At 47.5% G+C, this 144179-nt stretch overlaps 1 protein-coding gene, 1 long non-coding RNA gene and 15 other non-coding genes across 17 annotated transcripts in view; 10 read left to right on the forward strand and 7 right to left on the reverse strand.

Annotated features, from left to right (window-relative positions):
- LOC140715609 (forkhead box protein P3-like) overlaps positions 1–34448 on the forward strand; it is a 55842-nt gene extending 21394 nt beyond the window's left edge. Inside the window, exons 5-9 of the mRNA XM_073027978.1 lie at positions 16177–16273; positions 22845–22921; positions 27232–27333; positions 29341–29462; positions 34226–34448. Of these exons, the coding sequence (XP_072884079.1) occupies positions 16177–16273; positions 22845–22921; positions 27232–27333; positions 29341–29462; positions 34226–34268 (441 nt within the window). The 3' untranslated portion in view covers positions 34269–34448. The remainder of the gene's footprint in view (positions 1–16176; positions 16274–22844; positions 22922–27231; positions 27334–29340; positions 29463–34225) is intronic.
- The window catches only part of LOC140715610 (uncharacterized), a 72498-nt gene extending 28078 nt beyond the window's left edge, over positions 1–44420 (reverse strand). Inside the window, exons 1-2 of the long non-coding RNA XR_012096175.1 lie at positions 44190–44420; positions 42879–42982 (exon numbers count right to left, since the gene is read on the reverse strand). This is a non-coding gene — a long non-coding RNA (uncharacterized lncRNA). The remainder of the gene's footprint in view (positions 1–42878; positions 42983–44189) is intronic.
- A 4136-nt stretch (positions 44421–48556) lies between these two features.
- trnag-gcc (transfer RNA glycine (anticodon GCC)) lies at positions 48557–48627 on the reverse strand. Its single transcript has one exon. It is a non-coding gene; the product is annotated as a tRNA-Gly (tRNA).
- A 9942-nt stretch (positions 48628–58569) lies between these two features.
- trnag-gcc (transfer RNA glycine (anticodon GCC)) lies at positions 58570–58640 on the forward strand. Its single transcript has one exon. It is a non-coding gene; the product is annotated as a tRNA-Gly (tRNA).
- Positions 58641–61575: 2935 nt separating this feature from the next.
- On the forward strand, positions 61576–61646 carry trnag-gcc (transfer RNA glycine (anticodon GCC)). Its single transcript has one exon. It is a non-coding gene; the product is annotated as a tRNA-Gly (tRNA).
- Positions 61647–66266: 4620 nt separating this feature from the next.
- trnag-gcc (transfer RNA glycine (anticodon GCC)) lies at positions 66267–66337 on the forward strand. The gene has a single exon. It is a non-coding gene; the product is annotated as a tRNA-Gly (tRNA).
- Positions 66338–70878: 4541 nt separating this feature from the next.
- On the forward strand, positions 70879–70949 carry trnag-gcc (transfer RNA glycine (anticodon GCC)). Its single transcript has one exon. It is a non-coding gene; the product is annotated as a tRNA-Gly (tRNA).
- A 4544-nt stretch (positions 70950–75493) lies between these two features.
- On the forward strand, positions 75494–75564 carry trnag-gcc (transfer RNA glycine (anticodon GCC)). Its single transcript has one exon. It is a non-coding gene; the product is annotated as a tRNA-Gly (tRNA).
- Positions 75565–80114: 4550 nt separating this feature from the next.
- trnag-gcc (transfer RNA glycine (anticodon GCC)) lies at positions 80115–80185 on the forward strand. Its single transcript has one exon. It is a non-coding gene; the product is annotated as a tRNA-Gly (tRNA).
- A 4528-nt stretch (positions 80186–84713) lies between these two features.
- Positions 84714–84784, forward strand: trnag-gcc (transfer RNA glycine (anticodon GCC)). Its single transcript has one exon. It is a non-coding gene; the product is annotated as a tRNA-Gly (tRNA).
- A 4547-nt stretch (positions 84785–89331) lies between these two features.
- Positions 89332–89402, forward strand: trnag-gcc (transfer RNA glycine (anticodon GCC)). Its single transcript has one exon. It is a non-coding gene; the product is annotated as a tRNA-Gly (tRNA).
- A 1752-nt stretch (positions 89403–91154) lies between these two features.
- On the reverse strand, positions 91155–91225 carry trnag-gcc (transfer RNA glycine (anticodon GCC)). Its single transcript has one exon. It is a non-coding gene; the product is annotated as a tRNA-Gly (tRNA).
- Positions 91226–97118: 5893 nt separating this feature from the next.
- On the forward strand, positions 97119–97189 carry trnag-gcc (transfer RNA glycine (anticodon GCC)). The gene has a single exon. It is a non-coding gene; the product is annotated as a tRNA-Gly (tRNA).
- Positions 97190–102403: 5214 nt separating this feature from the next.
- On the reverse strand, positions 102404–102474 carry trnag-gcc (transfer RNA glycine (anticodon GCC)). Its single transcript has one exon. It is a non-coding gene; the product is annotated as a tRNA-Gly (tRNA).
- Positions 102475–105889: 3415 nt separating this feature from the next.
- trnag-gcc (transfer RNA glycine (anticodon GCC)) lies at positions 105890–105960 on the reverse strand. Its single transcript has one exon. It is a non-coding gene; the product is annotated as a tRNA-Gly (tRNA).
- A 7210-nt stretch (positions 105961–113170) lies between these two features.
- Positions 113171–113241, reverse strand: trnag-gcc (transfer RNA glycine (anticodon GCC)). The gene has a single exon. It is a non-coding gene; the product is annotated as a tRNA-Gly (tRNA).
- A 2398-nt stretch (positions 113242–115639) lies between these two features.
- trnag-gcc (transfer RNA glycine (anticodon GCC)) lies at positions 115640–115710 on the reverse strand. Its single transcript has one exon. It is a non-coding gene; the product is annotated as a tRNA-Gly (tRNA).
- Between the last annotated feature and the right edge of the window lie 28469 nt (positions 115711–144179).

Raw genomic sequence — 144179 nt, forward strand, 5'->3', positions numbered from 1 at the left:
TGACACTCTGATACACCCCACCCCATGAAACTGATACACCCCACAACCCACCCCATGACACTGACACACCCCACAACCCACACCATGACACTCTGATACACCCCACCCCATGACACTCTGACACACCACACAACCCACACCGTGACACTCCGATACACCCCACAACCCACACCGTGACACTGATACACCCCACAACACACATCGTGACACTGACACACCCCACAACCCACACCGTGACACTGATACACCCCACAACCCACACCGTGACACTCTGATACACCCCACCCCATGACACTGACACACCCCACAACCCACACCGTGACACTCCGATACACCCCACAACCCACACTGTGACACTTTCATACACCCCACCCCATGACACTCTGATACACCCCACCCCATGACACTGATACACCCCACAACCCACCCCATGACACTGACACACCCCACAACCCACACCGTGACACTCTGATACACCTCACCCCATGACACTGATACACCCCACAACCCACCCCATGACACTGACACACCCCACAACCCACACCGTGACACTCTGACACACCCCACAACCCACACCGTGACACTCTAATACACCCCACCCCATGACACTCTGACACACCCCATAACCCACCCCATGACACTCTGACACACCCCACAACCCACACCGTGACACTCTGATACACCCCACCCCATGAAACTGATACACCCCACAACCCACACCGTGACACTCTGATACACCCCACCCCATGAAACTGATACACCCCACAACCCACACCATGACACTCTGATACACCCCACCCCATGAAACTGATACACCCCACAACCCACACCATGACACTCTGATACACCCCACAACCCACACCGTGACACTGATACACCCCACAACCCACCCCATGACACTGACACACCCCACAACCCACACCGTGACACTCTGATACACCCCACCCCATGAAACTGATACACCCCACAACCCACCCCATGACACTGACACACCCCACAACCCACACCGTGACACTGATACACCCCACAACCCACCCCATGACACTGACACACCCCACAACCCACACCGTGACACTCTGACACACCCCACAACCCACACCGTGACACTCTAATACACCCCACCCCATGACACTCTGACACACCCCACAACCCACCCCATGACACTCTGACACACCCCACAACCCACACCGTGACACTCTGATACACCCCACCCCATGAAACTGATACACCCCACAACCCACCCCATGACACTGACACACCCCACAACCCACACCGTGACACTGATACACCCCACAACCCACCCCATGACACTGACACACCCCACAACCCACACCGTGACACTCTGATACACCCCACCCCATGAAACTGATACACCCCACAACCCACCCCATGACACTGACACACCCCACAACCCACACCGTGACACTGATACACCCCACAACCCACCCCATGACACTGACACACCCCACAACCCACACCGTGACACTCTGACACACCCCACAACCCACACCGTGACACTCTAATACACCCCACCCCATGACACTCTGACACACCCCACAACCCACCCCATGACACTCTGACACACCCCACAACCCACACCGTGACACTCTGATACACCCCACCCCATGAAACTGATACACCCCACAACCCACACCGTGACACTCTGATACACCTCACCCCATGACTCTGATACAACCCACAACCCACCCCATGACACTGACACACCCCACAACCCACACCGTGACACTCTGATACACCCCACCCCATGACACTGATACACCCCACAACCCACACCGTGACACTCTGACACACCCCACAACCCACACCGTGACACTCTGATACACCCCACAACCCACCCCATGACACTCTGACACACCCCACAACCCACACCGTGACACTCTGATACACCCCACCCCATGACACTGATACACCCCATGACACTGACACACCCCACAACCCACACCGTGACACTCTGATACACCCCACCCCATGAAACTGATACACCCCACAACCCACACCGTGACACTCTGATACACCTCACCCCATGACACTGATACACCCCACAACCCACCCCATGACACTCTGACACACCCCACAACCCACACCGTGACACTCTGATACACCCCACAACCCACCCCATGACACTCTGACACACCCCACAACCCACACCGTGACACTGATACACCCCACCCCATGACACTGACACACCCCACAACCCACACCGTGACACTCTGATACACCCCACAACCCACCCCATGACACTCTGACACACCCCACAACCCACCCCATGACACTGGCACACCCCACAACCCACACCGTGACACTCTGATACACCCCACAACCCACAACGTGACACTCTAATACACCCCACCCCATGACACTGACACACCCCAAACCCACACCGTGACACTCTGATACACTCCACCCCATGACACTGACACACCCCACAACCCACACCGTGACACTCTGATACACCCCACCCCATGACACTGACACACCCCACAACCCACACCGTGACACACTGATACACCCCACAACCCACACCGTGACACTGATACACCCCACAACCCACCCCAAGACACTGACACACCCCACAACCCACACCATGACACTCTGATACACCCCACCCCATGACACTGACACACCCCACAACCCACCCCATGACACTGACACACCCCACAACCCACACCGTGACACTGATACACCCCACAACCCACACCGTGACACTCTAATACACCCCACCCCATGACACTGACACACCCCACAACCCACACCGTGACACTCTGATACACCCCACAACCCACAACGTGACACTCCGATACACCCCACAACCCACACCGTGACACTCCGATACACCCCACAACCCACACCATGACACTCTGATACACCCCACCCCATGACACTGATACACCCCACAACCCACACCGTGACACTCCGATACACCCCACAACCCACACCGTGACACTCTGATACACCCCACCCCATGACACTGATACACCCCACAACCCACACCGTGACACTCCGATACACCCCACAACCCACACCGTGACACTCTGACACACCCCACAACCCACACCGTGACACTCTGATACACCCCACCCCATGACACTGACACACCCCACAACCCACACCATGACACTCTGATACACCCCACCCCATGACACTGATACACCCCACAACCCACACCGTGACACTCCGATACACCCCACAACCCACACCGTGACACTCTGATACACCCCACCCCATGACACTGACACACCCCACAACCCACACCATGACACTCTGATACACCCCACCCCATGACACTGATACACCCCACAACCCACATCGTGACACTCCGATACACCCCACAACCCACACCGTGACACTCTGATACACCCCACCCCATGACACTGATACACCCCACAACCCACACCATGACACTCTGATACACCCCACCCCATGACACTGATACACCCCACAACCCACACCGTGACACTCCGATACACCCCACAACCCACACCGTGACACTCTGATACACCCCACCCCATGACACTGATACACCCCACAACCCACACCGTGACACTCCGATACACCCCACAACCCACACCGTTACACTCTGACACACCCCACAACCCACACCGTGACACTCTGATACACCCCACCCCATGACACTGACACACCCCACAACCCACACCGTGACACTGACACACCACACAACCCACACCATGACACTCTGATACACCCCACAACCCACACTGTGACACTCTGACACACCCCACAACCCACACCGTGACACTCGGATACACCCCACCCCATGACACTGATACACCCCACAACCCACACCGTGACACTCCAATACACCCCACAACCCACACCGTGACACTCTGACACACCCCACAACCCACACCGTGACACTCTGATACACCACACCCCATGACACTGATACACCCCACAACCCACACCGTGACACTCCGATACACCCCACAACCCACACCGTGACACGCTGACACACCCCACAACCCACACCGTGACACTGGCACACCCCACAACCCACACCGTGACACTCTGATACACCCCACAACCCACACCGTGACACTCGGATACACCCCACCCCATGAAACTGATACACCCCACAACCCACACCGTGACACTCCGATACACCCCACAACCCACACCGTGACACTGACACACCCCACAACCCACACCGTGACACTCTGACACACCCCACACCCCACCCCATGACACTCTGACACACCCCACAACCCACACCATGACACTCTGATACACCCCACCCCATGAAACTGATACACCCCACAACCCACCCCATGACACTGACACACCCCACAACCCACACCATGACACTCTGATACACCCCACCCCATGACACTGACACACCCCACAACCCACCCCATGACACTGACACACCCCACAACCCACACCGTGACACTCTGATACACCCCACCCCATGACACTGACACACCCCACAACCCACCCCATGACAATAACACACCCCACACCCCTCACTGTAACACCGATACATTCCATATTGTGACAATAACACACCCCACACCTCTCACTGTAACACCGAAACATCCCATATTGTGACAATAACAAACCCCACACCCCTCACTGTAACACCGATACATTCCATACTGTGACAATAACACACCCCACACCCCTCACTGTAACCGATACATTCCATATTGTGACAATAACACACCCCACACCCCTAACTGTAACACCGATACATTCCATACTGTGACAATAACACACCCCGCACCCCTCACTGTAACACCGATACATTCCATATTGTGACAATAACACACCCCACACCCCTCACTGTAACACCGATACATTCCATATTGTGACAATAACACACCCCACACCCCTCACTGTAACACCGATACATTCCATATTGTGACAATAACACACCCCACACCCCTCACTGTAACACCGATACATTCCATACTGTGACAATAACACACCCCACACCCCTCACTGTAACACCGATACATTCCATATTGTGACAATAACACACCCCACACCCCTCACTGTAACACCGATACATTCCATACTGTGACAATAACACACCCCACACCCCTCACTGTAAAACCGATACATTCCATACTGTGACAATAACACACCCCACACCCCTCACTGTAACACCGATACATTCCATATTGTGACAATAACACACCCCACACCCCTCACTGTAACACCGAAACATCCCATATTGTGACAATAACACACCCCACACCCCTCACTGTAACACCGATACATTCCATACTGTGACAATAACACACCCCACACCCCTCACTGTAACACCGATACATTCCATACTGTGACAATAACACACCCCACACCCCTCACTGTAACACCGATACATTCCATACTGTGACAATAACACACCCCACACCCCTCACTGCAACACCGATACATTCCATACTGTGACAATAACACACCCCACACCCCTCACTGTAACACCGATACATTCCATTTTGTGACAATAACACACCCCACACCCCTCACTGCAACACCGATACATTCCATACTGTGACAATAACACACCCCACACCCCTCACTGTAACACCGATACATTCCATATTGTGACAATAACACACCCTACACCCCTCACTGTAACACCGAAACATCCCATACTGTGACAATAACACACCCCACACCCCTCACTGTAACACCGATACATTCCATACTGTGACAATAACACACCACACACCCCTCACTGTAACACCGATACATTCCATACTGTGACAATAACACACCCCACACCCCTCACTGTAACACCGAAACATCCCATACTGTGACAATAACACACCCCACACCCCTCACTGCAACACCGAAACATCCCATACTGTGACAATAACACACCCCACACCCCTCACTGTAACACCGATACATTCCATATTGTGACAATAACACACCCTACACCCCTCACTGTAACACCGAAACATCCCATACTGTGACAATAACACACCCCACACCCCTCACTGTAACACCGATACATTCCATACTGTGACAATAACACACCACACACCCCTCACTGTAACACCGATACATTCCATACTGTGACAATAACACACCCCACACCCCTCACTGTAACACCGAAACATCCCATACTGTGACAATAACACACCCCACACCCCTCACTGCAACACCGAAACATCCCATACTGTGACAATAACACACCCCACACCCCTCACTGCAACACCGAAACATCCCATATTGTGACAATAACACACCCCACACCCCTCACTGTAACACCGAAACATCCCATACTGTGACAATAACACACCCCACACCCCTCACTGTAACACCGATACATTCCATACTGTGACAATAACACACCCCACACCCCTCACTGTAACACCGAAACATCCCATACTGTGACAATAACACACCCCACACCTCTCACTGTAACACCGAAACATCCCATATTGTGACAATAACACACCCCACACCCCTCACTGCAACACCGATACATTCCATACTGTGACAATAACACACCCCACACCCCTCACTGTAACACCGAAACATCCCATACTGTGACAATAACACACCCCACACCTCTCACTGTAACACCGAAACATCCCATATTGTGACAATAACACACCCCACACCCCTCACTGTAACACCGATACATTCCATATTGTGACAATAACACACCCCACACCCCTCACTGTAACACCGATACATCCCATACTGTGACAATAACACACCCCACACCCCTCACTGTAACACCGATACATTCCATACTGTGACAATAACACACCCCACACCCCTCACTGTAACACCGATACATTCCATATTGTGACAATAACACACCCCACACCCCTCACTGTAACACCGATACATTCCATATTGTGACAATAACACACCCCACACCTCTCACTGTAACACCGAAACATCCCATATTGTGACAATAACACACCCCACACCCCTCACTGTAACACCGATACATCCGATATTGTGACAATAACACACCCCACACCCCTCACTGTAACACCGATACATCCCATACTGTGACAATAACACACCCCACACCCCTCACTGTAACACCGATACATTCCATATTGTGACAATAACACACCCCACACCCCTCACTGTAACACCGATACATTCCATACTGTGACAATAACACACCCCACACCCCTCACTGTAACACCGATACATCCCATATTGTGACAATATAACACCCCACACCCCTCACTGTAACACCGATACATTCCATACTGTGACAATAACACACCCCACACCCCTCACTGTAACACCGATACATCCCATATTGTGACAATAACACACCCCACACCCCTCACTGTAACACCGATACATTCCATACTGTGACAATAACACACCCCACACCCCTCACTGTAACACCGATACATTCCATATTGTGACAATAACACACCCCACACCCCTCACTGTAACACCGATACATTCCATATTGTGACAATAACACACCCCACACCTCTCACTGTAACACCGAAACATCCCATATTGTGACAATAACAAACCCCACACCCCTCACTGTAACACCGATACATTCCATACTGTGACAATAACACACCCCACACCCCTCACTGTAACCGATACATTCCATATTGTGACAATAACACACCCCACACCCCTAACTGTAACACCGATACATTCCATACTGTGACAATAACACACCCCACACCCCTCACTGTAACACCGATACATTCCATACTGTGACAATAACACACCCCACACCCCTCACTGCAACACCGATACATCCCATACTGTGACAATAACACACCCCACACCCCTCACTGTAACACCGATACATTCCATACTGTGACAATAACACACCCCACACCCCTCACTGTAACACCGAAACATCCCATACTGTGACAATAACACACCCCACACCCCTCACTGTAACACCGATACATTCCATACTGTGACAATAACACACCCCACACCCCTCACTGTAACACCGATACATTCCATATTGTGACAATAACACACCCCACACCTCTCACTGTAACACCGATACATCCCATACTGTGACAATAACACACCCCACACCCCTCACTGTAACACCGATACATTCCATACTGTGACAATAACACACCCCACACCCCTCACTGTAACACCGATACATTCCATATTGTGACAATAACACACCCCACACCCCTCACTGTAACACCGATACATTCCATACTGTGACAATAACACACCCCACACCCCTCACTGTAACACCGATACATTCCATACTGTGACAATAACACACCCCACACCCCTCACTGTAACACCGATACATTCCATACTGTGACAATAACACACCCCACACCCCTCACTGCAACACCGATACATTCCATACTGTGACAATAACACACCCCACACCCCTCACTGTAACACCGATACATTCCATTTTGTGACAATAACACACCCCACACCCCTCACTGCAACACCGATACATTCCATATTGTGACAATAACACACCCCACACCCCTCACTGTAACACCGAAACATCCCATACTGTGACAATAACACACCCCACACCCCTCACTGTAACACCGATACATTCCATACTGTGACAATAACACACCCCACACCCCTCACTGTAACACCGATACATTCCATACTGTGACAATAACACACCCCACACCCCTCACTGTAACACCGAAACATCCCATACTGTGACAATAACACACCCCACACCCCTCACTGCAACACCGAAACATCCCATACTGTGACAATAACACACCCCACACCCCTCACTGTAACACCGAAACATCCCATACTGTGACAATAACACACCCCACACCCCTCACTGTAACACCGATACATTCCATACTGTGACAATAACACACCCCACACCCCTCACTGTAACACCGAAACATCCCATACTGTGACAATAACACACCCCACACCTCTCACTGTAACACCGAAACATCCCATATTGTGACAATAACACACCCCACACCCCTCACTGCAACACCGATACATTCCATACTGTGACAATAACACACCCCACACCCCTCACTGTAACACCGAAACATCCCATACTGTGACAATAACACACCCCACACCTCTCACTGTAACACCGAAACATCCCATATTGTGACAATAACACACCCCACACCCCTCACTGTAACACCGATACATTCCATATTGTGACAATAACACACCCCACACCCCTCACTGTAACACCGATACATCCCATACTGTGACAATAACACACCCCACACCCCTCACTGTAACACCGATACATTCCATACTGTGACAATAACACACCCCACACCCCTCACTGTAACACCGATACATTCCATATTGTGACAATAACACACCCCACACCCCTCACTGTAACACCGATACATTCCATATTGTGACAATAACACACCCCACACCTCTCACTGTAACACCGAAACATCCCATATTGTGACAATAACACACCCCACACCCCTCACTGTAACACCGATACATCCGATATTGTGACAATAACACACCCCACACCCCTCACTGTAACACCGATACATCCCATACTGTGACAATAACACACCCCACACCCCTCACTGTAACACCGATACATTCCATATTGTGACAATAACACACCCCACACCCCTCACTGTAACACCGATACATTCCATACTGTGACAATAACACACCCCACACCCCTCACTGTAACACCGATACATCCCATATTGTGACAATAACACACCCCACACCCCTCACTGTAACACCGATACATTCCATACTGTGACAATAACACACCCCACACCCCTCACTGTAACACCGATACATTCCATACTGTGACAATAACACACCCCACACCCCTCACTGTAACACCGATACATCCCATACTGTGACAATAACACACCCCACACCCCTCACTGTAACACCGATACATTCCATACTGTGACAATAACACACCCCACACCCCTCACTGTAACACCGAAACATCCCATACTGTGACAATAACACACCCCACACCTCTCACTGTAACACCGAAACATCCCATATTGTGACAATAACACACCCCACACCCCTCACTGCAACACCGATACATTCCATACTGTGACAATAACACACCCCACACCCCTCACTGTAACACCGAAACATCCCATACTGTGACAATAACACACCCCACACCTCTCACTGTAACACCGAAACATCCCATATTGTGACAATAACACACCCCACACCCCTCACTGTAACACCGATACATTCCATATTGTGACAATAACACACCCCACACCCCTCACTGTAACACCGATACATCCCATACTGTGACAATAACACACCCCACACCCCTCACTGTAACACCGATACATTCCATACTGTGACAATAACACACCCCACACCCCTCACTGTAACACCGATACATTCCATATTGTGACAATAACACACCCCACACCCCTCACTGTAACACCGATACATTCCATATTGTGACAATAACACACCCCACACCTCTCACTGTAACACCGAAACATCCCATATTGTGACAATAACACACCCCACACCCCTCACTGTAACACCGATACATCCGATATTGTGACAATAACACACCCCACACCCCTCACTGTAACACCGATACATCCCATACTGTGACAATAACACACCCCACACCCCTCACTGTAACACCGATACATTCCATATTGTGACAATAACACACCCCACACCCCTCACTGTAACACCGATACATTCCATACTGTGACAATAACACACCCCACACCCCTCACTGTAACACCGATACATCCCATATTGTGACAATAACACACCCCACACCCCTCACTGTAACACCGATACATTCCATACTGTGACAATAACACACCCCACACCCCTCACTGTAACACCGATACATCCCATATTGTGACAATAACACACCCCACACCCCTCACTGTAACACCGATACATTCCATACTGTGACAATAACACACCCCACACCCCTCACTGTAACACCGATACATTCCATATTGTGACAATAACACACCCCACACCCCTCACTGTAACACCGATACATTCCATATTGTGACAATAACACACCCCACACCTCTCACTGTAACACCGAAACATCCCATATTGTGACAATAACAAACCCCACACCCCTCACTGTAACACCGATACATTCCATACTGTGACAATAACACACCCCACACCCCTCACTGTAACCGATACATTCCATATTGTGACAATAACACACCCCACACCCCTAACTGTAACACCGATACATTCCATACTGTGACAATAACACACCCCACACCCCTCACTGTAACACCGATACATTCCATACTGTGACAATAACACACCCCACACCCCTCACTGCAACACCGATACATCCCATACTGTGACAATAACACACCCCACACCCCTCACTGTAACACCGATACATTCCATACTGTGACAATAACACACCCCACACCCCTCACTGTAACACCGAAACATCCCATACTGTGACAATAACACACCCCACACCCCTCACTGTAACACCGATACATTCCATACTGTGACAATAACACACCCCACACCCCTCACTGTAACACCGATACATTCCATATTGTGACAATAACACACCCCACACCTCTCACTGTAACACCGATACATCCCATACTGTGACAATAACACACCCCACACCCCTCACTGTAACACCGATACATTCCATACTGTGACAATAACACACCCCACACCCCTCACTGTAACACCGATACATTCCATATTGTGACAATAACACACCCCACACCCCTCACTGTAACACCGATACATTCCATATTGTGACAATAACACACCCCACACCTCTCACTGTAACACCGAAACATCCCATATTGTGACAATAACACACCCCACACCCCTCACTGTAACACCGATACATTCCATACTGTGACAATAACACACCCCACACCCCTCACTGTAACACCGATACATTCCATATTGTGACAATAACACACCCCACACCCCTCACTGTAACACCGATACATTCCATATTGTGACAATAACACACCCCACACCTCTCACTGTAACACCGAAACATCCCATATTGTGACAATAACACACCCCACACCCCTCACTGTAACACCGATACATTCCATACTGTGACAATAACACACCCCACACCCCTCACTGTAACACCGATACATTCCATATTGTGACAATAACACACCCCACACCCCTCACTGTAACACCGATACATTCCATACTGTGACAATAACACACCCCACACCCCTCACTGTAACACCGATACATTCCATACTGTGACAATAACACACCCCACACCCCTCACTGCAACACCGAAACATCCCATATTGTGACAATAACACACCCCACACCCCTCACTGTAACACCGATACATCCCATACTGTGACAATAACACACCCCACACCCCTCACTGTAACACCGATACATCCCATACTGTGACAATAACACACCCCACACCCCTCACTGCAACACCGATACATTCCATACTGTGACAATAACACACCCCACACCCCTCACTGCAACACCGATACATTCCATACTGTGACAATAACACACCCCACACCCCTCACTGCAACACCGATACATTCCATACTGTGACAATAACACACCCCACACCCCTCACTGTAACACCGATACATTCCATATTGTGACAATAACACACCCCACACCCCTCACTGTAACACCGATACATTCCATATTGTGACAATAACACACCCCACACCCCTCACTGTAACACCGATACATTCCATATTGTGACAATAACACACCCCACACCCCTCACTGTAACACCGATACATTCCATAATGTGACAATAACACACCCCACACCCCTCACTGTAACACCGATACATTCCATACTGTGACAATAACACACCCCACACCCCTCACTGTAACACCGATACATTCCATACTGTGACAATAACACACCCCACACCCCTCACTGTAACACCGATACATCCCATACTGTGACAATAACACACCCCACACCCCTCACTGTAACACCGATACATCCCATACTGTGACAATAACACACCCCACACCCCTCACTGTAACACCGATACATTCCATACTGTGACAATAACACACCCCACACCTCTCACTGTAACACCGATACATTCCATACTGTGACAATAACACACCCCACACCCCTCACTGTAACACCGATACATTCCATACTGTGACAATAACACACCCCACACCCCTCACTGTAACACCGATACATCCCATACTGTGACAATAACACACCCCACACCCCTCACTGTAACACCGATACATTCCATATTGTGACAATAACACACCCCACACCCCTCACTGTAACACCGATACATTCCATACTGTGACAATAACACACCCCACACCCCTCACTGTAACACCGATACATTCCATACTGTGACAATAACACACCCCACACCCCTCACTGTAACACCGATACATTCCATATTGTGACAATAACACACCCCACACCCCTCACTGTAACACCGATACATTCCATATTGTGACAATAACACACCCCACACCCCTCACTGTAACACCGATACATTCCATACTGTGACAATAACACACCCCACACCCCTCACTGTAACACCGATACATTCCATACTGTGACAATAACACACCCCACACCCCTCACTGTAACACCGATACATCCCATACTGTGACAATAACACACCCCACACCCCTCACTGTAACACCGATACATTCCATACTGTGACAATAACACACCCCACACCCCTCACTGTAACACCGATACATCCCATACTGTGACAATAACACACCCCACACCCCTCACTGTATCACCGATACATTCCATACTGTGACAATAACACACCCACACCCCTCACTGTAACACCGATACATTCCATACTGTGACAATAACACACCCCACACCCCTCACTGTAACACCGATACATTCCATACTGTGACAATAACACACCCCACACCCCTCACTGCAACACCGATACATTCCATACTGTGACAATAACACACCCCACACCCCTCACTGTAACACCGATACATTCCATATTGTGACAATAACACACCCCACACCCCTCACTGTAACACCGATACATCCCATACTGTGACAATAACACACCCCACACCCCTCACTGTAACACCGATACATTCCATATTGTGACAATAACACACCCCACACCCCTCACTGTAACACCGATACATTCCATATTGTGACAATAACACACCCCACACCCCTCACTGTAACACCGATACATCCCATACTGTGACAATAACACAACCCACACCCCTCACTGTAACACCGATACATCCCATACTGTGACAATAACACACCCCACACCCCTCACTGTAACACCGATACATCCCATACTGTGACAATAACACACCCCACACCCCTCACTGTAACACCGATACATCCCATACTGTGACAATAACACACCCCACACCCCTCACTGTAACACCGATACATCCCATACTGTGACAATAACACACCCCACACCCCTCACTGTAACACCGATACATCCCATACTGTGACAATAACACACCCCACACCCCTCACTGTAACACCGATACATTCCATACTGTGACAATAACACACCCCACACCCCTCACTGCAACACCGATACATTCCATACTGTGACAATAACACACCCCACACCCCTCACTGTAACACTGATACATTCCATACTGTGACAATAACACACCCCACACCCCTCACTGTAACACCGATACATCCCATACTGTGACAATAACACACCCCACACCCCTCACTGTAACACCGATACATCCCATATTGTGACAATAACACACCCCACACCCCTCACTGTAACACCGATACATCCCATACTGTGACAATAACACACCCCACACCCCTCACTGTAACACCGATACATCCCATACTGTGACAATAACACACCCCACACCCCTCACTGTAACACCGATACATTCCATATTGTGACAATAACACACCCCACACCCCTCACTGTAACACCGATACATTCCATACTGTGACAATAACACACCCCACACCCCTCACTGTAACACCGATACATCCCATATTGTGACAATAACACACCCCACACCCCTCACTGTAACACCGATACATCCCATACTGTGACAATAACACACCCCACACCCCTCACTGTAACACCGATACATTCCATACTGTGACAATAACACACCCCACACCCCTCACTGTAACACCGATACATCCCATACTGTGACAATAACACACCCCACACCCCTCACTGTAACACCGATACATCCCATACTGTGACAATAACACACCCCACACCCCTCACTGTAACACCGATACATTCCATACTGTGACAATAACACACCCCACACCCCTCACTGTAACACCGATACATTCCATACTGTGACAATAACACACCCCACACCCCTCACTGTAACACCGATACATTCCATACTGTGACAATAACACACCCCACACCCCTCACTGTAACACCGATACATTCCATACTGTGACAATAACACACCCCACACCCCTCACTGTAACACCGATACATTCCATACTGTGACAATAACACACCCCACACCCCTCACTGTAACACCGATACATTCCATACTGTGACAATAACACACCCCACACCCCTCACTGTAACACCGATACATCCCATACTGTGACAATAACACACCCCACACCCCTCACTGTAACACCGATACATCCCATACTGTGACAATAACACACCCCACACCCCTCACTGTAACACCGATACATCCCATACTGTGACAATAACACACCCCACACCCCTCACTGTAACACCGAAACATCCCATACTGTGACAATAACACACCCCACACCCCTCACTGTAACACCGATACATCCCATACTGTGACAATAACACACCCCACACCCCTCACTGTAACACCGAAACATCCCATACTGTGACAATAACACACCCCACACCCCTCACTGTAACACCGATACATTCCATACTGTGACAATAACACACCCCACACCCCTCACTGTAACACCGATACATTCCATACTGTGACAATAACACACCCCACACCCCTCACTGTAACACCGATACATCCCATACTGTGACAATAACACACCCCACACCCCTCACTGTAACACCGATACATCCCATACTGTGACAATAACACACCCCACACCCCTCACTGTAACACCGATACATCCCATACTGTGACACTGACACACCCCACACCCCTCACTGTAACACCGATACATTCCATACTGTGACAATAACCTACCCCCCTCACTGTGTCTATCCCCGCTGTCCAGGTTTCTGACTGGTTGAGGATTTGCGCCGTTCCTCTGGTATCAGTGAACTCCAATGAAAGTCAACAGTGGGACAAGGACAGCTTAAGGCAACTCACAGGTAACACAAATTTGTCTTAATGGATTTAAGACCATAAGACCATATGGAATTATTGCAGAATTAGGCCATTGGCCCATCAAGTCTGCTCCACTGTTCCATCTTGGCTGATTATTATCTCTCTGATCCTTATTCTCCTGCCTTTTGCAGATATTTTTGACATCCTGACTAAACAAGAACTATCAACCTCCACCTTAAATATATTCAATGACTTGGGTTCCACAGCTGCCTGTAGCAATGAATGCCACAGATTCACCACCCTCTGGCTATAGAAATTCCTCCTCATCTCTGGTCTAAATGGATGTCCATCTATTCTGTGGCTGTTCCCTCTGATCCTAGACACCCACACCATAGGGTGTCTCCCTGTCTACTCTATCTCAGCCTTTCAATATTTTTCAATGAGATCCCCTCCGTTCATTCTTCTAAACTCCAGCAAGTACTTCACCTATATTAACCCTTTCATTCCTGGAATCATTCTTGTGAACATCCTCTGGACTCTTGTCAAATGCAGCACATCTTTTTTACACAAGAGGCATTACATCCTTGCTTTTATATTCTGGTCCTCTCAAAATGAATGCAAATACTGCACTTGCCTTTCCTACCACCAGCTCAACCTGCAAGTTAACATTTAGGGAATCCTGCACAAAGATTTCCAAGTACCTTTTCTCTGTTTTATAAAATATTCTGTGTCTTTATTTCTTCTACCATACGCTTCTGTACATTATATTCCATATGCCACTTCTTTGCCTGTTCTCCCAAACTACGTCCTTCAGCAGGCTCCCTGGTTCCTCAACACTACCTGCCCTCCAGCTACCTTCGTGTTGTTTGAAAACTTGCCACAAAGCCATCAATTCCATCATCCAAGTCATTGACAGATAATGTGAAATGAAGCAGTCCCTGTGGAACACCACTAGTCAACGTCAGCCAAGCACAATAGGCCCCTTTTATTTGCACTCTGTGTCTCCTGCCAGTTGGCCAGTCTCATATCTATGCTAGTAACATTCCTGTAATACCCTGGGCTTGTCTTGTTAAACAGCCTCAAAGGCCTTCTGAAAATCCAACTAAACAACGTTCACTGACTCTCCTTTGTCTATCCTGCTTGCTACTTTTTCAAAGAATTCCAACAGATTTGTCTGACAAGATTTCCCCTTGAGGAGACCACGCTGACTTTGGCCTATTTTGTCAGGAGCCTCCAAGTACCCCGAACCCACATATTTAATAATGGACTCCAATATCCTCCCAACCACTGAAGTCGGTGTAATACACACCAGGGTGAAGGTGTTTCACTGTGAATAGATTCAATGGAAACCATTGAGAGGTGCCATTGATGGAATAGCAGAATAGACGTGATGGGCCGAATGGTCTGATTCTGCTTCAGAGGACAAATTACTCTCAAAGTATGCTGCCCTCGGGGCATCCACCTCTTTGCAGACTGTGGATTTGCTAAGAGGATGTAGAGACGATTGCAAGGGTCAGTGTCCTGGTTCAGCTGAGTAACAGAGGACTCTCTAATCCAAGGGTTCTCAGAGACACACAGGGAAACAGAAATCAAGTGCTGCTGGAAGATCACCAGCTTGGTGAAAGCCCACCCTCTGGTCTTCCAGCACAGTGATACGTCAGTAAGGGAATGCTGCCAACTGGCTGCAGGAATACGTGCTGAGAGACACGCTGAAGCTCAGTGCAACCAACATGGGGGAAGGACCACAACCTTCTGCATACAGAGGGGCTGAGTCGGGCAGGAAAGGCTGTCAATCAAGGGGGAGCACGTAACAGACAATGGTGCTTTGTGTGTACAGTATGTCTGTTTACATTGAATCAGAACGAGAAGCAGGTTTAATATCACTGACATGTATCATGAAATTTGTTGTTAAGTAGAAACAGGACATTGCAATACATGATGATTAAAAACTATAAATTATAATATAATAATATATATTAAATGAGTTCTGCAAAATGTGAGAAAAAATAGTGAGGTGGTATTCATGGACTTGAGAAACCTGATGGCAGAGGGGAGAAGTTGTCCTTAAATCACTGAGTGTGTGCCTTTAGGTTCCTGTACCTCCTCCCTGACAAGAGCATGTCCTGAGTGATGGTGGACGCTGCCTTTTTGAGGCATTGCTCCTTTAAGATGCCCCGATGCTGGGGAGGCCGGTGCCCACGACAGAGCTGACAGAGTTTATAACTTCCTGCAGCTTATTTCGATCCTGTGCAATGCTCCACCCCCATACCAGTCAGCGATGCAGCCAGTTAGAATGCCCTCCACAGTACATCCGTAGAAATTTGCGAGTATCTTCGGTGACATACCAAATCTCCTCAAACTCCTAATGAAATATAGACTGTCATGCCTTCTTCGTAACTGCATCGATATGTTGATAGATTCTCAGAGATGTTAACACCCACGAACTTGTGATCATGAATGATTAGGTTCTGTTTTGTAACATTTCTTCATTTGTATATATTTGATATCGTAAATAAAGCCAATTTTTAAAAATTAAAAGTAATTTCAGTCTGAAGAGGTTTCACTGTACCAGGCATTGTTGTGAAAAATGTGTTATCTTAATATGTTTTTACAGCAGACTTCAATCATTGCAAGCAGTTGCTCATTTTGGAGAGGCAGTGGGAGGTTTAAAAAGAGCTCACGGCTTTTTGTGAATTTTCGACAGGCTTCAATCATAGTGATCTATTAAGTACTTGGAAAGGCCAATTAAAAATAAAGTTAGGTTTAAGCAGAGCAGCCACTGTTGGAGTGGGATATTTTTAGAATGGCTACTTTCAGCTTTTGGCACAGAAGGCTTCAACAACAAGAACGCTCCTCCTGTGAGATGTGGGATTGCAGGGTACCAAACAGTCTCCTAATGAGAATATCTGCAGCAAGTCCAACCGACTTCAGGTCCTGACTGGCAACTGGAGCTGGAGCCAGATATACTCAAGGCCATCCACGTGGCTGAAAACCACACAAATGAAACTTTTTCTGAAGTGGTCACATCCAGACTGCAGGCTTCAGATTGTAGATGGGTGCCCACCAGGAGAAGTAAGGGCAGTTAGTGCTGGGTTCCCTTGTGGCCATTCCCCTCAGCAACAAACCCCTTTGGGCATTGCTGGGGGGCTAAGGGTAGGGGGGACATGGATCTGGGAACAGCAGCAGCCCGGCATTTGGCCGGCTCTGAGGCTCAGCAGGGAAGGGTGAAGTCAGGCAGAATGATGATGATAGGAGACTTAATTGTGCGGGGGACGGGCAGTAGATTCTGTGGCTGTGAAAGAGAAGCTGGGATGGTGGTTGCCTTCCAGGTGCTCGGGTCCAGGACGGTTCAGAGAAACTGCTGTATATTCTCAAGAGTAGCCAGAGACCATGATGCACATTGTGATCAATGACATAGGTAGAATAAGGGAAGAGGTTCTACGCAATGAGTATAAAGAGTTAGGGAAGAGGCAGAAGTGCAGGGCCTCCAAGGTAGTAATCTCTGGATTACTTCCAGTGGAACATGCTGGTCAGGGCAGGAAAAAGATAAAAGTACAGATGAATGAGTGGCTGAGGAACTGGTGCAGGGGGAGGGTTTCAGGTTCTTGGATAACTGGAACTTTTTCTGGGACAAGGGTGACCTGGACAAGAAGGTCAGGCTGTACCTAAATTGGAGAAGAACCAATACTGAGAGGGTTTAAACTAGTTTGGCAGGGGAATAGAAACCAGAGCACCAGATCAGAAAGTGTGAGGATGGAGAGGAAGGTAGATTTTCAGGCCAGTAGAACCAGGCAAGAGCAAAATATAGGATATGATAGGAAGTGTGTGTATTTTAATGCTAGAATGGATCAATGATGTTGTGGCCATTACAGAGACTTGGTTGACAGAGGGACAGGAATATCCCAGGGTTTCGATGTTTTAGAAAAGATACAGAGGAAGGTGGAGAGGGGGAGTCAGGGACTCAGCTGCATGGAGGGGTCAGAATGGAGTCCACTGGATAGGTCCATTGGACAGGTATTTGGACAGGAAAGGAATGGAGGGTTATGGGCTGAGTGCAGGTTGGTGGGACTAGGTGAGAGTAAGTGTTCGGCACGGACTAGAAGGGCTGAGATGGTCTGTCTCTGTGCTGTAATTGTTGTATGGTTATAGGGGTAGAACTCAAAACAGGAAGGGTACAATTACTCTGACGAATTTCCAATAGCCACCGGGACCTTGAGAAACAGATATCCAGGCAAATTAAGGTAAAGTGTAAGAACAATAGGGTCTCAACTTTCCTTATATAAAGTGGGATCTTCTGAGTGCGAGGTTTAGAGGAGGCAGAATTTGTCAGGTGCGTCCAGCGGAGTTTCTTAAATCAATATGTAGATAGTCCAGCAAGAAGAGGGGCTGTATTGGATCTGGTGTTGGGTAATGAGCCTGGCCAGGTGACTGAGCTGACAGTGAGTGAACAGCTAGGGAACAATGGCCACGACTCCTTGCTTTTCAAGGCAGCTGCAGATAAGGTTCAGCATGGACCTTGTGGGAGAGGATTAAATTGGAGCTGGGCAAATCACGAGAGTATAAGGCAGGAACTAGGGAGAGTTAATGGGGAACAGCTGTGTTTGGACAAGTTCACGTCCAACACGTGGAGGGTGTTTAAAGACCGACTGCACAGAGTACAGGACAGGGTATGTCCCAGTCAGAAGGAAGGACAAGGCTGGCAAGGTAAGAGAACCCTGGACGTCAAGGGATTTAGTCAAGAAGAAAAAGGAAACATTTGTAAAGCTTAGGAAGCTAGAATTAAATAAAACCCTTGAGAATTATAAAGAAGCCAGAAAAGAGCTCCGGAAGGGAATTAGAAGGCCAGGAGGGGACATGAAAAGTCCTTGGAGAGTAGGAATAACGAAAATCAAAAGACAAGGCATTCTATACATACATCAGCAGCAAGGGGATAACCAGGGAGAGGGTAGGACCATTCAGGGATAAAGGGAGAACATTTGCTTGGATATGGAGGATGTGGGTAAGGTCCTTTAATGAGAACTTTACATTGGTTTTTACCGAGGAGGATAAGGAGATCAGTGTTGATGTCCCAGGTCACTTTGAGATAAAGGAGGAGGTAGTATTGGATTTCTTAAAGAGTATAAACCTTAACACCATTAGACAGAGGAGAATTGGGCCATTCAGCCCATCAAGTCTGCCCTGCCATTCAATCATGAAACCCCATTCTGCTGGATTCTCCCTGTAATCTTTGATGCCCTGGTTAATTAAGAAGCTATCAATATTAAACTTAAATATACTCAATGACTTGGCATCCATAGCCACAATTCCAGAGATTTAGTACCCTCTGGCTAAAGCATAATGGTCACCACAATGCTTTACGGTACCAGCGGCCCAGGTTTAATTCCCACCACTGCCTGTAAGGAGTTTGTATGTTCTCCCTGTAACCGCGTTCCTCTCCTTTCTCTATCCTGCCTGTTTTTTCCCCTCTAATTCCAACAGATTTTCCCTTAAGGAAATAATACTGACTTTGGCCTATTTTATCACGTGTGTCTGAGCACCCCAAAACCACATCGACTCAAACATCTTCCCAGCCACTAAGGACAGACTAATTTCCTTTTTTCCGCCTCTCTCCCTTATAAAAGAGTGGAGTGACATTTGCAATTTTCCGGAACTCCAAAACCATTCCAGCATCTAGCGATTTTTTTTTTAAAGATCACTACTAATGCCTCCACAATCTCATCAGCCAACTCCTTCAGACCCTGGACGCAGTCCAACTGCCTTCAGATCTTTGAACATCCCAAGAACCTTATCCTTAGAACAGCAACAACACTCACTTCTGTCCCCTGTCAATCCCAAAATTCTGCTAGTGTCTTCCATAGTGACGACTGATACAAGATGAGTAAATCCGCCATTTATTTGTCTCCCATTACCAGCTCACCAGCGTTATTTTCCAGTGGTCTAATATCCACTCTCAACTCTATTTTACACTTTGTACATCTGATAAAACTCTTTAATATTATTGGCTAGCTTCCCTTCATGTTTCATCTTTTCTCTTATAATGGCTTTTTTGATAGATAGATAGATAGATAGATAGATAGATAGATACTTTATTCATCCCCATGGGGAAATTCAACATTTTTTCCAATGTCCCATACACTTGTTGTAGCAAAAACTCATTACATACAATACTTAACTCAGTAATAATATGATATGCATCTAAATCACTAACTCAAAAAGCATTAATAATAGCTTTAAATAATAATAGCTTTTTTGTTGACTTCCACTGGTTTTTAAAAGCTTCCCAGACTTCCCTCAATTTTGCGATACTGTATGCCCTCTCTTTTACTTTTATGCTGTCTTCGACATCCCTTGTTGCCACAGTTATATCATCCTGCCTTTAGAATATGGAGGGAAGGCTGGAGGGTGGGGTTGAGAGGGACAATCACTCAGCCAGGATGGCATGTCAAAGTGAACCAGATTCTGAAAAGCCTAATTCCGCTCCTACTAAACGCCTTAAGGGAAATTGCATTGCGGGTATTTGCTGCAACACACATCAGTGTGGGGGGGTCAATGCAGAAAATTTAAATCGGGGTAATATATCGATGATTAAAGCTACCGGATTAAATTTCATTTCAGGAACCAACACTGCCCTGGAATACTATAAAGTGTGCAACATCCGGCCACCGCTAACGTATGCTGCACTCATCCGATGGGTGAGTGACTTCAGAGAAAACTTGCTGCAGAACTAATAATACAAGATTATATCAGCCTGCAGTAAATCACACTCCAGCTTTAACACCGACACTCCCCACACCCCAATGTTGTCACATCTCACACCCCTCACTGTGACACCGGCAACACCTCATCCCTCAATGTAACACCGACACTCCCCTCACCCCAATGTTGTCACATCTCACACCCCTCACTGTGACACCGACACTCCCCACACCCCTCACAGTAACACCGACACACCCCTCACCCCAACGTTGTCACATCTCACACCCCTCACTGTGACACCGGCAACACCTCATCCCTCAATGTAACACCGACACTCCCCACGCTCCTCACAGTAACACCGACACACCCCTCACCCCAACGTTGTCACATCTCACACCCCTCACAGTAACACCGACACACCCCTCACCCCAACGTTGTCACATCTCACACCCCTCACTGTGACACCGGCAACACCTCATCCCTCAATGTAACACCGACACTCCCCACGCTCCTCACAGTAACACCGACACACCCCTCACCCCAACGTTGTCACATCTCACACCCCTCACAGTAACACCGACACACCCCTCACCCCAACGTTGTCACATCTCACACCCCTCACTGTGACACCGGCAACACCTCATCCCTCAATGTAACACCGACACTCCCCACGCTCCTCACAGTAACACCGACACACCCCTCACCCCAACGTTGTCACATCTCACACCCCTCACAGTAACACCGACACACCCCTCACCCCAACGTTGTCACATCTCACACCCCTCACTGTGACACCGGCAACACCTCATCCCTCAATGTAACACCGACACTCCCCACGCTCCTCACAGTAACACCGACACACCCCTCACCCCAACGTTGTCACATCTCACACCCCTCACTGTGACACCGGCAACACCTCATCCCTCAAGGTAACACCGACACTCCCCACAGTAACACCGACACACCCCTCACCCCAACGTTGTCACATCTCACTCCCCTCACTGTGACACCGACACACCCCTCACCCCAACGTTGTCACATCTCACTCCCCTCACCCCTCACAGTAACACCGACACACCCCTCACCCCAACGTTGTCACATCTCACACCCCTCACTGTGACACCGACACTCCCCACGCTCCTCAAAGTAACACCGACACACCCCTCACCCCAACGTTGTCACATCTCACACCCCTCACTGTGACACCGGCAACACCTCATCCCTCAATGTAACACAGACACACCGTTCATTCCTCACCGTTAACACTGACACACCCCAAACCCCTCACTGTGACACCGGCACATCCCACACCCCTCACTGTGACACCGACACACCCCTCACCCCAACGTTGTCACATCTCACACCCCTCACTGTGACACCGACACTCCCCACGCTCCTCACAGTAACACCGACACACCCCTCACCCCAACGTTGTCACATCTCACACCCCTCACTGTGACACCGACACTCCCCACGCTCCTCACAGTAACACCGACACACACCTCACCCCAACGTTGTCACATCTCACACCCCTCACTGTGACACCGACACTCCCCACGCTCCTCACAGTAACACCGACACACCCCTCACCCCAACGTTGTCACATCTCACACCCCTCACTGTGACACCGACACTCCCCACGCTCCTCACAGTAACACCGACACACCCCTCACCCCAACGTTGTCACATCTCACACCCCTCACTGTGACACTGATATACTGCTCATCTCTCACTGTAACACCGACACACCATTCATTCCTCACCGTTAACACTGACACACCCCAAACCCCTCACTGTGACACCGACACACCCCTCACCCCAACGTTGTCACATCTCACACCCCTCACTGTGACACTGATATACTGCTCATCTCTCACTGTAACACCGACACACCATTCATTCCTCACCGTTAACACTGACACACCCCAAACCCCTCACTGTGACACCGGCAACACCTCATCCCTCAATGTAACACTGACACTCCCCACGCTCCTCACTGTGACACCGACTCACCCCTCACCCCAACGTTGTCACATCTCACACCCCTCACTGTGACACCGACACTCCCCTCACCCCTCACTGTAACACTGACACACCCCTCACCCCAACGTTGTCACATCTCACACCCCTCACTGTGACACTGATATACTGCTCATCCCTCACTGTAACACTGACACACCGTTCATTCCTCACCGTTAACACTGACACACCCCAAACCCCTCACTGTGACACTGACACACCCCACACCCATCACTGTGACACTGATATACTGCTCATCCCTCACTGTGACACAGACACACCCCACACCCCTCACTGTGACACCGACACACCCCACACCCCTCACTGTAACACAGACACATCCCACACCCCTCACTGTGACACTGACACACCCCACACCCCTCACTGTGACACCGACACACCCCACACCCCTCACTGTAACACAGACACATCCCACACCCATCACTGTGACACTGATATACTGCTCATCCCTCACTGTGACACCGGCAACACCTCATCCCTCAATATAACACCGACACTCCCCACGCTCCTCACAGTAACACCGACACACCCCTCACCCCAACGTTGTCACATCTCACACCCCTCACTGTGACACTGATATACTGCTCATCCCTCACTGTAACACAGACACACCCCAAACCCCTCACTGTGACACAGACACACCCCACACCCCTCACTGTAACACTGATATACTGCTCATCCCTCACTGTAACACACACACCCACACCCCTCACTGTGACACCGACACACCCCACACCCCTCACTGTGACACCGACACACCCCACACCCCTCACTGTGACACTGATATACTGCTCATCCCTCACTGTGACACCGGCAACACCTCATCCCTCAATATAACACCGACACTCCCCACGCTCCTCACAGTAACACCGACACACCCCTCACCCCAACGTTGTCACATCTCACACCCCTCACTGTGACACTGATATACTGCTCATCCCTCACTGTAACACAGACACACCCCAAACCCCTCACTGTGACACAGACACACCCCACACCCCTCACTGTAACACTGATATACTGCTCATCCCTCACTGTAACACACACACCCACACCCCTCACTGTGACACCGACACACCCCACACCCCTCACTGTGACACCGACACACCCCACACCCCTCACTGTAACACTGATATACTGCTCATCCCTCACTGTAACACACACACCCCACACCCCTCACTGTGACACCAACACACCCCACACCCCTCACTGTGACACCGACACTCCCCAAACCCCTCACTGTAACACACACACCCCACACCCCTCACTGTGACACAGACACCCCTCACTGTGACACCGACACACCCCCACACCCCTCACTGTAACACTGATATACTGCTCATCCCTCACTGTAACACCGACACACCCCTCACCCCTCACTGTGACACAGACACCCCTCACTGTGACACCGACACACCCCACACCCCTCACTGTAACACTGATATACTGCTCATCCCTCACTGTAACACAGACACACCCCACACCCCTCACTGTGACACCGACACACCCCAAACCCCTCACTGTGACACTGATATACTGCTCATCCCTCACTGTAACACAGACACACCCCACACCCCTCACTGTGACACCGACACACCCCACACCCCTCACTGTAACACTGATATACTGCTCATCCCTCACTGTAACACAGACACACCCCACACCCCTCACTGTGACACCGACACACCCCACACCCCTCACTGTAACACTGATATACTGCTCATCCCTCACTGTAACACAGACACACCCCACACCCCTCACTGTGACACCGACACACCCCACACCCCTCACTGTGACACCGACACACCCCACACCCCTCACTGTAACACTGATATACTGCTCATCCCTCACTGTAACACCGACACACCCCTCACCCCTCACTGTGACACAGACACCCCTCACTGTGACACCGACACACCCCACACCCCTCACTGTAACACTGATATACTGCTCATCCCTCACTGTAACACAGACACACCCCACACCCCTCACTGTGACACCGACACACCCCACACCCCTCACTGTAACACTGATATACTGCTCATCCCTCACTGTAACACAGACACACCCCACTCCTCACTGTCACACTGATATACTGCTCATCCCTCACTGTAACACAGACACACCCCACACTCCTCATTGTGACACTGACACATCCACAGCACATCCTTGCCAGATCTCAGTTCAGGTTTATGCTTGCATTCAGTTGATGGAGAGCTGTAACAGAAACAATATCCAGCACAGTAACTGTGTCCCTGCCCCCTAGGCCATCCTGGAGTCACCAAATCGGCAGCTTGCTCTCAACGATATCTACCGCTGGTTCACCCGCCGCTTTGCCTATTTCCGCTACAACACTGCCACCTGGAAGGTGAGGGAACCTGCTGATGGCATATGGCTCCCAGACCAGGGTGTGGGAGGGAACAGGTTCTCCGTAGTGTAAGGGGTGGAATTGGGGTGTAAGGATCAATTGGGAGGGTTGACAGGGGTGGGGAGAGAATTGTAAGGTTTGTGGGTGAGGGGTGAGCATTGGTTGAACAGTCAGAATGGGGGGGGTGTTGGTGCAGGTTTTAAATGATGAGGGTTGGGTGGAGTGTTGTGGTGGGGTGGGCTGGGACTGGGACAGGAGGTGAGGAGCTGGGTGGGATCGGGTTGGCAAGGTAGAAGGAGGCTGGTGGATAGATGAAGAGCCCCAGGTACAGGAGAAGCTGCGTCAGCAGGGACTGAAACCTGGCACTCACACAGATGTCAGAGAGTTGGAATAAACGGGTTCTTCAGGTTGGAAGAATAACTGGGGGAGGACAACCCCAGGGATTACTTTTTCACCCTGGTTCAGGAAACAAGAGTGAGGGATTCAGAGTTTGCTGATGATATCAAAAGAGGTGAAAGTGTGGGTTGAGATCATTACGTGCTGTGTCATATGATGTGGACGATCATAGTCTATCCGTGACCATGATAGTTCTTGGCAAATTTTTCTACAGAAGTGGTTTGCTATTGCCTTCCTCTGGGCGGTGTCTTTACAAGACAGGTGAGCCCAGTCATTATCAATACTCTTCAGAGACTGTCTGCCTGCCGTTAGTGGTCACGTAACCAGGACTTTTGATATGTACCAGCTGCTCATACGACCATCCACCTGCTCCCATGCCTACCGACCCTTTTCGTGGGTGGGGAAGCTAAACAGGTGCTGCACCTTGCAGGCTAGTGGAGGGAAGGAGCACCTTACACTCCCTTTGGTGAAGACCTACCTCCACCCCAGCACCCGGTATTGTGATAAGGGCTGGAAAAAAATGGCAGATGAATTTAATACAGACAAGTGTGAGGTGTTACACCCCAAGAGGCTTTTTCCACTGTGGTTGGGTGAGATTAGAACTAGAGGCCATGGATTTAGGGTGAGAGTTGAAATGTTTAAGGCAGGGGTTCCCAACCTGGGGTACATAGAGGGAAGGATTAGAGGTGTGTTTTGTGTAGGGATCTCTCACAGGGTTATGGATTGTCTAACTGGACAGAGTGAGAGTGAGTGAAGTTCAGGGGGATTGTGTAGAGATCATGCACAGAGTTAGCTGGCAAGTCCAACAGGTTGGGAAGAAAACAAGCAACATGTTGGCCGTTATTGACCAGGCTTTGGAGATTAAGATTTGTGCAGTCTTGTTTCAGTTGGACAGGGTGTTGTTAAGACCACCCGTGGAGAACCACACACAGTTCTGGTCCCCGTATCGAAAGCAGGACACAGTAAAAGTGCAAGGAGACTGAAGGAAATACATCGGGGTAACTCCTGGGATAGACTGGACAGGTAGCTGTTCCTTGGAGTTCAGAATGAGGAGCAGCCTTACTCAGAGCTCCCGATGCACAGGGGATGGGTGGGGTGGCTCAAGTTGGTTAAGGCAGTTAGTGATGGATGGGGTGGGAAGATTTGGTTAAGAGAGGGTGTGATGGGTGGGGCAGGTGGGTTGGTTAAGGGGGGTGACGATGGTTTTGATGGAGGGATGCCAGGCACGTTTGCGACCTGGAGGGGTGACGGGCGGGTCTGACGACAGAGGGGGTGACGGGTGGTTTGACGACAGAGGGGGTAGGGTGATAGGTAGCTTGACGACGGAGGTGGTGACGGGTGGTGTGACCAGGGAGGGGGTGGTGGGTGGGTTTGAGGATGGACAGGGTGACAGATAGTTTGATGACGGAAGGGGTGACGGGTGGTTTGATGATGGAGGGAGCAATGTGTGGGTGGTTGCGTTTGAAAATCTCAGGTGGTGATGGATGGGTTTGATGACAGAGTGAGTGATGAGTTTCAGATTGGTAGGGTGAGATGGGGGCAGACTGGGAGGTCAGTGCCAATGCAGTAGGGTCTCCTGGCCCTATCCTCACCCTCTCCCTATCCCCACAGAATGCCGTACGCCACAACCTGAGTCTGCACAAGTGCTTCGTGCGGCTGGAGGACGTGAAGGGGGCCGTTTGGACCGTGGACGAGCTGGAGTACCAGAGACGGCAGGGACGCAGGGCGAGCAGGTAGGCCCTGGGGAGTACACTGCCTCGCAGAGTCCAGACCCCTCCCTGTTCCTCAGCTCCATGTGTGGGGGTTAAGACAATGGGGGCTAGCTGAGTGGGGAGCACCACCTCTCGCCTCCTCTATGTCCCCTTCCTTTCCAGTCCTGATGAAATATTTCAGCCAAAACATTATATTGCCCTTCACAGATGTTACCTGAAGTGCTGTGTCACTCCACCATTTTGTATGTGCAATGCTCAGGATTTCCAGCATCTGCAGAGACTCTTCACGACCCAGCCAGCCTCAGGGAGTGAAAGGAAAATTGCAAAGATTCCCAATGAAGACATTCCTCCCCCAGCCTGGACCAGAATTCTCTGTTCTGGGGAAATGGTCTCACGGACTCTTTCCCTTTCCCAATCTGGTGTCCCATCTTACCCAGCAAGAAAGATCCTCTTTCCTCATTGGACACCCTCGTCTCCCGTGAGTCTGCAGCTCACCAACTCAAAGCTGTGGATACAGAAACCAGTAGTGCATGCAGAGCTCAGAGGGACTCTGCACCATCCCAACTAGGCTGATTACTCCTGCACTAAATCCACCCCTGAACAGGCGAGGGCAATCCTTCCTCCCCAGAGCAACACAGCACAGGAACAGGCACTTGTGTTGTGCCAAATGCGGTCAACAGCGCATGACATTCATCACTTACATCAAAGGATGGACAGGCAAATGTTTTGAATAGCTTATTAGAACTTGTCAGATTAGAGACAGATGGAAGACCATCATCAGCCACGTCACGTGTCACAACACATAATGATGATGGAATAGACCAATGAATCTTACTTCAGTGGGGGACAAATTATTGAAGAAGATTCTTAGAGATGGGATGGTAGAAATCTGGAAGGCTATGCAGGAGGGAAGGGTTCGATTGAGCTTAGAATAGGTTAAAAGGTCAGCACAACATTGTGGGCCAAAGGGTCTTTACTGTACCTTTCTATGTTCTAAATAACCCCATATTTAAGGAGAGAGAGGATATTTAAGGTGAGAATTGACCCTACTAATATGTATTTAAGGTGAACAAGGGTATTAAAAGTGAGAATATGTGCTGGTAGATTACAAAAATCATGTTGGTGCTGGATTTCAAGAGGGGGAATTTGCTAGAATGCCTACGTGAATGCTTTTTAGAGCAGCCCAAGGTTGAGCCCACTGGAGAATCAGCAATTCTGGATGGGATGTTGTGCAATGAACCAGGATTGATTAGAGAGCTTCAGGTAAAATAATTCTTAGGGGGAAGTGATCATAATACAATCAAATTCACCCTAAACTTTGAAGAGAAGCTAAAGTATCGGTATTACAGTGGAGTAAAGGGAACTACAGAGGCAAGAGAGAGGAGTTGGTCAGAATTGATTGGAAAAGAACACTGGCAGGGATGACAGCAGAGCAGCAATGGCTGGAACTTCTGGAAGCAATTCAGAAGGCACAGGGTATATACATCCCAAAGAGGAGGAAGTATTCTAAAGGCAAGATGACAACCTGGAAGCTATCTAACAAGAAGTCAAAGCCAACATAACAACCAAAGAAAGGACATATAATGGAGCAAAAATTAAAGGGAAGTTAGAGGATTGGGAAGCTTTCAAATACCAACAGAAGATAACTAAAAAAAAAGTCATTGAAAAGGTAAAGATGGTATACCGAAGTAAGCTAGCCAATAATATTAAAGAGCATACCAAAAGTTTCCTCAGATACGTAAAGTGAAAAAGAAAGTCGAGATTGGATATCAGACTGCTGGAAAATGAAGCTGGAGAGGTAGTAATGGCAGATGAACTGAATAAGTATTTTGCAAGTCTTCATTGTGGAAGACACTGGCAGTATGGTGGTAGCTCCAAGTGTCAAGGGGCATGAATTGTGTGTGAAGTTACCATGAATAGGGAGAAGGTTCTTGGGAAACTGAAAGGTCTGAAGGTAGGTAAGTCACCTGGACCAGATGGTGTACACCCCAGGGTTCGGAAAGAGGTGGCTGAAGAGATTCTAGAGGCATTAGTAATAATCTTTCAAGAAACACCAGATTCTGGAAGACTGGAATATTGTAGTTGTCACTCTACTCTTCAAGAAGGGAGAGAGGGAGAAGAAAAGAAATTATAGGTTAGATAGTCTAACCTGAGTGGTTGGCAAGACGTTGGAGTCAATTGTTAAGAATGTGGTTTTCGGGTACTTGGGGAGGCACATGATAAAACAGGCAGTAGTCAGCATGGGATCCTTAAGGGAAAATCCTTTCTGACAAATCTGTTGGAATTCTTTGAAGAAATAACAGGCAGGATAGACAAAGAAGAATTGGTTAATATTGTGTATTTGGATTTTCAGAAAGCTTTTGACAAAGCACGCACACATGAAGCTGCTTAAGAAGCTACAAATCCATGGTATTACAGGGAAGATCCTAGCACGGATAGAGCACTGGCAGGAGTAGGAATAAAGGGGGACTTTTCTGGTTGGCTGCTAGTGACTAGTGGTTTGCCAGGGGTCTGTTTTGGGACCGATTCTTTTTAGGGTGTATGTTAATGATTTGGATGACAGAATTGATGACTTTGTGGACAATACGAAGATAGGTGAAGTGTCAGGTAGTTTTCAGGAACTAGTGGGGCTAGAGAGGGACTTAGTTTAGGAGATTGAGCAAAGAAGTAGCAGATGGAATAATGACTTAAATATAAAAGCAAGGATGTAATGTTGAGACTTTAGAGAGCACTGCTGAGGCCTCACTTGAAGTATTATGAGCAGTTTTGGGCCCCTTATTTTAGAAATGAGGTGCTGAAACTAGAGAAGGTTCAAAGGATGCTCAAGAAAATGATTCCAGGTTTGAAATGCTTGTCATATGAAGAATGTCGGCTCTGGACCTGTGTTCAATGGAATTCAGAAGAATGAGGGGTGACCTCTGAAATCTATCGAATAGTAAGAGACCTTGTTAGAGTGGATGTGGAGAAAATGTTTCCTATGGTGAGAGACCAGAGGACCCAGCCTCAGAATAGAGGGCATCCTTTTAGAACAGAGATGAGGAGGAATTTCTTTAGCCAGAGTCATGAATCTGGGGAATTTGTTGCCACAGGCATCTGTGGAGAGCACATCTATATGTATATTTAAAGCAGAGGTTGGTAGATCCTTATTTGGTCAGGGTATGAAGGGATATAGGCAGGAGATTGGGGCTGAGAGGAAAAATGGATCAGCCATGATGAAATGGTGGAGCAGATTCAATGGACCAAATGGCCTAATTCTGCTCCTCTATGTCTTATGGTCTAATACGTAGTTGAGGTGAGAGAGGGTATTTAAAGTGAGAATATTCTCACTAAGATGAGAGAGGGTACCGGGGGAAGTAAGCACAACACTTTCTATTGCCAGCTGTCTGGAGGGGTTTTATACGTTCCCTCTGGGTGCTGCAGTTTTCTCACACGTTCCAAAGAACGGTTGGTTAGTCAGTTGTGGGCATTCTATGTTGACATGGCGACACCTGCGGGCAGCCTCGGTTGTGCTGGTCATTGAAACAAACAACACATTTCACTGTTTCAACATGCATGTGACAAATAAAGCTAATGCTTCTGTTAAAAAAAAACTTCCCCACACGTCTTTGAACTTGTCCTCTCATCCTCTTTACCTTCTCTACTCATAAATGCTTGTGAGCAAGGGCATTTCATGCCAGAGGGAAGAGATTCCTTCATGACTGTGGGTTCAGAATTTAGGGGAGCATGGGATTGTTTACTGAATGAGCTGCAAATTCCGGGCACTGCTGCCCACCCCTAAATGCCCTTCAGTGGGAGGGGTTTGATTGGCCTTGTGGTAAAGGCACTCTCACACTGCTGTTAAGAGAGAGAGTTTAGACCCAGCAACAATATACTTTCAAATCTCAGCACCCTAAACAAACAAGTTCATTGAGTTTATGCCAACCATCAAGCCCCTATCCTCAACCTTATCACCGATTCTCCCACACCCCCAGAAACTCCCCCAGGATTCAGTTCAGTTTCATCGGAAAGATGTGGAAGCTTTAGAGAGGGTACATAGGAGATTTACCTGGATGCTGCCTGGACGACAATTGGTTGAGCGAACAAGGGCCTTTCTCTTTGGACCAAAGGAGAATGAGAGATGACTTGATAGAGATGCACAGGATGACAAGAAGCATAGGTCAAGCAGACAGCCAGAGCGGAGAGCGAGGAGGGAGAAGGGATCACCACCCTCGGCTAAGAAATTTCTCCTCACCTCTGTTCTAAAGAGAATCTTTCTATTCTGAGGCCTTGCTCTCTGGTGCCAGAATTCCCCAAATACTCTATCTAGACCTTTCAATAATTGGTAGGTTTCAATGAGATCCCCATCATTCTTCTAAACTCAATGAGTACAGGCCAAGAGCCACCAAAGGCTCCTCACACACTGACCCTATCATTGTCACGAACCTTCTCCGGACCCTCTCCTATGCTTTTCTTCGATAAGAACCTCAAAACTGCTCACAGTACTCCAACTGTGATCTGACCAAAGACCAATAAGACCTCAAACTTTCAATTCCTGAAACCAAGGAACACAAAGCATGAATGTGGGTGGTTCAGAGGGAGGGACTATTTATTGTGGGGAGAGGGGTCATTGAATGGGTTGCTATGTGCACAGGCTGCTCTATCCTGGGTGGCATTGACCTTCAGTGACAAACGAAGGCTGTTCCACAACACCCATGACATCTGCTTTGGACAGTGGGAGTGAGTTTTGTGGGAAGCAGCAATCTCTCGTGTCCAGGGGCACACTCACTGCTGCTGGTTTCTTTCAGGGGGCAGGAGACACGATGGAGCCCACAGGCAGACCAGAGGTGAACGTCGCTGGAGAGCGAGGCTTCAAGTTGCTCCAGCGAGTGAGAGGAGACCGACTGCCTGCCTTCTTGCCACAGCCCCGACTGAGCTCGCTGCCCCAACCCCCTCCTCCCGAACTGTGCACCCTGTTCAGCGCCGGGCCAGATACTACCTTTGCAATAAATAAACCGACACCTGGGAGCATTCTACTGCGTATTTGTCTGGGCACACCAAATCCCGACCACAAACATGTTGGCATCACCCACACCCTCCTCCTGCCACTCTTCTGGGTGGTATTCTCAGCGAAGCCCCACTCAGTGGTTTTACCCTTACCCAGGAACAGGTGGGGGAGGGCGTTCAGTAATGTCAAGTTTCTGTCTCAGAGAACAGTGCAGCACAATACAGGCTCTTTTGGCCCACCACGTTGTGTCGATCCTTTAACCTACTCTGAGATCAATCTAACCCTCCCCTTGCACATAACTCTCAAATTTTTCTATCATCCATGTGTCTAACTCTCTTAAATGTCCCTAATGTATCTGTATCTACCATGCACTCACCATTCCCTGTGTATAAAACCTACCTCTGACATCCCTCCTAAACTTTCCTCCCACCTTCAAATTATGACCCTGTAGCGATGTGCTACACACAGCGCTGAAATAACGACACACAGTCGGTAAGTCGTTTCGAGACTAGCTTATTCAAACTTCACGGTGCTGGCATTTAAATCCCTAGCACCCGCCCTCTCCAGGCGGAAATGACGTCAGAGGTACATTACCAAAGTCTCTCCCCGCGCGCTAGCTGTTTGTGAGCCAGTTCACCTGCGCAGAAAGTGGGTCACCACATAACCCCCCCCCCCAAAACCGGCGATATACCCCCCAATGTCCACAGTGTGGATCAGCCCCTATTTGGGAGGTCTGCCTCTGCACCGTGGTGCCTGAACCTCGACCGGCTGCGCCAAGTCCACATGGGCTGGTTTGAGTCGGTCCACTGTGAAAACCTCCTCTTTCCCCCCAATGTCCAGAATGTACGTGGACCCGTTGTTGCTGATCACCTTGAATGGCCCCTCATACGGCCACTGTAGCAGTGCCCGGTGTCCGCCCCTTCATACAAACACAAACTTACAATTCTGCAGGTCTTTGGGTACATGGGTCGGGGTCCGTCCGTGCTCTGAAGTCGGTACGGGGGCCAGGTTGCCGAGCCTTTCGCGTAGCCTGTCCAGGACAGCTGCGGGTTCTTCCTCTTGCCCCCTTGGGGCTGGTATGAACTCTCCTGGGACGGCCAGGGGTGCGCCGTGCACCAACTCGGCCGACGAGACGTGCAGATCCTCTTTGGGCGCTGTGCGAATTCCAAGCAGGCCAGGCGGGCCATGAGAGCCGACTTCAAGTGACAGTGGAAGCGTTCCACTAGTCCGTTCAACTGTGGGTGGTAGGCAGTAGTGTGGTGTAGCTGTGTTCCCAACAGGCTGGCCACAGCCAACCACAGGCTGGAGGTGAACTGGGCACCTCTGTTGGAGGTAATGTAGGCCGGTACCCCGAAACGTGCTACCCAGGTTGCAATCAGTGCTCGGGTGCAGGAATCAGCAGATGTGTCGGTGAGCGGGACCGCCTCTGGCCACCTCGTGAACCGGTCTACCATAGTTAGGAGGTACCGCACTCCTCGGGACACTGGTAGGGGGCCCACGATATCCACATGAATGTGGTTAAACCTCCAGCGGGTGGGTTCGAACTGCTGCGGCGGGGCTTTAGTGTGCCGCTGCACCTTGGCTGTTTGGCACTGCGCACACGTTCTGGCCCATTCACTGACCTGCTTGCGAAGTCCGTGCCATGCGAACTTGCTGGAGACCAGCCGGACAGTTGTCCTGATAGATGGGTGCGCCAAACCGTGTATGGAGTCAAAAACTCGCCGCCTCCAGGCTGCCGGGACGATGGGGCAAGGTTGGCCGGTAGCCACGTCGCACAGGTGGGTCCTATCACCTGGGCCTACGAGAAACTCTTGCAGCTGCAAACCCGAGACTGCGGTCCTGTAGCTGGGCATCTCGTCGTCTGCCTGCTGCGTCTCCGCCAGTGCTGCATAGTCCACCCCCAGGGACAGGGCCTGGACAACTGGTCTGGAGAGTGCGTCCACCACGACGTTGTCCTTTCCCGAGCCATGCAGGATGTCCGTCGTGTACTCGGAGATGTAGGACATATGTCGCTGCTGGCGAGCCGACCAGGGATCGGACACCTTCGTGAACATGAAGGTCAACGGTTTGTGGTCCATGAACACGGTGAACGGCCTGCCTTCCAAGAAGTACCTGAAATGCCGGATTGCCAGATACGGTGCCAACAGCTCCCGGTCGAAAGCACTGTACTTGAGTTCGGGTGGTCGTAGGTGCTTGCTGAAGAACGCCAGGGGTTGCCAGCGCCCCTCAATGAGCTGCTCCAGCACCCCACCTACTGCTGTGTCGGATGCGTCCACTGTGAGTGATGCCGGAACGTCCATTCTGGGGTGCACCAGCATCTGCCTAGGCTTCCTTGGCTTTAACGAAAGCGGCCACGGCCTCCTCGTCCCAAGTAATGTCCTTGCCTTTACCCGACATCAGGGTGTACAAAGGGCGCATGATACGGGCTGCTGAGGGGAGGAAACGGTGGTAGAAGTTCACCATACCAACGAACTCCTGCAGGCCTTTGACTGTGTTGGGCCAGGCAAAGTGGCGAATCGCGTCTACTTTGGCGGGCAGAGGTGTTGCCCCGTTTTTGGTAATCCTGTGGCCCAGGAAGTCGATGGTAACGAGACCGAACTGGCATTTGGCCGGGTTGATCGTGAGGCCGAAATCACTCAGGCGGGAGTAGAGCTGGCGGAGGTGGGACAGATGCTCCTGGCGACTACTGCTGGCTATGAGGATGTCATCCAAATAGATGAACGCAAAGTCCAGGTCACGTCCCACCGCATCCATTAGCCGCTGGAACATCTGTGCAGCATTCTTCAGGCCAAACAGCATTCAGAGGAACTCGAACAGGCCGAACGGGGTGATAAGTGCTGTTTTGGAGATGTCTTCAGGGTGCACCGGGATTTGATGGTATCCCCGGACGAGGTCTACTTTGGAAAAGATTCTTGCCCCGTGCAGGTTTGTTGCAAAGTCCTGTATGTGCAGCACGGGGTAGCGGTCTGGAATGGTAGCCTTGTTCAGTCTGCAGTAGTCGCTGCATGGACTCCAACCCCCGGCTGCTTTGGGCACCATGTGCAGGGGGGAGGCCCATGGGCTGTCAGACCTCCGTACGATCCCCAATTCCTCCATCCTCTTGAACGCCTCCTTCGCCAGGCGGAGCTTTTCCGGGGGGAGCCTTCGTGCGCGGGCGTGGAGGGGTGGTCCCTGGGTCGGGATGTGGTGTTGTATCCCGTGTCTGGGCATGGCTGCCGTGAACTGCGGTGCCAGAATCGATGGAAAGTCCGCCAGGATTCTGGTGAATTCGTTGTCCGACAGCATGATGGAGTTCAGGTGTGGGGCCGGCAACTTGGCTTCACCCAGGGAGAACGTCTGGAAAGTCTCGGCATGTACCAGTCTTTTCCCTTGCAAGTCGACCAGCAGACTGTGAGCTCGCAAGAAGTCCGCCCCCAGGAGTGGTTGGGCCACCGCGGCCAGTGTGAAGTCCCACGTGAACCAGCTGGCGCTGAACTGCAGCTGCACTGTGCGGGTGCCGTAGGTCCGTATCGTGCTGCCGTTTGCGGCCCTCAGGGAGGGGCCTGGCTTCCTGTTGCAGGTATCGTACCCCGTCGGGGGCAAGACGCTGATTTCCGCTCCGGTGTCGACCAAGAAGCAGCGTCCCGACTGTTTGTCCCAGACGTACAAGAGGCTGTCCTGGTGGCCAGCCGCCATAGTCATTAGCAGCAGCTGGCCCTGGCCCTTGCAGGGTGGGCGACAACAGCGGGCTTTTGTGTCCCACCGCTGGTGGTAGAACCACCACTGTTCACTGTCCTCCTCACTCCTGCCTCTGTGTTGTGTGTGCCCCCCTGCTGGGCCTGGTCTGGTCTGCTGTTGGGTGCGTGGCCTGGTAATCTGACCGATGGACGCCATGCTCTCCCTCTTGGCTTTCCACAGCAGATCTGCCCGGGCCGCCACCTTCCAGGGGTCGCTGAAATCTGCATCGGCCAGCAGCAGATGTATGTCCTCGGGCAGTTGCTCTAGGACCGCTTGCTCGAACATGAGGCAGGGCTTGTGTCCGTCAGCCAGGGCCAGCATCTTGTTCATCAATGCTGACGGCAGCCTGTCTCCCAAACCGTCCAGGTGAAGCAGGCGGGCACCTCGATCACGCCGTGAGAGGCCAAAGGTCCCAATGAGCAGCGCTTTGAATGCTTCATATTTGCCTTCTTCCGGGGGTGACTGTATGAAATCCGCATCCTGGGCGGCCGTCTCCTGGTCAAGGGTGCTCACCATGTGGTAGTAACGCGTGGAATCAGAGGATATCTGCCGAATCTGGAACTGGGCTTCTGCTTGGCTAAACCACACGCGTGGTCGCAGCGTCCAGAAAGTCGGCAGTTTTAGTGAAACTGCGTGAACAGATGAAGAGTTGGTCATCTTTGGTCCAAATCCTGTTTGGACCGTCGGGGTCACCAATTTAGCAATGTGCTACACACAGCGCTGAAATAACAACACGCAGTCAGTAAGTCGTTTCGAGACTAGTTTATTCAAACTTCGCGGCGCTGGCATTTAATCCCTAGCGCCCGCCCTCTCCGGGCGGAAATGACATTAGAGGTGCATTACCAAAGTCTCTCCCTGCGCGCTGGCTGTTTGTGAGCCGGTTCACCTGCACAGAAGTGGGTCGCCACAACCATTTCCGCCTGGGAATAAAAGGCTATCCACTCAAAACTCTGCCTCTTATCATCTTATACACCACTATCAAGTCACCACTCATCCTCCTTCACTCCAAAGAGACATGCCTTTGCTCGTCCAACCTATCCTCATTAGACATGTTCTCTAATCCAGGCAGCATCCTGTAATTCTCCTCAACACCCTCTCTAAAGCTTCCACATCTTTCTTATAATGAGGTGGCCAGAAATGAACTCAGTATTCCAACCAGGGCTTTATAGAGCTGCAACAATTATCTCATGGCCCTGGAAATAAATCTCCCAGTAATGAAGGCCAATATGCCTTCTAAACCACCCTATCAACTTGCGCAACAACTTAGAGGTATCTATGGATACAGACCCCAAGATCCCTCTGTTCCTATGCTCTGCTAAGGATGCTGCTATGAACTCTGTATTCACTTATGTATCTGCTGGGTTTGTCCATTGTGGCCAGTGCTCCTTTAGATCGGTGAGGCCTGTTGTAAACTGGGGGACCACCTCATCACGCACCTCCTCTCCATCTGCCAAAAGCAGAACTTCCCTGGGGCCCAACATTCCCATTCCAACATGTCAGTCCGTGGCCTCCCCTCCATCTGCCAAAAGCAGAACTTCCCTGGGGCCCAACATTCCCATTCCAACATGTCGGTCCGTGGCCTCCTCTCCATCTGCCAAAAGCAGAACTTCCCTGGGGCCCAACATTCCCATTCCAACATGTCGGTCCGTGGCCTCCCCTCCATCTGCCAAAAGCAGAACTTCCCTGGGGCCCAACATTCCCATTCCAACATGTCGGTCCGTGGCCTCCTCTCCATCTGCCATGATGAGGTCATCCTCAGGGTGGAGCAGCAACAACTTGAGTTCCGTCTGGGCAGCCTCCAACCTGAGAGCACGAAGATCAATTTCTCCTTTCAGTATAAACTTTTCTCTCCCCCTTCCCTCTTCTTCTAATCCCCACTCCAGTCTCTTACCTTTCCTCAATTGTCTATCACTTTCCCCCGGTGCTCCTCCTCCTTCCCTTTCTCCTGTGGTCCACTCTCCTCTCCTATTTGATTCATTCCTCTCCAGCCCTTTGCCTTTCCACCCACCCGGCTTCACCTATCACCTTCCAGCTGTCCTCCTTCCCCTCCCCCCATTTTATTCTACAGCCTACCCCCTTCCTTCTCAGTCCTGAGGAAGGGTCTCAGCCTGAAATGTCAACTGTTTGTTCATTTCCATGGATGCTGCTGAGCATTTTGTGCGTTCTCTGTACTCTGCCTTCAAAGTTTGAATTAGGGACAGGAGACTCATTCAGTCCCTCAAGTGTCTGACATTAGGAAAAGGAGGGGGCCTTTCAGCCCCTTACCCCCCCCCCCCCCACTCAACATAATTCAATCTGGTTTGGATCATCCCTCATCCAGGAGATTTTCAAATACTCCAGGCAGTGGCCAGGGAAGTGGAAATGGTTCAGAACATCCCAGCTGGAGCCGGGTGCCCTGAAGTTTCCAACGGGACTTGGCATTTCAACCTGTGGTGATGTAAAGGTCTCCACCCCCCCCCCCCATGGGGGTGGGGCCCACCTGCTCCCAATGACCATGGGGGTGGGGACAATTTCCGATAACCATGGGGGGGGTGGGGCCCACCGGCTCCCAATGACCATGGGGGTGGGGGCCACCTGCTCCCGACGACCATGGGGGTGGGGGGCACCGGCTCCCGACGACCATGGGGGTGGGGGGCACCGGCTCCCGACGACCATGGGGGGGGGGGTGGGGTTTGGTCAGAACACTCATCCTCACTGGTTTGTCAGCCTGACATCTGGCATTTACAGTTCTTGCCTTCACTTCCTGGACTCCAGGCTGACCTTTAACTCCAGCACATCCCTGTCCATAAACCCTGACCTGACCCCTAACCCCTAGCATGGTGTCCAAGACCATCCTTACGGGCTAAACAAGATAACCAAGCCTGAAAGCCACGATCCTGACAGGGAACAGACACAGCTCATCGCCATCTGGATTGAATTTGCTGCATGCACTGTGCTTGCCGTCGAGCGTGGACTGGACCAGTCTTCACCCTGAACTTTAACTCCCACATATCCCTGTCACTAAACCATGAACTGACCTGTCTCCAAAACCAGCTCTACAAGCCTAAAATGGAACCAGGTTTCAGTGGAGAATGGATGCAGCTGGGCACCATCTTGACTGGATTGGCCCACAAGACATAGGAGCAGAATTAGGCCACTCAGCCCATCGAGTCTGCTCTGCAATTATGTCCAAAGACATAGGGTTTGTAGGTTAGTTTGTCATTGTAAATTGTTCCATGATTAGACTCAGGTCACGTCAGGTTTGCTGGGTAGCGCAGCGTAATTAAACAACTCAGCGCAGCCATTCTTTAGCCTTCTCCTACCTTTTCCCCATAATATTTCATGCCCTGACTAATCAAGAACCAATCAACTTCCCCTTTAAATGACAGGGCCTCCACAGCCGTCTGTGACAATGACCCACTGGCTAAAGAAATTCCTCCTCATCTCCATTCTAAATGAATGTCCCTCTATTCCGAGGCTGTGCCCTCTGGTCCTGGAATCCCCCACTAGAGAAAACATCCTCTCCACATCCACTCTATCGAGGCCTTTCAATATTTAATGTTTCATTGAGATCCTTCCCCCCCCCCCATAAACCTCCTCTTCATTCCATTTACCCACTAAATGAAGATATTGCCCCTCAAGGTCCATCTTGAATCTTTCCCCCACTATAGAAAACATCCTCTCCACATCCACTCTATCGAGGCCTTTCGATATTTAATAACTTCCAGTGAGATCACCTCCTTTAGTTCCTCATTCCATTTACAACCCCCTCCCCCATGAGTGAAGATATTGCCCCTCAAGGTCCATTTTAAATCTTTCCCCTCCCCTCTTACACATATGCTCTTTAGTTATTAGCTCCCCTTCCCTGGATAAACGGAATGCATTCACCCTATCTACACACCTGCAGGGTTGGTGGGCTAACTGGCCACTGGATAAACTGTACCCCAGTGTGAGGGTGAGGATTCAAATCCAGCAGGAGTCAAAGTGGAGTTTATTGTCATGCACAGGTGTAATGAAAAACTTGCCTCCAGCTGCATCGCAGGCAGAGATAATCAAAGAGTTCACAGCAACGTGTGAGAAATATAAAGGATGCCAGTGAGTGCAGGATACAAACAAGTGTGAACTGATGATTAAAGAGAGATTATCTTATTTTATCATGTGTAGTGGCCGATTCTAACCAAACCAAATTACCACTGCTGGTGGCTGCCACATATCTGTTATACAGTACTTCCTTGTACGACACACTTTCAGCTTGTTCCAAGAGCAGAAAATATGTATTCTTTCTTTCATTAGCAATGAGCAAATATACAATCTTGAAGTAATGAAACTTAAGTTAAGGGTGATTGAGCGGTCAACAAAAGATATGACATCTGTACCTACAAACAGCCAAGAACAAAACAAGAATACATAACTTACTTCCTTCGTTTTTACTACGCCCTCCACTCATGTGACTAGTAACCATAACCGCGCAACACAACACAATGCAGAGACCAGTCGCACAGCTCCTAAACACGTGCATCCAGACAGTGAAATGTGTCGGTTGCGTCAATGGCCGAGGAGGTGCTGGGAGCGGCCCGCGAGTGTCACCACGCTTCCAGCACCAACACAGCATGCCCGCAACTCACTAACAAGAGCACCCAGAGGAAACGGGGAGAAGGTAACTACTTCCGATCGGTAAGGTTGTTGGCACTATAAAGCAACATGCTAACCGCTACGCTACAGTGCCACGGGTCCTCGAGGATTGCACCGGTACCTACCTCTGGCGACAGGTGGGATCCACTCTCGGATGGCGCTCCGGGATTGAGGCAGCAACAGAAGGGTGGCTGGGCTGCGCAGTCCCGATCGGAGTATTCCTTGGCCTCTGTGGAGAGAACGCGGAGGGGTTGGTGCTGGGACGAACGGGCAGTGTGTAGCTGCGCAAAGAGATGACTCTCGGTGGGAGTCCTGCGCACCAAACTCTCGCTGCCTTTTCCCCAGCACTTGGGGAGCCCCTTCACCAGTGGGTAACAGTGCCTCGCCCTCAGGGGCAATTAAACCCCAGTCACCCAGTGTGAGGGGAGCTCACATCCGCAGAGTCTGCAGGATCTACTAACTGTCCACAGAGCCCAATCCTCTCCCGGTGAGGGTGAGTGGTAGAATCCGAACCCCAGGAGGAACGTCGATCCCTGTTCCTCCCCCCCGGCTGGGACAAAATCAGCCCATTCCGGGAACAGTGGGATCACCCTTTGCAGCGGGTAGCCTGTACGATCAGAAACAGGGAATCAGGCCAGCAAAACCTCTCCGTTCCCAGGAGCTCTGGCCAGCCCTAGTGAGCATCCCAGTCAACATTCCCATCCCTCACCTCCGAAACAGTAGCAGGCGGGGTTAATACACCATCCCATTAACTTCTATAATACAGGGGCCCCATTGCCCCAACAATTCCCCTGACACACAGAGCTGTGGTGGGCCCGCTGAGTGCACTGACAGGAGGTGATCCCTTTTAGGGCACAGAGGGGAGACATCCCCTTTAAAGGGGCAGGCAGTCTCTTTGAGGGGGCAGAGGAGAGATGGTCCTGTATGGGGGTAGAGATAGTCCCTTTGAGGGGACAGAGGGGAGATGGTCCTCTAAGGGGTAGAGATAGTCCATTTGAGGGGGCAGAGGAGAGATGGTCCTGTGTGGGGGTAGGGATAGTACCTTTGAGGGGGCAGAGGAGAGATGATCCTCTAAGGGGTAGGGATAGTCCCTTTGAGGGGGCAGAGGAGAGATGGTCCTGTATGGGGGTCGAGATAGTCCCTTTGAGGGGGCAGAGGAGAGATGGTCCTGTATGGGGGTAGGGATAGTCCCTTTGAGGGGGCAGAGGAGAGATGATCCTCTAAGGGGGTAGAGACAGTCTCTTTAAAGAGGAGACCTCGTTGAAACCTAACAAATGTTACAAGGCCTCGATAGACTGGATGTGGAGAGGATGTTTCCTATATGTTCGAGTCTAGGACCAGAGGGCACAGTCTCAGAATATGGGGACATCCTTTTAGAACCGAGAGGCGGAGTGATTTCTATAACCAGAGGTTGGTGGATCTGTGCAATTCATTACCAGAGAAAGCTGTATAAGGGCCAAGTCACTGAGTACTGTATACTTCAGGCAGAGGTCGACACCTTCTGGATTTGTCAGGGCATGAAGGGGAGTGAGCGGTCATGGATCAGGCGGAGCAGACAACCCCGTGAAGGAGAGCCGGGAGCGGACTCGTTCGCTCTTTGGGGTACATCTCTGTTTTAGTGGGGTGTCGCGAAGAAAAAGCATTTCAGGATTTCTCTGGCATTCAGGTGGGGCGCCGGTCGGGTCCCGCTGGGCCCGAGGGGAGGGGGGAGGGGAGGGGGCAACAACGGCGGCGACCACCGGAGTCTTCCCGCCAACTCCACCGGCCAATGGGAACCCAGTACGGCAGAGCCGCGCGCGCTCATTGTCGCTCAGCCGGACGAGGGCAATGACGTATTATTGCCAAGCCAATAAGAGAGTGCTCGTCGTGGTTGAGGAACCAATGAAAGAGCGCGCTTCGTTGTTGGCGGGGGTCACACGCTCTAGATTAAGACGAGCCAATGGAATGGATGTGTCATTATCCGACCAATGAGGAGTCGCTGATGGTTAAAACTGAGCCAATCAGAATGTTTTTTTTAACCGTGTTGGTCTGGGAGGGAGGGGTGAGATGGGAAGTTTCATTGACCGATGCGTCTTCGCGGCCGTTCCGTTATCGAGCTGAAGGCGCGTTCTTCGTGCGGCCAATGAGAGCGCACAAGCCCTTGCAATCAGACCAATGAGAATGCAGTCTCCGTTCTTCCTTCCCCCATTTTTATTGGCCAGTGGGAAGGGATAGGTTTTTGTTCAGCCAATGACAGCGCACATGGTAGTAGAACCAATGAAAGCGCAGGTTTCTTGGTCTGACCAATGGGAGCGATGGGGAACCGTTGACGAAGCGGGCGGACACGGCTCTGTGCAGCCAATGAGAGCGGGGAGGCCCGAATGGGTGAATCGGAGTTGGTCTATCATTGTCTACTGTCCATTTCATTGACAGAAGAAGCTGAAACAACAAGAGAGCGCGGAATAAGCGCAGTGCACGAAGTTGGGAGACCGGCCAGTTCCCCTACCCGATGGGAGCCGCTCAATGATGGTTTAACAGCGGGGTACAAGCTGTGCTTCAGCCTAGTCTACCTGCTATTAGCCCTTTCTAGTGGACGGTGGCAAGGGAAGGATGGTGGGTGAGCCCTTTGCTAATGCCGGCTGCTTTACTGTACTGAGGTAGTGACACAAACTTCTGCCGATGCTGGACATCTTGAGCAACATACCTGCCTGATTGTCACTTCCCCCCTCGGTTCCCACCTCCTTCCCTTTCTCCTACGGTCCACTCTAATCTCCCAGAAGATTCCTTCGTCTCCAGCCCTTGACCTTTACCACTCACCTTCCCTTCCCACCACCTTTCTTTACTGGAGCCTCCCCCCACCCCACCCCTTCCTACTCAGTCCTGAAGAGGGGAAACGTCGATGTTTATTCCATTGCACAGATGCTGCCCGACCAGCGTGTTACTCTGGGCTTTCAACAGCTGCAAACTTTCCCGTGTTTATAAAATGCCGGAGGACGGCATCTGTGGAAATGAACAAAGGTTCAAAACACAGAAAAAAACAACTGCAGATGCTGTGGGTCAAAGAACACGTACACAACGCTGGAAGAACTCAGCAGGTCAGGCAGTGTCAGAAACGAGCCACTCTCCCGAATAATAGACAGAGTTCTCTGAACACGTACACAACGCTGGAAGAACTCAGCAGGTCAGGCAGCGTCCGTGAGAAAAGAGTAGCCAACGTTTCGGGCCGAGAGCCTTCATCAGGAATGGGGGGTAAGCCCAGTAATAGAGATAGGGGAGGGGGTAGGGCCTAGAGGCGCCAGGTGGAAAACCAATCAGAGGAAAGATAAAGAGGGAGGGGATAAGCATGAAAGAACTGTAGAGATAAAGGAGCAGAAAGTTGAAAGGGGAGAGGGGCAGAGAGGGACCTGGGATAGGGGGAGGGAATTACCGGAAATTGGAGAATTCAATGTTCGTACCACCAGGCTGGAGGCTACCCAGACGGTAGATGAGATGTTGTTCCTCCAACCTGAGTTTGGCCTCATCATGGCTGTAGAGGAGGCCATGTATGGACATATCCGAATGGGAATGAGAGGCAGAGTTGAAGTGGGTGGCAACCGGGAGATCCTGGGTCCTGTCTATTGTGAAGGACAAAGGTTCGATGTTTTGGGACGAGACCCTTCACCACTGGGGAGGGCAGAAGTCAGAATGAGAAGTTGGGGGGGGGAGGGAAAGAGTTACGGAGAGAGGACAGTGCGGGCATAAGGTGCAAGGACACAACGAGGTAGATAGGGAAGGAAGACAGTCCCTTTACGTTCGAAGTGAATTTATTTTCAAAGCACATTAAAGACATCATATGCTACCCTGAGATAAGAATATACCTACAAAGGAGGTACAGGAGTCTCGGGGTGCACACCACCGTGTTTGGGAACAGTTATTACCCCACAACCAATAAGCTCACTTCCAAGGACACCAGTGATGCATTATTTACTGTGCATTTTGCTGCCTTTTGCACATTGGTAGTTTGTCCGTCCGCTCAGGCGTGCTCTTTCATTGATTCTGTTGTGTTCCTTTGTTGTACTATGAATGCCCACAAGAAAATGTACATGGTGACAGGTATGTACTTCGATAATAAGTTCACTTTGAACTTAAAGATTCCTTTCCCTGACCCTCCTCTGTGCACGTGCACTGTCCACTCCATCCTCCAGTGTCCATCCCACTGTCCACTCCACCCTCCAGTATCCATCCCACTGTCCACCCTCCCGTGTCCATCCCACTGTCCACTCCACCCTCCAGTGTCCATCCCACTGTCCACCCTCCCGTGTCCATCCCACTGTCCACTCCACCCTCCAGTGTCCATCCCACTGTCCACTCCACCCTCCCGTGTCCATCCCACTGTCCACTCCACCCTCCAGTGTCCATCCCACTGTCCACTCCATCCTCCAGTGTCCATCCCACTGTCCACTGCCGACCAGTCAGGCTTCACCAGTGCCTTTATAAAGCATCAGCTTTTATATTCTAGACCTCTTGAAATGAATGCTACCGTTGCATGTCTTCCTTACCACCTGCTCAACCTTCAGGGAATCCTGCACGACAGCTCACAAGTACCTTTATACCTTTGGCTTTTGAATTTTCCCCCATTTAGAAAATACTCTCTGCTTTTATTCCTTCTACCAAAGTGCATGATCGAACACTTCCCATCTGCCACTTAATTGCCCATCCTCCTAATCTAAGTTCTTCTGCAGATTCCCAACTTTCTCAACAGTACTTGCCTACCACCAACCTTCATGTAGTTTGCAATCTTGGCCACAAAGCCATCCATTCTGTCATCAAATCAAATCCTAAGAACTTTCTACAGGGACACACGTAAACATGAAAAGAAGTGGTCCCTATACCAAGCCCTGTGGAACACCACCAGTCACCAGCTGCCAACCGGAGAAGGCCCTCTTTATTCCTGCTACATCCGCCAGTTCTCCTATATCCACTGTCACCTCATTTTTTATCTTTATATAACTTCATATTGCGTCTTTTCTCCATTTATTGCCTTCTATTGGTTTTCAAAAGCTTCCCAGTCCTCTAACTTCCCATTAATTATTATCTGCCCTCATCTCTGCTTTCATGGGGGCCCTTTTTTAAAACCCGTCTCTGTAAGTGTCCTGGATAGTGGGAAGTTCACATCTACAGATGTGCTGGGCTGCCGCACCACTCTCTGCAGAGTCCTGCGATCGAGGGAAGTACAGTTCCCATACCAGGCAGTGATGCAGCCAGTCAGGATGCTCTCAATTGTGTCCCTGTAGAATGTTCTTAAGATTTGGGGGCCCATACCAAACTTTCTTTAACCGTCTGCGATGAAAGAGGCAGAGTTGTGCCTTTTTCACCACACAGACAGCATGTGACAGACAGACCACGTGAGATCCTCGGTGATATCTATGCCAGGAACTTAAAGCTGTTCACCCTTTCAACCACAGATCCATTGCTATCATTAGGGGTTAGCCTCCCTCCATTCCTCCTGTTGTCCACAACCAGCTCCTTTGTTTTTGTGACATGCAGGGAGAGGTTGACTTCCTAACACCACTGGCCTAATCTCAAACAATGAGGGGGCCTACAGGGAAGAAGTTATCTCTCTGACACAATCAGTGTGAAGGGTCAGAGGGGTGGAGGTGAGGGAGCCCACCTGTCGGTGATCTGACAGGGAAGTCCAGGATTAGTTTGGTCACTGGGCCTGTTACCAGGCTATAAGTAGTTGTTAAGAAAAGACATTGTATTTCCAAGGAATTCTAAAGATTCGGGAAGAAAACTGGCATTGTAATGAGATGCACATTGCACTATCACACCCTCTGCATTGAACTGCATTGGCTGGGAATCGAACCCAGGTCTCCCGCGTGGCGGGCGAGAATTCTACCACTGAACCACCAATGCAACTGTTAACAAATCAACTAAATTAAGTACATCGGAGGTCAGACCACACCAGACACAACTTTGCCCATTCCAGTCTTCCTGTTCAATCAAACAACTCCAAGGTTCACTACGTTCTCCCATAACAAACATCATTAACTCTTTGGTTACACAACTCCTTCAGCAGTTTCACAACTTCCAAAACTCAGTAAGTCTATTCAGACATTCCCCACTCCCACAACATGGCGAGATCCTCTCAAGGTCAAGTTGCGTTTATTGTCATTTAGACCATAAACTGCTGGTACAGTACACAGTAAAAATGAAGCGGCCTTGAAGCACGTTGGAATGACGGCGCTGCTCAGGGAGATGTTGAAGATGTCAGTGACACAGACCTGTCCCCGGCTCACAGTCCCGTCCCCGGCTCACAGACCCGTCCCCGGCTCACAGACCCGTCTCCGGCTCACAGTCCCGTCCCCGGCTCACAGTCCCGTCCCCTGCTCACAGACCCGTCCCCGGCTCACAGTCCCGTCCCCTGCTCACAGACCCGTCCCCTGCTCACAGACCCGTCCCCTGCTCACAGACCCGTCCCCTGCTCACAGTCCCGTCCCCTGCTCACAGACCCGTCCCCGGCTCACAGTCCCGTCCCCTGCTCACAGTCCCGTCCCCGGCTCACAGTCCCGTCCCCTGCTCACAGTCCCGTCCCCTGCTCACAGACCCGTCTCCGGCTCACAGTCCCGTCCCCGGCTCACAGACCCGTCCCCGGCTCACAGTCCCGTCCCCGGCTCACAGACCCGTCCCCGGCTCACAGTCCCGTCTCCGGCTCACAGTCCCGTCTCCGGCTCACAGTCCCGTCCCCGGCTCACAGACCCGTCTCCGGCTCACAGTCCCGTCCCCGGCTCACAGTCCCGTCCCCAGCTCACAGACGCGTCCCCGGCTCACAGTCCTGTCGTTCTTGCTCATCACTCATCCGTGAGGCATCATTTCACACATTTCTCTGGAACATTTTCACACTCACTTTCAGTTCACAGCCCATTATCAACATCGAGTTTATTGTCATATCCACAAATACAATGGAAGAATTTCTTGCAGGTGCATAACATCAACAAGGTAGGATTCACAAGCAAAACAGTTATTTCGCATCAATTGCAAGTTCAAAATCGTTTAAGGTCATTTCCAGTACACAAGTGGAAAGGTGAACAAAGTAATTGTTTCCCTGGACCTGATGCACAAAAAACAAATATGATAAAGGTTTTTTTATGTACAAAATATCTTTATTACAAATTCTGTGCTATATATACAAACCAGTGACTAACACAATTACTTCACTACAAATAGACAATACACATTAAACTAAAATGTTTCCATCTCTGTCAATGATGGCAATGATGGGGTGGTAAATTGGATTGGTAAGTATGCAGATGATACGAAGATAGGTGGCGTTGTGGATAATGAAGTAGGTTTTCAAAGCTTACAGAGAGATTTAGACCAGTTAGATGAGTGGGCTGAAAGATGGCAGATGAAGTTTAATGCTGATAATAGACAATAGGTGCAGAAGTAGACCATTCGGCCCTTCGAGCCTGCACCACCATTCTGAGATCATGGCTGATCATCTACTATCAATTGTTACGTATTCAGGCAACAATAAATATATACGAGTTAGGCAAGGGTTTTTATAACAAATAACACGTTTATTAAACACTGAAAACAAACCCCCCAAAAGTAAACAAACACTAGCGTAACCGGAAAACAGCTGCTGTGCGGCAGATTCACAGTTCTTAATAGCGTTGCAGTTCAAACAGTTCTTAAAGCGGTATTGAAAAAAAACAGTTCTTTAAAGCGGTATGCCGAAAGTTCAAAAGCTCACAGTCCATTTAAAAGGAGAGACTTTTTTAAGGCGATTTAAATTCTCTTCCACGTCGTTGTCCTTCAATCCCCGGCGTCGAACTCTTCCCACGTCGAATTTTTATGAAACGTAATGGTTTAATGGCACTAACCTCTTCTTCCACACTCTGTCCTCAATCTCCCGCTATCCCAGCGGAGATTAACACGAGAACAGTCAACGAAATCCTTCCGAATGAGGATCAAATAAGGTCGAAACCAATCCACCGTCGAAAATCGATTCTCCTCGATCTTTATCTTCCAAATTCTTATCTTCACTCTCCACCAGCAAAGAAACCGCTGGCAATGACCTTTCAAACTTTAGGCATTATATAAAACTTCATTTTTCAACTAAACTGCGTCATCACATTAAATCACGCAGTGACATGAAGACAGCCTGGCAAATCCAGCCACGAACTGCCCCACCTGACAGGGTGGGTCTTCCTTTTATAACCTGTAAAAAAAAACTGTCACATGACCTCTACTGGCGGGAAAATGACGTCACTCCACCATCACAAGACCATTACCTCAAGTCCAGTATAACTTCAACCCCAGTCACGTGACAAGGGTATCACTGTCACGTGTCACGGGTACATAACACCTCCCTCCAAAAAAAACATTTTTGGTCTTACAAGAACAAAAATTTTAACAATTACTTACAAGAAAAACAAATGTATAAATTATATAACATACACAATATACAATACAGTAGGAGTGTTACAATCAGAAAAAACTAACCACTAAAAAAAATTACTTTGTACATTCAACATCGAGATAGACAATCAGCAACCACATTATCTTTACCTTTAATATGAGTTATCACAATATTGTACTCTTGTAACATCAAACTCCAATTTAATAATCTTCTGTTTTTGTTTTTCATCTTACTCAGAAAAACTAACGGATTATGATCTGTGTAAACAATAAGTGGTTTTTGAGTTGTACCAACATATACCTCAAAATATTCCAAAGCTAAAACAAGAGATAACAATTCTTTCTCTATTGTTGAATAGTTTCTTTGATGCTTATTAAATTTCTTAGAAAAGTAAGCTACTGGATGATCAACCTCATCACCCTCATTCCGTTGCATCAATACTGCTCCCGCAGCTTCATCACTAGCATCTACAGCTAATGAAAAAGGTTTTCCAAAGTCAGGTGCCTTAAGCACAGGTTGTTGACATATCATTGTTTTCAATTTTTCAAATGCTTCTTGACAAGGCACTGTCCACACAAACTTCACATTCTTCTGCAGAAGGTTAGTTAATGGAAGGGCAACATTAGCAAAATTCTTACAAAATTTTCGATAATATCCTACCATTCCCAAAAATCTTCTGAGAGTTTTTTTCCCCGTCGGAGTGGGAATCTCTAAAATTGCCTGAACTTTTGCCTGAACAGGAGCTACCTTACCTTGACCCACAACATAACCAAGGTAAGTCACAGTGGCATGTACAAATTCACTCTTAGCTAAATTAATAGTTAAGTTAGCTTTTGAAAGCCTTTCAAACAATTTCTCCACCGCAATTATGTGTGTTTCCCAAGTATCATTTCCTGTCACTAAATCATCAATATAAGCATCAGTATTTTTCAATCCCTGAATCACAGAGTTAATCATCCTCTGGAAAGTACCTGGGGCATTCTTCATCCCAAATGGAAGAACATTATACTCATATAACCCAGATGGAGTTACAAATGCAGAAATCTCTCTACCTCTGTCCGTTAATGGAACACACCAATACCCTTTCAATAAATCAATCTTTGTAAGGAACTTTGCTTTTCCAACTTTATCTACACAATCATCTACTCTAGGAATTGGATATGCATCTGTTTTCGTTACAGCATTCACCTTCCTATAGTCCGTACAAAACCTAATACTACCATCAGGTTTTGGCACCATAACACATGGCGAACTCCAATTCGAGTTAGAATGTCTAATAATATCATTCTCTAACATGTATTCAATTTCCTTCTCAGCAAGTTCACATTTTTCCATGTTCATCCTATATGGATGTTGTCTAATAGGTTTGGCATCTCCAACATCTACATCATGTGAAGCTATAGTAGTCCTTCTCGGAACATCTGGAAACAAATCCTTATACTTAAAAATTAATTCCTTCATCTGTTGTTGCTCTAGCTGTAAATGTGCTAATTTCTCATCCATATTTTCCAGAATGGTCGAATTAGGTAACCTAACAGCAACAATGTTAGAATTAGAATGAAAGTCAGATGAATCATCTATCATGTTCCCAGTTACATCAAACTCATTCTCACTAACCACAACAGACACAGTATCAGATTGTTTCCCAAAATATGGTTTAATCATATTTATATGGCAAAGTTGTGTTGACCTTCTACGATCTGGAGTTTTTATTACATAATCCACATCATTGATTCTAGACACAATTTCATAAGGACCATGAAATCTAGTTTGTCTGCACTGGGAAAAGAACCAACACCTTATCTCCAGGCTTAAACATCCTCATCCTAGCTTCCTTATCATACCAAGTTTTCATTTTCTCCTGAGCCAACTTTACATTTTCCTTGGCTAAGCTACAAGCTTTATGTAACCTGTCCTTACATTTCAAAACATAGTCCAACAAATTAGTGTGTACTTCCTTACTAATCCACTGTTCCTTCAATAAAGCTAAAGGTCCTCTAACTCTATGCCCAAACACAAGTTCAAATGGACTAAAACCTAAAGATTCCTGTACCGATTCCCTTACTGCAAATAAAAGTAAGTTTATACTCTCATTTTCCACACAATATGTCCTAATCATATTCTTGAGGGTAGAATGAAACCTCTCCAAGGCACCTTGCGATTCTGGATGGTATGCAGACGAAGTGATTTGCTTAGCTCCCAATTTATAAACAATCTGTTGAAACAATCAGACATAAAATTACTACCTTGATCAGTTTGTATTTCCTTAGGCAATCCAAAATAAGTAAAGAATTTTATAAGAGCCTTCGTCACAGTTTTAGCTTTTATATTCCTAAGTGGCACTGCCTCTGGAAACCTAGACGAAGTACACGATAGTCAACAAATACTGATAACCAGTTTTTGTCTTTGGTAATGGACCAACACAATCTACAATAACTTTAGAAAACGGTTCACCAAATGCTGGAATAGGTTGTAATGGAGCTACTGGTGTAACCTGATTTGGTTTACCCACAATTTGACAAGTATGGCACGTCTTACAAAACATTGCCACATCTTTTCTTAGACCAGGCCAGTAAAAATGTTTTAAAATCTTGTCCACAGTTTTCCTTACCCCTTGATGTCCACCTAAAGGCACACTATGAGCTAAAGTCAAAATCTCATTTCGATAAACTTTAGGAACAACTACCTGGTAAACAACATTCCATTCCTCACTTGCAGGAATTGTAGGCGATCTCCACTTCCTCATCAACACTCCATTTTCCAAGTAATATCCTACTGGCACCTTCTCAATTTCACTACCTAGTAAAGCTTGTTCCTTTAATTTTATAGTCTCAGGATCTCTATTCTGCTCTGCTATCATCTCCTTCCGAGACAGAGATAAATCTTCATAGTCAGACTTACTCCCAGAATCTTGTTCAAACAACGAAGGTAAGAAAGTCTCTGACACATCCTCAAAACTCGAATCCTGAGTTGAACAGTCATGAGTAACAACCTCATTCTGCACATCAATCTTTTTAGCCATAGCTCTCGTCACAACACAGGAAGAATCTGTGTTAGAATTCATCTCTGACTCCATTGTCAAATGTACTTCAGGAAAAACTTGTCCACCTGCCAAGTCATTACCTAACAATAAAGAAATACCCTCCACAGGTAAGCTATGCCGTAATCCTACTTTAACAAATCCTGTAACTAACCCTGACTTTAAATTTACTTTATGTAAATGTACAGGCATAAAATCACTTCCAACACCTCTTATGTAATTTACCTCACCAGTATCACTCTCTTCATTAAACTTCAACACACTATCTAACATCAGTGATTGAGAAGCTCCAGTATCCCTAAGGATTTTTATTGGCACCAGAGTAGATCCTTCTTTCAAGGATATAAACCCTTCAGTTATAAAATGATCATATCCCTTTCTAACTTGGTCAGACTCTAACAAATCCTCATTTGTGTTTACCAAACCCTGTAACTTTACAGGTGCTTCAGTATGTTGCACACAAGCATCTGGAACTGCTTCCTTCTCTTTCTTTTTCAGTTTGAAACAGTTAGCTATTACATGGCCAGGCTTCTTACAATAGTTACAAATAAGACCAAACTGTCTTTCCTTCACAGGTTTTCCTTCCTCCTTACCTTTCGCATTAACCTCTGATTTAATTTCTGATTTACCTTGAGTCTCCATATTATTTTTCCTCTTAAAAATTCTACCCTGAGGAAATTTATTCTTATGGATTAAAACATACTTATCAGCTAATCTAGCACAGTCCTGCGATTTATCAGTATCCCTCTCATTTAAGTAGGTCCTTACTTCAACAGGAATGCTTCTTTTAAATTCCTCCATTAAAATCAGCTCTTTCAATGTATCATAGTCCTCATTTACATTTTTAGAAGAAACCCATCTCTCAAAACACACAGCTTTATCATAGGCAAATTCCACATAAGTCTTTTCCACAGACTTTTTCAAACTTCTGAATCTTTCCCTATATGCTTCTGGGACTAATTCGTACACTTTGAGAATATTCGTTTTCACAATATCATAATCTAATGCTTGCGCAGCAGTTAAAGCTGTGTAAACTTGTGCTTTACCTTTAATTACACTCTGTAACAACACTGACCATTTATCTTTCGGCCAGTCTGACATCCGAGCAATAGTTTCAAAATGTTGAAAATATTTTTCCACTTCTGTTTCACTAAATGGAGGGACCAATTTAATTTCTTGGCTAGCAACAAACGGTTTTTTAGAACCAGAAGACTGATTCCCAGATCTTAAATTCACCATTGCATATTCAAACTCTCTTTTTTTCTGTTCAGCTTCCAATTTATAATGCTCCAATTCTGCTTTACTTTGATCCAACTTCATTTGTTCAATTTGCAACTGTATCTCCATATTACTTATTGGAAACGATTCTAAAATCGATTCTTCAAAATCACCCGAAGCCACAAAGTGTGATGCGATTTTTCTCTGTATTACAGCTTTTGATGTAGTCGCCAAAATACCTTTAAGTTGCAACCTATTAGCAATCTCAGATACTTCAGTTTTTTTCGCCTTCGCTAACAAATCCGCGGCTGGCGAATCCAGAAACTCATCAAAATTCATCGTTGCCGAATACCACTCACAAGCCAATCAAACAAAAGAATCGAGTATTCCCCGTTTCCAAAACACCGACTCAAAATTCAACAAGCATTTAAACTCAAACGATCCAATTCCGGACGCAGCCCCCATATTTATGTTACGTATTCAGGCAACAATAAATATATATGAGTTAGGCAAGGGTTTTTATAACAAATAACACGTTTATTAAACACTGAAAACAAACCCCCCAAAAGTAAACAAACACTAGCGTAACCGGAAAACAGCTGCTGTGCGGCAGATTCACAGTTCTTAATAGCGTTGCAGTTCAAACAGTTCTTAAAGCGGTATTGAAAAAAAACAGTTCTTTAAAGCGGTATGCCGAAAGTTCAAAAGCTCACAGTCCATTTAAAAGGAGAGACTTTTTTAAGGCGATTTAAATTCTCTTCCACGTCGTTGTCCTTCAATCCCCGGCGTCGAACTCTTCCCACGTCGAATTTTTATGAAACGTAATGGTTTAATGGCACTAACCTCTTCTTCCACACTCTGTCCTCAATCTCCCGCTATCCCAGCGGAGATTAACACGAGAACAGTCAACGAAATCCTTCCGAATGAGGATCAAATAAGGTCGAAACCAATCCACTGTCGAAAATCGATTCTCCTCGATCTTTATCTTCCAAATTCTTATCTTCACTCTCCACCAGCAAAGAAACCGCTGGCAATGACCTTTCAAACTTTAGGCATTATATAAAACTTCATTTTTCAACTAAACTGCGTCATCACATTAAATCACACAGTGACATGAAGTCAGCCTGGCAAATCCAGCCACGAACTGCCCCACCTCACAGGGTGGGTCTTCCTTTTATAACCTGTAAAAAAAAACTGTCACATGACCTCTACTGGCGGGAAAATGACGTCACTCCACCATCACAAGACCATTACCTCAAGTCCAGTATAACTTCAACCCCAGTCACGTGACAAGGGTACTACTGTGACGTGTCACGGGTATGTAACACAATACCCAGTTCCTGCCCTGTCCCCATATCCCTTGATTCCCCTATCCATAAGATACCTATCTCGCTCCAGTGTGAGGAGCTACATTTTGGTAGGACTAATCAAAATAGGACATACAGATAGACATACTTTATTGATCCCGAGGGAAATTGTTACCCAATAGTAGAAATAAAGCAATATAAAACCATAAATAATTAAACAATAATAAGTATCATATTCCCAGTGGAAATAAGTCCAGGACCAGCCTATTGGCTCAGGGCGTCTGACACTCCGAGGGAGGAGTTGTAAAGTTTAATGGCCACAGGCAGGAATGACTTCCTATGACGCTCAGTGTTGCATCTCGGTGGAATGAGTCTCTGGCTGAAATTACTCCTGTGCCTAACCAGTACATTATGGAGTGGTAAATGGTAGGGCAGTGAGGAATGCAGTAGAACAGAGGGATCTAGGAATAATGGTGCATAGTTCCCTGAAGGTGGAATCTCAGGTGGATAGGGTGGTGAAGAAAGCTTTTGGTATACTGACCTTTATAAATCAGAGCTTTGAGTATAGGAGTTGGGATTTAATGATAAAAAACTTTATGGGCTGAGTGCAGGTCGGTGGGACTAGGTGAGAGTAAGCGTTCGGCACGGACTAGAAGGGCTGAGATGGTCTGTCTCTGTGCTGTAATTGTTATATGGTTATTCCCCCCATGGAGCCCAACTGTACCAGAATGCCTCTATGGTCACTGTGGACTGCGCGTGTTCCTTCTCAATGTTTACCCAGGCACGAACATACCCCCTAAACATGGCCAGGCAGTCTGCCCAGGCAGATCCTCCTCCACCCGTTTCTAAGACTCACGGATGGCTGATTTCGCCAGCCCCAGGAGCAGGTTGACAAGGACATCCTCATCCCTCCATGCCCCCTCCTTACGGGATGACCGTATGTAAATAGGGTGGGGCTAAGATGCAACCAGAAGCAGCCTGTGCAGACATGCAAAAAGAGGCTGCAGCCTCACACACTCCAGGTACATGTGGTACACGGTCTCCTCCAGCCCCCAGCAGCGACGTGCGGCTGGGAGATCCGTGTACAATCTGAAGAACTTGTTGCAGGGCACCGCTCTCTGCAGCAGCCTCCACCCCAGAACCCCCAGGTGCATGGGAAGAGCCCCCTCGTAAAGGGGCTTCCATTGGGGACACCCTCACCTCCAGCCCGCCATGGCGTGTCGGGACGAATATGATAAAGGCTGAGGGTGACAGACGACAAACCAGTGTTCAGCTCCCTACTCCGTGGGGTTCGCACTGAACTGACCACAGCTGTGGCCGGCAAGTCTCGGCACTTGCCTCAGCGCTGATCTGGCAAGTGACACTCGGTACAGGAGTGTCTGCACGTGAGGTAGACAGTTTTTACAGCTGCTGAATATCTATCATGCCAGTGGCATCTGTATCCTGCAATAATGAGATGCCAGTCCAGATTTTTATTTGGTAAAAAGTCGACTCCTTTTCCCACAGTGACGAACGGGCACTCAGGAGGGAGATTGAAAATCTGGCTGAATGGGGCCACAACAACAACCTCTCACTCAACGTCAGCAAAACCAAACAGCTGATGATTGACGACACGAGATGGAAGCTGGGGGTCGTCATTGGGAGATCAGAGTTGGGGAGGGTCAGGAACTTTAAACTTCTTTGCGTTATCACATCAGAGAATCTGCCCTGGGACCAGTACGTAAGACTGGGCACTAAGAAGGCACAATGGCATCTCTGCTTGATTGAAGCAATCTTGTTTGAAGTTACAGGAAGACTGAAATGGGCAAAGTTGTGTCTGGTGTGGTCTGTCCTCTGATGTACTTAATTTGGTTGATTTGCCAACAGTTGCATTGGTGGTTCAGTGGTAGAATTCTCGCCCGCCACGCGGGAGACCTGGGTTCGATTCCCAGCCAATGCAGTTCAATGCAGAGGATGTGACAGTTCAATGTGCATCTCCTTACAGAGCCGGTGACCCGGGTTCACTTGGTAGAATGACTTTGCACCTTTTGTGGGTTAGGGTGAGTGAGAGTGGGCCTGGTGGTGTGAGCACTGCAGGCTGCCCCCATTGTGTCGCTAGGTGAATTGTAGGGGTCGAGTGTGGGTGGCAGCAAGCTGCAGATGTTGTCCTTGACCAGCCTCTCAAAGCATTTGCTTATTATTGAGGTGAGTGCAACAGGATGCCAGTCGTTCAGACATGTTACCTTGGGCGTTTTAGGTACAGGGACAATGGTTGATGTTGTGAAGGAGAGGGAGAGATTAAAAATGTCTGCAAGCACACCAGCCGGTTGTGCCACACACTCTCTGAGTCCCTGCCCTGGGATGCCGTCCAGTCCCACAGCCCTACGGCTGTTCACTCATCGGAAACACTCGCACACTGCAGCCTCAGAGGTGACCAAGGTGCAGGTCTCATTGGCGCCTCCCCTCGGGGGCTCAGTGTTGGCGACATTGAACCGAGCGTAAAAAAGATTTAGCTCATCTGAGAGAGAGGCAGCGATGTTGGCAGCACCACTGTGTTTAGCTTTGAAGTGTGCGATGGTGTGCAGACCTTGCCATAAGCTGTGTGTGTTGTTGGTGGAGAGTTGTGTCGGATCTTGTCCCTGTATTGTCGTTTCGCTGCCTTGATGATTTGGCGTAGGCCATGGCTGCATTTCTTGAGTTCCTGGCGGTTACCGGCAACACAAGCTCTGTCTCGTGCGGTAAGTGCTGCTCACACGGAACTGTTGATCCAGGATTCCTGGTTTGGATAGACCCTGACTGATTTTCGCAGGACAGCATCCTCAATGCACTTCCAGATGAAGTCCGTGTCTCCTTCCATGAACTCGGAGACATCCTCATCATGAAAGACATCTCGGCTGAAGTCATCAAAGCAGTCTTGTAGCATGGAGACCGACAGTGGTCGGACCAACATCATTTTAACGATGTTTCAGCTTATGCCCGTGCACGGGCAGAAGCAGGAGGGAGGAGTGATCAGACTTCCCGAGCGGTGGACGGAGGAAGCGTTGTAAACATTGTGGAAGGGAGAGTAGCAGTGGGTGAGTACGCTGTCCTGCAGTGCTCACCTGGGTGTGTTGACAAAACTTCAGAGAGACTTCAGTCAGCGACGTTCGATTAAAGTCTGCGGCAACGATGAAAGCAGCCTCCAGCGTGCTGATGGTCTCGTACGATTCCTGGAGAGCCAGGTCAGTGTCAGCCTGCTGCAGGATATACACAGCTGGGATAATAACAGGCGTGAACTCCCCAGGCAGCCAGAACGGTCTGCACAGCAGCACGAGCAATTCCAGATCCGGGGAACAACAGGATTTGAGGACATGCACGTTCCGGGGGTCGCACCACGCACTATTGACCAGGAAGCATACCCCACCTCCTTCACTCTTCCCAGGGAGGTTTTTAGACCAGTCCACCCGGAACAGGGAGAACCCAGAGGGCTCGATCGCGTGGTCCGGTATCTCCTCCGTCAGCCAGGTCTCCACGAAGCACAAAACGTTACATTCCTTTGTTTCCCGCTGGAAGGAGATCCTGGCTCTCTGTTCGAGCAGCTTATTGTCCAGGGACGGAGTGTTATCCCGGAGTAGGCCAGGGAGCGGCGGCCGATTAGCACACCGTCTCAACCTCACCAGGACTCCGGCCCTTCTCCCTCCCCTCAGCGGTGAAATAAATTACCCTCACATGGATCGTGTAAATAGGGGTTCCTGGTGTAGAAAAGGTGGCACTTTGTGGGTAAATGCCATCTTCCCGATGTTAAGAAGCGACAGTCCAACATGTCTGATCTGACTATCAGCTTCTTGAACTAGAAATGCTCAGGAAATTGCGGACATTAGCGGAATTACACTGTAACATTGGTCCTGAGATCACAACATGGCTGCCATACACAGCTCCATCTTGGCCACTTGGAGACTCTCCACTGTGCAGTTAGTCAAAGTTTGTTGGTGACGTGTCAATAGACAATAGACAATAGATGCAGAAGTAGACCATTTGGCCCTTCGAGCCTGCACCGCCATTTTGAAATCATGGCTGATCAATTCCTATCAATACCCGGTTCCTGCCTTGTCCCCATATCCCTTGATTCCCCTATCCATAAGATACCTATCTAGCTCCTTCTTGAAAGCATCCAGAAAATTGGCCTCCACTACCTTCCGAGGCAGTGCATTCCAGACCCCCACAACTCTCTGGGAGAACAAGTCTCCACAAATTTCTAAGGAAGATCCTCTGATGTGATAATGCAAAGAAGTCTAAAGTTACTGACCCTCCCCAACTCTGATCTCCCAATGACGACCCCCAGCTTCCATCTCGTGTCGTCAATCATCAGCTGTTTGGTTTTGCTGACTTTGAGTGAGAGGTTGTTGTTGTGGCCCCATTCAGCCAGATTTTCAATCTCCCTCCTGAGTGCCCGTTCGTCACTGTGGGAAAAGGAGTCGACTTTTTACCAAATAAAAATCTGGACTGGCATCTCATTATTCCAGGATACAGATGCCACTGCTGTGATAGATATTTCTCATCTGTAAAAATTGCGTATTTAAAAACTCCAGACAAAAAGGACACACAAAAAGTACAAATTGGGCAAACACTAAAAATAAACAAATAACAGACATTGACCGCAGAGACCCCGAAAATGAGTGCAGAGTCACAGAACCGTTTCAGCACTGACACGAGTGTAGCCGGTCCAGGAGCCCGATGACCGCCGGACACAGCCGCAGAACCAGTTCAACGCTGAGACGAGTGTAGCCGGTCCAGGAGCCCGATGACCGCCGGGCACAGCCGCAGAACCAGTTCAACGCTGAGACAAGTGAGGCTGGTCCAGGAGCAAAGTTGTGTCTGGTGTGGTCTGTCCTCTGACGGTTGATTTGTTAACAGTTGCATTGGTGGTTCAGTGGTAGAATTCTCGCCTGCCACGCGGGAGACCTGGGTTCGATTCCCAGCCAATGCAGTTCAATGTGCATCTCTTTACTGAGCCGGTGACCTTGGTCCCATTCCTGCTGCTGTCTTTCTACGTTGTCCCTGTGAAATATAAAACCTTCTCTTTACAACTATTTCATTCTCTGACTTTCTATGTTATACGTTCACACGTTCCTTTTAGGCTCAGTGAGGGTGCCGTGCTACTCTGGCAGTGGAAGTGTTTCAACACTTGTGGCCGTCCCCAGCACATCCTCAGACTGTGTTGCTCGTTGCTGCCAACGATGCTTTTCACTGTACGTTTCGACGTACGTGTAACAAATAAAGCTCATATTCAATCTTTAGTGTTCAATTTAGAGATACAGCATGGTAACATGGAAAGATTAAGGACAGAACGAGACCACTGTCGTACACAGTGGAGATTGCGTCTGATATCATCTGGAGATGACACATGGATCAGTTGAGCAGAGCAGAGTCAAAGTTGGAGAAGAAAGGTGTCTGCCCCTGTCAGAACCACTTCCTGCAGCCTCAGAGTCAACTTCTGCCACCACCACGGAGGAGTTATCAGAACCTGGGATTGTTTCACAAAACTCACAGCCAAGCAGAACAGGCGTTAACCCACATGAGCAAGATGAAATCCATAGTGATGAAATCTTTACACCTGAATGGATGATTTAAAGTTTACTATGCTGTGGGTGTGTGTGTATAGCAGTTGTATTGTGTTGTATACTGGGTCTATAGTTGATGCATCCTCTATTGAGTTGGTGCTTATAGCTAGACAGGGAGGAGTGTTGTGTGTTTGCTGATTCATAGTGTTATGATCCAGCAACAATGAATATATAATTGAGACAGGTTTTTATATCAAATAAAACATTTATAAACATTGCTAAAAAAAAAACCAAAAGTAAACAAACGACTAACTTAACTGGAAGTCGACTGCTGTACGGCAGCTCGAACAGTTCTTAAAGCAAGAAACACGAGCTCAGTTCTTTAAAGTAGTATTACAAAAAGACCAAAATGATTTACACAGTGAGTTAAAGGAGAGACTTCCCCCTGATGTAATTAAAATCCTCTTTCGCGCCGTTACTGCTGATCCCAGCCGAAGTATGCTTTGCCGAGGGATTTACGATTGAAGGAAATAAAATGGCTTAGAGGCACTGACCTTTCCTCAGCGAAACTCTGCAGCCAACTCTCTGCTCTTTTGGCAAAACAGGAGTTATCATGGACACAAGTTACTAATTCCTCGTACGAAGATCAAATAAAGGTCGAACCTGCTTCACAGCCGACATCAACTTTCCTCGATCTTTCAGCTTCCCGAACTTCGATGAATCTTCACTCTCCGACTGGACTTTAACTGGCAGTATTGTAGCAAAACTGCCGGCAATAACTTTTGAGACTTAAGGCAGAAAGTAAAACTCCACTTTAAAAGAAAACTGCGTCATAACATCGAACACGCAGCAGAACGGAGACGCTGACGAATTCAGCCACGAACCGCCCCGCGTCAGAGGGAGGGGTTTTCCTTTTATACCCTGTTGGAAAAAAACTATCACGTGACCTCTCACTGGTGGGAAAATGACGTCACTCCACCATCACAAGACCATTACCTTATGACCAGCATAGCCTCAATTACATCACGGTCATGTGACAGGCACAAGATACCCACGGGTACGTAACAATAGAAACATAGAAAAATGGAAAATCTACAGCACAATACAGGGCCTTCAGCCCACAATGCTGTGCTAAATATGTACTTACTTTAGATATTACCCAGGGTTACCCATAGTCCTCTATTTTTCTAAGCTCCATGTGACAATCCTCGAGCCTCTTAAAAGACCCTGTCGTATCCACCTCCACCAGAGTTTCCGGCAGCCCATTCCACGCGCTCACCACTCTTTGCTTGGAAAACATACCAATCTCCTCTGTACCTGCTTCCAAGCACCTTGAAAATGTGCCCCCTCGTGCCAGTCATTTCAGCCCTGGGAAAAAGCCTCTGACTATCCACACGATCAATGTCTCTCATCATCTTATACACCTCTATCAGGTCACCTCTCATCCTCCACAGCTCCAAGGAGAAAAGGCCGAGTTCACTCAACCTATTCTCATAAGGCATGCCCCCCACTCCAGGCAACATCCTTGTAAATCTCCTCTGCACCCTTTCTATAGTTTTCACATCCTTCCTGTAGTGAGGTGACCAGAACTGAGCACAGTACTCCAAGTGAGGTCTGACCAGGGTCCTATATAGCTGTAACATTACCTCTCAGCTCCTAAACTCAATCCCACAATTGATGAAGGCCAATGCATCGTATGCCTTCTTAACCACAGAGTTAAGAAGCTTTGAGTGTCCTATGGACTTGGACCCCGAGATCCCTCTGATCCTCCACACTGCCTAGAGTCTTGCCATTAATACTATATTCTGTCATCATATTTGACCTACCAAAATGAACCACCTCACACTGATCTAGGTTGAACTCCATCTGCCACTTCTCAGCCCAGTTTTGCATCCTATCAATGTCCCGCTGTAACCTCTGACAGCCCTCCACACAATCCACAACACCCCCAACCTTTGTGTCATCAGAATATTTACTAACCAAAGCCTCCACTTCCTCACCCAGGGCATTTATAAAAATCACGAAGAGAAGGGGTCCCATAACAGATCCCTGAGGTACACCACTGGTCACTGACCTCCATGCAGAATATGACCCGTTTACAACCACTCTCTGCCTTCTGTGGGCAAGCCAATTCTGGATCCACAAAACAATGCCCCCTTGGATCCCTTGCCTCCTTACTTTCTCAATAAGCCTTGCGTGGGTCACCTTATCAAACGTCTTGCTGAAATCCATATACACTACATCTACTGCTCTTCCTTCATCAATGTGTTTAGTCACATCCTCAATAAAGTCAATCAGACTCGTAAGGCATTGATTTGACAAAGCCACGCTGACTATTCCTAATCAAATCATGCCTCTCCAAGTGTTCATTAATACTGCCTCTCAGGATCCTCTCCATCAACTTACCAACCACTGAAGTAAGACTCACTGGTCTATAATTTCCTGGGCTATCTCTGCTCCCTTTCTTGAATAAGAGAACAACAACCCTCCAATCCTCCGGAACCTCTCCCGTCCCCATTGATGATTCAAAGATCATCGCCAGAGGCTCAGCAATCTCCTCCCTTGCCTCCCACAGTAGCCTGGGGTACATCTCATCTGGTCCCAGATATTTATACAACTTGTTGCTTTCCAAAAGCTCCAGCAAATTCGCTTTCTTAATGTCTATATTCTCAAGCTTTTTATCCACTGTCTATCATCCCTACAATCACCAGGCTCCTTTTCCGGACTGAATACTGAGGAGAAGTATTCAATAAGTGTCTCTGCTATCTCCTCCGGTTCCATACACAATTTTCCAAATTGATTGGTCCTATTCTCTCACGTCTTATCCTCTTGCTCTTCACATACTTGTAGAATGCCTTGGGGTTTTCCTTCATCCTGTCCGCCAAGGCCTTCTCATGGCTCTCCTAATTTCATTCTTAAGCTCCTTCCTGCTAGCCTTATAATCCTCTAGATCTCTACCATTACCTAGTTTTTTTAAACTTAATTTCAATAATGTTTTAATAATCTTGTACATATTGTTTGATTAACCATTCTTGTTCATTTAAATAATTCATTTTGGGTTAAATGCAAAATTATGAGAATTTCATACACCATCGCACTATCCTGTGATACATGCGAACCTTGCTTAAGTACCAAGGAAGACCCACATTTTCAGACTCCCAGTTCTTCCTTTGAACTAGTTTAATGTTTTGAAGTTACAAAACGTACCATTTCTGGTTTGTACCATTTGCGTTTCCATACTAGGTTGTGACACAACAAGCCAGGATTCTCTCCACTGTGCATTTTGTCAAAGTATTTGATGACATGCCAAATCTGCACAAACCTCTAAGAAAGAAGAGATGCCATTGTGCCTTCTTAGTGCCCAGTCTTACGTACTGGTCCCAGGGCAGATCCTCTGATGTGATAATGCAAAGAAGTTTAAAGTTCCTGACCCTCCCCAACTCTGATCTCCCAATGACGACCCCCAGCTTCCATCTCGTGTCATCAATCATCAGCTCTTTGGTTTTGCTGACGTTGAGTGAGAGGTTGTTGTTGTGGCCCCATTCAGCCAGATTTTCAATCTCCTTCCTGAGTGCCCGATCGTCACTGTGGGAAAAGGAGTCGACTTTTTACCAAATAAAAATCTGGACTGGCATCTCATTATTCCAGGATACAGATGCCACTGCTGTGATAGATATTTGTCATCTGTAAAAATTGCGTATTTAAAAACTCCAGACTACAAGGACGGACAAAAAGTACAAATTGGGCAAACACTAAAAATAAACAAATAACAGACAGAACATTGACCGCAGAGACCCCGAAAATGAGTGCAGAGTCACAGAACCGTTTCAGCACTGACACGAGTGTAGCCGGTCCAGGAGCCCGATGACCGCCGGGCACAGCCGCAGAACCAGTTCAACGCTGAGACGAGTGAGGCTGGTCCAGGAGCCCGATGACCGCCGGGCACAGCCGCAGAACCAGTTCAACGCTGAGACGAGTGAGGCTGGTCCAGGAGCAAAGTTGTGTCTGGTGTGGTCTGTCCTCTGACGGTTGATTTGTTAACAGTTGCATTGGTGGTTCAGTGGTAGAATTCTCGCCTGCCACGCGGGAGACCTGGGTTCGATTCCCAGCCAATGCAGTTCAATGTGCATCTCTTTACTGAGCCGGTGACCTTGGTCCCATTCCTGCTGCTGTCTTTCTACGTTGTCCCTGTGAAATATAAAACCTTCTCTTTACAACTATTTCATTCTCTGACTTTCTATGTTATACGTTCACACGTTCCTTTTAGGCTCAGTGAGGGTGCCGTGCTACTCTGGCAGTGGAAGTGTTTCAACACTTGTGGCCGTCCCCAGCACATCCTCAGACTGTGTTGCTCGTTGCTGCCAACGATGCTTTTCACTGTACGTTTCGACGTACGTGTAACAAATAAAGCTCATATTCAATCTTTAGTGTTCAATTTAGAGATACAGCATGGTAACATGGAAAGATTAAGGACAGAACGAGACCACTGTCGTACACAGTGGAGATTGCGTCTGATATCATCTGGAGATGACACATGGATCAGTTGAGCAGAGCAGAGTCAAAGTTGGAGAAGAAAGGTGTCTGCCCCAGTCAGAACCACTTCCTGCAGCCTCAGAGTCAACTTCTGCCACCACCACGGAGGAGTTATCAGAACCTGGGATTGTTTCACAAAACTCACAGCCAAGCAGAACAGGCGTTAACCCACATGAGCAAGATGAAATCCATAGTGATTAAATCTTTATACCTGAATGGAGGATTTAAAGTTTACTATGCTGTGGGTGTGTGTTGTATTGTGTTGTATACTGGGTCTATAGTTGATGCATCCTCTATTGATTTGGAGTTTATAGCTAGACAGGGAGGAGTTGTTGTCTGTTTGCTATTTCATAGTGTTATGATCCAGCAACAATGAATATATAATTGAGACAGGTTTTTTTATATCAAATAAAACATTTATAAACATTGCTAAAAAAAACCCAAAAGTAAACAAACGACTAACTTAACTGGAAGTCGACTGCTGTACGGCAGCTCGAACAGTTCTTAAAGCAAGAAACGCGAACTCAGTTCTTTAAAGTAGTATTACAAAAAGACCAAAATGATTTACACAGTCAGTTAAAGGAGAGACTTCCCCCTGAAGTAATTAAAATCCTCTTTCGCGCCGTTACTGCTGATCCCAGCCAAAGTATGCTTTGCCGAGGGATTTACGATTGAAGGAAATAAAATGGCTTAGAGGCACTGACCTTTCCTTAGCGAAACTCTGCAGCCAACTCTCTGCTCTTTTGGCAAAACAGGAGTTATCATGGACACAAGTTACTAATTCCTCGTACGAAGATCAAATAAAGGTCGAACCTGCTTCACAGCCGACATCAACTTTCCTCGATCTTTCAGCTTCCCGAACTTCGATGAATCTTCACTCTCTGACTGGACTGAACTGGCAGTATTGTAGCAAAACTACCGGCATAACCTAAGGCAGAAAGTAAAACTCCACTTTAAAACAAAACTGCGTCATAACATCGAACACGCAGCAGAACGGAGACGCTGACGAATTCAGCCACAAACCACCCCGCGTCAGAGGGAGGGATTTTCCTTTTATACCCTGTTGGAAAAAAACTATCACGTGACCTCTCACTGGCGGGAAACTGACGTCACTCCATCATCACAAGACCATTACCTTATGACCAGCATAGCCTCAATTACATCACGGTCACGTGACAGGCACAAGATACCCACGGGTACGTAACAATAGAAACATAGAAAAATGGAAAATCTACAGCACAATACAGGGCCTTCAGCCCACAATGCTGTGCTAAATATGTACTTACTTTAGATATTACCCAGGGTTACCCATAGTCCTCTATTTTTCTAAGCTCCATGTGACAATCCAAGAGCCTCTTAAAAGACCCTGTCGTATCCACCTCCACCAGAGTTTCCGGCAGCCCATTCCACGCGCTCACCACTCTCTGCTTGGAAAACATACCAATCTCCTCTGTACCTGCTTCCAAGCACCTTGAAAATGTGCCCCCTCGTATTAACCTTTTCAGCCCTGCGAAAAAGCCTCTGACTATCCACACGATCAATGTCTCTCATCATCTTATACACCTCTATCAGGTCACCTCTCATCCTCCACAGCTCCAAGGAGAAAAGGCCGAGTTCACTCAACCTATTCTCATAAGGCATGCTCCCCCACTCCAGGCAACATCCTGGTAAATCTCCTCTGCACCCTTTCTATAGTTTCCACATCCTTCCTGTAGTGAGGTGACCAGAACTGAGCACAATACTCCAAGTGGGGTCTGACCAGGGTCCTATATAGCTGTAACATTACCTCTCGGCTCCTTAACTCAATCCCACGATTGATGAAGGCCAATGCATCGTATGCCTTCTTAACCACAGAGTCAACCTGTGCAGCAGCTTTGAGTATCCTGTGGACTCAGACCCCAAGATCCCTCTGATCCTCCACATTGCCTAGAGTCTTGCCATTAATACTATATTCTGTCATCATATTTGACCTACCAAAATGAACCACCTCACACTGATCTAGATTGAACTCCATCTGCCACTTCTCAGCCCAGTTTTGCATCCTATCAATGTCCTGCTATAACCTCGGACAGCCCTCCACACAATCCACAACACCCCCAACCTTTGTGTCATCAGAATATTTACTAACCAAAGCCTGCACTTCCTCACCCAGGGCATTTATAAAAATCACGAAGAGAAGGGGTCCCAGAACAGATCCCTGAGGCACTCCACTGGTCACTGACCTCCATGCAGAATATGACCCATCTACAACCACTCTCTGCCTTCTGTGGGCAAGCTAGTTCTGGATCCACAAAACAATGCCCCCTTGGATCCCATGCCTCCTTACTTTCTCAATAAGCCTTGCGTGGGTCACCTTATCAAACGTCTTGCTGAAATCCATATACACTTCATCTACTGCTCTTCCTTCATCAATGTGTTTAGTCACATCCTCAATAAAATCAATCAGACTCGTAAGGCACTGATTTGACAAAGCCACGCTGACTATTCCTAATCAAATTATGCCTCTCCAAGTGTTCATTAATACTGCCTCTCAGGATCCTCTCCATCAACTTAACAACCACTGAAGTAAGACTCACTGGTCTATAATTTCCTGGGCTACCTCTACTCCCTTTCTTGAATAAGAGAACAACAACTCTCCAATCCTCCGGAACCTCTCCCGTCCCCATTGATGATTCAAAGATCATCGCCAGAGGCTCAGCAATCTCTTCCCTCGCCTCCCACAGTAGCCTGGGGTACATCTCACCTGGTTCCGGATAATTATACAACTTGTTGCTTTCCAAAAGCTCCAGCAAATTCTCTTTCTTAATGCCTATATTCTCAAGCTTTTTATCCACTGTCTATCATCCCTACCATCACCAGGCTCCTTTTCCGGACTGAATACTGAGGAGAAGTATTCAATAAGTGTCTCTGCTATCTCCTCCAGTTCCATACACAATTTTCCAAATTGATTGGTCCTATTCTCTCACGTCTTATCCTCTTGCTCTTCACATACTTGTAGAATGCCTTGGGGTTTTCCTTCATCCTGTCCGCCAAGGCCCCTTCTGGCTCTCCTAATTTCATTCTTAAGCTCCTTCCTGCTAGCCTTATAATCCTCTAGATCTCTACCATTACCTAGTTTTTTTAAACTTAATTTCAATAATGTTTTAATAATCTTGTACATATTGTTTGATTAACCATTCTTGTTCATTTAAATAATTCATTTTGGGTTATATGCAAAATTATGAGAATTTCATACACCATCGCACTATCCTGTGATACATGCGAACCTTGCTTAAGTACCAAGGAAGACCCACATTTTCAGACTCCCAGTTCTTCCTTTGAACTAGTTTAATGTTTTGAAGTTACAAACGTACCATTTCTGGTTTGTACCGTTTGCGTTTCCATACTAGGTTGTGACACAACAAGCCAGGATTCTCTCCACTGTGCATTTTGTCAAAGTATTTGGTGACATGCCAAATCTGCACAAACTTCTAAGAAAGCAGAGATGCCATTGTGCCTTCTTAGTGCCCAGTCTTACGTACTGGTCCCAGGGCAGATTCTCTGATGTGATAATGCAAAGATGTTTAAAGTTCCTGACCCTCCCCAACTCTGATCTCCCAATGACGACCCCCAGCTTCCATCTCGTGTCGTCAATCATCAGCTCTTTGGTTTTGCTGACGTTGAGTGAGAGGTTGTTGTTGTGGCCCCATTCAGACAGATTTTCAATCTCCCTCCTGAGTGCCCGTTCGTCACTGTGGGAAAAGGAGTCGACTTTTTACCAAATAAAAATCTGGACTGGCATCTCATTATTGCAGGATACAGATGCCACTGCTGTGATAGATATTTGTCATCTGTAAAAATTGCGTATTTAAAAACTCCAGACTACAAGGATGGACAAAAAGTACAAATCGGGCAAACACTAAAAATAAACAAATAACAGACAGAACATTGACCGCAGAGACCCCGAAAATGAGTGCAGAGTCACAGAACCATTTCAGCACTGACACGAGTGTAGCCGGTCCAGGAGCCCGATGACCGCCGGGCACAGCCGCAGAACCAGTTCAACACTGAGACGAGTGAGGCTGGTCCAGGAGCAAAGTTGTGTCTGGTGTGGTCTGTCCTCTGACGGTTGATTTGTTAACAGTTGCATTGGTGGTTCAGTGGTAGAATTCTCGCCTGCCACGCGGGAGACCTGGGTTCGATTCCCAGCCAATGCAGTTCAATGTGCATCTCTTTACTGAGCCGGTGACCTTGGTCCCATTCCTGCTGCTGTCTTTCAACGTTCTCCCTGTGAAATATAAAACCTTCTCTTTACAACTATTTCATTCTCTGACTTTCTATGTTATACGTTCACACGTTCCTTTTAGGCTCAGTGAGGGTGCCGTGCTACTCTGGCAGTGGAAGTGTTTCAACACTTGTGGCCGTCCCCAGCACATCCTCAGACTGTGTTGCTCGTTGCTGCCAACGATGCTTTTCACTGTACGTTTCGACGTACGTGTAACAAATAAAGCTCATATTTAATCTTTAGTGTTCAATTTAGAGATACAGCATGGTAACATGGAAAGATTAAGGACAGAACGAGACCACTGTCCTACACAGTGGAGATTGCGTCTGATATCATCTGGAGATGACACATGGATCAGTTGAGGAGAGCAGAGTCAAAGTTGGAGAAGAAAGGTGGCTGCCCCTGTCAGAACCACTTCCTGCAGCCTCAGAGTCAACTTCTGCCACCACCACGGAGGAGTTATCAGAACCTGGGATTGTTTCACAAAACTCACAGCCAAGCAGAACAGGCGTTAACCCACATGAGCAAGATGAAATCCATAGTGATGAAATCTTTATACCTGAATGGAGGATTTAAAGTTTACTATGCTGTGGGTGTGTGTTGTATTGTGTTGTATACTGGGTCTATAGTTGATGCATCCTCTATTGATTTGGAGTTTATAGCTAGACAGGGAGGAGTTGTTGTCTGTTTGCTATTTCATAGTGTTATGATCCAGCAACAATGAATATATAATTGAGACAGGTTTTTTTATATCAAATAAAACATTTATAAACATTGCTAAAAAAAAACCAAAAGTAAACAAACGACTAACTTAACTGGAAGTCGACTGCTGTACGGCAGCTCGAACAGTTCTTAAAGCAAGAAACGCGAACTCAGTTCTTTAAAGTAGTATTACAAAAAGACCAAAATGATTTACACAGTCAGTTAAAGGAGAGACTTCCCCCGAAGTAATTAAAATCCTCTTTCGCGCCGTTACTGCTGATCCCAGCCGAAGTATGCTTTGCCGAGGGATTTACGATTGAAGGAAATAAAATGGCTTAGAGGCACTGACCTTTCCTTAGCGAAACTCTGCAGCCAACTCTCTGCTCTTTTGGCAAAACAGGAGTTATCATGGACACAAGTTACTAATTCCTCGTACGAAGATCAAATAAAGGTCGAACCTGCTTCACAGCCGACATCAACTTTCCTCGATCTTTCAGCTTCCCGAACTTCGATGAATCTTCACTCTCTGACTGGACTGAACTGGCAGTATTGTAGCAAAACTGCCGGCAATAACTTTTGAGACTTAAGGCAGAAAGTAAAACTCCACTTTAAAACAAAACTGCGTCATAACATCGAACACGCAGCAGAACGGAGACGCTGACGAATTCAGCCACGAACCGCCCCGCGTCAGAGGGAGGGGTTTTCCTTTTATACCCTGTTGGAAAAAAACTATCACGTGACCTCTCACTGGCGGGAAAATGACGTCACTCCACCATCACAAGACCATTACCTTATGACCAGCATAGCCTCAATTACATCACGGTCATGTGACAGGCACAAGATACCCACGGGTACGTAACAATAGAAACATAGAAAAATGGAAAATCTACAGCACAATACAGGGCCTTCAGCCCACAATGCTGTGCTAAATATGTACTTACTTCAGATATTACCCAGGGTTACCCATAGTCCTCTATTTTTCTAAGCTCCATGTGACAATCCTAGAGCCTCTTAAAAGACCCTGTCGTATCCACCTCCACCAGAGTTTCCGGCAGCCCATTCCACGCGCTCACCACTCTCTGCTTGGAAAACATACCAATCTCCTCTGTACCTGCTTCCAAGCACCTTGAAAATGTGCCCCCTCGTATTAACCTTTTCAGCCCTACGAAAAAGCCTCTGACTATCCACACGATCAATGTCTCTCATCATCTTATACACCTCTATCAGGTCACCTCTCATCCTCCACAGCTCCAAGGAGAAAAGGCCGAGTTCACTCAACCTATTCTCATAAGGCATGCTCCCCCACTCCAGGCAACATCCTGGTAAATCTCCTCTGCACCCTTTCTATAGTTTCCACATCCTTCCTGTAGTGAGGTGACCAGAACTGAGCACAGTACTCCAAGTGGGGTCTGACCAGGGTCCTGTATAGCTGTAACATTACCTCTCTGCTCCTAAATTCAACAAGATTGATGAAGGCCAATGCATCGTATGCCTTCTTAACCACAGAGTTAAGAAGCTTTGAGTGTCCTATGGACTTGGACCCCGAGATCCCTCTGATCCTCCACACTGTCAAGAGTCTTGCCATTAATACTATATTCTGTCATCATATTTGACCTACCAAAATGAACCACCTCACACTGATCTAGGTTGAACTCCATCTGCCACTTCTCAGCCCAGTTTTGCATCCTATCAATGTCCTGCTATAACCTCTGACAGCCCTCCAGACAATCCACAACACCCCCAACCTTTGTGTCCTCAGAATATTTACTAACCAAAGCCTCCACTTCCTCACCCAGGGCATTTATAAAAATCACGAAGAGTAGGGGTCCCAGAACAGATCCCTGAGGCACACCACTGGTCACTGACCTCCATGCAGAATATGACCCATCTACAACCACTCTCTGCCTTCTGTGGGCAAGCTAGTTCTGGATCCACAAAGCAATGTCCCCTTGGATCCCATGCCTCCTTACTTTCTCAATAAGCCTTGCGTGGGTCACCTTATCAAACGTCTTGCTGAAATCCATATACACTACATCTACTGCTCTTCCTTCATCAATGTGTTTAGTCACATCCTCAATAAAATCAATCAGACTCGTAAGGCACTGATTTGACAAAGCCATGCTGACTATTCCTAATCAAATTATACCTCTCCAAGTGTTCATTAATACTGCCTCTCAGGATCCTCTCCATCAACTTAACAACCACTGAAGTAAGACTCACTGGTCTATAATTCCCTGGGCTATCTCAACTCCCTTTCTTGAACAAGGGAACAACATCCGCAACCCTCCAATCCTCCGGAACCTCTCCCGTCCCCATTGATGATTCAAAGATCATCGCCAGAGGCTCAGCAATCTCCTCCCTCGCCTCCCACAGTAGCCTGGGGTACATCTCACCTGGTTCCGGATAATTATACAACTTGATGCTTTCCAAAAGCTCCAGCAAATTCTCTTTCTTAATGTCTATATTCTCAAGCTTTTTATCCACTGTCTATTATCCCTACAATCACCAGGCTCCTTTTCCGTACTGAATACTGAGGAGAAGTATTCAATAAGTGTCTCTGCTATCTCCTCCGGTTCCATACACAATTTTCCAAATTGATTGGTCCTATTCTCTCACGTCTTATCCTCTTGCTCTTCACATACTTGTAGAATGGCTTGGGGTTTTCCTTCATCCTGTCCGCCAAAGCCCCTTCTGGCTCTCCTAATTTCATTCTTAAGCTCCTTCCTGCTAGCCTTATAATCCTCTAGATCTCTACCATTACCTAGTTTTTTTAAACTTAATTTCAATAATGTTTTAATAATCTTGTACATATAGTTTGATTAACCATTCTTGTTCATTTAAATAATTCATTTTGGGTTATATGCAAAATTATGAGAATTTCATACACCATCGCACTATCCTGTGATACATGCGAACCTTGCTTAAGTACCAAGGAAGACCCACATTTTCAGACTCCCAGTTCTTCCTTTGAACTAGTTTAATGTTTTGAAGTTACAAAACGTACCATTTCTGGTTTGTACCATTTGCGTTTCCATACTAGGTTGTGACACAACAAGCCAGGATTCTCTCCACTGTGCATTTTGTCAAAGTATTTGGTGACATGCCAAATCTGCACAAACTTCTAAGAAAGCAGAGATGCCATTGTGCCTTCTTAGTGCCCAGTCTTACGTACTGGTCCCAGGGCAGATTCTCTGATGTGATAATGCAAAGAAGTTTAAAGTTCCTGACCCTCCCCAACTCTGATCTCCCAATGACGACCCCCAGCTTCCATCTCGTGTAGTCAATCATCAGCTGTTTGGTTTTGCTGACGTTGAGTGAGAGGTTGTTGTTGTGGCCCCATTCAGCCAGATTTTCAATCTCCCTCCTGAGTGCCCGTTCGTCACTGTGGGAAAAGGAGTCGACTTTTTGCCAAATAAAAATCTGGACTGGCATCTCATTATTCCAGGATACAGATGCCACTGCTGTGATAGATATTTCTCATCTGTAAAAATTGTGTATTTGAAAACTCCGGACAAAAAGTACAAATCGGGCAAACGTTAAACATAAACAAATAACAGACAGAACATTGACCGCAGAGACCCCGAAAATGAGTGCAGAGTCACAGAACCGTTTCAGCACTGACACGAGTGTAGCCGGTCCAGGAGCCCGATGATTGCCGGGCACAGCCGCGGAGTGAGCCGTTGATCGCCTCAACGCTGAGACGAGTGAGGCTGGTCCAGGAGCAAAGTTGTGTCTGGTGTGGTCTGTCCTCTGACGGTTGATTTGTTAACAGTTGCATTGGTGGTTCAGTGGTAGAATTCTCGCCTGCCACGCGGGAGACCTGGGTTCGATTCCCAGCCAATGCAGTTCAATGTGCATCTCTTTAGCATTCGGTGTACATCTCTTTATAGAGCCGGTGTCCTGCTGCTGTCTTTCTACGTTCTCCCTGTGAAATATAAAACCTTCTCTTTACAACTATTTCATTCTCTGACTTTCTATGTTATACGTTCACACGTTCCTTTTAGGCTCAGTGAGGGTGCCGTGCTACTCTGGCAGTGGAAGTGTTTCAACACTTGCGGCCGCCCCCAGCACATCCTCAGACTGTGTTGCTCGTTGCTGCCAACGATGCTTTTCACTGTACGTTTCCACGTACGTGTGACAAATAAAGCTCATATTTAATCTTTAGTGTTCAATTTAGAGATACAGCATGGTAACATGGAAAGATTAAGGACAGAACGAGACCACTGTCCTACACAGTGGAGATTGCGTCTGATATCATCTGGAGATGACACATGGATCAGTTGAGGAGAGCAGAGTCAAAGTTGGAGAAGAAAGGTGTCTGCCCCTGTCAGAACCACTTCCTGCAGCCTCAGAGTCAACTTCTGCCACCACCACGGAGGAGTTATCAGAACCTGGGATTGTTTCACAAAACTCACAGCCAAGCAGAACAGGCGTTAACCCACATGAGCAAGATGAAATCCATAGTGATGAAATCTTTACACCTGAATGGAGGATTTAAAGTTTACTATGCTGTGGGTGTGTGTTGTATTGTGTTGTATACTGGGTCTATAGTTGATGCATCCTCTATTGATTTGGAGTTTATAGCTAGACAGGGAGGAGTTGTTGTCTGTTTGCTATTTCATAGTGTTATGATCCAGCAACAATGAATATATAATTGAGACAGGTTTTTTTATATCAAATAAAACATTTATAAACATTGCTAAAAAAAACCCAAAAGTAAACAAACGACTAACTTAACTGGAAGTCGACTGCTGTACGGCAGCTCGAACAGTTCTTAAAGCAAGAAACGCGAACTCAGTTCTTTAAAGTAGTATTACAAAAAGACCAAAATGATTTACACAGTCAGTTAAAGGAGAGACTTCCCCCGAAGTAATTAAAATCCTCTTTCGCGCCGTTACTGCTGATCCCAGCTGAAGTATGCTTTGCCGAGGGATTTACGATTGAAGGAAATAAAATGGCTTAGAGGCACTGACCTTTCCTTAGCGAAACTCTGCAGCCAACTCTCTGCTCTTTTGGCAAAACAGGAGTTATCATGGACACAAGTTACTAATTCCTCGTACGAAGATCAAATAAAGGTCGAACCTGCTTCACAGCCGACATCAACTTTCCTCGATCTTTCAGCTTCCCGAACTTCGATGAATCTTCACTCTCCGACTGGACTTTAACTGGCAGTATTGTAGCAAAACTACCGGCATAACCTAAGGCAGAAAGTAAAACTCCACTTTAAAACAAAACTGCGTCATAACATCGAACACGCAGCAGAACGGAGACGCTGACGAATTCAGCCACGAACCGCCCCGCGTCAGAGGGAGGGGTTTTCCTTTTATACCCTGTTGGAAAAAAACTATCACGTGACCTCTCACTGGCGGGAAAATGACATCACTCCATCATCACAAGACCATTACCTTATGACCAGCATAGCCTCAATTACATCACGGTCATGTGACAGGCACAAGATACCCACGGGTACGTAACAATAGAAACATAGAAAAATGGAAAATCTACAGCACAATACAGGGCCTTCAGCCCACAATGCTGTGCTAAATATGTACTTACTTCAGATATTACCCAGGGTTACCCATAGTCCTCTATTTTTCTAAGCTCCATGTGACAATCCTAGAGCCTCTTAAAAGACCCTGTCGTATCCACCTCCACCAGAGTTTCCGGCAGCCCATTCCACGCGCTCACCACTCTCTGCTTGGAAAACATACCAATCTCCTCTGTACCTGCTTCCAAGCACCTTGAAAATGTGCCCCCTCGTATTAACCTTTTCAGCCCTACGAAAAAGCCTCTGACTATCCACACGATCAATGTCTCTCATCATCTTATACACCTCTATCAGGTCACCTCTCATCCTCCACAGCTCCAAGGAGAAAAGGCCAAGTTCACTCAACCTATTCTCATAAGGCATGCTCCCCCACTCCAGGCAACATCCTGGTAAATCTCCTCTGCACCCTTTCTATGGCTTCCATATCCTTCCTGTAGTGAGGTGACCAGAACTGAGCACAATACTCCAAGTGGGGTCTGACCAGGGTCCTATATAGCTGTAACATTACCTCTCGGCTCCTTAACTCAATCCCACGATTGATGAAGGCCAATGCATCGTATGCCTTCTTAACCACAGAGTCAACCTGTGCAGCAGCTTTGAGTATCCTGTGGACTCAGACCCCAAGATCCCTCTGATCCTCCACATTGCCTAGAGTCTTGCCATTAATACTATATTCTGTCATCATATTTGACCTACCAAAATGAACCACCTCACACTGATCTAGGTTGAACTCCATCTGCCACTTCTCAGCCCAGTTTTGCATCCTATCAATGTCCTGCTATAACCTCTGACAGCCCTCCACACAATCCACAACACCCCCAACCTTTGTGTCATCAGAATATTTACTAACCAAAGCCTGCACTTCCTCACCCAGGGCATTTATAAAAATCACGAAGAGAAGGGGTCCCATAACAGATCCCTGAGGCACTCCACTGGTCACTGACCTCCATGCAGAATATGACCCATCTACAACCACTCTCTGCCTTCTGTGGGCAAGCTAGTTCTGGATCCACAAAACAATGCCCCCTTGGATCCCATGCCTCCTTACTTTCTCAATAAGCCTTGCGTGGGTCACCTTATCAAACGTCTTGCTGAAATCCATATACACTTCATCTACTGCTCTTCCTTCATCAATGTGTTTAGTCACATCCTCAATAAAATCAATCAGACTCGTAAGGCACTGATTTGACAAAGCCACGCTGACTATTCCTAATCAAATTATGCCTCTCCAAGTGTTCATTAATACTGCCTCTCAGGATCCTCTCCATCAACTTAACAACCACTGAAGTAAGACTCACTGGTCTATAATTTCCTGGGCTACCTCTACTCCCTTTCTTGAATAAGAGAACAACAACTCTCCAATCCTCCGGAACCTCTCCCGTCCCCATTGATGATTCAAAGATCATCGCCAGAGGCTCAGCAATCTCTTCCCTCGCCTCCCACAGTAGCCTGGGGTACATCTCACCTGGTTCCGGATAATTATACAACTTGTTGCTTTCCAAAAGCTCCAGCAAATTCTCTTTCTTAATGCCTATATTCTCAAGCTTTTTATCCACTGTCTATCATCCCTACCATCACCAGGCTCCTTTTCCGGACTGAATACTGAGGAGAAGTATTCAATAAGTGTCTCTGCTATCTCCTCCAGTTCCATACACAATTTTCCAAATTGATTGGTCCTATTCTCTCACGTCTTATCCTCTTGCTCTTCACATACTTGTAGAATGCCTTGGGGTTTTCCTTCATCCTGTCCGCCAAGGCCCCTTCTGGCTCTCCTAATTTCATTCTTAAGCTCCTTCCTGCTAGCCTTATAATCCTCTAGATCTCTACCATTACCTAGTTTTTTTAAACTTAATTTCAATAATGTTTTAATAATCTTGTACATATTGTTTGATTAACCATTCTTGTTCATTTAAATAATTCATTTTGGGTTATATGCAAAATTATGAGAATTTCATACACCATCGCACTATCCTGTGATACATGCGAACCTTGCTTAAGTACCAAGGAAGACCCACATTTTCAGACTCCCAGTTCTTCCTTTGAACTAGTTTAATGTTTTGAAGTTACAAACGTACCATTTCTGGTTTGTACCGTTTGCGTTTCCATACTAGGTTGTGACACAACAAGCCAGGATTCTCTCCACTGTGCATTTTGTCAAAGTATTTGGTGACATGCCAAATCTGCACAAACTTCTAAGAAAGCAGAGATGCCATTGTGCCTTCTTAGTGCCCAGTCTTACGTACTGGTCCCAGGGCAGATTCTCTGATGTGATAATGCAAAGATGTTTAAAGTTCCTGACCCTCCCCAACTCTGATCTCCCAATGACGACCCCCAGCTTCCATCTCGTGTCGTCAATCATCAGCTCTTTGGTTTTGCTGACGTTGAGTGAGAGGTTGTTGTTGTGGCCCCATTCAGACAGATTTTCAATCTCCCTCCTGAGTGCCCGTTCGTCACTGTGGGAAAAGGAGTCGACTTTTTACCAAATACAAATCTGGACTGGCATCTCATTATTGCAGGATACAGATGCCACTGCTGTGATAGATATTTGTCATCTGTAAAAATTGCGTATTTAAAAACTCCAGACTACAAGGATGGACAAAAAGTACAAATCGGGCAAACACTAAAAATAAACAAATAACAGACAGAACATTGACCGCAGAGACCCCGAAAATGAGTGCAGAGTCACAGAACCATTTCAGCACTGACACGAGTGTAGCCGGTCCAGGAGCCCGATGACCGCCGGGCACAGCCGCAGAACCAGTTCAACACTGAGACGAGTGAGGCTGGTCCAGGAGCAAAGTTGTGTCTGGTGTGGTCTGTCCTCTGACGGTTGATTTGTTAACAGTTGCATTGGTGGTTCAGTGGTAGAATTCTCGCCTGCCACGCGGGAGACCTGGGTTCGATTCCCAGCCAATGCAGTTCAATGTGCATCTCTTTACTGAGCCGGTGACCTTGGTCCCATTCCTGCTGCTGTCTTTCAACGTTCTCCCTGTGAAATATAAAACCTTCTCTTTACAACTATTTCATTCTCTGACTTTCTATGTTATACGTTCACACGTTCCTTTTAGGCTCAGTGAGGGTGCCGTGCTACTCTGGCAGTGGAAGTGTTTCAACACTTGTGGCCGTCCCCAGCACATCCTCAGACTGTGTTGCTCGTTGCTGCCAACGATGCTTTTCACTGTACGTTTCGACGTACGTGTAACAAATAAAGCTCATATTTAATCTTTAGTGTTCAATTTAGAGATACAGCATGGTAACATGGAAAGATTAAGGACAGAACGAGACCACTGTCCTACACAGTGGAGATTGCGTCTGATATCATCTGGAGATGACACATGGATCAGTTGAGGAGAGCAGAGTCAAAGTTGGAGAAGAAAGGTGGCTGCCCCTGTCAGAACCACTTCCTGCAGCCTCAGAGTCAACTTCTGCCACCACCACGGAGGAGTTATCAGAACCTGGGATTGTTTCACAAAACTCACAGCCAAGCAGAACAGGCGTTAACCCACATGAGCAAGATGAAATCCATAGTGATGAAATCTTTATACCTGAATGGAGGATTTAAAGTTTACTATGCTGTGGGTGTGTGTTGTATTGTGTTGTATACTGGGTCTATAGTTGATGCATCCTCTATTGATTTGGAGTTTATAGCTAGACAGGGAGGAGTTGTTGTCTGTTTGCTATTTCATAGTGTTATGATCCAGCAACAATGAATATATAATTGAGACAGTTTAGCAATTGAAACATTGCTAAAAAAAAACCAAAAGTAAACAAACGACTAACTTAACTGGAAGTCGACTGCTGTACGGCAGCTCGAACAGTTCTTAAAGCAAGAAACGCGAACTCAGTTCTTTAAAGTAGTATTACAAAAAGACCAAAATGATTTACACAGTCAGTTAAAGGAGAGACTTCCCCCTGAAGTAATTAAAATCCTCTTTCGCGCCGTTACTGCTGATCCCAGCCAAAGTATGCTTTGCCGAGGGATTTACGATTGAAGGAAATAAAATGGCTTAGAGGCACTGACCTTTCCTTAGCGAAACTCTGCAGCCAACTCTCTGCTCTTTTGGCAAAACAGGAGTTATCATGGACACAAGTTACTAATTCCTCGTACGAAGATCAAATAAAGGTCGAACCTGCTTCACAGCCGACATCAACTTTCCTCGATCTTTCAGCTTCCCGAACTTCGATGAATCTTCACTCTCTGACTGGACTGAACTGGCAGTATTGTAGCAAAACTGCCGGCAATAACTTTTGAGACTTAAGGCAGAAAGTAAAACTCCACTTTAAAACAAAACTGCGTCATAACATCGAACACGCAGCAGAACGGAGACGCTGACGAATTCAGCCACGAACCGCCCCGCGTCAGAGGGAGGGGTTTTCCTTTTATACCCTGTTGGAAAAAAACTATCACGTGACCTCTCACTGGCGGGAAAATGACGTCACTCCACCATCACAAGACCATTACCTTATGACCAGCATAGCCTCAATTACATCACGGTCATGTGACAGGCACAAGATACCCACGGGTACGTAACAATAGAAACATAGAAAAATGGAAAATCTACAGCACAATACAGGGCCTTCAGCCCACAATGCTGTGCTAAATATGTACTTACTTCAGATATTACCCAGGGTTACCCATAGTCCTCTATTTTTCTAAGCTCCATGTGACAATCCTAGAGCCTCTTAAAAGACCCTGTCGTATCCACCTCCACCAGAGTTTCCGGCAGCCCATTCCACGCGCTCACCACTCTCTGCTTGGAAAACATACCAATCTCCTCTGTACCTGCTTCCAAGCACCTTGAAAATGTGCCCCCTCGTATTAACCTTTTCAGCCCTACGAAAAAGCCTCTGACTATCCACACGATCAATGTCTCTCATCATCTTATACACCTCTATCAGGTCACCTCTCATCCTCCACAGCTCCAAGGAGAAAAGGCCGAGTTCACTCAACCTATTCTCATAAGGCATGCTCCCCCACTCCAGGCAACATCCTGGTAAATCTCCTCTGCACCCTTTCTATAGTTTCCACATCCTTCCTGTAGTGAGGTGACCAGAACTGAGCACAGTACTCCAAGTGGGGTCTGACCAGGGTCCTGTATAGCTGTAACATTACCTCTCTGCTCCTAAATTCAACAAGATTGATGAAGGCCAATGCATCGTATGCCTTCTTAACCACAGAGTTAAGAAGCTTTGAGTGTCCTATGGACTTGGACCCCGAGATCCCTCTGATCCTCCACACTGTCAAGAGTCTTGCCATTAATACTATATTCTGTCATCATATTTGACCTACCAAAATGAACCACCTCACACTGATCTAGGTTGAACTCCATCTGCCACTTCTCAGCCCAGTTTTGCATCCTATCAATGTCCTGCTATAACCTCTGACAGCCCTCCAGACAATCCACAACACCCCCAACCTTTGTGTCCTCAGAATATTTACTAACCAAAGCCTCCACTTCCTCACCCAGGGCATTTATAAAAATCACGAAGAGTAGGGGTCCCAGAACAGATCCCTGAGGCACACCACTGGTCACTGACCTCCATGCAGAATATGACCCATCTACAACCACTCTCTGCCTTCTGTGGGCAAGCTAGTTCTGGATCCACAAAGCAATGTCCCCTTGGATCCCATGCCTCCTTACTTTCTCAATAAGCCTTGCGTGGGTCACCTTATCAAACGTCTTGCTGAAATCCATATACACTACATCTACTGCTCTTCCTTCATCAATGTGTTTAGTCACATCCTCAATAAAATCAATCAAACTCGTAAGGCACTGATTTGACAAAGCCATGCTGACTATTCCTAATCAAATTATACCTCTCCAAGTGTTCATTAATACTGCCTCTCAGGATCCTCTCCATCAACTTAACAACCACTGAAGTAAGACTCACTGGTCTATAATTCCCTGGGCTATCTCAACTCCCTTTCTTGAACAAGGGAACAACATCCGCAACCCTCCAATCCTCCGGAACCTCTCCCGTCCCCATTGATGATTCAAAGATCATCGCCAGAGGCTCAGCAATCTCCTCCCTCGCCTCCCACAGTAGCCTGGGGTACATCTCACCTGGTTCCGGATAATTATACAACTTGATGCTTTCCAAAAGCTCCAGCAAATTCTCTTTCTTAATGTCTATATTCTCAAGCTTTTTATCCACTGTCTATTATCCCTACAATCACCAGGCTCCTTTTCCGTACTGAATACTGAGGAGAAGTATTCAATAAGTGTCTCTGCTATCTCCTCCGGTTCCATACACAATTTTCCAAATTGATTGGTCCTATTCTCTCACGTCTTATCCTCTTGCTCTTCACATACTTGTAGAATGGCTTGGGGTTTTCCTTCATCCTGTCCGCCAAAGCCCCTTCTGGCTCTCCTAATTTCATTCTTAAGCTCCTTCCTGCTAGCCTTATAATCCTCTAGATCTCTACCATTACCTAGTTTTTTTAAACTTAATTTCAATAATGTTTTAATAATCTTGTACATATAGTTTGATTAACCATTCTTGTTCATTTAAATAATTCATTTTGGGTTATATGCAAAATTATGAGAATTTCATACACCATCGCACTATCCTGTGATACATGCGAACCTTGCTTAAGTACCAAGGAAGACCCACATTTTCAGACTCCCAGTTCTTCCTTTGAACTAGTTTAATGTTTTGAAGTTACAAAACGTACCATTTCTGGTTTGTACCATTTGCGTTTCCATACTAGGTTGTGACACAACAAGCCAGGATTCTCTCCACTGTGCATTTTGTCAAAGTATTTGGTGACATGCCAAATCTGCACAAACTTCTAAGAAAGCAGAGATGCCATTGTGCCTTCTTAGTGCCCAGTCTTACGTACTGGTCCCAGGGCAGATTCTCTGATGTGATAATGCAAAGAAGTTTAAAGTTCCTGACCCTCCCCAACTCTGATCTCCCAATGACGACCCCCAGCTTCCATCTCGTGTAGTCAATCATCAGCTGTTTGGTTTTGCTGACGTTGAGTGAGAGGTTGTTGTTGTGGCCCCATTCAGCCAGATTTTCAATCTCCCTCCTGAGTGCCCGTTCGTCACTGTGGGAAAAGGAGTCGACTTTTTGCCAAATAAAAATCTGGACTGGCATCTCATTATTCCAGGATACAGATGCCACTGCTGTGATAGATATTTCTCATCTGTAAAAATTGTGTATTTGAAAACTCCGGACAAAAAGTACAAATCGGGCAAACGTTAAACATAAACAAATAACAGACAGAACATTGACCGCAGAGACCCCGAAAATGAGTGCAGAGTCACAGAACCGTTTCAGCACTGACACGAGTGTAGCCGGTCCAGGAGCCCGATGATTGCCGGGCACAGCCGCGGAGTGAGCCGTTGATCGCCTCAACGCTGAGACGAGTGAGGCTGGTCCAGGAGCAAAGTTGTGTCTGGTGTGGTCTGTCCTCTGACGGTTGATTTGTTAACAGTTGCATTGGTGGTTCAGTGGTAGAATTCTCGCCTGCCACGCGGGAGACCTGGGTTCGATTCCCAGCCAATGCAGTTCAATGTGCATCTCTTTAGCATTCGGTGTACATCTCTTTATAGAGCCGGTGTCCTGCTGCTGTCTTTCTACGTTCTCCCTGTGAAATATAAAACCTTCTCTTTACAACTATTTCATTCTCTGACTTTCTATGTTATACGTTCACACGTTCCTTTTAGGCTCAGTGAGGGTGCCGTGCTACTCTGGCAGTGGAAGTGTTTCAACACTTGCGGCCGCCCCCAGCACATCCTCAGACTGTGTTGCTCGTTGCTGCCAACGATGCTTTTCACTGTACGTTTCCACGTACGTGTGACAAATAAAGCTCATATTTAATCTTTAGTGTTCAATTTAGAGATACAGCATGGTAACATGGAAAGATTAAGGACAGAACGAGACCACTGTCCTACACAGTGGAGATTGCGTCTGATATCATCTGGAGATGACACATGGATCAGTTGAGGAGAGCAGAGTCAAAGTTGGAGAAGAAAGGTGTCTGCCCCTGTCAGAACCACTTCCTGCAGCCTCAGAGTCAACTTCTGCCACCACCACGGAGGAGTTATCAGAACCTGGGATTGTTTCACAAAACTCACAGCCAAGCAGAACAGGCGTTAACCCACATGAGCAAGATGAAATCCATAGTGATGAAATCTTTACACCTGAATGGAGGATTTAAAGTTTACTATGCTGTGGGTGTGTGTTGTATTGTGTTGTATACTGGGTCTATAGTTGATGCATCCTCTATTGATTTGGAGTTTATAGCTAGACAGGGAGGAGTTGTTGTCTGTTTGCTATTTCATAGTGTTATGATCCAGCAACAATGAATATATAATTGAGACAGGTTTTTTTATATCAAATAAAACATTTATAAACATTGCTAAAAAAAACCCAAAAGTAAACAAACGACTAACTTAACTGGAAGTCGACTGCTGTACGGCAGCTCGAACAGTTCTTAAAGCAAGAAACGCGAACTCAGTTCTTTAAAGTAGTATTACAAAAAGACCAAAATGATTTACACAGTCAGTTAAAGGAGAGACTTCCCCCGAAGTAATTAAAATCCTCTTTCGCGCCGTTACTGCTGATCCCAGCTGAAGTATGCTTTGCCGAGGGATTTACGATTGAAGGAAATAAAATGGCTTAGAGGCACTGACCTTTCCTTAGCGAAACTCTGCAGCCAACTCTCTGCTCTTTTGGCAAAACAGGAGTTATCATGGACACAAGTTACTAATTCCTCGTACGAAGATCAAATAAAGGTCGAACCTGCTTCACAGCCGACATCAACTTTCCTCGATCTTTCAGCTTCCCGAACTTCGATGAATCTTCACTCTCCGACTGGACTTTAACTGGCAGTATTGTAGCAAAACTACCGGCATAACCTAAGGCAGAAAGTAAAACTCCACTTTAAAACAAAACTGCGTCATAACATCGAACACGCAGCAGAACGGAGACGCTGACGAATTCAGCCACGAACCGCCCCGCGTCAGAGGGAGGGGTTTTCCTTTTATACCCTGTTGGAAAAAAACTATCACGTGACCTCTCACTGGCGGGAAAATGACATCACTCCATCATCACAAGACCATTACCTTATGACCAGCATAGCCTCAATTACATCACGGTCATGTGACAGGCACAAGATACCCACGGGTACGTAACAATAGAAACATAGAAAAATGGAAAATCTACAGCACAATACAGGGCCTTCAGCCCACAATGCTGTGCTAAATATGTACTTACTTCAGATATTACCCAGGGTTACCCATAGTCCTCTATTTTTCTAAGCTCCATGTGACAATCCTAGAGCCTCTTAAAAGACCCTGTCGTATCCACCTCCACCAGAGTTTCCGGCAGCCCATTCCACGCGCTCACCACTCTCTGCTTGGAAAACATACCAATCTCCTCTGTACCTGCTTCCAAGCACCTTGAAAATGTGCCCCCTCGTATTAACCTTTTCAGCCCTACGAAAAAGCCTCTGACTATCCACACGATCAATGTCTCTCATCATCTTATACACCTCTATCAGGTCACCTCTCATCCTCCACAGCTCCAAGGAGAAAAGGCCAAGTTCACTCAACCTATTCTCATAATGCATGCTCCCCCACTCCAGGCAACATCCTGGTAAATCTCCTCTGCACCCTTTCTATGGCTTCCATATCCTTCCTGTAGTGAGGTGACCAGAACTGAGCACAATACTCCAAGTGGGGTCTGACCAGGGTCCTATATAGCTGTAACATTACCTCTCGGCTCCTTAACTCAATCCCACGATTGATGAAGGCCAATGCATCGTATGCCTTCTTAACCACAGAGTCAACCTGTGCAGCAGCTTTGAGTGTCCTATGGACTCAGACCCCAAGATCCCTCTGATCCTCCACATTGCCTAGAGTCTTGCCATTAATACTATATTCTGTCATCATATTTGACCTACCAAAATGAACCACCTCACACTGATCTAGGTTGAACTCCATCTGCCACTTCTCAGCCCAGTTTTGCATCCTATCAATGTCCTGCTATAACCTCTGACAGCCCTCCACACAATCCACAACACCCCCAACCTTTGTGTCATCAGAATATTTACTAACCAAAGCCTGCACTTCCTCACCCAGGGCATTTATAAAAATCACGAAGAGAAGGGGTCCCATAACAGATCCCTGAGGCACTCCACTGGTCACTGACCTCCATGCAGAATATGACCCATCTACAACCACTCTCTGCCTTCTGTGGGCAAGCTAGTTCTGGATCCACAAAACAATGCCCCCTTGGATCCCTTGCCCCCTTACTTTCTCAATAAGCCTTGCGTGGGTCACCTTATCAAATGCCTTGCTAAAATCCATATACACTACATCTACTGCTCTTCCTTCATCGATGTGTTTAGTCAGATCCTCAATAAAATCAATCAGACTCGTAAGGCACTGATTTGACAAAGCCACGCTGACTATTCCTAATCAAATTATGCCTCTCCAAGTGTTCATTAATACTGCCTCTCAGGATCCTCTCCATCAACTTACCAACCACTGAAGTAAGATTCACTGGTCTATAATTTCCTGGGCTGTCTCTACTCCCTTTCTTGAATAAGGGAACGAGATCCGCAACCCTCCAATCCTCTGGAACCTCTCCCGTCCCCATTGATGATTCAAAGATCATCGCCAGAGGCTCAGCAATCTCCTCCCTCGCCTCCCACAGTAGCCTGGGGTTCATCTCATCTGGTCCCAGATATTTATACAACTTGTTGCTTTCCAAAAGCTCCAGCAAATTCGCTTTCTTAATGTCTATATTCTCAAGCTTTTTATCCACTGTCTATCATCCCTACCATCACCAGGCTCCTTTTCCGGACTGAATACTGAGGAGAAGTATTCAATAAGTGTCTCTGCTATCTCCTCCGGTTCCATACACAATTTTCCAAATTGATTGGTCCTATTCTCTCACGTCTTATCCTCTTGCTCTTCACATACTTGTAGAATGCCTTGGGGTTTTCCTTCATCCTGTCCGCCAAAGCCCCTTCTGGCTCTCCTAATTTCATTCTTAAGCTCCTTCCTGCTAGCCTTATAATCTTCTAGATCTCTACCATTACCTAGTTTTTTTAAACTTAATTTCAATAATGTTTTAATAATCTTGTACATATTGTTTGATTAACCATTCTTGTTCATTTAAATAATTCATTTTGGGTTATATGCAAAATTATGAGAATTTCATACACCATCGCACTATCCTGTGATACATGCGAACCTTGCTTAAGTACCAAGGAAGACCCACATTTTCAGACTCCCAGTTCTTCCTTTGAACTAGTTTAATGTTTTGAAGTTACAAAACGTACCATTTCTGGTTTGTACCATTTGCGTTTCCATACTAGGTTGTGACACAACAAGCCAGGATTCTCTCCACTGTGCATTTTGTCAAAGTATTTGGTGACATGCCAAATCTGCACAAACCTCTAAGAAAGCAGAGATGCCTTTGTGCCTTCTTAGTGCCCAGTCTTATGTACTGGTCCCAGGGCAGATTCTCTGATGTGATAATGCAAAGAAGTTTAAAGTTCCTGACCCTCCCCAACTCTGATCTCCCATTGACGACCCCCAGCTTCCATCTCGTGTAGTCAATCATCAGCTGTTTGGTTTTGCTGACGTTGAGTGAGAGGTTGTTGTTGTGGCCCCATTCAGCCAGATTTTCAATCTCCCTCCTGAGTGCCCGTTCCTCACTGTGGGAAAAGGAGTCGACTTTTTACCAAATAAAAATCTGGACTGGCATCTCATTATTGCAGGATACAGATGCCACTGCTGTGATAGATATTTGTCATCTGTAAAAATTGTGTATTTAAAAACTCCAGACTACAAGGACGGACAAAAAGTACAAATCGGGTAAACACTAAAAATAAACAAATAACAGACAGAACATTGACCGCAGAGACCCCAAAAATGAGTGCAGAGTCACAGAACCGTGTCAGCACTGACACGAGTGTAGCCGGTCCAGGAGCCCGATGACCGCCGGGCACAGCCACAGAACCAGTTCAACGGTGAGACGAGTGAGGAGCAAAGTTGTGTCTGGTGTGGTCTGTCCTCTGACGGTTGATTTGTTAACAGTTGCATTGGTGGTTCAGTGGTAGAATTCTCGCCTGCCATGCGGGAGACCTGGGTTCGATTCCCAGCCAATGCAGTTCAATGTGCATCTCTTTAGCATTCGGTGTACATCTCTTTATAGAGCCGGTGTCCTGATGCTGTCTTTCTACGTTGTCCCTGTGAAATATAATAACTTCTTCTTACAACTATTTCATTCTCTGACTTTCTATGTTATACGTTCACACGTTCCTTTTAGGCTCAGTGAGGGTGCCGTGCTACTCTGGCAGTGGAAGTGCTTCAACACTTGTGGCCGTCCCCAGCACATCCTCAGACTGTGTTGCTCGTTGCTGCCAATGATGCTTTTCACTGTACGTTTCGACGTACGTGTGACAAATAAAGCTCATATTTAATCTTTAGTGTTCAATTTAGAGATACAGCATGGTAACATGGAAAGATTAAGGACAGAACTAGACCACTGTCCTACACAGTGGAGATTGCGTCTGATATCATCTGGAGATGACACATGGATCAGTTGAGGAGAGCAGAGTCAAAGTTGGAGAAGAAAGGTGTCTGCCCCTGTCAGAACCACTTCCTGCAGCCTCAGAGTCAACTTCTGCCACCACCACGGAGGAGTTATCAGAACCTGGGATTGTTTCACAAAACTCACAGCCAAGCAGAACAGGCGTTAACCCACGTGAGCAAGATGAAATCCATAGTGATGAAATCTTTACACCTGAATGGAGGATTTAAAGTTTACTATGCTGTGGGTGTGTGTTGTATTGTGTTGTATACTGGGTCTATAGTTGATGCATCCTCTATTGAGTTGGAGTTTATAGCTAGACAGGGAGGAGTGTTGTGTGTTTGCTATTTCATAGAAAAAGCCTCTGACTATCCACGTAATCAATGCCTGTGATCTTGTACACCTCTATCAGGTCACCTCTCATCCACCACCACTCCACGGAGAAAAGGCCGAGTTCACTCAACCTATTCTCATAAGGTATGCTCCCCAATCCAGGCAACATCTTTGTAAATCTCCTCTGCACCCTTTCTATGGCTTCCACATCCTTCCTATAGTGAGGTGACCAGAACTGAGCACAATACTCCAAGTGGGGTCTGACCACGGTCCTATATAGCTGCAACATTACCTCTCGGCTCCTAAACTCAATCCCACGATAGATGAAGGCCAATGCACCGTATGCCTTCTTAACCACAGTCAACCTGTGTAGCAGCTTTGAGCATCCCTTGGACTCGGACCCCAAGATCCCTCTGATCCTCCACACTGCCAATAGTCTTACCATTAATACTATATTCTGCCATCATATTTAACCAACCAAAATGAACCACCTCACACGTATCTGGGTTGAATTCCATCTGCCACTTCTCAGCCCAGTTTTGCATCCTATCACTGTCCCGCTGTAACCTCTGACAGCCCTCCATACTATCCACATCACTCCCAACCTTTGTGTCATCAGAATATTTACTAACCCATCCCTCCACTTCCTCATCCAGATCATTTATAAAAATCACAAGAGTAGGGGTCCCAGAACAGATCCCTGAGGCAGAATATGACCCGTCTGCAACCACTGTCTGCCTTCTGTGGGCAAGCCAGTTCTGGATCCACAAAGCAATGTCCCCTTGGATCCCATGCCTCCTTACATTCTCAATAAACCTTGCATGGGATCTCTTATCAATGCCTTGCTGAAATCCATATACACTACATCTCCGGGTCTACCTTCAAAAGGTGCAAAGTCATTCTAACAAAGTGAACCCGGGTCACCGGCTCTGTAAAGAGATGCACACCGAACGCTAAAGAGAAGCACATTGCACTATCACACCCTAAACATTGAATTGCATTGGCTGGGAATCGAACCCAGGTCTCCCGCGTGGCGGGCGAGAATTCTACCACTGAACCACCAATGCAACTGTTAACAAATCAACCAAATTAGTCTATCGGAGGACAGACCACACCAGACACAACTTTGCCCATTTCAGTCTTCCTGTAACTTCAAACAAGATTGCTTCAATCAAGCAGAGATGCTACTGTGCTTTCTTAGTGCCCAGTCTTACGTACTGGTCCCAGGGCAGATCCTCTGATGTGATAACGCAAAGAAGTTTAAAGTTCCTGACCCTCCCCAACTCTGATCTCCCAATGACGACCCCCAGCTTCCATCTCGTGTCGTCAATCATCAGCTCTTTGGTTTTGCTGACGTTGAGTGAGAGGTTGTTGTTGTGGCCCCATTCAGCCAGATTTTCAATCTCCCTCCTGAGTGCCCGTTCGTCACTGTGGGAAAAGGAGTCGACTTTTTACCAAATAAAAATCTGGACTGGCATCTCATTATTCCAGGATACAGATGCCACTGGTGTGATAGATATTCAGCAGCTGTAAAAACTGTCTACCTCACGTGCAGACACTCCTGTACCGAGTGTCACTTGCCAGATCAGCGCTGAGGCAAGTGCCGAGACTTGCCGGCCACAGCTGTGGTCAGTTCAGTGCGAACCCCACGGAGTAGGGAGCTGAACACTGGTTTGTCCTATCCACAGGAGATTCCACCTTCAGGGAACTATGCACCATTATTCCTAGATCACTCTGTTCTACTGCATTCCTCAATGCCCTACCATTTACCATGTATGTCCTATTTGGATTATTCCTACCAAAATGTAACACCTCACACTTATCCAATTTACCACCCCATCATTGCCATCATTGACAGAGATAGAAACATTTTAGTTTAATGTGTATTGTCTATTTGTAGTGAAGTAATTGTGTTAGTCACTGGTTTGTATATATAGCACAGAATTTGTAATAAAGATATTTTGTACATAACAAAACCTTTATCATATTTGATTTTTGTGCATCAGGTCCAGAGAAACAATTACTTTGTTCACCTTTCCATTTGTGTACTGGAAATGACCTTAAACGATTTTGAACTTGTAATTGATGCGAAATATCTATGTTTCGCTTGTGAATCCTACCTTACTGATGTTATGCGTCTGCAAGAAATTCTTTCATTGTATTTGTGGATATGACAATAAACTCGACGTTGATAATGGGCTGTGAACTGAAAGTGAGTGTGAAAATGTTCCAGAGAAATGTGTGAAATGATGCCTCACGGATGAGTGACGAGCAAGAATGACAGGACTGTGAGCCGGAGACAGGTCTGTGAGCCGGAGACAGGACTGTGAGCCGGAGACAGGACTGTGAGCCGGGGACGGGTCTGTGAGCCGGAGACAGGACTGTGAGCCGGAGACAGGACTGTGAGCCGGAGACAGTCTGTGAGCCGGGGACAGGACTGTGAGCCGGGGACGGGACTGTGAGCCGGAGACAGGTCTGTGAGCCGGGGACGGGTCTGTGAGCCGGAGACAGGACTGTGAGCCGGAGACAGGACTGTGAGCCGGAGACAGGTCTGTGAGCCGGAGACAGGACTGTGAGCCGGAGACAGGACTGTGAGCCGGGGACGGGTCTGTGAGCCGGAGACAGGACTGTGAGCCGGAGACAGGACTGTGAGCCGGAGACAGTCTGTGAGCCGGGGACAGGACTGTGAGCCGGGGACGGGACTGTGAGCCGGAGACAGGTCTGTGAGCCGGGGACGGGTCTGTGAGCCGGAGACAGGACTGTGAGCCGGAGACAGGACTGTGAGCCGGAGACAGGTCTGTGAGCCGGAGACAGGACTGTGAGCCGGAGACAGGACTGTGAGCCGGGGACGGGTCTGTGAGCCGGAGACAGGACTGTGAGCCGGAGACAGGACTGTGAGCCGGAGACAGTCTGTGAGCCGGGGACAGGACTGTGAGCCGGGGACGGGACTGTGAGCCGGAGACAGGTCTGTGAGCCGGGGACGGGTCTGTGAGCCGGAGACAGGACTGTGAGCCGGAGACAGGACTGTGAGCCGGAGACAGGTCTGTGAGCCGGGGACAGGACTGTGAGCCGGGGACAGGTCTGTGAGCCGGAGACAGGACTGTGAGCCGGAGACAGGACTGTGAGCCGGAGACAGGTCTGTGAGCCGGGGACAGGTCTGTGAGCCGGAGACAGGACTGTGAGCCGGAGACAGGACTGTGAGCCGGGGACGGGTCTGTGAGCCGGAGACAGGACTGTGAGCCGGAGACAGGACTGTGAGCCGGAGACAGGTCTGTGAGCCGGGGACGGGTCTGTGAGCCGGAGACAGGACTGTGAGCCGGAGACAGGACTGTGAGCCGGAGACAGGTCTGTGAGCCGGAGACAGGACTGTGAGCCGGAGACAGGACTGTGAGCCGGAGACAGGACTGTGAGCCGGGGACGGGTCTGTGAGCCGGGGACGGGTCTGTGAGCCGGAGACAGGTCTGTGAGCCGGGGACCGGTCTGTGAGCAGGGGACGGGACTGTGAGCCGGGGACAGGACTGTGAGCCGGGGACAGGTCTGTGAGCCGGGGACAGGTCTGTGATCCGGAGACAGGACTGTGAGCCGGGGACAGGACTGTGAGCCGGAGACAGGTCTGTGAGCCGGAGACAGGTCTGTGAGCCGGGGACGGGTCTGTGAGCCGGGGACAGGACTGTGAGCCGGGGACGGGACTGTGAGCCGGAGACAGGTCTGTGAGCCGGGGACGGGTCTGTGAGCCGGGGACAGGACTGTGAGCCGGAGACAGGTCTGTGAGCCGGAGACAGGTCTGTGAGCAGGGGACGGGTCTGTGAGCCGGGGACAGGACTGTGAGCCGGGGACAATTCTGTGATCCGGAGACAGGACTGTGAGCCGGGGACAGGACTGTGAGCCGGAGACAGGTCTGTGAGCCGGAGACAGGTCTGTGAGCCGGGGACGGGTCTGTGAGCCGGGGACAGGACTGTGAGCCGGGGACGGGACTGTGAGCCGGAGACGGGTCTGTGAGCCGGGGACGGGTCTGTGAGCCGGGGACAGGACTGTGAGCCGGAGACAGGTCTGTGAGCCGGAGACAGGTCTGTGAGCAGGGGACGGGTCTGTGAGCCGGGGACGGGTCTGTGAGCCGGATACAGCACTGTGAGCCGGGGACGGGTCTGTGAGCAGGGGACGGGACTGTGAGCCGGGGACAGGACTGTGAGCCGGAGACAGGACTGTGAGCCGGAGACAGGTCTGTGAGCCGGGGACAGGTCTGTGAGCCGGAGACAGGACTGTGAGCCGGAGACAGGTCTGTGAGCCGGAGACAGGACTGTGAGCCGGAGACAGGTCTGTGAGCAGGGGACGGGTCTGTGAGCCGGGGACGGGTCTGTGAGCCGGGGACAGGTCTGTGAGCCGGGGACAGGACTGTGAGCCGGGGACAGGTCTGTGATCCGGAGACAGGACTGTGAGCCGGGGACAGGACTGTGAGCCGGAGACAGGTCTGTGAGCCGGAGACAGGTCTGTGAGCCGGGGACGGGTCTGTGAGCCGGGGACAGGACTGTGAGCCGGGGACGGGACTGTGAGCCGGAGACGGGTCTGTGAGCCGGGGACGGGTCTGTGAGCCGGGGACAGGACTGTGAGCCGGAGACAGGTCTGTGAGCCGGAGACAGGTCTGTGAGCAGGGGACGGGTCTGTGAGCCGGGGACGGGTCTGTGAGCCGGATACAGGACTGTGAGCCGGGGACGGGTCTGTGAGCAGGGGACGGGTCTGTGAGCAGGGGACGGGACTGTGAGCCGGGGACAGGACTGTGAGCCGGAGACAGGACTGTGAGCCGGAGACAGGTCTGTGAGCCGGGGACAGGTCTGTGAGCCGGAGACAGGACTGTGAGCCGGAGACAGGTCTGTGAGCCGGAGACAGGACTGTGAGCCGGAGACAGGTCTGTGAGCCGGAGACAGGACTGTGAGCCGGAGACGGGTCTGTGAGCCGGAGACGGGTCTGTGAGCCGCAGACAGGTCCGTGAGCCGGAGACAGGACTGTGAGCCGGAGACAGGTCTGTGAGCCAGAGACAGGACTGTGAGCCGGGGACAGGACTGTGAGCTGGAGACAGGTCTGTGAGCCGGAGACAGGACTGTGAGCCGGGGACAGGTCTGTGAGCCGGGGACGGGTCCGTGAGCCGGAGACAGGACTGTGAGCCGGAGACAGGACAGTGAGCCGGAGACAGGACTGTGTCACTGACATCTTCAACATCTCCCTGAGCAGCGCCGTTGTTCCAACGTGCTTCAAGGCCGCCACCATCGGCCCCGTGCCGAAGAAGTCTTCAGTGTCCTGCCTCAACGACTACCGTCCCGTTGCATTCACATCCATCATCGTGAAGTGTTTCGAGAGGCTCGTCGTGAGGCACATAAAGACCCTGCTGCCCCCCCTCACTGGACCCCCTGCAGTTCACGTACCGTCCCAACCGCTCAACAGATGACGCCATTGCCACCACCCCCCACCTGGACAAAAAAGACACATACGTTCGGATGCTGTTCATAGACTTCAGTTCAGCATTCAACACAATCATCCCTCAGAAACTGATTGGAAAGCTGAGCCTACTGGGCCAGAACACCTCCTTCTGCAACTGGATCCCAGACTTCCTGACTGGGAGATCTCAGTCAGTCTGGATCGGGAGCAGCATCTCCAACACCATCACACTGAGCACGGGGGCTCCCCAGGGCTGTGTGCTCAGTCCACTGCTGTTCACTCTGCTGACCCACGACTATGCTGCAACACACAGCTCGAACCACATCATCAAGTTCACCGATGACACGACCGTGGTGGGTCTCATCAGCAAGAACGATGAGTCAGCTTACAGAGAGGAGGTGCAGCGGCTAACGGACTGGTGCAGAGCCAACAACCTGTCTCTTAATGTGAACAAAACAAAAGAGATGGTTGTTGACTTCAGGAGAGCACGGAGCGACCACTCCCCACTGAACATCGACAGCTCCTTGGTAGAGATCGTAAAGAGCACCAAATTTCTCGGTGTTCACCTGATGGAGAATCTCACCTGGTCCCTCAACACCAGCTCCATAGCAAAGAAAGCCCAGCAGCGTCTCTACATTCTGCGAAGGCTGAGGAAAGTCCATCTCCCACCCCCTATCCTCATCACATTCTACAGGGGTTGTATTGAGAGCATCCTGAGCAGCTGCATCACTGCCTGGTTCAGAAATTGCACCATCTCGGATCGCAAGACCCTGCAGCGGATAGTGAGGACAGCTGAGAAGATCATCGGGGTCTCTCTTCCCGCCATCACAGACATTTACACTACACGCTGCATCCGCAAAGCAAACAGCATTATGAAGGACCCCACGCACCCCTCATACAAACTCTTCTCCCTCCTGCCATCTGGGAAAAGGCACCGAAGCATTCGGGCTCTCACGACCAGACTGTGTAACCGTTTCTTCCCCCAAGCCATCAGACTCCTCAATACCCAGAGCCTGGACTGACATTGTAATGTGTCCTCTACTGTGCCTATTGTCTTGTTTATTAATTATTGTACGGCCCTGCACTGTTTTGTGCAGGTCTGCAGTCTAGTGTAGTTTTTATGTTGTTTTACGTAGTCTAGTGTAGCCTTGTGCTGTCTCACATAGTCTAGTGTAGTTTTGTGTTGTTTCATGTAGCACCAGGGTCCTGGAGGAACGTTGTTTCGTTTTTACTGTGTAGTGTACCAGCAGCTTATGGTCTAAATGACAATAAACGCAACTTGAACTTGACCTTGAGAGGATCTCGCCATGTTGTGGGAGTGGGGAATGTCTGAATAGACTTACTGAGTGAGATTGGAAGTTGAGAAACTGCTGAAGGAGTTGTGTAACCAAAGAGTTAATGATGTTTGTTATGGGAGAACGTAGTGAACCTTGGAGTTGTTTGATTGAACAGGAAGACTGGAATGGGCAAAGTTGTGTCTGGTGTGGTCTGTCCTCTGATGTACTTAATTTAGTTGATTTGTTAACAGTTGCATTGGTGGTTCAGTGGTAGAATTCTCGCCCGCCACGCGGGAGACCTGGGTTCGATTCCCAGCCAATGCAGTTCAATGCTGAGGGTGTGATAGTTCAATGTGCATCTCTTTAGCGTTCGGTATGCATCTCTTTACAGAGCCGGTGACCCAGGTTCACTTTGTAGAATGACTTTGCACCTTTTGAAGGTAGACCCGGAGATGTAGTGTATATGGATTTCAGCAAGGCATTGATAAGAGACCCCATGCAAGGCTTATTGAGAAAGTAAGGATCCAAGGGGACATTGCTTTGTGGATCCAGAACTGGCTTGCCCACAGAAGGCAAAGACTGGTTGTAGACGGGTCATATTCTGCATGGAGGTCGGTGACCAGTGGGGTGCCTCAGGGATCTCTTCTGGGACCCCTGCTCTTGTGATTTTTATAAATGATCTGGATGAGGAAGTGGAGGGATGGGTTAGTAAATATTCTGAGGACACAAAGGTTGGGGGTGTTGTGGATCGTGTAGCGGGCTGTCAGAGGTTACAATGGGACATTGATTGGATGCAAATCTGGGCTGAGAAGTGGCAGATGGAGTTCAGCCCAGATACGTGCGAGGTGGTTCATTTTGGTTGGTTAAATATGATGGCAGAATATAGTATTAATGGCAAGACTCTGGGCAGTGTGGAGGATCAGAGGGATCTTGGGGTTTGAGTCCATAGGACACTTAAAGCAACTACGCAGGTTGACTCTGTGGTTAAGAAGGCATACGGTATATTGGCCTTCATCAATCGTGGGATTGAATTTAGGAGCCAAGAGGTAATATTGCAGCTATATAGGACCCTGGTCAGACCCCACTTGGAGTATTGTGCTCAGTTCTGGTCACGTCACTACAGGAAGGATATGGAAACCATAGAAAGGTTGCAGAGGAGATTTACAAAGATGTTGCCTGGATTGGGGAGCATACCTTATGAGAATAGGTTGAGTGAACTCGGCCTTTTCTCCGTGGAGTGGTGGTGGATGAGAGGTGACCTGATAGAGGTGTTCAAGATCACAGGCATTGATTACGTGGATAGTCAGAGGCTTTTTCTATGAAATAGCAAACACACAACACTCCTCCCTGTCTAGCTATAAACTCCAACTCAATAGAGGATGCATCAACTATAGACCCAGTATACAACACAATACAACACACACCCACAGCATAGTAAACTTTAAATCCTCCATTCAGGTGTAAAGATTTCATCACTATGGATTTCATCTTGCTCATGTGGGTTAACGCCTGTTCTGCTTGGCTGTGAGTTTTGTGAAACAATCCCAGGTTGTGATTACTCCGTGGTGGTGGCAGAAGTTGACTCTGAGGCTGCAGGAAGTGGTTCTGACAGGGGCAGACACCTTTCTTCTCCAACTTTGACTCTGCTCTCCTCAACTGAACCATGTGTCATCTCCAGATGATATCAGACGCAATCTCCACTGTGCAGGACAGTGGTCTCGTTCTGTCCTTAATCTTTCCATGTTACCAACCAGTTGATGATGTCAGCCAAAATGTCTTTCATGATGAGGATGTCTCCGAGTTCATGGAAGGAGTCACGAACTTCATCTGGAAGTGCATTGAGGATGTTGAGGGAAAATCAGAAGTGTCAGTATTACAGTTGAACAAATGGGACTATTGTGCCATGAGGGAGGAACTAGCCAAAGTTGACTGGAAGGATACCCTAGCAGGGATGACAGTGGAACAACAGTGGCAGGTATTTCTGGGAATAATTCAGAAGGTGCAGGATCAGTTCATTCCAAAGAGGAAGAAAGGTTCTGAGGGGAGTAAGGGGTGACCGTGGCCGACAAGGGAAGTCAAGGACAGTATAAAAATAAAAGAGAAGTATAAATAGCAAAGATGAGCGGGAAGCCAGAGGATTGGGAAACTTTTAAAGAGCAACAGAAGATTACTAAAAAGGCAATATGGGGAGAAAAGATGAGGTACAAATGTAAGCTAGCCAAGAATATAAAGGAGGATAGTAAAAGCTTCTTTAGGTATGTGAAGGAAAAAATTAGCTAAGACCAAAGTTGCACCCTTGAAGGCAGAAACGGCTGAAGTTATTATGGGGAACAAGGAAATGGCAGATGAGTTGAACAGATACTTTGGATCTGTCTTCACTAGGGAAGACACAGACGATCTCCCATTTGTAATAGTGGCCAGAGGACCTACAGTAATGGAGGAACTGAAGGAAATTCACATTAGGCAGAAAATGGTGTTGGGTAGACTGATGGGGCTGAGGGCTGGTAAGTCCCCAGGGCCTGATGGTCTGCATCCCAGGGTACTTAAGGAGGTGGCTCTAGAAATCATGGACACATTGGTGATCATTTTCCAATGTCCTATAGATTCAGGATCAGTTCCTGTGGATTGGAGAGTAGCTAATATTATCCCACTTTTTAAGAAAGGAGGGAGAGAGAAGATGGAATTATAGACCAGTTAGCCTGACGTCAGTGGTGGGGAAGATGCTGGAGCCAATTATAAAAGATGAAATAACGGCACATTTGGATAGCAGTAACAGGATCAGTCCGAGTAAGCATGGATTTACGAAGGGGAAATCATGCTTGACTAATCTTCTGGAATTTTTTGAGGATGTAACTATGAAAATGGACAAGGGAGAGCCAGTGGATGTAGTGTACCTGGACTTTCAGAAAGCCTTTGATAAGGTCCCACATAGGAGATTAGTGGGCAAAATTAGAGCACATGGTATTGGGGGTAGGGTACTGACATGGATAGAAAATTGGTTGGCCGACAGGAAACTGTTACGAATGAGGAGCAATTCTGATGGGTAGAAGGGTGCAGAATCGCAAAGTCCCCCCCCCCCTTTTGAGAATCGCAAAATCGCTATTATTTCGGGTCTGATACCCAGGAAATGAGAGAGATACACAGCATGTCAGTAATGAGAGAGACACAGGATAACAGAAAAGGCAGTTGTTATAGACAACGCCGGGATACACAAAGGTTGGAATGTCTCCTATTGACAAAGGGAGAGATTACTGCTATTGTCTCTTGAAGGAGGAATTGTGTATTGAGTACTGTTCTATTCATTGAAACCCCTCAGGGGGCAACCAGAGTGGTCTGGTTGAGGGATTGCATCATCCCAACCTGATTGACACCTGAGACCCCGAGAGTGGGGATAAAAGTAGGGTCTGGGGAACACCCCTCAGACGCACCAGGAGAGACGTTACGAGACCGGTGGGGGCTTGTGTGTGTGTCCACCCTTGCCTGGGTGACGAGTCCTCCACGGAACGGTCTAGCTCAAGGACGGATACGGATCAAGATTGTAAAAGGAAAGTCGGCAAGTTATTCTCTCTCTCTCTCTCTCTCTCTCTCTCTCTCTCCAACAATTGCAACACAGTGATCAACAATGACTGCAGCCTGTATGAACTGAACTGAACTTTATATTTCCATCGGACAATTCATTATCCTCTGGACAATGACAGAGCTTATTTCTTACTGATGATTATTATACCCGCACTTTTAGGTTTAGTATTGACCACGTATATTATCTGTATATTTGCATTGATATTATTTTTGTGTATTTTTACTAATAAATACTGTTAAAAATAGTATCATCAGACTTCAACGGATACTCCTATCTTTGCTGGTAAGACACCCAGTTACGGGGTTCGTAACAAAACAAAGAGTAGGGATTAACGGGTCCTTTTCAGAATGGCAGGCAGTGACTAGTGGGGTACCGCAAGGCTCGGTGCTGGGACTGCAGCTATTTACAATATACATTAATGATTTATATGAAGGGATTAAAAGTAACATTAGCAAATTTGCAGATGACACCAAGCTGGGTGGCAGTGTGGAATATGAGGAGGATGTTAGGAGAATGCAGGGTAACTCGGACAGGTTGGGTGAGTGGGCAGATGGATGGCAGATGCAGTTTAATGTGGATAAATGTGAGGTTGTCCACTTTGGTGGCAAGAACAGGAAGGCAGATTACTCTCTGAATAGTGTCAAGTTAGGAAAAGGGGAAGTACAAAAAACGCGATCGAGTTGTCCTCCCTTGTTCATCAGTCACTGAAAGTAAGCATGCAGGTACTGCAGGCAGTGAAGAAAGCTAATGGCATGTTGGTCTTCATAACGAGGAGAGTTGAGTGTAGGAGCAAAGAGGTCCTTCTGCAGTTGTACAGGGCCCTGGTGAGACCACACCTGGAGTGTTGTGTTCAGTTTTGGTCTCCAAATTTGAGGATGGATATTCTTGCTATTGAGGGAGTGCAGCGTAGGTTCACAAGGTTGATTCCCGGGATGGCGGGACTGTCATATGTTGAAAGATTGGAGTGACTGGGCTTGTATACACTGGAATTTAGAAGGATGAGAGGGTATCTGATTGAAACATATAAGATTATTAAGGGATTGGACACACTAGAGGCAGGAAACATGTTCCCGATGTTGGATAAGAATAAGGGGTAGGCCATTTAGAACGGAGTTCAGGAAAAACTTTTTCACCCAGAGAGAGAAATGCTCTGCCTCAGAAGGCAGTGGAGGCCAATTCTCTGGATGCTTTCAAGAAAGAGTTAGATAGAGCTCTTAAAGATAGCGGAGTCAAGAGATATGGGGAGAAGGCAGGAACGGGGTACTGATTGTGGATGATCAGCCATGATCACGTTGAATGGTGATGCTAGCTCGAAGGGCCAAATGGCCTATTCCTGCACCTATTGTCCATTGTCCTCTGAAAATCAGTCAGGGTCTATCCAAACCAGGAATCCTGGATCAACAGTTCCGTGCGAGCAGCACTTACCGCACGAGACAGAGCTTGTGTTGCCGGTAACCGCCAGGAACTCAAGAAATGCAGCCCTGGCCTACGCAAAATCATCAAGGCAGCGAAACGACAACACAGGGACAAGATCCGACACAACTCTCCACCAACAACACACACAGCTTATGGCAAGGTCTGCACACCATCGCACACTTCAAAGCTAAACACAGTGGTGCTGCCAACATCGCTGCCTCTCTCCCAGATGAGCTAAATCTTTTTTACGCTCGGTTCAATGTCGCCAACACTGAGCCCCCGAGGGGAGGCGCCAATGCGACCTGCACCTTGGTCACCTCTGAGGCTGCAGTGTGCGAGTGTTTCCGATGAGTGAACAGCCGTAGGGCTGTAGGACTGGACGGCATCCCAGGGTAGGGACACAGAGAGTGAGTGGCACAACCGGCTGGTTGTTTTTAATCTTTCCTTCTCCTCCTCCAAAATAGCCACCATTCTCCCGGAATGACTGTACACTAGCTCTGTAAAGAGAGGCACATTGCACTGTCACATCCTCAGCATTGAACTGCATTGGCTGGGAATCGAACCCAGGTCTCCCGCGTGGCGGGCGAGAATTCTACCACTGAACCACCAATGCAACTGTTAACAAATCAACCAAATTAAGTACATCAGAGGACAGACCACACCAGACACAACTTTGCCCATTCCAGTCTTCCTGTTCGATCAAATAACTGCATTCTCCCATAACAACCATCATTAAATATCATTGACACAATATGTAGATAACCCTACAAGAGGAGAGGCTGTACTTAGATAGATAGATAGATAGATACTTTATTCATCCCCATGGGGAAATTCAACATTTTTTCCAATGTCCCATACACTTATTGTAGCAAAACTAATTACATACAATACTTAACTCATTATAATATGATATGCATCTAAAATCACCCTCTCAAAAAGCATTAATAAATAGCTTTTAAAAAGTTCTTAAATAGTTTACTAAAATACATTGAATGGTAACTTAAGCTCAGTCATAACCCCGGCACTTTAACATATCTTTCCCCTGGCGGTTGAATTGTAAAGCTGAATGGCATTAGGGAGTATTGATCTCTTCATCCTGTCTGAGGAGCATTGCATCGATAGCAACCTGTCGCTGAAACTGCTTCTCTGTCTCTGGATGGTGCTATGCAGAGGATGTTCAGGGTTTTCCATGATTGACCGTAGCCTACTCAGTGCCCTTCGCTCTGCTACCGATGTCATACTCTCCAGTTCTGTGCCCACGACAGAGCCCGCCTTCCTTACCAGCTTATTAAGACGTGATCTTACTTGACGTGATTATTACTTGATCTGGTATTGGGAAATGAACCTGGTCAGGTGTTTCTCTCAGTGGGAGAGCATTTTGGAGATAGTGATCACAATTCTATCTCCTTTACCATACCATTGGAGAGGGGTAGGGACAGACAAGTTAGGAAGACGTTTAATTGGAGTAAGGGGAAATATGAGGCTATCGGGCAGGAACTTTGAAGCATAAATTGGGAACAGATGTTCTCAGGGAAATATACAGAAAAAATGTGGCCAATATTCAGAGGATATTTGCATGAAGTTCTGCATAGGTATGTTCCAATGAGACAGGGAAAGAATGGTAGACTACAGGAACCGTGGTGTACAGAGGCTGTTGTAAATCTAGTCAAGAAGAAAAGCTTATGAAAGGTTCAAAAAACTAGATAATGATTGAGGTCCAGATGATTATAAGGCTAGCAGGAAGGAGTTTAAGAATGAAATTGGGATTTAATCCATTGAATAAAATCTGGTACAAAATTAAATTTTTCTAAGGTTTTAAATAAATAGTTCCATTCAACCCGATCGAAGGCCTTCTCGGCATCTAAGGATATCACACATTCCAATATCTCCTGGGAGGGAGAGTATATAACATTTAATACATGGCGTATATTAAAATTGGAATGTCGGTTTTTAATATATCCAGACTGATCAACAGAAGTAATAGAACGTAAAATATTTTCAAACCTACGAGCCAGAACTTTAGAAAGGATTTTAGTACCAACATTGAGTAATGAAATTGGCCTATATGAAGAGCCTTCAGTTGGGTCCTTGTTCTTCTTTAGGATAAACGAAATAGAGGCTTCATAGAAAGATTGAGGCAAGCTACCCAAATTGGAAAGAATCCAAAAAGACTCAGTGTAACTGCGGTATAATTAATGAAGAAAAACCCTTATAAAATTCTCCAATAAATCCATCTGGATCTGGAGCCTTCCCTGAGTGTAATGAACATATAGTCTCGGCAATTTCCTCATAAGAAATGGGTTGATCCATCTGTTTGCAATTATCTGCAGAAAGTGCAGGAACATTTAATTGATCTAAAAAATTATTCATTACAGTATAGAATAGAATTCTCTAAAGGTATCATTTATTTCAGAGTGATCAGTTGTCCTATCACCATTAGTTTTGAAAATTTATTTAATTTGTCATATAACTACAGAAGTTTTTAACTGGTTGGCCAATACTTCACCTGATTTATCTCCGTGAATGTAAAAGTGAGTTTTATCTTTAAGAAGTTGAGTTTCAATTGGATATGTTAACAGAAGATCATATTTAGTTTTAACTTCAACATGTTTTTTATATAAAACTGGATCTGGAGCTATAGCATATTTTTGATCTAATTGTTTCAATTGATTGGCTAATTCAATTCTTTCTTTATGAACAAAGAAATAATTTGTCCTCTAATATAGGCCTTGAAAGTATCCTATACAGTAAGATTAGAAGTCTCTTCCTTTTTATTCTCTTTAAAAATCAAAATAATATGCCTCTCTAGAAATTTTTAAAATTCCTTATCAGATAACAAAGTTGTATTAAAACGCTAAAATCTGTTTGTTTGAGGAAGACCAGGGAGATTTAAAGATAGAAATACAGGAGCATGATCTGAAACAGCGATCTCTTTATATTCACAGGAACGAACTGATGAAATCATTTGACTATCAATAAAAAAGTAATCAATCCTGGAATGTGTATGATGAACATGGGAAAAAACGAGTACTCCATATCTAAAGGATGTAAGAAATGCCAAATATTAACAATACCACATTTCAATAAAAAAGATTGAATAAACAAAGCTGATTTATTAAGAGACGCTGGTTTAGAGGATGATCAGTCTAAAATTGGGTCTAGCCAACAGTAAATATCTCCTCCCATCACCAAAGAATAAAGACTCAGATCGCTGATCTTTCATTGGATTTCGAATGCTTTTCACAAAGCTTTTGCAATTCATCCACTTCCATTTCCAGAGACGACAACATTGCTTCATTTTTTTTTAAATATGTTTATCGTGTTCATTAAGGGTTTGCAGAATAGAATCCAATTTGCCCTCTATTTGTTTAAATTCAGAGCTGAATTGTTGAAACTTCTCAGAAGCTTCTCGTGTATGACTTTGCAGCAAATCCATAATAGAATCCAAAGACACAGGGGATCCTCCTTATTAGTACCTCTGTCACCCCTTGTAGCCGTAATGAGAAAATATCACACTTAAAAAAAAGAAGTTTCAAGACAGGTTGGAAATAGTAAGACAATTAGAGTTGGAGCAATGGCAGATTGATGTTACTTCATCGGCCACCACCAGGAAATTTGTGTAGGACAGTGGTCTCGTTCTGTCCTTAATCTTTCCATGTTACCATGCTGTATCTCTAAATTGAACATTAAAGATTAAATATGAGCTTTATTTGTCACACGTACGTCGAAACGTACAGTGAAAAGCATCATTGGCAGCAACGAGCAACACAGTCTGAGGATGTGCTGGGGACGGCCACAAGTGTTGAAACACTTCCACTGCCAGAGTAGCACGGCACCCTCACTGAGCCTAAAAGGAACGTGTGAACGTATAACATAGAAAGTCAGAGAATGAAATAGTTGTAAAGAGAAGGTTTTATATTTCACAGGGAGAACGTAGAAAGACAGCAGCAGGACACCGGCTCAGTAAAGAGATGTACACCGAACACTAAAGAGAAGCACATTGAACTGTCACACCCTCAGCATTGAACTGCATTGGCTGGGAATCGAACCCAGGTCTCCCGCGTGGCAGGCGAGAATTCTACCACTGAACCACCAATGCAACTGTTAACAAATCAACCAAATTAAGTACATCAGAGGACAGACCACACCAGACACAACTTTGCCCATTCCAGCATTCCTGTTCGATCAAACAACTCCAAGATTCACTGTGTCGTCCCATAACAAACATCATTAAACATCATTGACACAATATGTAGATAAGCCTATAAGAGGAGAGGATGAACTTGATCTGGTATTGGGAAATGAGTCTGCTCAGGTGTCAGCTCTCTCAGTGGGAGAGCATTTTGGAGGTAGTGACCACAACTCTATCTCTTATTCACCACAACGTTGGAGAGGGATAGGAATGGACAAGATAGGAAGGCACTTAATTAGAGAATGAGCCTATCGGGCAGGAACCTGGAAACATAAACTGGAAACAGATGTTCTCAGGGAAATGTACGGAAGAAATGTGGTAAATGTTCAGGGGATATATGCATGTAGTTCTGCATAGTTATGTTCCAAAGAGGCAGGGAAAGGATGGTAGGCTACAGGAACCGTGGTGTACAAAGTCTGGTGAAATTCTAGTCAAGAAGAAAGGAAAAACTTATGAAAGGGTCAAAAAACTAGGTAATAATCAAGGTCCAGACTATTATAAGGCTAGCAGGAAAGAGCTTAAGAATGAAATTAGGAGAGCCAGAAGGGGCCATGAGAAGGCCTTGGCAGACAACATCAAGGAAAACCCCAAGGCATTCTACAAGTATGTGAAGAGCAAGAGGATAAGAGGCAGAGGCAGAGGCAGAGATAGATAAGAGTTATTGGGAGGTAGTCACACCGAAAAGTCAGGAGCTAGGCAAATGGGTGACAGTCAAGAGAGGCAGGGGGAGCAGACAGAGAGAACAGAGCACCCCTGTGGCCGTTCCCATCAACAATAAGTATACCATTTTGGGTACTGTTGGTGGGGATGACCCACCAGGAACAAGTTGCAGTGGTCCTTTCTCTGGCACTGAGGTTGGACCCTCGACTAGGAAGGGGAGGAGGGAAGAGAAGAGAGCGGTAGTGACAGGGGATTCTATAGTCAGGGGGGCGGATAGGAGATTTTGTGGGGAAGATCGGGAGTCTCGGATGGTATGTTGCTTCCCTGGTGCTGGGGTCCGGGACATCTCAGATCGGGTGCAGGTTAGTCTCGAGAGGGAGGGCAAGAATCCAGATGTTGTGGTCCATGTAGGGACCAATGACGTGGGTAGGATGAGTGAGGGGGTCCTGCGTAGGGAGTTCAGGGAGTTAGGTGCGAAGCTGAAGGGCAGGACCTCCAGGTAACAATCTCAGGATTGCTACCTGTGCCACGTGCGAGTGAGGCAAGGAACAGAAAGATTATACAGATTAATACGTGGCTGAGAGGATGGTGCAGGAGGGAGGGCTTCAGGCTTGTAGATAATTGGGCTTTGTTCCAGGGAAGGTGGGATCTGTTCTGAAGGGACGGTTTACACCTGAACTGGAGCGGTACTAACATTCTTGCAGGGAAGTTTGCTAGTGCTTCTTGGGGGGGTTTAAACTAAATTTGCAGGGGGCGGGGATCCAGAATGTGAGAGAGGATAGTGAGAGGAAGAATAAAGGACAGGTGGGGACTACACGGTTCCGGAATATTAAGTGTGTAGTAGAGGAAGGTGAGGTGGAACAAGTGATAAGGAGGACTCATGTACAGAGGGATGGTCTGACGGAACATGGAGTTAAATGTATTGAAAGAATAAGTAAATGTAGGAAGGACAACAAAATTCTAGGGGCGTATAGCCCGATGGGAGTTCGGGGAGCTGGGTTAAGCACAATAGGCAGAGATTCAAACAGAGAGAGGAGAAATGGGCTGAAAATTCTATATCTGAATGCACAAAGTGTCAGAAATGAGGCAGATGAGCTTGAAGCTCAGGTGCGAATGGGTTAACTATGATGTTGTTGGGATAACGGAGAGATGGCTGCAGGGAGATCAGACCTGGGAAATGAATGTGCAAGGGTATACGTGCTATCGTAGGGACAGAAATGTGGGCAGAGGGGGTGAGGTGGCCCTGTTGGTGAGGAATGAGATTCAGTCCTTTGCAAGGGGGGAACATAGGGTCAGGAGAAGTGGAGTCTGTGTGGATAGAATTGAGGAACATTAAGGGCAAAAGGACCCTAATGGGTGTTGTCTACAGGCCACCAAACAGTAGCATGGATATTGGGTGCATGTTGAATAGGGAGTTAACATTGGCATGTGGCAAAGGTAATGTCGCAGTAGTTATGGGGGATTTCAACATGCAGGTGAACTGGGAGAATCAGGTTGGTGCTGGACCCCAGGATAGGGAGTTTGTAGAGTGCCTAAGGGATGCATTCTTGGAACAGCTTGTACGAGAGCCGACCAGGGACAAGGCTATTCTGGATTTAGTCTTGCGTAATGAACAGGATTTGATAAGCGATCTTGAAGTAAAGGAGACATTAGGAGGTAGTGATCATAATATGATAAGTTTTTATCTGCAATTTGAGAAGGATAAGGGCAGCTCGGAGGTGTCAGTGTTGCAGTTGAACAAAGGAGACTATGGAGCCATGAGGGAGGAGCTGGCCAAAGTTAACTGGACGGATATCCTAGCAGAAAAGACAGTGGAACAGCAATGGCAGGTATTCTTGGGAATAATGCACAAGGTGCAAAATCAGTTCATCCCCCGGAGAAGGAAGGATTCAAAGGGGGGAAAGGGGCCACAGTGGTTGACAAAGGAAGTCAGAGATTGCATAGCATTTAAAAAAAAGGAAGTATGACAGACCTAAGGTGAGTGGGAGGACAGATGATTGGGAAATTTTTAAGGAACAACAGAACTTAACTAAAAAGGCAATACGGGGAGAAAAAATGAGGTACGAACGCAAGCTAGCCAGGAATATAAAGGAGGATAGCAAAAGCTTTTTTAGGTATGTGAAGAGAAAGAAGATAGTTAAGAACAATGTTGGGCCCTTGAAGAATGAATTGGGTGAAATAGTTATGGGAAACAGAAATGGCAGAAGAATTTAATAAGTACTTTAGATCTGTCTTCACTAAGGAAGACACAAGCAATTTCCCAGATGTATGGATGGGCCAAGGACATAGGGTAACAGAGGAAATGAAACAGATTGACATTAGGAAGGAAACGGTGATGAGTAGACTGATGGGACTGAAGGCTGACAAATCCCCAGGTCCAGATGGTCTGCATCCTAGGGTACTAAAGGAGGTGGCCCTGAAAATTGCGGATGCATTGGTAATCATTTTCCAATGTTCCTTAGATTCAGGATCAGTTCCTGAGGATTGGAGAATGGCTAATGTTATCCCACTTTTTAAGAAAGGAGGGAGGGAGGGAGAAAACAGAGAACTATCGACCTGTCAGCCTGACATCGGTGGTGGGGAAGATGCTAGAGTCCATTATTAAGGATGAAATAGTGGCATATCTAGATAGCAGTGATAGGATTGGGCCGAGCCAGCATGAATTTACCAAGGGTAAATCATGCTTGACTAATCTATTGGAGTTTTTTGAGGATGTAACCAGGAAGTTAGACAAGGGAGATCCAGTGGATGTAGTGTACCTTGATTTTCAGAAGGCATTTGATAAGGTCCCACATAGGAGATTGGTGGGTAAAATCAAAGCTCATGGCATTGGGGGGAAGACATTGACATGGATAGAAAACTGCTTGGCAGATAGAAAGCAAAGGGTAGCGGTGAATGGGTGTTTCTGGGAATGGCAGGTGGTGACTAGTGGGGTGCCACAGGGCTCGGTATTGGGACCACAACTGTTTATGATTTACATCAACGATTTAGATGAAGGCATTGAGAATAACATCAGCAAGTTTGCTGATGATACTAAGCTGGGTGGCAGTGTGACATGTGATGAGGATGTTAGGAGAATTCAGGGTGACTTGGATACGGTGGGTGAGTGGGCAGATACTTGGCAGATGACGTTTAATGTGAATAAGTGTGAGGTTATCCACTTTGGGTGTAAAAACAGGAAGGAAGATTATTATCTGAACGGTGTAAAGTTAGGTAAGGGAGAAATACAAAGAGATCTAGGAGTCCTTGTTCATCAGTCACTGAAGGTGAATGAGCAAGAGCAGCAGGCAGTGAAGAAGGCTAATGGAATGTTGGCCTTTATTACAAAGGGAATTGAGTACAAGAGCAAGGAAATCCTCTTGCATTTGTACAGAGCCCTGGTGAGACCACACCTGGAGTACTGTGTACAGTTTTGGTCTCCAGGGTTAAGGAAGGACATCCTGGCTGTAGAGGAAGTGTAGCGTAGATTCACAAGGTTAATTCCTGGGATGTCAGGACTGTCTTACGCAGAGAGGTTAGAGAGACTGGGCTCGTACACGCTGGAATTAAAGAGATTGAGAGGGGATCTGATTGCAACATATAAGATTATTAAGGGATTGGACAAGATAGAGGCAGGAAATATGTTCCAGATGCTGGGAGAGTCCAGTACCAGAGGGCATGGTTTGAGAATAAGGGGTAGGTCATTTAGGACAGAGTTAAGGAAAAACTTCTTCTCCCAGAGAGTTGTGGGGGTCTGGAATGCACTGCCTCGGAAGGCAGTGGAGGCCAATTCTCTGGATGCTTTAAAGAAGGAGCTAGATAGGTATCTTATGGATAGGGGAATCAAGGGATATGGGGACAAGGCAGGAACCGGGTATTGATAGTAGATGATCAGCCATGATCTCAAAATGGCGGTGCAGGCTCGAAGGGCTGAATGGTCTACTTCTGCACCTATTGTCTATTGTCTATAAGGCGTGAGAGAATAGGACCAATCAAGTGTGACAGTGGGAAAGTGTGTATGGAACTGGAGGAAATAGCAGAGGTACTTAATGAATACTTTGCTTCAGTATTCACTACAGAAAAGGATCTTGGCAATTGTAGGGATGACTTGCAGCAGACTGAAAAGCTTGAGCATGTAGATATTAAGGAAGAGGATGTGCTGGAGCTTTTGGAAAGCATCAAGTTGGATAAGTCTCCGGGACCAAATGAGATGTACCCCAGGCTACTGTGGGAGGTGAGGGAGGAGATTACTAGGCCTCTGGCAAAGATCTTTGCATCATTAATGGAGAGGGGAGAGGTTCCAGAGGATTGGATGGTTGCAAATATTGTTCCCTTATTCAAGAAACGGAGTAGAGATAGCCCAGGAAATTATAGGCCAGTGTGGTCTTACTTCAGTGGTTAGTAAGTTGATGGAAAAGATCCTGAGAGGCAGGAATTATGGACATTTGGAGAGGCATAATATGATTAGGAATAGTCAGCATGGCTTTGTCAAAGGCAGATCGTGCCTTACAAGTCTGATTGAATTTTTTGAGGATGTGACACGTTGATGAAGGTAGAGCAGTGGATGTAGTGTATATGGATTTCAGCAAGGCATTTGACAAGGTTCCCCATGCAGGGCTTATTGAAAAAGTAAGGAGGCATAGGATCCAAGTGGACATTGCTTTGTGGATCCAGAAATGGCTTGCCCACATAAGGCAAAGAGTGGTTGTAAATGGGTCATACTTTGCACGTAAGTCAGTGACCAGTGGTATAATTCAGGGATCTGTACTGGGACCCCTTCTGTTTTTATAAATGCACTGGATGAGGAAGTGGAGGGATGGGTTAGTATGTTTGCTGATGATACAAAGGTTGGAGGTGTTGTGGATAGTGTGGAGGGCTGTCAGAGGTTACAGCGGGACATTGATAGGATGCAAAACTGGGCTGAGAAGTGGCAGATGGAGTTCAACCCAGATAAGTGTGTGGTTCATTTTGGTTGGTCAAATATGATGGCAGAATATAGTATTAATGGTAAGACTCTTGACAGTGTGGAGGATCAAAGGGGTCTTGGGTTCCAAGTCCATAGGACGCTCAAAGCTGCTACACAGGTTGACTCTGTGGTTAAGAAGGCATACAGTGCATTGGCCTTCATCAACCGTGGGATTGAGATCAAGAGCCGAGAGGTAATGTTACAGCTATATAGGACCCCGGTCAGACCCACTTGGAATACTGTGCTCAGTTCTGGTCTCCTCACTACAGGAAGGATGTGGAAGCCATACAAAGGGTGCAGAGGAGATTTACAAGGATGTTGCCTGGATCGGGGAGCATGCCTTATGAGAATAGGTTGAGTGAACTCGGCCTTTTCTCCTTGGAGCGACAGAGGATGAGAGGTGACTGATGGAGGGGTATTAGATGAGAGAAACTGATCGTGTGGATAGTCAGAGGCTTTTTCCCAGGGCTGGAAAGGTTAACACGAGAGGGCACAGTTTTAAGGTGCTTGGAAGCAGGTACAGAAGAGATGTCGGGGTAAGTTTTTTATGCATGGAAAAGGGCTGCCACCAACTGTGTTGGAGGCAGATACGACAGGGTATTTTAAGAGGTTCCTTGCTAGTTACATGGAACTTAGAAAAGTAGAGGGCTTTGGGTAACCCCAGGTAATATCTAAAGTAAGTACATGTACAGCACAGCGTTGTGGGCCGTATTGTGCCGTAAATTTTTGATGTTCCTATGTTTCTATGAAATAGCAAACACACAACACTCCTCCCTGTCTAGCTATAAACACCAACTCAATAGAGGATGCATCAACTATAGACCCAGTATACAACACAATACAACACACACCCACAGCATAGTAAACTTTAAATCCTCCATTCAGGTGTAAAGATTTCATCACTATGGATTTCATCTTGCTCATGTGGGTTAACGCCTGTTCTGCTTGGCTGTGAGTTTTGTGAAACAATCCCAGGTTCTGATAACTCCTCCGTGGTGGTGGCAGAAGTTGACTCTGAGGCTGCAGGAAGTGGTTCTGACAGGGGCAGACACCTTTCTTCTCCAACTTTGACTCTGCTCTCCTCAACTGATCCATGTGTCATCTCCAGATGATATCAGACGCAATCTCCACTGTGCAGGACAGTGGTCTCGTTCTGTCCTTAATCTTTCCATGTTACCATGCTGTATCTCTAAATTGAACACTAAAGATTAAATATGAGCTTTATTTGTCACACGTACGTCAAAACATACAGTGAAAAGCATCGTTGGCAGCAACGAGCAACACAGTCTGAGGATGTGCTGGGGACGGCCGCAAGTATTGAAACACTTCCACTGCCAGAGTAGCACGGCACCCTCACTGAGCCTAAAAGGAACGTGTGAACGTATAACATAGAAAGTCAGAGAATGAAATAGTTGTAAAGAGAAGGTTTTATATTTCACAGGGAGAACGTAGAAAGATAGCAGCAGGAATGGGACCAAGGTCACCGGCTCAGTAAAGAGAAGCACATTGAACTGCATTGGCTGGGAATCGAACCCAGGTCTCCCGCGTGGCAGGCGAGAATTCTACCACTGAACCACCAATGCAACTGTTAACAAATCAACCGTCAGAGGACAGACCACACCAGACACAACTTTGCTCCTGGACCAGCCTCACTCGTCTCAGTGTTGAACTGGTTCTGCGGCTGTGCCCGGCGATCATCGGGCTCCTGGACCGGCTACACTCGTGTCAGTGCTGAAACGGTTCTGTGACTCTGCACTCATTTTCGGGGTCTCTGCGGTCAATGTTCTGTCTGTTATTTGTTTATTTTTAGTGTTTGCCCGATTTGTACTTTTTGTCCGTCCTTGTAGTCTGGAGTTTTTAAATACACAATTTTTACAGATGAGAAATATCTATCACAGCAGTGGCATCTGTATCCTGGAATAATGAGATGCCAGTCCAGATTTTTATTTGGTAAAAAGTCGACTCCTTTTCCCACAGTGACGAACGGGCACTCAGGAGGGAGATTGAAAATCTGGCTGAATGGGGCCACAACAACAACCTCTCACTCAACGTCAGCAAAACCAAAGAGCTGATGATTGACGACACGAGATGGAAGCTGGGGGTCATCATTGGGAGTTCGGAGTTGGGGAGGGTCAGGAACTTTAAACTTCTTTGCGTTATCACATCAGAGGATCTGCCCTGGGACCAGTACGTAAGACTGGGCACTAAGAAGGCACAATGGCATCTCTGCTTTATAATAAGTTTGTACAGATTTGACACGTCACCAAAAACTTTGACAAAATGCACAGTGGAGAGTCTCCAAGTGGCCAAGATGGAGCTGTGTATGGCAGCCATGTTGTGATCTCGGGACCAATGTTACAGTGTAATTCCGCTAATTTCTGCAATTTCCTGTGCATTTCTAGTTCAAGAAGCTGATAATCAGATCAGACATGATTGACTGTCGCTTCTGAACATCGGGAAGATGGCATTTACCCACAAAGTGCCACCTTTTCTACACCAGGAACCCCTATTTACACGATCCATGTGAGGGTAATTTATTTCATCGCTGAGGGGAGGGAGAAGGGCCGGAGTCCTGGTGAGGTTGAGACGGTGTGCTAATCGGCCGCCGCTCCCTGGCCTACTCCGGGATAACACTCCGTCCCTGGACAATAAGCTGCTCGAACAGAGAGCCAGGATCTCCTTCCAGCGGGAAACAAAGGAATGTAATGTTTTGTGCTTCGTGGGGACCTGGCTGACGGAGGAGATACCGGACCACGCGATCGAGCCCTCTGGGTTCTCCCTGTTCCGGGTGGACTGGTCTAAAAACCTCCCTGGGAAGAGTGAAGGAGGTGGGGTATGCTTCCTGGTCAATAGTGCGTGGTGCGACCCCCGGAACGTGCATGCCCTCAAATCCTGCTGTTCCCCGGATCTGGAATTGCTCGTGCTGCTGTGCAGACCGTTCTGGCTGCCTGGGGAGTTCACGCCTGTTATTATCCCAGCTGTGTATATCCTGCAGCAGGCTGACACTGACCTGGCTCTCCAGGAATCGTACGAGACCATCAGCACCCTGGAGGCTGCTTTCATCGTTGCCGCAGACTTTAATCGAACGTCGCTGACTGAAGTCTCTCTGAAGTTTTGTCAACACACCCAGGTGAGCACTGCAGGACAGCGTACTCACCCACTGCTACTCTCCCTTCCACAATGTTTACAACGCTTCCTCCGTCCACCGCTCGGGAAGTCTGATCACTCCTCCCTCCTGCTTCTGCCCGTGCACGGGCATAAGCTGAAACATCGTTAAAATGATGTTGGTCCGACCACGGTCGGTCTCCATGCTACAAGACTGCTTTGATGACTTCAGCCGAGATGTCTTTCATGATGAGGATGTCTCCGAGTTCATGGAAGGAGACACGGACTTCATCTGGAAGTGCATTGAGGATGTTGTCCTGCGAAAATCAGTCAGGGTCTATCCAAACCAGGAATCCTGGATCAACAGTTCCGTGCGAGCAGCACTTACCGCACGAGACAGAGCTTGTGTTGCCGGTAACCGCCAGGAACTCAAGAAATGCAGCCATGGCCTACGCCAAATCATCAAGGCAGCGAAACGACAACACAGGGACAAGATCCGACACAACTCTCCACCAACAACACACACAGCTTATGGCAAGGTCTGCACACCATCGCACACTTCACAGCTAAACACAGTGGTGCTGCCAACATCGCTGCCTCTCTCCCAGATGAGCTAAATCTTTTTTACGCTCGGTTCAATGTCACCAACACTGAGCCCCCGAGGGGAGGCGCCAATGAGACCTGCACCTTGGTCACCTCTGAGGCTGCAGTGTGCGAGTGTTTCCGATGAGTGAACAGCCGAAGGGCTGTGGGACTCAGAGAGCGAACCCTACAATTCGCCTACCAACACAGTGCTTTTAGAATGCCCACTCTCACTCACCCTAACCCATAAAGTAAAGAGAGGCACATTGCTCTGTCACACCCTCTGCATTGAACTGCATTGGCTGGGAATCGAACCCAGGTCTCCCGCGTGGCAGGCGAGAATTCTACCACTGAACCACCAATGCAACTGTTCCTGTTCAATCAAACAACTCCAAGGTTCACTGCATTCTCCCATAGCAAACATCATTAATTCATCGGTTACACAACTCTTTCAGCAGTTTCACAACTTCCAATCTCACTAAGTCCGTTCAGGCATTCCCCACTCTGGATCAGCCTCGACGTGCCGAGATCCTCTCCGGCTCACAGTCCTGTTGTTCTTGCTCGTCACTCATCCATGAGTGGTAGTGAGGGAGGAGGTGGAGGGGCAGGTGTTGCACTTGTTCCGCTTGCAAGTGGAAAGTGGGGGGGTGGGGAGATGTACTTGGTGCTGGGATCCCATTGGAGATGGAAGAAATTAAGGAGAAATTAGTGTGTGTTGCTTCGATTTCCAGCATCTGCAGATTTTCTTGTGTTTATTGTTCTGTGGCTGCCTGTGAGACGATGAAATTTGATAGTCAATGTACTTTCAATTTTGAGAGCAGAATAATTAAAAATAATAAATATACACACCCTATAAAAAGTATTCACCCCCTTGGAGGTTTTCATGCTTTGTTGTTTTACAACATTGAATCACAGTGGATTTAGTTTGTCTCTTTGACACTGATCAACAAAAAGTCTTTCGTGTCAAAGTGAAAACAAATTAATACAAATTCGTCAAAATGTATTACAGTTATTAAACACAACATAATTGATTACACGGAAACAGGCCATTTCAACCCTTCTAGTCTGTGCCGAACACTTACTCTCACCTAGTCCCACCAACCTACACTCAGCCCATAACCCTCCATTCCTTTCCTGTCCATATACCTATCCAATTTTACTTTAAATGACAATATCGAACCTGCCTCCACCACTTCTACTGGAAGCTCGTTCCACACAGCTACCAATCTCTGAGTAAAGAAATTCCCCCTCGTGTTACCCCTAACTTTTGCCCCCTAACTCTCAACTCATGTCCTCTTGTATGAATCTCCCCTACTCTCAATGGAAAAAGCCTATCCATGTCAACTCTATCTATCCCCCTCATGATTTTAAATACTTCTATCAAGTCCCCCCTCAACCTTCTATGCTCCAAAGAATAAAGACCTAACTTGATCAACCTTTCCCTGTAACTTAGGTGCTGAAACCCAGGTAACATTCTAGTAAATCTCCTCTGTACTCTCTCTATTTTGTTGACAATGTTCCTATAGTTCGGTGACCAGAACTGTACACAATACTCCAAATTTGGCCTTACCAATGCCTTGTACAATTTTGACATTACATCCCAACTCCTATACTCAATGCTCTGATTTATAAAGGCCAACATACCAAAAGCTTTCTTCACCACCCTATCCACATGAGATTCCACCTTCAGGGAACTATGCACCATTATTCCTAGATCTCTCTGTTCCACTGCATTCCTCAATGCCCTACCATTTACCCTGTATGTCCTATTTGGATTATTCCGACCAAAATGTAGCACCTCACACTTATCAGCATTAAACTCCATCTGCCATCGCTCAGCCCACTCTTCTAACTGGCCTGAATCTCTCTGCAAACTTTGAAAACCTACTTCATTATCCACACCACCACCTATCTTGGTATCATCTGCATACTTACTAATCCAATTTACCACCCCATCATCCAGATCATTAATGTATATGACAAACAACATTAGACCCAGTACAGATCCCTGAGGCACACCACTAGTCACTGGCCTCCAACCTGACAAACAGTTATCCACCACTACTCTCTGGCATCTCCCATCCAGCCACTGTTGAATCCATTTTACTACTTCAATATTAATACTTAACGATTGAATCTTCCTAACTAACCCTCCATGTGGAACCTTGTCAAAGGCCTTACTGAACTCCGTATAGATAACATCCACTGCTTTACCCTCGTCAACTTTCCTAGTAACCTCTTCAAACAATTCAATAAGATTTGTCAAACATGACCTTCCACGCACAAATCCATGTTAACTGTTCCTAATTAGACCCTGTCTATCCAGATAATTATATATACCATCTCTAAGAATACTTTCCATTAATTTACCCACCACTAATGTCAAACTGACAGGCCTATAATTGCTAGGTTTACTCTTAGAACCCTTTTTAAACAATGGAACCACATGAGCAATACGCCAATCCTCCAGCACCATCCCCATTTCTAATGACATTTGAAATATTTCTGTCAGAGCCCCTGCTATTTCTACATTAACCTCCCTCAAGGTCCTGGGGAATATCCTGTCAGGACCCGGAGATTTATCCACTTTTATATTCCTTAAAAGTGCCAGTACTCCCTCCTCTTTAATTGCCATAGTTTCCATAACTTCCCTACTTGTTTCCCTTACCTTGCCCAAGTGAATATCCTTCTCCTTAGTGAATACCCGAGAAAAGAAATTGTTCTAAATCTCCCCCATCTCTTTTGGCTCCACACACAGCTGTCCACTCTGATTCTCTAAGGGGCCAATTTTATCCCTCACTATCCTTTTGCTATTAATATAACTGTAGAAACCCTTTGGATTTATTTTCACCTTACTTGCCAAAGCAACCTCGTATCTTCTTTTAGCTTTTCTAATTTCTTTCTAAAGATTCTTCTTACATTCTTTATATTCCTCGAGCACCTCATTTACTCCATGCTGCCTATATTTATTGTAGATATTTCTCTTTTTCCTAACCAAGTTTCCAATATCCCTTGAAAACCATGGCTCTCTCAAACTTTTAACCCTTCCTTTCAACCTAACAGGAACATAAAGATTCTGTACCCTCAAAATTTCACCTTTAAATGACCTCCATTTCTCTATTACATCCCTCCCATAAAACAAATTGTCTCAATCCACTCCTTCTAAATCCTTTCGCATCGCCTCAAAGTTAGCCTTTCTCCAATCAAAAATCTCAACCCTGGGTCCAGTCCTATCCTTCTCCATAATTATATTGAAACTAATGGCATTGTGATCACTGGACCCGAAGTGCTTCCCAGCACATAACTCCGACACCTGACCTATCTCATTCCCTAACAGAAGATTAGGGAACACTGCCCCTTCTCTAGTTGGTACCTCTATGTTTTGCTGCAAAAAACTATCCTGCACACATTTTACAAACTCCAAACCATCCAGCCCTTTTACAGAATGGGCTTCCCAGTCTATGTGTGGAAAATTAAAATCTCCCACAATCACAACCCTGTGCTTACTACAAATATCTGCTATCTCCTTGCAAATTTGCTCCTCCAATTTTCACCCCCCATTAGGTGGTCTATAATACACCCCTATGAGTGTTACTACACCTTTCCCATTCCTCAATTCCACCCAAATAGCCTCTCTAGACGACCCCTTTAATCTATCCTGCCAGATCACCGCTGTGATATATTCTCGGACAAGCAATGCAACACCTCCCCCTCTTGTCCCTCCGATTCTATCACACCTGAAGCAACAAAATCCAGGAATATTTAGTTGCCAATCACACCCCTCCTGCAACCATGTTTCAGTAATAGCTACAACATCATATTTCCAGGTATCAATCCATGCTCTAAGCATCCACCTTTCTTACAATGCTCCTAGCATTAAAATAAATGCATTTAAGAAATTCTCCATCTCCTCCTCTCTGTTTATCTCTCACAGTACAAAGAACTTTACTGTCTTCTTCCTTCTCCCATACATCTGTTCCCCTCCCCCCCTCATATCTAGTTTAAATCCATTGGAGCCTCTCTAGCAAACCTACCTGCAAGAATATTTGTCCACTCCCGTTCAGATGTAAACCGTCCTGCCAGAACAGGTCCCACCTTCCCTGGAAAACTGCCCAATTATCTACACATCTGAAGCCCTCCCTCCTGCACTATGTTTTCAGCCACGTGTTGATCTGCGCTATCTTACTATTTCTAAACCCACCTGCATGTGGCACTGGTAGCAATCCTGAGGTTGCTATCCTGGATGTCCTGTCCTTTAACTTGGCACCTAGCTCCCTAAACTCACCTTTCAGGACCTCCTCACTCTTCCTACCCACGTCATTGGTCCCTACGTGGACCACGACATCCGACATTACTATGTTGTCATAACCCAGTTCTGTTCTGTTTAGCTGATTCAAGTTTGGACTCTAGAACAGTTCTGTTGAGTTTGTAAACATTTTGGGTAAATAAAACCCCTATTTTTTTCTCCCTTTACCTGCTCTCCCAGTTTTATGCCTACCCTGGTCCTTCGCAGGGAGCTTGCTGGTCACTCCGGCTGTGGAGGGAAAACTGCTGGGGACGCTCTGTGAAAAACCACCCAGTGGAAACTGTCGAGCAGGAAGATTTGAAGATTTGAGAGAATTACGACAGAATGCCAAGGCAGAACAGCACAGATTAAAAACAGAAAATGAATGCCTGCATAACGCAGACGCCGTGTGAGAGAGGTTAGAAGGAGAACACAAAAAGCTCCAAAAGGAGGTAGAAACCTTTAGAGAAAGGGTTACTGATTTACAGGGTCGGAGAGGCATGGACTTGATGCTTATGAACCAGTTTCAGTCGAAGTGTGAGAAATTACTTAAAGCGAAAAGTGAAGCAGCCGAACTAGCGAAGGATGAAGGGGAAGGATTTAGGAGACAGTGCAGCGATTTAAAGACGGCTATGACTGTGATTCAGGAATCAGCACAGGTAAGGAAGAGTAACACTGGCGATCTGTTAAAAGCAGATTCAAAAGCTGCAGGAACAACTTGTTGCACAGCGAGGAGTAGTATGTGCTTTTGGATCTGTTAAAGGGGAGGAAGATGAATATGGAGATATTGATTTAGCAGATGAAGCTACTAGATACAGTTACAATAATTATGATGCAGCAGGTAAAATTATCCTAAGTGGGTTCGCAGGACAGTTACAAGTGGGGCATGTGAGTGTACTATAAGGATAGGAGACATAACATTGGAACACTCAATAGTCTTGGTGGAATTACCCAGGGAGTGATTGTATGGCCAAAGTGGGGCTTTGTTTTGACCCTGTTAGTTGTATGGCTTGGCAGATGCCAACTGGCATGAAGAACGTACACCACATGCACATCCCAGCAGCAGAATATCGAGATAAAATTTACACAATGGGTGAAACGTGCGGAGGAGGTGCAGCAAATTATTGCAGAGAACTCGGCGGCATTTGCCAGGCACAAGCGTGACTGCGGAACGACGGCTGGCAGTGTGAGCACACAAGGTCCAGAACCCAGAGCACAGATGCTGGTACAAGGGCTACTGAGGCCAGTAGCCTCCACTGATAACTCACCCCTTTGGCCAGTGAGGAAACCAGCTGGTAGATGGAGACTGACAACAGACTATCGAGAGCTGAATAAAGCAACTCCGTTAACAGCCCCAAATGTAGCAACTAACCCAGAGACAGTGGTCAAACAGAATGGTTCAGTTTTAGACATACATAATGGATTCTGGTCTATCCCACGAGAAAGAGAGTGTCAATACAAGTCTGCATTTACCTTCCGGGACACAGACTGCCCTACCACAGGGGTTCCATAATTCCCCGTCTACATCTCACCAGCTCTTCCCGAAGGGTTAAAATGTTCTTCGAAGCCCGAATGCTTGGTACAATACGGAGATGATCTACCCCTGCAGACTGAAACCAGGCTGGAACGTTATCAGAGAATGACAGAACTGCTGTAATTATTACATGCATTGGGACTACCAGCAAACCCTTAAAAAGCACAAGTGATGAAACAAGAAGTTAGTTATTTCAGAATGATCTTGACACCAGGAAAAAGAGAAATTGATGAGCAAAGAGCAGAATTGGTTATGAAATTGCCTATTCCCCAAGACCTGAGAGGACTTGTGGTCTTTTCTGGGGCCGGTAGGGATCACGTTGATGGATTTTCCACTAGGGTGGCTCCTTGAATGGAGACACTGGAAAAGGACGTGGCGTGGGGATGGAAATCAGAACATACCCGGGCCATCGCAGACCCGAAGCAAGCATTGGCCACTGCGAAACCCCAAATCAGATCGAGCCATTTCCATTGGAGGTGGCGACCCCCTCAGCAGTGAGGGGCAGGAGGTGCACGGGAAGTGAGGACCAGCAGCGTACGCATCACGCATTCTCTCACCAGTAGAAGAGGGGTACACCGTCTGTGAAAAACTCTCGTTCGCCGTTTTCCGGGTGGTACAACATTCCGCCTACATCGTGGGACTTAATCCACTTACAATACTGACGGAACACACCCCCATACAATCACTGTTTGGTGGAAGGATTAAAGACGGTTCAGTAAGCCGAAACAGAATTGCTAGATGGGCATTGCTGCTGCAAGGAAGAAATGTTAGTGTGGAGCGAGTAAACACTACCTCAATGTTAGCCGATAACCTGGTGTACCAAGGAAGTGAACGTGAGTGTCAGGTTATGATAGCAAATGATCCCAAGGGCCCATTTGTATCCAGCCAGAAAGGGGGGGGGGGGGGGGCGGAAGCAGATCAGATAACGTAATGACTGAGAACAAAGACACAAATGAAAAAACCTACTTAAATATTTTTGTGGATGGCTCCTCATCAGTGCAGGATGGTGAGAGGAGAACTGGGTGTGTGTGGTGAACCACATTTACCTGTCTGGACATATACCTGCTGACTGCTCCCGTGGCTCCTCCCACTGACCCCTGTATAAAGGCGATTGGAGGCACTGCTCCTCCCTCAGTCTCCAGGATGTTGTGTGGTGGTCTCTCGCTGCTGACAGTGCTCTCTCTTCCAGCTAATAAAAGCCTATCTCTCGCCTCACGTCTCCGAGAGTTATTGGTGGTGCATCGGTGTGGCATGTATGTAGAAGATGAGCGTGGCCAGGAAAGGTATGGTGTAGCTTTAAAGTTCCCCGAAACCACGAATGCAGAATTGGCAGCCGTAGCATATGTGGTTAGCCACCCAGAACGTTTTCCACCTGGGTCAGCCATACACTCTCCATGTTTGTAACTGCCTTGCAGAACATTGGCCTCCGTGGGAAGCCAGAGAGTTTGTTTCAGCTGACGGGAAACCCCCGCCCCCCCCCCCCCACACACACATCTGCTGCTTCATCACGATATATACTTCAGGAGGCAAAAGGAAAGGAATAGATAGATAGATAGATAGATAGATAGATAGATACTTTATTCATCCCCATGGGGAAATTCAACATTTTTTCCAATGTCCCATACACTTATTGTAGCAAAACTAATTACATACAATACTTAACTCAGTAAAAATATGATATGCATCTAAAATCACCCTCTCAAAAAGCATTAATAATAGCTTTTAAAAAGTTCTTAAGTAGTTTACTTAAATACATTGAGTCCTAACCCCGGCACTTTAACATATCTTACTCCTGGCGGTTGAATTGTAAAGCCGAATGGCATTGGGGAGTATTGATCTCTTCATCCTGTCTGAGGAGCATTGCATCGATAGGCATCATAAAGGTAAGCGCGCTCTAAATTAGCCCCAGAGGGAAACAGAAAGGCTGATGAATTGGCGAAGCAATAGCTTGGGCAGGATTGGCAGCCACAGATTGGGGAGATTGGGAGGCAGAAAGAACAGCAGATTAAAGTTATGGACTTAACAGAGGAGCAGAAGATGAAGAATTTTAAAAATTAATAGAAGGAGCAGGGTCTGAAATATACAAAGAGCAGAAGGGAGTGTTTGTCAATGCTGAAGTTGTCCTTTATGAAGGAAAGCTTGTGGTTCCAGAGGGAGGAGGAAATCGTGATCTATGGGGACAGCAGGGGTGCAAAAGCACCTTAGAAGAGATCAAGGAAGTGGGCTGGTGGCTGAAGACGAAGGATGATGAGGAGAATTGTGTCAAAACATGTTTGGTTTGTGCACAATATAATCCTGATAGAAATATAAAGAAAGGAGCCCTTCGACACACCAGACCAGCGGAAGGACTAATTTGCAGATAGATTACGTTGGTCCCTTACTGCCCTCCCCTGGAGGGTACAAATATACTCTGGAAGTAATAGATCCCTTTACCAAGTGGGTGGAAGCTTTCCTAGCTGAGGCCGCTGCAGAAATCCTATCGGACAGGATATTCTCTCGCTGGGGACTACCCCAGAGTATCGAATCAGATCAAGGCACACACTTCACAGCCCAGATAATGCAAGATGTCACAGCACTTTTAAGGAGAGATTTCATATAGACCTCAGTCTAGTGGGATTGTGGAAAGGATGAATCGAACACTAAAAAATATGACTGCAAAAATGGTGCACCAACATGGCAAGTTATGCCTTGATGATAATAAAGAACACAGTGGCATCTTCAACGGGGTTACACCCCGTATAAACTCATGACCGGAAGGGACATTGGAGGATTGGAGGAGTGGTTAGGGTTAGATACCTCAGAACGCGAAATCGATGGGATTGTGTCAGAAAAGTGGGTACAACAATTGGTAGAGACTGTGAAAGAGTCCAATTACCTGGCAGCCTACCAAACAGAAAAGAAAAAGCAACAGAGTAAAGCTGACTTTCACTCAAAAGTCAGTCCCATAGAGTTAAGCCCAGGACAAACAGTGATGACTAGAATACACCAACCCACCTCATTTTTAAATCCAAAGTTTGCAGGGCCCTATGAAATTACAGACAAAGCAAGTCCTTCAGAGTACAAAGTGCTGACTTCTCCAGATAACGAGGGTGGTACCATATCAACCAGCTGAAATTGTTATACCAACATGTCTCCTGCTCCACTAGAGGCCCGAATATACTTGATCACTGCTACACAGCAGTCAAGGATGCCTACCGTTCCGTCCAACGACCTCACTTCGGAAAATCTGACCGTCAGGCCGTACTCCTCCTCTTGGCTTACAAACGGAAACTGAAGCGGGAGGTCACTGTGTCAAAAGTGGTGTCGCATTGGACAGAGGAAACGGGTGAGGTCCTCCGTGACGCTTTGAATCGGTGGACTGGTTAGTATTCAAGGACTCGGCAGCTAACCTCGATGAGTATGCCTCAGCTGTCATGGACTTTCTCTGGAAATGCACAGAGGACTGTGTGTCTCGCAAGACGATCCGGGTATTCCCTAACTGGAAACCTTGGATGAATTATGAGGTCCAGTCCCTTTTGAAAGCTAGAGCTGTGGCTTTTAGGTCCGGAGATACCAGTTGCTACATGGAATCCAGGCGTGAACTCCGGAAAGCCATTAAGGGCGCCAAGAGGCAATATTGAGCCAAGTTGGACAGCTAGGCTAACCAGAGGGATGCCAGTAGACTGTGGCAGGGTCTAAATGAGATCACTGGGCGCAAAGAAAAGGCTGGAAATATCAATAACTGTAGCGCTTCTCTTCCTGACGAACTTAACTTATTCTACACAAGATTCAAACAGAAGAGGAGCATCCCGCCCCCTCTGGATGAACCGGACCTGGTGGCATCAAGATTCATTGTCACCGAGGAAGACGTTAGAAGAGCCTTCCTGAAGATAAATCCAATGAAGGCGACGGGCCCAGATGGCGTCCCGGGACGGGTTCTCCGGGCCTGTGCAAGCAAGCTAGCTGGAGTGTTTGCTGACATCTTCAACTGCTCCCTGCTTCAGTCTAAGATCCCGTCGTGTTTTAAGAAGGCAACGATAATCCCGGTGCTGAAGAAAAGCAAGGTGGCATACCTGAATGACTACCGACCTGTGGCTCTGACATCAATTGCTATGAAGTGCTTCGAGCGATTGGTCATGGCACACATCAACCATAACCTACCGGTCAACCTCGACGCTTTGCAATTCGCCTACCGGAGCAACAGGTCAACGGCAGATGACATCTCTCTGGCACTACATTCCTCCTTAGAACACCTGGAGAATAAAGACGTATATGTAAGGCTCCTTTTCATCGACTACAGCTCTGCCTTTAATACCATCATTCCAAATAAACTGATTCCTAAACTCCGGAACCTGGGTCTTAGCACTCAGATCTGCAGGTGGATCTTCAACTTCCTCACAGACAGGACCCAGGCTGTAAAAATAGGGGACAAGCTCTCCTCTACAATCACTCTGAGCACCGGTGCCCCACAAGGCTGTGTACTCAGCCCCCTGCTGTACTCACTGTACACCCATGATTGTGTAGCCAAGTTTCCATCAAACTCAATATATAAGTTTGCTGATGGGACCACAATTGTAGGCCGTATCTTGGGTAATGATGAGTCTGAGTACAGAGAGGAAATTAAGAACCTGGTGGCATGGTGCGAAGACAATAACCAATCCCTCAACGTCAGCAAGACGAAGGAATTGGTTGTTGACTTCAGAAGGAGTAGCAGACTACACGACCCCATCGACATCGGTGGTGCACAGGTGGAACAGGTCAAAAGCTTTTGAGTTCCTCGGGGTGAATATCACAAGTGACCTGACTTGGTCTAACCAGAGTCCACTGCCAAGAAGGCCCACCAGTGCCTTTACTTCCTGAGAAAGCTGAAGAAATTTGGCCTGTCCCCTAAAACCCTCACTAATTTTTATAGGTGTATCGTAGAAAGCATTCTTCTAGGGTGCATCACAACCTGGTATGGAAGTTGTCCTGTTCAAGACCAGAAGAAGCCACAGAAGATCGTGAACCTAGCCCAGCACATCACACAAACCAATCTTCCATCCTTGGACTCACTTTACACCACACGCTGTCGGAGCAGTGCTGCCAGGATAATCAAGAATAAGTCTCACCCAGCCAACACACTTTTTGTCCTGCTTCCCTCCAGGAGAAGGTTCAGGAGCATGAAGATACGTACGGCCAGATTTGGGAACAGCTTCTTTCCAACTGTGATAAGACTGCTGAACGGATCCTGACCCGGATCTGGGCCGTACCTTCCAAATATCCGGACCTGACTTGCACTACCTTACTTTCCCTTTTCTATTTTCTAATTATGATTTATAATTTAAATTTTTATTATATTTATTTTGATTTGTACGTCAGGGAGCGCGAAGCGCAGAAACAAATATCACTGCGATGATTGTACGCTCCAGTATCAATTGTTTGGTGACAATAAAGTATTTGTATTTGTATTATTTAAAATGAAATAAGCAGTGCAAAAAGAGAGAAAAAAGTAGTGCGGTGTAGTGTTCATGGGTTCAACATCCACTCAGAAATCTGACTGCAGAGGGCTTTTAAACATCTCTATCATACGTATTTGCCACCACCAACCCTGGCATCACATTCCAGGCACCGACCGCTCTCTGTGTAACAGAATACTTCCCCACACATACCTTTGAAATTTTTCCCTCTCACTTTAAGTGCTGGAGTTGATGGGATTGGTCTTTTGTTGACTCTGTTGTGTTTCTTGTATCTATTACAATTGCCCGCGAGAAAATGAATCTCGGAGTTATATGATGGCATAATGTCAAGAGGCAGCCCTGTGCATCCGTATTTGTTCATTGTTGTCTTATCTAGACTTGTTAAACCCTTGTGTTTTCCATTTCATCTTACCAAGTTTATTGTGACTGGCACTGGTTTTCAGTGTACTCTGGTTATTGAAAGTGGACTCCTGATTAGCGCTTATTGAAAGGTCCTTCTGTTTTGAGAGTGAAACACGTCACGGTGCTGCTCGGTGAAACCACCAATATTCTGTTGGAATCCCTACGAGTTTCTGTCTCTAGATGGGAAACTACCTGGGCTCAGTTGTCAGTCAGTGCATAAATATACTTTGAACTTTGAAGGTACTGGCTGTCTACCCTAACTATGCCTCTCATGATCTTGTAAACCTGTATCAGATCTCCCCTCAACTCTGCTGCTCCAGAGAAAACAACCCAAGTTTGTCCAGCTCCTGCTGATAGCACGTGCCCTCTAACCCAGGCAACATCCTGGTGCACATCGTCTCACCCTCTCCAAAGTCTCCACATCCTCCTACCGATATCAATGGTGGTGATGTTGACAGAGTTAAGGGATGTGAACATCACCACTACCATGAGACACAGGAGCAGAATTAGGCCACTCGGCCCATCGAGTCTGTTCTGCCAGTCCATCATGGCTGATTTATTCTCAATCCCATTCTCCTGCCTTCTCCCCGTATCCTTTGACTCCCTGACTAATCAAGATGAAACTGAAAGCGTAACGTACTCAATAACTTGGCCTCCACAGCCGCTTGTGGCAACAAAGTCCTCCAATTCACCACCCTCTGGACACAGAAATTCCTCCCCAACTCCATTCTAAATGGACATCCCTCTATTCTGAGGCTGTGCCCTCTGGTCCTAGACTTACCCTCTATAGGAAACTCCTCTCCACAACCAGGCTGCCTAGACCTTTCAATAAGGTTCCAATGAAATCCCTTGCACCCCCCTTCTAAACTCCAGCAAGTTCACGCCCAACATCATCAAACCCCTCACACTTGCATCTTGAATCACTCCAGTGAACATCCTCTGCTGCCAGCACATTGTTTCTTGGATAAAGGGCACAAAACCGCTCATATGACCGGAAGTTCAGACAGACTGTGAACTGGATCGCTCAGCTGACCTTCTCCTACCTGCACACGGGCAGAGGCTCCGGAGCAAAGCTTCAGCGATAAGGGAAGACACAGGAGGCAGAGGAGTGGCGAAGGAATTGCTTCGAGTCAGTGGGTTCAAGCACTCATCTGTGGATCTGAATGACCACGCCACGGTTGTAGACGAGTACGTCCCCACAAAATCATTCAGACCCTCCCCGACCAGAAGCCCTGGATCTGCTGAGGGCCAAATCAAAGGCATTGAAGTCTGATGACCAGGAAAATTTCGAGGTCCAGGTACGATCTCTGGAAAGCCATCACAGAGGCAAAGTGGCAAATCTGGACTAGACTTGAATCTACGAAGGATGCTCGACGGCTGTGGCAGGGCTTTCATCTCTCATGAAATCGAGTGAGGCCCCGCTTCCAGACGAGCTGAATACCTTCTATGCTCGCTTTGACCATGGAGGATCCATCGTGAATTCTCACAGTCTCCGATTTAAGTTTCTGACGCAGACGTGCGGGCAGCCTTCAGGAGGGTAAACCCACGAAAAGCATCCGGCCCCGACGAGTTACCTGGGCTGGAGTGCTCACAGAGATCTTTAACCTCTCACGTCGGCAGTCTGACGTACCCACTTGTACCAGTGCCCAAGAAGAACGTGGTGACATGCCACAATGATATCGAACAGTAGCAGTTACATCCACGGCGGGAAAGTGTTCTGCGTGGTTGCTGATGAAACATATCAAACATTGCCTGTGCAGGCAGACAATAACATGCAAGGGCCAATGTGAGGTAGATCGTGAGGTCAAGAGTCCATCGTATCAGACTAAGGGACCTTTCAATAGTCTGATAACAGCGGGGTAGAAGCTGTCTTATCGTACTGGGGGACCATTCAATAGTCTGATAACAGCGGGGTAGAAGCTGTCTTATCGTACTGGGGGACCGTTCAATAGTCCGATAACAGCGGGGTAGAAGCTGTCTTATCGTACTGGGGGACCGTTCAATAGTCTGATAACAGCGGGGTAGAAGCTGTCTTATCGTACTGGGGACCGTTCAATAGTCTGATAACAGCGGGGTAGAAGCTGTCTTATCGTACTGGAAGACCGTTCATTAGTCTGATAACAGTGGGGTAGAAGCTGTCTTATCGTAGTGGGGGACCGTTCAATAGTCTGATAACAGCGGGGTAGAAGCTGTCTTATCGTACTGGGGGACCGTTCAATAGTCTGATAACAGCGGGGTAGAAGCTGTCTTATCGTACTGGGGGACCTTTCAATAGTCTGATAACGCGGGGTAGAAGCTGTCTTATCGTACTGGGGGACCGTTCAATAGTCTGATAACAGCGGGGTAGAAGCTGTCTTATCGTACTGGGGGACCGTTCATTAGTCTGATAACAGCGGGGTAGAAGCTGTCTTATCGTACTGGGGGACCGTTCAATAGTCTGATAACAGCGGGGTAGAAGCTGTCTTATCGTACTGGGAACCGTTCAATAGTCTGGTAACAGCGGGGTAGAAGCTGTCTTATCGTACTGGGGGACCGTTCAATAGTCTGATAACAGCGGGGTAGAAGCTGTCTTATCGTACTGGAAGACCGTTCATTAGTCTGATAACAGTGGGGTAGAAGCTGTCTTATCGTAGTGGGGGACCGTTCAATAGTCTGATAACAGCGGGGTAGAAGCTGTCTTATCGTACTGGGGGACCGTTCAATAGTCTGATAACAGCGGGGTAGAAGCTGTCTTATCGTACTGGGGGACCGTTCAATAGTCTGATAACGCGGGGTAGAAGCTGTCTTATCGTACTGGGGGACCGTTCAATAGTCTGATAACAGCGGGGTAGAAGCTGTCTTATCGTACTGGGGGACCGTTCATTAGTCTGATAACAGCGGGGTAGAAGCTGTCTTATCGTACTGGGGGACCGTTCAATAGTCTGATAACAGCGGGGTAGAAGCTGTCTTATCGTACTGGGGACCGTTCAATAGTCTGGTAACAGCGGGGTAGAAGCTGTCTTATCGTACTGGGGGACCGTTCAATAGTCTGATAACAGCGGGGTAGAAGCTGTCTTATCGTACTGGGGGACCGTTCATTAGTCTGATAACAGCGGGGTAGAAGCTGTCTTATCGTACTGGGGGACCGTTCAATAGTCTGATAACAGCGGGGTAGAAGCTGTCTTATCGTACTGGGGGACCGTTCATTAGTCTGATAACAGCAGGGTAGAAGCTGTCTTATCGTACTGGGAGACCGTTCAATAGTCTGATAACAGCGGGGTAGAAGCTGTCTTATCGTACTGGGAGACCGTTCAATAGTCTGATAACAGCGGGGTAGAAGCTGTCTTATCGTACTGGGAGACCGTTCAATAGTCTGATAACAGCAGGGTAGAAGCTGTCCTCGAGCCTGGTGGGACCATTCAATAGTCTGATAACAGCGGGGTAGAAGCTGTCTTATCGTACTGGGGGACCGTTCAATAGTCTGATAACAGCAGGGTAGAAGCTGTCTTATCGTACTGGAAGACCGTTCAATAGTCTGATATCAGCAGGGTAGAAGCTGTCTTATCGTACTGGGGGACCGTTCAATAGTCTGATAACAGCGGGGTAGAAGCTGTCTTATCGTACTGGGGGACCGTTCAATAGTCTGATATCAGCAGGGTAGAAGCTGTCTTATCGTACTGGAAGACCGTTCAATAGTCTGATATCAGCAGGGTAGAAGCTGTCTTATCGTACTGGGGGACCGTTCAATAGTCTGATATCAGCAGGGTAGAAGCTGTCTTATCGTACTGGGGGACCGTTCAATAGTCTGATAACAGCGGGGTAGAAGCTGTCTTATCGTACTGGGGGACCGTTCAATAGTCTGATAACAGCGGGGTAGAAGCTGTCTTATCGTGCTGGGGACCGTTCAATAGTCTGATAACAGCGGGGTAGAAGCTGTCTTATCGTACTGGGGGACCTTTCAATACTCTGATAACAGCGGGGTAGAAGCTGTCTTATCGTACTGGGGACCGTTCAATAGTCTGATAACAGCGGGGTAGAAGCTGTCTTATCGTACTGGAAGACCGTTCATTAGTCTGATAACAGTGGGGTAGAAGCTGTCTTATCGTAGTGGGGGACCGTTCAATAGTCTGATAACAGCGGGGTAGAAGCTGTCTTATCGTACTGGGGGACCGTTCAATAGTCTGATAACAGCGGGGTAGAAGCTGTCTTATCGTACTGGGGGACCGTTCAATAGTCTGATAACAGCGGGGTAGAAGCTGTCTTATCGTACTGGGAGACCGTTCAATAGTCTGATAACAGCGGGGTAGAAGCTGTCTTATCGTACTGGGAGACCGTTCAATAGTCTGATAACAGCGGGGTAGAAGCTGTCTTATCGTACTGGGAGACCGTTCAATAGTCTGATAACAGCAGGGTAGAAGCTGTCCTCGAGCCTGGTGGGACCATTCAATAGTCTGATAACAGCGGGGTAGAAGCTGTCTTATCGTACTGGGGGACCGTTCAATAGTCTGATAACAGCGGGGTAGAAGCTGTCTTATCGTACTGGGGGACCGTTCAATAGTCTGATAACAGCGGGGTAGAAGCTGTCTTATCGTGCTGGGGACCGTTCAATAGTCTGATAACAGCGGGGTAGAAGCTGTCTTATCGTACTGGGGGACCTTTCAATACTCTGATAACAGCGGGGTAGAAGCTGTCTTATCGTACTGGGGACCGTTCAATAGTCTGATAACAGCGGGGTAGAAGCTGTCTTATCGTACTGGAAGACCGTTCATTAGTCTGATAACAGTGGGGTAGAAGCTGTCTTATCGTAGTGGGGGACCGTTCAATAGTCTGATAACAGCGGGGTAGAAGCTGTCTTATCGTACTGGGGGACCGTTCAATAGTCTGATAACAGCGGGGTAGAAGCTGTCTTATCGTACTGGGGGACCGTTCAATAGTCTGATAACAGCGGGGTAGAAGCTGTCTTATCGTACTGGGGGACCGTTCAATAGTCTGATAACAGCGGGGTAGAAGCTGTCTTATCGTACTGGGGGACCGTTCATTAGTCTGATAACAGCGGGGTAGAAGCTGTTTTATCATACTGGGGGACCGTTCAATAGTCTGATAACAGCGGGGTAGAAGCTGTCTTATCGTACTGGGGACCGTTCAATAGTCTGGTAACAGCGGGGTAGAAGCTGTCTTATCGTACTGGGGACCGTTCAATAGTCTGGTAACAGTGGGGTAGAAGCTGTCTTATCGTACTGGGGACCGTTCAATAGTCTGGTAACAGTGGGGTAGAAGCTGTCTTATCGTACTGGGGACCGTTCAATAGTCTGGTAACAGCGGGGTAGAAGCTGTCTTATCGTACTGGGGACCGTTCAATAGTCTGGTAACAGTGGGGTATAAGCTGTCTTATCGTACTGGGGACCGTTCAATAGTCTGGTAACAGTGGGGTAGAAGCTGTCTTATCGTACTGGGGACCGTTCAATAGTCTGGTAACAGCGGGGTAGAAGCTGTCTTATCGTACTGGGAGACCGTTCAATAGTCTGATAACAGCGGGGTAGAAGCTGTCTTATCGTACTGGGAGACCGTTCAATAGTCTGATAACAGCAGGGTAGAAGCTGTCCTCGAGCCTGGTGGGACTGTTCAATAGTCTGATAACAGCGGGGTAGAAGCTGTCTTATCGTACTGGGGGACCGTTCAATAGTCTGATAACAGCGGGGTAGAAGCTGTCTTATCGTACTGGGGGACCGTTCAATAGTCTGATAACAGCGGGGTAGAAGCTGTCTTATCGTGCTGGGGACCGTTCAATAGTCTGATAACAGCGGGGTAGAAGCTGTCTTATCGTACTGGGGGACCTTTCAATAGTCTGATAACAGCGGGGTAGAAGCTGTCTTATCGTACTGGGGACCGTTCAATAGTCTGATAACAGCGGGGTAGAAGCTGTCTTATCGTACTGGAAGACCGTACATTAGTCTGATAACAGTGGGGTAGAAGCTGTCTTATCGTAGTGGGGGACCGTTCAATAGTCTGATAACAGCGGGGTAGAAGCTGTCTTATCGTACTGGGGGACCGTTCAATAGTCTGATAACAGCGGGGTAGAAGCTGTCTTATCGTACTGGGGGACCGTTCAATAGTCTGATAACAGCGGGGTAGAAGCTGTCTTATCGTACTGGGGGACCGTTCAATAGTCTGATAACAGCGGGGTAGAAGCTGTCTTATCGTACTGGGGGACCGTTCATTAGTCTGATAACAGCGGGGTAGAAGCTGTTTTATCATACTGGGGGACCGTTCAATAGTCTGATAACAGCGGGGTAGAAGCTGTCTTATCGTACTGGGAGACCGTTCAATAGTCTGATAACAGCGGGGTAGAAGCTGTCTTATCGTACTGGGAGACCGTTCAATAGTCTGATAACAGCGGGGTAGAAGCTGTCTTATCGTACTGGGAGACCGTTCAATAGTCTGATAACAGCAGGGTAGAAGCTGTCCTCGAGCCTGGTGGGACCGTTCAATAGTCTGATAACAGCGGGGTAGAAGCTGTCTTATCGTACTGGGGGACCGTTCAATAGTCTGATAACAGCGGGGTAGAAGCTGTCTTATCGTACTGGGGGACCGTTCAATAGTCTGATAACAGCGGGGTAGAAGCTGTCTTATCGTGCTGGGGACCGTTCAATAGTCTGATAACAGCGGGGTAGAAGCTGTCTTATCGTACTGGGGGACCTTTCAATAGTCTGATAACAGCGGGGTAGAAGCTGTCTTATCGTACTGGGGACCGTTCAATAGTCTGATAACAGCGGGGTAGAAGCTGTCTTATCGTACTGGAAGACCGTTCATTAGTCTGATAACAGTGGGGTAGAAGCTGTCTTATCGTAGTGGGGGACCGTTCAATAGTCTGATAACAGCGGGGTAGAAGCTGTCTTATCGTACTGGGGGACCGTTCAATAGTCTGATAACAGCGGGGTAGAAGCTGTCTTATCGTACTGGGAGACCGTTCAATAGTCTGATAACAGCGGGGTAGAAGCTGTCTTATCGTACTGGGGGACCGTTCAATAGTCTGATAACAGCGGGGTAGAAGCTGTCTTATCGTACTGGGAGACCGTTCAATAGTCTGATAACAGCGGGGTAGAAGCTGTCTTATCGTACTGGGGGACCGTTCAATAGTCTGATAACAGCGGGGTAGAAGCTGTCTTATCGTACTGGGAGACCGTTCAATAGTCTGATAACAGCAGGGTAGAAGCTGTCCTCGAGCCTGGTGGGACCGTTCAATAGTCTGATAACAGCGGGGTAGAAGCTGTCTTATCGTACTGGGGGACCGTTCAATAGTCTGATAACAGCGGGGTAGAAGCTGTCTTATCGTACTGGGGGACCGTTCAATAGTCTGATAACAGCGGGGTAGAAGCTGTCTTATCGTGCTGGGGGACCGTTCAATAGTCTGATAACAGCGGGGTAGAAGCTGTCTTATCGTACTGGGGGACCTTTCAATAGTCTGATAACAGCGGGGTAGAAGCTGTCTTATCGTACTGGGGACCGTTCAATAGTCTGATAACAGCGGGGTAGAAGCTGTCTTATCGTACTGGAAGACCGTTCATTAGTCTGATAACAGTGGGGTAGAAGCTGTCTTATCGTAGTGGGGGACCGTTCAATAGTCTGATAACAGCGGGGTAGAAGCTGTCTTATCGTGCTGGGGACCGTTCAATAGTCTGATAACAGCGGGGTAGAAGCTGTCTTATCGTACTGGGGGACCTTTCAATACTCTGATAACAGCGGGGTAGAAGCTGTCTTATCGTACTGGGGACCGTTCAATAGTCTGATAACAGCGGGGTAGAAGCTGTCTTATCGTACTGGAAGACCGTTCATTAGTCTGATAACAGTGGGGTAGAAGCTGTCTTATCGTAGTGGGGGACCGTTCAATAGTCTGATAACAGCGGGGTAGAAGCTGTCTTATCGTACTGGGGGACCGTTCAATAGTCTGATAACAGCGGGGTAGAAGCTGTCTTATCGTACTGGGGGACCGTTCAATAGTCTGATAACAGCGGGGTAGAAGCTGTCTTATCGTACTGGGGGACCGTTCAATAGTCTGATAACAGCGGGGTAGAAGCTGTCTTATCGTACTGGGGGACCGTTCATTAGTCTGATAACAGCGGGGTAGAAGCTGTTTTATCATACTGGGGGACCGTTCAATAGTCTGATAACAGCGGGGTAGAAGCTGTCTTATCGTACTGGGGACCGTTCAATAGTCTGGTAACAGCGGGGTAGAAGCTGTCTTATCGTACTGGGGACCGTTCAATAGTCTGGTAACAGTGGGGTAGAAGCTGTCTTATCGTACTGGGGACCGTTCAATAGTCTGGTAACAGTGGGGTAGAAGCTGTCTTATCGTACTGGGGACCGTTCAATAGTCTGGTAACAGCGGGGTAGAAGCTGTCTTATCGTACTGGGGACCGTTCAATAGTCTGGTAACAGTGGGGTAGAAGCTGTCTTATCGTACTGGGGACCGTTCAATAGTCTGGTAACAGTGGGGTAGAAGCTGTCTTATCGTACTGGGGACCGTTCAATAGTCTGGTAACAGCGGGGTAGAAGCTGTCTTATCGTACTGGGAGACCGTTCAATAGTCTGATAACAGCGGGGTAGAAGCTGTCTTATCGTACTGGGAGACCGTTCAATAGTCTGATAACAGCAGGGTAGAAGCTGTCCTCGAGCCTGGTGGGACTGTTCAATAGTCTGATAACAGCGGGGTAGAAGCTGTCTTATCGTACTGGGGGACCGTTCAATAGTCTGATAACAGCGGGGTAGAAGCTGTCTTATCGTACTGGGGGACCGTTCAATAGTCTGATAACAGCGGGGTAGAAGCTGTCTTATCGTGCTGGGGACCGTTCAATAGTCTGATAACAGCGGGGTAGAAGCTGTCTTATCGTACTGGGGACCGTTCAATAGTCTGATAACAGCGGGGTAGAAGCTGTCTTATCGTACTGGAAGACCGTTCATTAGTCTGATAACAGTGGGGTAGAAGCTGTCTTATCGTAGTGGGGGACCGTTCAATAGTCTGATAACAGCGGGGTAGAAGCTGTCTTATCGTACTGGGGGACCGTTCAATAGTCTGATAACAGCGGGGTAGAAGCTGTCTTATCGTACTGGGGGACCGTTCAATAGTCTGATAACAGCGGGGTAGAAGCTGTCTTATCGTACTGGGGGACCGTTCAATAGTCTGATAACAGCGGGGTAGAAGCTGTCTTATCGTACTGGGGGACCGTTCATTAGTCTGATAACAGCGGGGTAGAAGCTGTTTTATCATACTGGGGGACCGTTCAATAGTCTGATAACAGCGGGGTAGAAGCTGTCTTATCGTACTGGGAGACCGTTCAATAGTCTGATAACAGCGGGGTAGAAGCTGTCTTATCGTACTGGGAGACCGTTCAATAGTCTGATAACAGCGGGGTAGAAGCTGTCTTATCGTACTGGGAGACCGTTCAATAGTCTGATAACAGCAGGGTAGAAGCTGTCCTCGAGCCTGGTGGGACCGTTCAATAGTCTGATAACAGCGGGGTAGAAGCTGTCTTATCGTACTGGGGGACCGTTCAATAGTCTGATAACAGCGGGGTAGAAGCTGTCTTATCGTACTGGGGGACCGTTCAATAGTCTGATAACAGCGGGGTAGAAGCTGTCTTATCGTGCTGGGGACCGTTCAATAGTCTGATAACAGCGGGGTAGAAGCTGTCTTATCGTACTGGGGGACCTTTCAATAGTCTGATAACAGCGGGGTAGAAGCTGTCTTATCGTACTGGGGACCGTTCAATAGTCTGATAACAGCGGGGTAGAAGCTGTCTTATCGTACTGGAAGACCGTTCATTAGTCTGATAACAGTGGGGTAGAAGCTGTCTTATCGTAGTGGGGGACCGTTCAATAGTCTGATAACAGCGGGGTAGAAGCTGTCTTATCGTACTGGGGGACCGTTCAATAGTCTGATAACAGCGGGGTAGAAGCTGTCTTATCGTACTGGGAGACCGTTCAATAGTCTGATAACAGCGGGGTAGAAGCTGTCTTATCGTACTGGGGGACCGTTCAATAGTCTGATAACAGCGGGGTAGAAGCTGTCTTATCGTACTGGGGGACCGTTCATTAGTCTGATAACAGCGGGGTAGAAGCTGTTTTATCATACTGGGGGACCGTTCAATAGTCTGATAACAGCGGGGTAGAAGCTGTCTTATCGTACTGGGGACCGTTCAATAGTCTGGTAACAGCGGGGTAGAAGCTGTCTTATCGTACTGGGGACCGTTCAATAGTCTGGTAACAGTGGGGTAGAAGCTGTCTTATCGTACTGGGGACCGTTCAATAGTCTGGTAACAGTGGGGTAGAAGCTGTCTTATCGTACTGGGGACCGTTCAATAGTCTGGTAACAGCGGGGTAGAAGCTGTCTTATCGTACTGGGGACCGTTCAATAGTCTGGTAACAGTGGGGTAGAAGCTGTCTTATCGTACTGGGGACCGTTCAATAGTCTGGTAACAGTGGGGTAGAAGCTGTCTTATCGTACTGGGGACCGTTCAATAGTCTGGTAACAGCGGGGTAGAAGCTGTCTTATCGTACTGGGGACCGTTCAATAGTCTGGTAACAGTGGGGTAGAAGCTGTCTTATCGTACTGGGGACCGTTCAATAGTCTGGTAACAGTGGGGTAGAAGCTGTCTTATCGTACTGGGGACCGTTCAATAGTCTGGTAACAGTGGGGTAGAAGCTGTCTTATCGTACTGGGGACCGTTCAATAGTCTGGTAACAGTGGGGTAGAAGCTGTCTTATCGTACTGGGGACCGTTCAATAGTCTGGTAACAGCGGGGTAGAAGCTGTCTTATCGTACTGGGGACCGTTCAATAGTCTGGTAACAGTGGGGTAGAAGCTGTCTTATCGTACTGGGGACCGTTCAATAGTCTGGTAACAGTGGGGTAGAAGCTGTCTTATCGTACTGGGGACCGTTCAATAGTCTGGTAACAGCGGGGTAGAAGCTGTCTTATCGTACTGGGAGACCGTTCAATAGTCTGATAACAGCGGGGTAGAAGCTGTCTTATCGTACTGGGGGACCGTTCAATAGTCTGATAACAGCGGGGTAGAAGCTGTCTTATCGTACTGGGAGACCGTTCAATAGTCTGATAACAGCAGGGTAGAAGCTGTCCTCGAGCCTGGTGGGACCGTTCAATAGTCTGATAACAGCGGGGTAGAAGCTGTCTTATCGTACTGGGGGACCGTTCAATAGTCTGATAACAGCGGGGTAGAAGCTGTCTTATCGTACTGGGGGACCGTTCAATAGTCTGATAACAGCGGGGTAGAAGCTGTCTTATCGTGCTGGGGACCGTTCAATAGTCTGATAACAGCGGGGTAGAAGCTGTCTTATCGTACTGGGGGACCTTTCAATAGTCTGATAACAGCGGGGTAGAAGCTGTCTTATCGTACTGGGGACCGTTCAATAGTCTGATAACAGCGGGGTAGAAGCTGTCTTATCGTACTGGAAGACCGTTCATTAGTCTGATAACAGTGGGGTAGAAGCTGTCTTATCGTAGTGGGGGACCGTTCAATAGTCTGATAACAGCGGGGTAGAAGCTGTCTTATCGTACTGGGGGACCGTTCAATAGTCTGATAACAGCGGGGTAGAAGCTGTCTTATCGTACTGGGGGACCGTTCAATAGTCTGATAACAGCGGGGTAGAAGCTGTCTTATCGTACTGGGGGACCGTTCAATAGTCTGATAACAGCGGGGTAGAAGCTGTCTTATCGTACTGGGGGACCGTTCATTAGTCTGATAACAGCGGGGTAGATGCTGTTTTATCATACTGGGGGACCGTTCAATAGTCTGATAACAGCGGGGTAGAAGCTGTCTTATCGTACTGGGGACCGTTCAATAGTCTGGTAACAGCGGGGTAGAAGCTGTCTTATCGTACTGGGGACCGTTCAATAGTCTGGTAACAGTGGGGTAGAAGCTGTCTTATCGTACTGGGGACCGTTCAATAGTCTGGTAACAGCGGGGTAGAAGCTGTCTTATCGTACTGGGGGACCGTTCAATAGTCTGATAACAGCGGGGTAGAAGCTGTCTTATCGTACTGGGGGACCGTTCATTAGTCTGATAACAGCGGGGTAGAAGCTGTCTTATCGTACTGGGGGACCGTTCAATAGTCTGATAACAGCGGGGTAGAAGCTGTCTTATCGTACTGGGGGACCGTTCATTAGTCTGATAACAGCAGGGTAGAAGCTGTCTTATCGTACTGGGAGACCGTTCAATAGTCTGATAACAGCGGGGTAGAAGCTGTCTTATCGTACTGGGAGACCGTTCAATAGTCTGATAACAGCGGGGTAGAAGCTGTCTTATCGTACTGGGAGACCGTTCAATAGTCTGATAACAGCAGGGTAGAAGCTGTCCTCGAGCCTGGTGGGACCGTTCAATAGTCTGATAACAGCGGGGTAGAAGCTGTCTTATCGTACTGGGGGACCGTTCAATAGCCTGATAACAGCGGGGTAGAAGCTGTCTTATCGTACTGGGGGACCGTTCAATAGTCTGATAACAGCGGGGTAGAAGCTGTCTTATCGTACTGGGGGACCGTTCATTAGTCTGATAACAGTGGGGTAGAAGCTGTCTTATCGTACTGGGGGACCGTTCATTAGTCTGATAACAGCGGGGTAGAAGCTGTTTTATCATACTGGGGGACCGTTCAATAGTCTGATAACAGCGGGGTAGAAGCTGTCTTATCGTACTGGGGACCGTTCAATAGTCTGGTAACAGCGGGGTAGAAGCTGTCTTATCGTACTGGGGACCGTTCAATAGTCTGGTAACAGTGGGGTAGAAGCTGTCTTATCGTACTGGGGACCGTTCAATAGTCTGGTAACAGTGGGGTAGAAGCTGTCTTATCGTACTGGGGACCGTTCAATAGTCTGGTGACAGCGGGGGTAGAAGCTGTCTTATCGTACTGGGGACCGTTCAATAGTCTGGTAACAGTGGGGTAGAAGCTGTCTTATCGTACTGGGGGACCGTTCAATAGTCATAACAGCGGGGTAGAAGCTGTCTTATCGTACTGGGGACCGTTCAATAGTCTGGTAACAGTGGGGTAGAAGCTGTCTTATCGTACTGGGGACCGTTCAATAGTCTGGTAACAGCGGGGTAGAAGCTGTCTTATCGTACTGGGGACCATTCAATAGTCTGGTAACAGTGGGGTAGAAGCTGTCTTATCGTACTGGGGACCGTTCAATAGTCTGGTAACAGTGGGGTAGAAGCTGTCTTATCGTACTGGGGACCGTTCAATAGTCTGGTAACAGCGGGGTAGAAGCTGTCTTATCGTACTGGGGACCGTTCAATAGTCTGGTAACAGCGGGGTAGAAGCTGTCTTATCGTACTGGGGACCGTTCAATAGTCTGGTAACAGCGGGGTAGAAGCTGTTTTATCGTACTGGGGGACCGTTCAATAGTCTGATAACAGCGGTGTAGAAGCTGTCTTATCGTACTGGGGGACCGTTCAATAGTCTGATAACAGCGGGGTAGAAGCTGTCTTATCGTACTGGGGGACCGTTCAATAGTCTGATAACAGTGGGGTAGAAGCTGTCTTATCGTAGTGGGGGACCGTTCAATAGTCTGATAACAGCGGGGTAGAAGCTGTCTTATCGTGCTGGGGACCGTTCAATAGTCTGATAACAGCGGGGTAGAAGCTGTCTTATCGTACTGGGGGACCGTTCAATAGTCTGATAACAGCGGGGTAGAAGCTGTCTTATCGTGCTGGGGACCGTTCAATAGTCTGATAACAGCGGGATAGAAGCTGTCTTATCGTACTGGGGGACCGTTCAATAGTCTGATAACAGCGGGGTAGAAGCTGTCTTATCGTACTGGGGGGCCGTTCAATAGTCTGATAACAGCGGGATAGAAGCTGTCTTATCGTACTGGGGGACCGTTCAATAGTCTGATAACAGTGGGGTAGAAGCTGTCTTATCGTACTGGGGGACCGTTCAATAGTCTGATAACAGCGGGGTAGAAGCTGTCTTATCGTAGTGGGGGACCATTCAATAGTCTGATAACAGCGGGGTAGAAGCTGTCTTATCGTACTGGGGGACCGTTCAATAGTCTGATAACAGCGGGGTAGAAGCTGTCTTATCGTACTGGGGACCGTTCAATAGTCTGATAACAGCAGGGTATATCGTACTGGGGGGCCATTCAATAGTCTGAGAACAGCGGGGTAAAAGCTGTCTTATCGTAGTGGGGGACCATTCAATAGTCTGATAACAGCGGGGTAGAAGTTGTCCTCGAGCCTGGTGGGACGTGCTTTCAGGCTTTTGTATCTTCTGCCCGATGGGGGGGGAGTTTAGAGAGAATGTCCGGTGTGAGTGGGGTATTTGATCACGCTGGCTGGTTTACTGAGTCAGTGGGAAGTGTGGACAGAGTCCATGGAGGGGAGGCTGGTTTCCGTGATGTGCCGAGCTGTGTCCACAACTCTCTGCGGTTTCCTGCGGTCCCGGGCGGAGCAGTTGCCGTACCGAGCCGTGATTGGAATTGGAATTGGTTTATTGCTACCGTTTGTACTAAGATACGGTGAGAAGTTTGTCTAGGATACTCTTCATGACACGGAGCGTTGAGGCCGTACAAGGTCAAACAATAACAATGCAAAATGGGGTGTAACAGCTCCGGAGGAAGGTGCAGTCCGGGTGAACAATAAGGTGAAAGATCGTAACGAGGTAGAGTGCGAAGCCATCTGAGTGAATTATAGAGTCCATGAACAGCAGGATAGAAGCTGCACACACAACACGCCGGAGGAACTCAGCATCCGTGGAAACGAGCAGTCAACGTTTCGGGCCGAGACCCTTCGTCAGGACTGAAGAGAGTTGGAGGAGCAACACCTCATACACCGTCTGGGTAGTCTCCAGCCCCTTGGTATGAACATCGAATTCTCCAACTTCCGGTAATTCCCTCCCCCTCCCTTCCCCCATCCCAGTTTCACTCTGCCTCCTCCTCCAGCTGCCTATCACCTCTCTCATGGTTCTGCCTCCTTTTATACCCATAGTGCTTTACCCTTACGTACCTTCTTCACCTCTCCTGCCTATCCCCTCCCTGCTTCCCCTCCCCCACCCCTCGATCTTTCCCCTTACTGGTTTTTCACCCGGCACCTACCAGCCTTCTCCTTCCCACCCTCCCCCCACCTCCTTTACGGGGCCCCTGCCCTCCCTCTTCAGTCCGGACGAAGGGTCTCGGCCCGAAACGTTGACTGCTCGTTTCCACGGCTGCTGAGTCCCTCCAGCGTGTTGTGCGTGTTGCTTTGACCCCGGCATCTGCAATGTGTTTTGTGTTTAGGACAGAAGCTGTCCCTGAGCCTGGTGGCCTGTGCTTTCAGGCTGAGCCGTGTCCTCACCTCCCTGAGGTTTCCTGTGGTCGTGGGCCGAGCAGTTGCCGTACCCAGCCTTGATACATCTGGATCAGATGCTTTTCGTGGTGCATAATAATTTGTCATTTGTGACACACAGAATTCCTTTAGCCTCTTGAGGAGGTACAGGTGTTGGAGGACTTTCTGGGCTCTGAATTCAGCACGGTTGGACCAGGCCGGGGGTCGGTATTGGGGCTGCTGTCTTTTACTTACGCAACACCCTGGAAGAGGTTTCACTGCTAACATAGAATAGTACTGCACATTACAGGCCCTTCGGCCCACAATGTTGTGCCGACCCTCAAACCCTGCCTCCCATACAACCCCCCCACCTTAAATTCCTCCATATATCTGCCTAGTAGTCTCTTAAATTTCACTAGTGTATCTGCCTCCACCACTGACTCAGGCAGTGCATTCCACACACCAACCACTCTCTGAGTAAAAAAACCTTCCTCTAATATCCCCCTTGAACTTCCCACCCCTTACCTTAAAGCCATGTCCTCTTGTATTGAGCAGTGGTGCCCTAGGGAAGAGGTGCTGGCTGTCCACTCTGTCTATTCCTCTTAATATCTTGTACACCTCTATCATGTCTCCTCTCATCCTCCTTCTCTCCAAAGAGTAAAGCCCTAGCTCCCTTAATCTCTGATCATAATCCATACTCTCTAAACCAGGCAGCATCCTGGTAAATCTCCTCTGTACCCTTTCCAATGCTTCCACATCCTTCCTATAGCGAGGCGACCAGAACTGGACACAGTACTCCAAGTGTGGCCTAACCAGAGTTTTATAGAGCTGCATCATTACATCGTGTCTCTTAAACTCTATCCCTCGACGTATGAAAGTCACCCCTTGCCAATTTGCCAACCCACCCTTCTACCCCCACATCCAGGTCGTTAATAAAAATCACAAAAAGTAGAGGTCCCAGAACAGATCCTTGTGGGACACCACTCGTCACAACCCTCCAATCCGAATGTACTCCCTCCACCACGACCCTCTGCCTTCTGCAGGCAAGCCAATTCTGAATCCACCTGGCCAAACTTCCCTGGATCCCATGCCTTCTGACTTTCTGAATAAGCCTACCCTGTGGAACCTTGTCAAACGTGACGGTCTTCCTGCGGAAGCAGTGTTTGGGTTATGGTTAGAGATAACGAGTGCTTTGGAATGCGAGCTGGGTCCTTTATCTTTTATCCAGAAGTGGGCTGACAGGAGTTGAACTGGTCATAGGATTCGACCCTGAGGGGGGGTGTATTCGATGGAGCAGGGTGTCACGATCAACTGTGGATTGGTGATGATGAATTCTGGGAAGAGTTGAGCTCCAATTTGTGCACATTTGACTGTTTAATTACAAACGGGCCCTTTTTGGGTTTTTCTTCTTTCTTCTCTTTACTAACCCTCTGGTCAAGTTAAGATTCATAAATGTAATTCCTTTAATCTGTTATTTCTTGGCACTGAGTTGTAACAGGGTAGCGAATTACACAGTGTCCACACGTAGCGGGGTTTGGGGTAGGAGAACCGTCTCAATATCGCAGGTTTGGCGGGACCGGAGCGTGTCTTCCCTCGCCAAGGAAACAGGGCATGTTTCAGTTATGTGTCAGTGATTCGGATGATGGAACTGATGGCTGTGTGGCCAAGTCTGCCAACAATACAAAGCTAGGTGGAGGAACAGGTGACGTTGGGGAAGTCACAGATGAGGAGAAGAGGTAAAGAAGTGGCAGATGGAATACAGTGTCGGGAAATGCACGGTCATGCAGTTTGGTAGAAGGAATAAAGGCATTGACTATTTTCTAAGCAGTGAGAAATTTTTTTAAGAACTCAGATATGCAAAGGGACTCGAGGAGTCTTTGTGCAGGATTCCCTAAT

The sequence above is a fragment of the Hemitrygon akajei genome, chromosome 24 (genome assembly GCF_048418815.1).
Source record: "Hemitrygon akajei chromosome 24, sHemAka1.3, whole genome shotgun sequence".
In the NCBI taxonomy this organism is placed as follows: Eukaryota; Metazoa; Chordata; class Chondrichthyes; order Myliobatiformes; family Dasyatidae; genus Hemitrygon; species Hemitrygon akajei.